This window comes from the organism of the source record quoted next, unplaced genomic scaffold (genome assembly GCF_019419815.1).
Source record: "Pyrus x bretschneideri cultivar Hongxiangsu unplaced genomic scaffold, Pyrus_bretschneideri_v1 Contig21, whole genome shotgun sequence".
Classification (NCBI taxonomy): Eukaryota; Viridiplantae; Streptophyta; class Magnoliopsida; order Rosales; family Rosaceae; genus Pyrus; species Pyrus x bretschneideri.
Genome location: NW_025999513.1, coordinates 5,377,665 through 5,518,383, shown reverse-complemented (window position 1 = coordinate 5,518,383; position 140,719 = coordinate 5,377,665). Strand labels below are relative to the sequence as shown.

Genomic DNA, 140,719 nt, shown 5'->3' with positions numbered 1-140,719 from the left:
GGTCTCTCAAATAAAAATTCAGAATCATGGGTCTTTTAACTCATAAAAATGTGTTGCTATGGTCCTTTTCATTAACTTCGTCAAAATTCTATTACAATGAGTCATGTTGGAAGGATCATTATTATAATTAGGTTAAAGTTGAGGATCATTGCTTCAATTGGTTAAACTTAAGAGATCATTTCTCTAATCGAGTTAAAGTTGAGGGACCATACAATTGTTCTCATTTGGTTTTCTATATTTGTTCCTTGATTTAGCCTCACGTGTGTAGCACATGACTCATTTGGACGAAAGTTCTAGCAAAGTTGAGGAAAAAGCTGCACGTTTTGATGAGTTAATAGACCAAAATTTTTAGTTGATGAATCATTACTCCAATTAGATTAAAGTTGAAGAATCATTGTTACGATTTTGTTAGCCTGATGGGCGTATATTTAAACAAAAATAATTAACATGCAATCAGCCATCCTAACTTCCTTTGACGTATCATCGAATCGAACGTGTTTGTTTTGCATTTTTTTTCCCGATGACAAATTAAATTGTTTTCCAATCTTATATTACATCCGATAAGGTAACAGCATTTAGATAATTGATTCAACATCTCAAGCGTGGACATATATATCTTGCAATTGCAGACATCTGTAATGTAGTATGGGTGTGATATCTTTTTCACCTATAATGGACTTGGTCGGAAAGATTAAGATAAGTTAAACCCATTATTGATAAGCATGAAAGTGAAAGCAATTAATTAAGAACGTAGAGCCTAAGTCACAAATGTGTTATATTTTTCTTCTACGTACTTTTTACCTAGCCGTGGTCAAAAATTGTTACAACAACAACAAAACATTTTCCTACTAAGTGGGGTCGGCTATATGAATTCTAGATCGTCATTGCGTTCAGTTATGTGTCACTACATCGACCCTTCATCACTTAACACTATGCTCGGGCCACACAGCACGCCGCTTACGGGTGACAACCTAGCTTTAGCGCAATTTCGTTTAGGATTCATTATCATAAGGATTCGAGATAAAATAGGAGTGCCGGTTGTCAACTATCTGACACCCTCCCCCTCCTCCTTTATCCGGGCTCGGGACCGGCAATGTAAGATAAACTTACACATGTGGAGTTTGGTAAAAAATTGCTAACAACTAAATTATTATCTTGATATAACAATGCTGCTAGGATTAAGGGTTTCAAAGGATTGAGTGAGGGGATTTGTGAAATAAGATTAATTTATAGCGGAAATGTCATTGTGGCAGTATATCTCAAGTCATTTACGCAATCTTATGCATTTCGAGCCAACTATGCAGTCTCATGTGGAAAATTTTAAATGTATGACTTTTTATGATTGACTTGAAATATAGTTACAAGGATATTCTCATTGCATAGAAATCATTCTTAAGTGTGAGAGTAGTACATATATGGTATAAATAATTCATACGTAAAAGTATTGAAAATGGGGTACAAATACAATAAATAATAAGTAGCTCAAGGTAAAAACAATAAGGATTACATACAAACGGAAATAGAGTTATGAAACAATGAATAGAGTAAGGTCGCTACCAAACTCCACCTTTGCAATTTGTTTTTACAAAATAGATTAGGAATGCTTAGCAGATCAACATAAATTAATGGAGGCAATGCATTCACTGAGAAGTTAGAATTGCAGCCGCTCCAGGAGGCGTACTGGTCCTCCTTTTTTACCTTTATTTTTTCTTGTTGGGGTGGGGATGATCTATATATATACTTCATTCAAAAGCTTCTGTACTGTTGGAAAGGATCTAAATTGTCTTGCCAAGATTTATTGGCATCATTGCTTTGCTATCTTTACTCATCTATACTAACTCACCATAAATATTGCAGAACTAGATCATCATGCTTGAACAGTGGGAGTCATGGTGCTCGTAAATATCCGTTTGTACAGCTAACTAGCTATCGGTCTAGTGATATTTGTATTTTAATTACGTAAAGATGTCTCATTTTCGAAACTTTTAGCAGTGTTGATTGAAGTCCCAAATTCAAAACTCATCTCCCTCTGTTGGTTAAGGTTATGTAATTATGTTAAAAAAGAAGATATATTCAACTAAAGCATTGAATGTCGTTCTTATATATTAATTTTACAGATATGGATTAGGAAGCATTTAGATGGTAATAGTATATATAATTACTAAGACCTTTAAGGAAAGCACTTAAGTAAAGCCCACCCTATCTTTCAGTGGGTTGGGATTGGGTTAGACACTGTTCCTTCCATTGGTCTAGAAAAAGGAAAATTTTTAAAATCCATGGGGTAGGTTGAGATAGAACTTTCAATACAACGTCCAATCATGTTCGTCTACACACTTTGATACCATAATCTCTTTGGAAATAATTTTGGATTAAATTATCAAGTTCTGGATTATAAAAAGGCATCCCAAATGAAGCAACAATATTTACTTGAGAAAAGATAAATGAAAAAGAGCATTTTATAATGAATTGAACAACGACATTAGAGATGAAAGTTGAATTAAACCTCACAAATGAAACAATAATATTTCGTATCGAACTCGTTAACTGTGCAAATCAAACCTAAATTTTTTTACTTTTTTAATAGAGTGATATTCTACATCTAAAGGGGGGAGGACAATATGCTCTAAAGGGAGGGGAGCTGAGTTAGGCCGCACAATCAATCAATTTCCAACTAAATATCGAACTCAACACAAATATAATACATCATTATTATCCATGTGAGTTCAACTTAATACCTCTTATTTACATGTGACAAGAAACAATACTAGACCACAGTACTGGGGGAAAGAAAATGTTTGTTACATGTAAGTTCATCTTCCTTGTATGCATATCATAGTCTAACATATATGCAAATATCTCATCATATATAAGGAAAATCTTTCCGACTTATGCAAAGGCATCCGGATATACAAAAAGATAAATTGAGGCAATGCGGATCCATAAAAATTGTCGAGGGCAAGTAAAATTTTTTGGATGGAATAACATGCAAATTTTTTCATTGATGCATTTCATCGAGCACTTGGTAGGCCTGAGGTCATTATCCAAGCATACTGCATGCCTACCGATAGATACCAACAACTTCAGACCAAGCATATTGACTTATGTCAATAACTTTTAAGTAACCATATCAACAAATGTTGGCATATGTCGAATGAGCCTATTGACATCTACACATAGCAACACATGCAAAGGTATGAGACTAGCAGCTGCCATGCCCATAGAGGCGATTGGATGGCAACTTTAAAGAGCATCTCGGATTTTCAAAGGCAACGCCCAACTCTTTCATCTAGAGGGGCGTTGGAGGTGTGCAAAAGATGCAGTGACACAGGGTACCAAATTTTTTATGGGCCCCAAAATTTTTTATCCTCCTATATATTACATATCATCATCCTATGATTTTCTCTATATTACATTGATTAAGTGGTGCTTATACTTAATATATTAATTTTCTACTTTTTTCTACCAATAAAAAAAAAACTTGTGTATCACTTTCTTTTACTTTTCTTTATTAATAAAAGCTAACTTGTTTATTACTTTCTTCTACAAACACAAACATATTTTCGTATCTCTTTTTCAGTCATGTTCCATTTTTTTTATGAAAACCATAATTTCATGGGAATCCGAGATTATTCAATTATTAAAAATGAGATTTCAATTAAGTTTGAATATTACTTGTTTTGTGTATGAAAATATTGTCCAAAATTATATTTTAAATAAGGATGATCTTTTTATTAAATTCGGGACGACCTTCCTTTCGTCAATTATTTCTGACCCTAGGGGTCAGTTGACCACCCTGTCCCAAGATTAATCCATCCCTGAATAAAGGTCTCGCGCATGCATGTAAGGATTTTTACATGCATATCATAGTGCAACACACATTTAACACTGACTCATAAAATCACAAAAGAAAACGGCCATGCAACGGAAAATAATTAGTAAAACATATAAGAAATAAGAAGGTGTGTGATGTGTACATAAACTCAAGGGTTTGTTGGTTTGCTTTGGCAATTTAGCATGTGGACAAAACCAGAGCATGCTTTCTTGTCAGCCTTCATGTATAAATCACACAACCCATGCAACCATCCGCAGAAGAGGAACTAATCACATGAGTCATGACCCATTTTTCTGGCTTTTGTGAGAGAGGGAGAGGGAGGGAGGGAGGGAGGGAGGGAGAGGGAGCGAGTAGTTCCTTCTTCCACTGATATGCGACTGCGACTGCAACTAGGGTATTATTATTATCATCCTTATCAGACCCTAATTATACAAGCACTCACGATTCAAACGTAAACACAAGCAGACAAAACAAACAAAAGAAAGTGGAAATTATTAAAGAAAAAAAAAATGGGAAACTAAAGAGGGGGTATGTGGCAGTTAACCAGCACAATGAGTCAAATCGATGGCTACGCTAATCGTCCTTGTTTTTGCTCCATAGCTGTTAGGGGTCCCACCAAACCCACCCGTACCATTCTCCTCTCCCTTTCTTCTTTTCTCTATTTATTTTTCCTCAAATTTTCCTATCAACCAGAGAGCAAAGGCTTCTCCTTCCTCCTCACACTGAAAATTTTAGAGAGAGAGGAACCTCCCGTAGAAAATTTTAGAGAGAAAAATTAAGGATTCAATGAGATAGATGGATATGGTGGGACTTAGCATAGTATTGGAAGAAGGTCAAAAGGGGAGTGGAGTTAACAAAAAAATCCCACAAGTAATTAACAAAGCCACCATGGTTGTCATCAACAAGCCTTTTTCTTCTTCTTCTTCTTCTTCAAGCCCTTCACAAATAACCCACAAAAGTTTTAACTTTTCTTCTCACTCGTCCTCACCCTCCTTCTTTGGACAACCAAGTTTTCTCGACCAATGCTTTCTCTGCAAGCAGAAGCTCTTACCTGGCAAGGACATCTACATGTACAAGTAAGTCTCTCTCTCTCTCTCTCTCTCTCTCTCTCTCTCTCTCTCTCTCTCTCTGCGCTCACAAAACCCACCAAAAATAAATAAAAATCGCATTTTTATCACTAACCACCTCCGATTTCGCTGTTTTGTGAAAAGCCCAGTTTGTTTCTTATTTGCGTAATTGCATGGTGATTTTGGAGGAAAAAAAAGTTACAATCTTTGATTTGGGTTTTTTCGCTTGGTCTTGAAAATGCAGGGGGGACAGGGGATTTTGCAGCGTGGACTGCAGGTACAGGCAGATTTTCATGGACGAGGAAGAGATTGTTCGCAAGGAGAAGCAGAAGTACTGTTCGCCATCTTCTTCGTCTGCTTCCTCTGATCAGCGCAAAGGGGCCAGAAACCGAGCGGGTGGATTTGCCTACTGAGAAAGGGGAGAGAGAGGAGAGAGAGTTCTACCAGTTTGGAACCGAGAAGAATTGGTTTCTAGAGTTATATTTCCAGTTTTACCCTTAGTTTACTTTCAAAAGACGTTGATGTCCTCCGTCGTTTTTTCTTGCTTCCTGCTACGAGGCCAAAAGAATCCAACCTGTTCAAGCATTTATGTGTAATAGCCCACAGTTTTGCTTGCTCCCCCATTGTCTAGAACGGAAACCTTGGAGGACAGTCGTGGGATTTTGTGACAGTTGAAAGGGCATTAATGGCATTTCGTTGTTATGCTTAACCGTGGCATTCATGAATTTACTCATTTAATTTGGTTTTATATGTCCTTTGAGTTTTTAATTTTCTGTGTTGCTTGGTGCAATGGCGGTGCGGTGTAAAAGGGTAATGGAGTTTGTTCTATCCTGCGCATGTAGATTATATGGAGGATTTGTAGAGGGAATATGTCTAAATTACCCCCTGAGGGGACAATAGTATATAAATGGTGGGCAACAACATAGTGCAGAATTAGTACTTGGAGAACAATGTCCTGGTCCCGACAGCAAAAGAAGATTAATGCCACCAAGAAACACGAGATTTCAATAGATTTTCCTGAAACCCCTTGCAGTTTTCCTATTTACTGATGACGTCCTTCCAATGCTGCATTTTATCTCTCGAGTCGCTCTTGATATGATTGCAGACATTGAACACTATTTAGTGAGCGTTTTCCTTCTTAATCACCCTTTTTAATTACCTGAGTTTCCATTTCTTTACATTTGACAGTCTGATTGACAGGACAGGAAAGTAGGTCCGATCAATTTGCCATGTTTGAGCATTCCTTTTTCTTGCTTCTTTTGCAAATGGTAGTAAAATCTCGTCAAACATTTGCTCAAGCTCTGTGTCCAAACATATGGTACATAACATGAGGGTGGATGGTTTTTGGGGGTCATCTTTATTTGGTAATTGGTTTTGGGATCTTTGGTTTTTTTGGCAGTACATGGTTTTGGGGTCTTTGATTATGGGTAGTGATATCCATGCACCTATTTTTACTTCTCATAACACTCTTAGTTTTTTTTGTCGGATCGAATTAATTGAGAAAAATGTTAACAAAGATGTATGGGTAAAAAAGAGTGTGAATAGCACTACCCCTTGATTATTAGTACTGAAAAAGGAAAGCATAGTTTGGGGAAGGGAAGCCAAGGGAGAATTGGTAAATTTTTCATTAAGTTGGAAAGATATTCTATGCACGATTATATGTAACTATCTTATGACAATGAGAAAGATGGTGATCTTATCGTTCGTTGGTGTTTAAATCAAAGAAAAATTTTGCATGCGCCACTTATATTTAACTTTCTTTTTTCTTTTTTTTTTGGGTAAACGGGGAAATGCATTACCCTGGGCTAAGAATCCAAACATACCAGGAGAGCCTACCATGAGGCAAGCAAAAATCAAAGCAAAAACAAATACGGACAACAGAGGGAGTTACAAGAACGACACCATAGCCACACTATGATGTCGCCCCCTCTACTGCCCCAAACCCATCACAGAGGATAGGGTGATCCATCACTTTGAAGCACAAAAACTAACGAATATGGGGGTCTATTGACTCAGGAATGGTCACACATCTCCGCACACAAAGTAAAAAGAGAGTTGATTCTCGAACATTCATGGGTATCAACATTGCATTAGGGTAAGAATTTTGTAAGCACCAAAACTTTCCTCTAACAATATGCGAAAGCAAATTCAATTGTTATCTTATTTTGTCGCATTAGGAAATATTTTGTACTCAACGACATTTCTCTGACAACGCAAAATGAAATCTAATTGTTGTCGTTTAATGGTGTTGCATTAGAGAAATATTTTGTACTCAACGACATTTCTCTGACAATGCAAAATGAAATCTAATTGTTGTCGTTTAATGGTGTTGCATTAGAGAAATATTTTGTACTCAACGACATTTCTCTGACAATGCAAAATGAAATCTAATTGTTGTCGTTTAATGGTGTTGCATTAGAGAAATATTTTGTGCGTGTCGATTTTATTTAACTGTTATCTTATTTTGTCGCGTTAGGGAAGATTTTATACTCGACGACTTTTCTCTAACAACGCAAAATGAAATCTAATCATTGTCGTGTATCGATGTCGCATTAGTGAAAGATTTTGGTTATATTTAACTGTTCTCCTCCACCACTATGCGTAAGCAAAGTTAATTGTTATCTTATTTTGTCGTATTAGGGAAGATTTTGTACTCAACGACAAAATGAAATCTTATTGTTGTCATTTGTCAATGTCGCATTAGAGAAAGATTTTGTGAGTGTCGGTTATATTTAAATGTTCTCCTTCGACAATATGCGTAAGCAAAGTAATCACTATCTTATTTTGTCGCATTAGGGAAAATTTTGTACTCGACGACTTTTCTCTAACAATGCAAACTGAAGTCTAATTGTTGTTGTTTATTGATGTCACATTAGAGAAAAATTTTGTGTTCATCGGTTGTATTTAACTGTTCTCTGCCGACAATATGCGTAAGGAAAGTTAAATGTTATCTTATTTTATCACATTAGGGAAGATTTTGTACTTGCCTACTTTCCTTTGACAACGCAAAATGAAATTTAATTGTTCTCTCTTCTTATCAATGTCGTATTGAGGACATATTTGTGCATGTCGGTTATATCTAACTTTTCTTTGACAGCGCAAAAAGTAAAATTTACTGTTACCTTATCAATGTTGCATTAGGGAAGATTTTGTACTCGCGACATTTTTCTGGCAATGCAAAATAATAAAATTGAATTGTAATTGTTGATATTATATAGCATTAGGGAAAGATTTTGTACGCATCGGTTATATGAAATTTTTCTCAAACAATACACAGAAGATAATTGTTACGGTTTAATAGTCTCCTTGGAGAAAGGTTATGCTTAAGCCAATTATATTTTTCCTCACAATGCATGTGGTACATACGTACTACTACTAATGCAATCGACGTATACAATAATTTGTCCTGCATTCTGCAAAGCACTAGGTGAGAGTCGGGTAATTTTATATGGTGTGTGTAGGTGAGAAGCGTGCATGCATGATTGGAAGTTGAAACATCACGTCTAGCAAATTTAAATTGTCATTAGGAACTAGTTCCATAAGGAAAAGACACAAAAAGGTAAAGGGTTTTCAGGTGTGAAACAATCATTTGGCAAAAATGATGGGTACATATGAATATATAGATAATATTTCTTTTAAACTTCTACCCTTTTTGTTCTTTTCTTTTTTTTTTTTTTTTTTTTTTGTGAATTACCATTGGTTTCAAAGCCTACAAAAATATCATTGAAAATGTAGCTTTTTTCCCCTCTCCATAATCCCTCCCTAGAGATTGGAGAACGACACCGTAACGTATAGTTTTGCTTCATGTAGAAACTACTATGCATTTTTATAAGATTAAAGAGATCGTTGATAATCATTTCGTTTTTACTTTTTAGTTTTGATTTTTTAATGATTTTGAACATTTGTTTGGTAAAGTTTTGAAAAATAAAAAGAGTATCTCCTCTTAATTCTGCACATTCTTTTTGCTTTGTCTCGTATGGTATGGACAGGAATCCATGATCGTTGGATTATTGACTAAAGATCCAACTGCCACGGATCCCCGTCCATGCTATTGGCCGGTCCATTCTAGAATGAAAAGGCCTGCATTTTATGCAAAGTATTCCGTTTCCATGGGCAAATGGGGAATCAGGATGCCCTAAATAAGTTCCAATTTCTCACTTCACCACGCAAAGAAAGATGAAAGAGCTTAAAGCCAAGTTAGAGCCACAATTAAATTGAAAAACTGAAACTCATACCTCACAGCCCGTAGAAGTAGTATTAGATATACAAGTTAAGTGCAAGAATTTTAAGCAAGCGGTTGACCAGCTAGCAGATTCAATTTAATACATACAAGTGCAACTTATGGCATCACAACTTCAGGCTCGTCGTCATTCTTTTCGTCACCATCTTTGTCATCATCACAAGCGTTCAACCAGACTTAAATAGCAAAACTGCTTTCTGATCCAAGTAGAAGTAGACAAAGTGGTTTGTTTCATGAGTCACATACGAACCTGCACGAAGGAAAAACGTGAAAATATATTCGTGAATACTTCTTGTTTGATGGAATGAATTATTTGTAGTTCCAGATGTTATACAACAATTTCAAGATTAGATTGATCAAGGAAAAGAAAAAATATTCCGAAAATCCAAAATATCCAAACACAACTTCAATATATTGCATTCTGAATGGACCGAGAAAATTTAGCACCCTTAGTAGGCCTGGTTTCATCTAAGCTAGATGCCATATCAAAGATATCAAAGATGTCAAACACAATCCTTTGCCTGCTATGTTGGTTATTTGCATACATCTGTCGAGAATATAATGAAAAGAGCTGATTGCAGACTCCCAGCTAGTTTAGACCCAACCAAATATGGCCTCGTTTGGTTAGTAGGATTGGATTGTAATGGTTAACTATCCAGGTTAAAGGCAAATTGAAGGTAGAAGTGAATGATTTTTCATTTAAAGGGGAACAGCAGAGGATTAGACATGAAGACAACTCATCCCTAATCCTACCATTTTGGAGTGGGTTTAGGTTTCCTTCGTGAGTTAATCCATCTTCCACCCTCTAGTCGGTCATAATTTTTTTCATTTTTCCCCTCAACATGCCTTGAGATTAGGGAGTTATCCATTCCAATCCAATCACACGTACCAAGCAAGCCCAATGAGTGCAAACGCTCTGAACTCTGGAGCAACAATGCCAGTGCTTGTGAGGTTCAAAATAAACCAAAAGGGTGCCAGTGGAAGACACATAGGAGACTCACAAGCCAATTATGAACTGTTCAACCTAGGTGGCCTCATGTTTTTACTAAAGAAAATGTTGCTCTGATTATCCAAGGCAATCCCACCAACTGTTTCCTTCAGTTAGAAATGGCGCAAACTAATACTCATACGAAACAGAAAATATAGGAACTTTGTTAAAGCCGGGGAGTGATATTCTATTTTACACCAACACCAAAACGATTGGATGTGAAAAATGCAACAGTGGAAAACATGTAACAATGAAAAAGAACCAAAATATCTGTTGCATATACAGAAGTGGCACAACAACATAACAGACTTATAAGGACATTCACTTTTAGAGCAAGTAAATCAACGCCTCAACGGGCTGCCTCTTGCGTGGTAGTACATCACTAACACAACCTTTTCAAATGGATAGGCTATCACTAAACTTTTTCAGCTCAATCTATGGTCAGTGGATTTCTTAAACATCTCACCTAAATTTTTTCTAGACTAACGACCTAAAATCTCTCTCCTCCAAATAACCAGCTAAGCATTTAGGCATGTTGTCACACGATATACAGAAGCGAAACCCCAACCATTTTCTGGTCTGCTGCCTTCTTCAAGGGTATTGATAAGACATTAGACAAGCCGACAACTTAATTTCGGTACAGTCAGCATGTAAGACAAGCTGACAACTTAATTTCACTAGTTGGCAAACATGATTTTATTGCAGAGTGATTATATACAAGATTGAATCCCCAACTTTCAATCACTTAAAAATCCTTTTCCACCATTCAACAGTAGCCGAATATCAAGCACTAAACAAAAGGTTGAGGAAAGATCACTAACACAGATCCCTCCAAAATCAGGATCTGTTGGAGAATAAACGTTCGGCATCAGCGTTTCTCCTATTGAGTTGAGCACTATTTCATGTCCACAAATAAAGTAACATGTATAGTCGGCTACGATAACACCAGACCTATATCTATATGATCAAAGTTTTTCAGCCATTCTACTTAGAATTTGTTAATCTGAGAGAGCTACAATGTTTTCTTCAAAAAGAACTATAAACTTCCAGTACTTATTTCAACATCCAGCTGATAATAGTTTATGACGTAGGAATCCATTAAAGCTTTAGATCTATTCCATTTCAAACAACACAACTCATCCTAATTAAACCACCAAAAAAAAAAACAATTAACAACAAAAATCACAAAACAATTAATTATATTTTCTTCAATGTCACCAAATGTTTTCAAAAAATAAATCTGAACAAAACCCAGAAAAGAAAAGGAGAGAAATTGAATGGATTACCAAAATTACGGCCAACAATGCAATGCCAAGTAGGTCCATGCTTCTTATCGAACTCCTTCTTTATATACTCGGCAACGTCCTTCTCCACGCTGTGCTTCTCAAATGCCTGAACAGAACAAAACCCAGAAATTCAATTTTCCATCCCCAAAAAACCCATTTCTGAATTCAATCCAAACACCAATATAGCAAGAAAAATCGCAAAACAAAGTTAGAGAGAGAGCTAACCCCGATGGCGATGTCGACGGCCTCCTTCTGCATATCCTGGAACATGTCAGCGCTCTTGATGATGACGCGCTTGCCGGTGGATGTGGTGACAGCCGAGGAGGGTTTCCGGTCGTCGGAATTGGGCTTCGCCGACAGAGCTCCGGCGACGCTTCTCTTTGCGTCTTCGCTCATACTTTTTGTGGTTTTCGTCTCTGCTTCACTTGCAAAAGCGGGTGTGTTTGGTTCCGATTTGGTAATTAATCAGAGCTTTGCCTGGAAAAGCAGGACGAAACTTGTTCTTTTCTGCTCAGGGAAGAAGAACAACGCCCTCCACATCCACCCCCTCTCTGCTCTCTCTCTCTCTCTCTCTCTCTCTCTCTCCCTCCCTCTCCGAGTCTCTGAGTGTGACCGGCTGTGATGAAGTGGAAAGTGTGTTATGGTTGTTTTGTTAACTTTTTCGGGGTTTTTTTTTAGTAGAAAAACTAACGAAACGAAAGGATTTCAAAACTGATAAAATAAAAGATAAAGTGAATAATATTAGGATTGACTTTTTAATGTAAAAATATAGTTTTTCGTTAAAATAAACAGTACTGTGAGTTTTCGTTAAAATTTCATTTTTTTAACCGCGGTTTGGTTTGGGTATTTTAACCGAATAATACTTAGCTATTTAAACATGAGTAGAAATTTTTACTTAAAATTATTCGTTATCAATTTATAGAAGTTCATATTTATAATTAGAACAGTTTATATTATAAATTACCTTATACAGATTTTCTGTGCAAAAAATCAATTAAAACCAAGATCGTTTAATTATCAAACTGTTTAAAATGAAATGAACGGTATGAGTAAAAGTATTACGAACTGTCTATACATTTGATACAATAAATTGACTAAACCATGTTAGTTTTAATTTATTTTTTACAAAAATGATATTTACAGTATGATTCATAATATAAGTATGATCACAAGCACAAAATTTTATGATCAAAATAATAGAAATTTCTACTATCTTTGAGTGGTAAGTATTATTCATTTTAATCGCGTCCGGAAACTTGCGGGAGTTAATGAAACGAATTTCACTTTCATATTTACCTGAAGACAAACGAATATTACGGTGATGTAAGTTTCTGAATGAGACGTGCTTTGTCGTTTGCACCCTTTTGGGGGGAGTTTTATTTTTTATTTTTTGTTGAATTGGGGGAAGATAATTTCATTCAAAAACGTCCGATCAAATTTTATATGTTCATTTATTGTGTAATGATGGCTGTGTTTCTACCCTTTTGTACTTTCCAGCTCCAACTCATCATTACCACTACAGAACAAAAATCACGAGGCCTTTATAAAAGGGAACACTTTTGTTCATCACTATTTAATATGATGTAGATTAATTATTTTATTTATCACTGTCAAATGAATTTGAATTTCAAACTTCGTGCAATTGATAAACACAAATCTTAAAATTTAAACTCATTTAATAATGATAAATAAAGTAATGAACATATATCATACTAAATGATTATGAGCAAAAATGAATTCTTTATAAAAAATATAAAATAGGACCAACCTGCCACGTCATTCGTACGAGACGCATTTCACTTTGTATTTTCATTTTACTTGAAGTAGGCCGGTTTTATCGAATGTGAAAACTGTCGTGTCGAAAATTTTCTCGTTAACCTCTTTGCGTTGTCATGAATATTTATTGTTATTTTGATCAATATTGAGTCCACATCATTAAAAAAAAAAAAAAAAAAAAAAAAAAAAAGCTTCTCACTTTTTCCATATAAGCATTTAACAAAGATCACGTATCAACTTGAATTAGAGACCTAGGGCTATCTTCAATCGAAAATGGGCCAAAGGTTCATGTGTAGCCTTATAGTTTTGCAAGAAATTATTTTTTTAATAAACAGTATCAGGTCATATTTTATATTATTTCCAACCTAAAAATCTAAAGAGTCATAGACCAAGACATAATCCGTTTGACAAAAAACTCATCTCCAACCAAATGAGGCTATTTTTTAGCTCTCTCAATAATTTATTATGTTAATTAAATTAAACTACTATATTAAAATAAGGTTTTCGAACATATTTTGAGTGTCACTTGTCGCTAATCGAGTAAGCCTCTGCATTTCTTATCTTTATATAATAAAAGGATGTGAAAATTGGTGAAGAATTGAAATAAAATGATGTAAGATAGTATGGAATGGTGAAAAGGAGGTGAGAGATGGTATATAAATGACTTAGGTATTTATAAGAAAAAATTAGAATTAAAAAAAAAAAACGTCTAAAAACAATTTCAAATCTAACAGTAACTTGACGTCAGCTAGCATGGGTTTTGGCTGGTGCAAACAGGCTGGCTGGCTGGCTCCTTTTGGCCAGCCCGCTGGCCTGGTGGATGAATTATGGCCCGATGGGGCCCACAAGCCCTTTGGCCAAGGACTTAGTTCGAGACAATTTTCGTATCAAAACAAGCTATATTTTGGCATATGACTCTTCCCGGGTCAGTTAGAGATGACCTAATAGTGCTTAGTGGCTTTACTTTGGTTAGCGCGTTATCCTGAGAAGTACCTCTTGGTTTGTGTGTAAGTGACACCTTTCTGAGAAGTACCTCTAGAGGAGAGTAACGATAATGTATGATTGTTAGTATGAAAAGATGAACCGGAAACTATATTAGAAGTATTTTGTAGAACTTTTATGTCTGTATGACAAGATTTGGTTGTCAAGTGGAATTGATAGTGTATGTGCTCCCATTGTAAATCATGGATGTTGATGTATGAGGTATGATGTGTGATAATGTGACAGCACCATATAATAGTGTGGTACATGAATGGTCCCGCCTGGTAAGCTACATTAGGGGGACCACACGCATTCTAGGGGTTATTCCACCTGATTAATTTGCATCGGTGGGTCCCGCCTGGTTAATCCGCATTGGAGGACCACATTATTAAAGGCATGTCAGTGGTCATGCCTGGTTAATCCGCAATGGGGACCATACGTATTCTAGGTGTGATCATGCTTGGTATATCCACGTTGGAGATCACTACCTAGTACTACAGGATACAGTCCTACTTGGTATATTTGCAATGAGGGGACATACATATTCTAGGAGTAATGATGCTTAGTATATCTCTGATGGGTGATCACGACCTACATTATTAAACTATGTCTATAGAGCTGCTTGGTATATCCACAATTGAGGACCGTAAGTATTCAAGGTGTCATCATGCTTGGTATATCCATGATGGGTGATCATTACCAAGTACTATAGGATACAGTCCTGCTTGGTATATCTGTGAATGAGGGACCATACGTATATTAAGAGTAATCATGCTTGGTATATCCACGAATGATGATCATTGCTTACACCATTAAATTATGCCTATGGTTGTGCTTGGTAAATTTGCAATGGGCGACAACTTCATAGTTAGATTCAGTTAAGCTGTCTGGAATTCCTTGTCCTATTTGGTTCCATTTAGTGGTTCGGAACCCTACCTTCGATTGGATTTCATTGAGCTGGTTTTGAATTATATTTCATTTTCGATTCTATTGAGTTAGGAGTTAGTTCAGAATTCTAGATTCTTGTGCATAGAAGTTGCTCAAGTTTATGTTTGTGGTTGTAACCTAGGATTACAATGCTGGATAATGGATTTCAATACTGAAATACAACAAACCTTTTAGAGGTTGGCCTTATTAAAAATTATTAAAGTGATATATGATCCTGTTGGTTGATCAACGTAGTTAAATGTTAATATTGTGTAGCTTGGATTCATGGAGTCGATTATTTGTTTTGATTGTGGAACTATGTTGGAAAATATGTGATGTATGTGAGTGACGGAATGACAATCCTAGCTGGCATATAGTTTCATTATGTATTTTAGAATCTAGTGATTCATGCTACTTGAGTTTTATTAAGTGATTTTGGAATTCTATGTTTCTCTGCTAGAAAGTACCTTGAGAAATGTCAGAGTTTAGCAAATGGTGAACCACGAATAGCTAGATCCCATCTTAAGGTACGTAAACAATCTAATATAGAGGTTTGATACAACCATAAAATACAGAAAAATGTTACTACATTATCGAACCGTTAGGTTGTTTTTTGTTATGACTCGTAAGGAAGGCATGATTGATGAACAAGTATTTTTTTACATCGTGTTTCGTTCTTGAACGTATTCCCGGGATAAGGGCGCGACACATTTCCTTAGTAAATCGTGGCAGAATTGAGCTTGCATTTTTTTCAGAGTAGTTAATGAGACTACGAAAGTATTATTATACTCGTAGACTTTAAGCGCATGTTGACAACAAATTAACAAAACTTAAATGTTTGACAGAATTTATATCGAAAGTTATATTGACATGTCCCATGTATGATATCATACATTGATTAGTTAACTTTGCAAGAAAATTGTAAACTTGAATATTAATGGAAGAACAATAATAGTGTGCCATGGGTCCATGGATAAAATACTAGGTACATTATGTAAAAATTATAGGTACGTTATGCATGCATGATTCTTTCTTGCAGATTATTTTTTATAGAGATATTTATTAATTTGCTTTCTGAACTTGTATAAAGGTGTCAATTTTCCTTTTGAACTTCAATTTTAGCCGATTATCCCCTTGAACATTCCCCCCCCCCTTAAATTTTCAATCAATTTCCATCCAATTTTCCGTTCTTTTTTCCCCCATACACTTGTCATGTGTTGTCCGCGTGATCAAAATGGATAAAAAATTGAACGAAATTTTTTTATAATCTACCATCAGGGAGAAATTGGCTATTTATAAAAAGTTCACGGGGTAACCAGCTAAAATTAATGTTCATGAGGGAATTGGCTAATTATAAAAGTTCAGGAGGTAATTGACTGAAATTAAAGTTCAATGGAATATTGACAGCTCTATACAAGTTTAAGAAGCAAATCGACAAATATACCTCTTTTTTGTAAATGAGCGGTTGAGATTTAATTAAATTTTAAACCTCAACTATTTGCATCAATATATATATACACACACACACACACACAAGCCCTTTAAAGAGAAGTCATCCCCATTTTTTGAAAAAAAAGAATGAAAATTAATTATGGAACTCATTTCATATTGAACTTCAACGATAAAAACCGTTTATTTTTTTAAGTATTGATTCATAGATTATTTATGTCAAATTTCATTTCAATATGAAATCATTTGCCAATTTAATTGCCACATCAAAATTTTAATGTTTCTTAGAACATAATGTTCACTAACTTTTTTGAATTTAATTAAATATCTCAAATATTTCTGATTTGATTAATATTTATCTCTACGTTGTTGAACTTTTAAATCAATTACCACATGCACAGTACGCAAATACAATTCGAGGCCCAAATACTTAGGGAATATGCTTGGTATGTGACGCATGTCCCAAGCTAGAGTGCAGTTAGCAAACAAGGATTGTCTGCCCTTCCACTTCCAGTACCTTCTTATTTTATGTGGTCACTGTTAAGTTACGTCAACATTTTATATTGTTTTTTTATAAAGATAATAAGATAAAAATAAATAATAATATAAAATATTGACGTAATTTAATTGTGACCATAAAACATCAGAAATGAAAGGGCAGACAATCCTTATCCGCGTAAAGCAAGTCACGAAAACTGCCAACTTTGATACGGGCACGAAGTTTATCTACGGGCAATGCATCAAAACGATGACATTGTAATTCGCGAAATCGTCCACGCATCTGATCCGTTTATCTTCCAGGAAATATTATTACATGCTCTTCTGAATGTTTCACCGAATCTACCGCCAATCAGCAGACGCCAACACATCGTAGGTGTTGGGCAAACACCTCACGCGCCAATTATTTCACACATATGATAATTATATCAACTGGGCTTCTGACGTGATCGTTAATATTGACAAGTTCAAGAAATATTATTTTTTAATGACGGCTTTCCCGCACCACGCGCAAGAAATATAGGTGTCATATACAGCTTTCTATTTCATTTAATAATGTTAAAGGGACTAAGGTTGTAAATTAAATTTTTGTAAAATAAGTGACATGAAAGTTAATGGTTAGATTATTACTTAAGTATTGATATTTTTTTTTAATTAATGACACATAATTTAATTTATAAATATAATTTCCCTAACATTACCGATTTCATCAATAATCGCAATAGCATTCATCATCGCCACATTTCTATATCAAATGACAAACTTTGACCCCCCAAAAAAATATCAAATGACAAACAAAAAGCATAACCATGACATTGGCAAAGCCAAAATTTTCACATAATGGAGTCATGATTTCGACTAAAAAAATTTCATTACATTATTTCATCAAGCACCAGATAGGAACATGTCAATTTTTGCTAATATATACCGAAGGCTTATACCAATATATGTCAAGAACACTATGACATGTAGAGGCTTGTCAAGAGTGGTACAAGAAATTGTAGAGTAATGGCATTTTATCGAGCATTTAGTGTGTACAATAAAATCATACACAAGAAACGAGAAAATGAAGACATAAATGAAAAAAAAAAAAAAAAAAAAAAAAGAAGCACAAGTAGGATGAACAGGTTGTGATATGTATAAAGTGAATAGTAAAGGCAAGTTTAATTGCTCTTGCCCTCCACAAAGGTGGAGATACTCTTAGAATGAATAGTAAATGTAATTTTACTGCACTTGTTCTTCATAAACGAGTGAGATGTTCTAGGCTTATTGAATTGCTGAAGAGGGTTTTTTGGGTTGGAAGGCACATTATGATCTTTGCTCTTACCTTCTATCAACTGATAAAGATGCTCTAAAGAAGCCTCTACGCGAACATTAGGTAGATTTTTGTTAGTTTAGCAAACATTTGACTTTAAAAACTATTTTAGCCGGTCGATTTAATTTATCATCTCCATATTAACTATTTTAACTATCTGGGAGACTATAACTTGAGATCTCTTTCCATAATAAGATGCATGTAGCATTAGACTATGAGTTTGTTATACTGTATCACTTCGATACAGTATTCCTATTACAACTATTAATTTGTGGTATCAATATTTTATATAAAATGAAAAATTGGAGTATTAATTTTTAGAATTTTGATCCAATTGCTATACAATTGTGTTAATTTTAATTCAGCGCCAAAATTTAATGAACAAAATCCAAAGATCAATGCTCAATCTGTATCTTTATAACAACGACTTAGAACATAACATCTTAACTAACATATATATAATATAGAACATAACATTTTAAGTAACACATATAAAATATAGAACATGACATTTTAACCAACATATATAAAATATGGCTCAGAGTATATATTGTAAGGTTTTCCGAGTGGTGTGAGTTGTAACAAAACCATATTATTGTATGTGTTATAAAGATTTAATGGACTTATATTATTTATGGACTTGTAATTTGTGTTTTAAAAACTTGAAATAAGTCCAAATTTGTAAGCAATTACTAGATATAATCCAATTTTATTTAATTATTGATTTAAGTCTAATGACTCATTGTCCACGTCATTTTATTTTCATTTTTTTTGTCAAAATTACCCCTCTATTAACATTATCCTTTAATTCTAGATTTACTTGTATTATGAAATTAATTATTTATCTTTAAATAATCCCCTACTTGTAGAATTAGTTTTAAAGTATATCTCTTCTTCCATAACTCCCCTATACAATTTGTGCTGTGTTCTCCAATCCCCTTCCTTCTTGTTTAGTCTTCTTCTTTCAAGTTTTAAAATTTCCAGAAAAATGTTCTCTTCCCAAGATAAATTAAACAGCCACAGCCCACAGGCATAAGGAAATTGAAACCAACATCCTGTTGCATGGTCACTCTTCTCGAACGCCAGTTCATTTTGATACAATCTCCATCACTTGTAGAATATTTTTGAGTCCCAGAGAAGAGAAGAACACAACCCTTCATGCACCACAAGTTCTTGCAGTAAAACCTGCTACTGCAAACCCTAGTTCCATTGTGATTACAATGTTTCTTGCTTTTTGATCTCTATGGCGAACTCAGCAAGTAAGTGTTGCATGTTTACGTGAGTTTATATTAGTGTAATCACTCTAATCTCTCATACTTACACGTAGTTCAAATATTAGGTTGATTATACTTAATGACACACCCCGACCGAGATCAGGGCATGCTGGCCGTCACGTGGAAGTGACATAGCCACGTGCACAGTGCGGAAGCTAATAAAATAGTAATGTAAAAAGTACGAATAATTAAAAACTAGCATACAATAGGTAATAAAAACAAGTGCTAGCGTAAGTGAGACACGAGTTCAGAGCAATAAGCCTACAGCAGTCCAAATGAAAAATGACGAGACAACAGTACACCCGAAGGTAGCCCTACATTGGTGATCGTCTGTCAGAAATGCCGGGAAAGCCCTCTGGGAAACCACTGAACCTGCTAGACAACTAGAACCTGGAGGGGCGCAAAACAAAGGCGTGAGTGGGCAAAAACAAAGCTTTTCTAAAACCATTTTAACAAATAAGTTCTAACCCCTCGCCGTAAAACCTGTATACTTTCCAGAAAATAAACATATGTACGTATATATATATGCCAATCATGCTCAAGAATATGCCATGTCGGAACCTCAGAATGAAATGCAAGTGCTCAGGTATAAATCACATCAATAACATATAATCTGGCAGCCGGAGTCACCTAACGTGACTTGTACGGCTGCATCTAGAGCTCAAATCTCAATATCAATAACTAAACCTGCCCACGAGTCGGAACCACCTAAAGTGGTCTGTACGACAGACCTGGGTGTAATACATATAAACGCTCTAGTGCTACGATCACGTGAAGGCTGTGCGAATGATCACGGGTCACCTACGAGTCGGAACCACCTAAAGTGGTCTGTACGACAGGACTGTGCACCTAACTTGGATCCAAGCTGAGCGTGTGGTGCGGGAGGTGAACAACACGTGAAGGACTGTGCCCTACTCTGGGCGGGAGCACTAACACGGGGGGTGCAGGTTATGAGCTCTCTAAGCATCTCGAATCACTACTGAATGTAAACACAAATAACACTTACCTGGCACTTACCTGTGCGTCCGCAGCACCCAATATGTATAGGTTTATAAATGCAACTAATAATGCGACTAATGATGCACAAACAATGATAATATAATGCATGACATAAGGTGAATGACAATTCAAGTCAATTTATGGGAAAATATAAGTATATAGGTATATACGGAAAACCAAAAGCCCACTCAGTGGTAAGTGGGAGGGTCGTAACCCCCCTGCCTTGAGTGACCACGCTCGTCCTCGGGATAGGTATCACCTATATGCGAAACAACTACAAAAATGTTAATTTTAAAGCACATAACCAACCTTTTGAAATAACTTCTCATACAATGCTCAAATGGGGCAAATGAATACACCAACGTGATCTACTCAACCTCAGGAACATCCCCATATTTTTAAAATAATTTTTCACCGCCGTACGCGCCGCCCAAGGCACGGCCACACGCGCAGGCACGTGCCTGGCACGCTGACGGCGTCAACTGACGCTGTAGGGAATATTCCGTCAGTTCAGGAATATTCCGTCAGACTTGACGGAATATTCCGTCATCTTCTCCGGCAAGCCTCCGGCGCCGTCGTCGATGCCGGAAAATCGGGAAAACTTTAAACTTCGATATCTTCCTCATTTTTCACCCAAATTTCACAAAATTGGTACCAAAATGAAGCTTAGAACTAGAGGAACACAGTCATACTACTTTCAAGGGTTAAAAACCACGAAATCTCACCTGAAAATTCAACCCAACTTCGGCCAACTTCAAAACTAGTGATCCCGACGTCCAAATCCTTCAAACGAACCACTCTGAGCCTCCTTGGGACCTCACCAAGCTACCTACAAGCTTGAAATTCCCTAAAACGTGAGAAATCACGTGTGCATGAACAGTACGAAAAATCAGACATTGTGGATTCGACATGAAAACGATGGTGTTCTTACCTGAAAATGGTATAGTTGGACTCCTACAAGCCTCACGAACTCAAATATGGTCTTGGTTTCCTCGATCTGTAAAGGTTTGATAGGTTTTGTGTGTGTGTCCGTACGTATATGGTGAATGGGAAGGGAAATGGGGCTCGGGACAATCACAGGGAAAGGGACAGGAAGGTGTGGGGTGTGGGAGTGTGAGTGTGTGGCCCAAAACATGCCAACACAACACAAAAATAACCAATAAACGTAACGAAATCGAACTAGGGGCAAAATAGTCTTTTCATGCGTACGTTTTTTATATTTCTGGGACGGGCTGTCACACTTAAGTTCCACATATAAAGGTTTACTTATATAACATCACTTATTAGAACAACGTTTTTATTTTTATTTTTTTATTACAAGCGGTATTCTATAATAATGTATTGTAGAAGAAGGAGAAGACGATGCTAACAACCAGCACAATCTATCACTTATTTTACAAAATTGGAGTCGTTAATAACTCTGGTTGGTTAAAAATTTTTGTAAACGATGAATTTTGTTAGATTAGCCACTAACGAGGTCCGAACTTACACCGTCATGCAAAGACTCAACTTCTTTTCACTATTGTGGTACAACGCCACTTGTTCTTATTAGTTAAATTGAGATACCTATTAATAATTTTACATAATTTCAAGAAAGAAAAATAAATAAATCATGAGCGTGGTGCTCCCCTCCCCAGAAATGCGAGTAAAGCAACGCATTCGCTCATCCGTGCACACAATCTTATATTTAACTTTTTATTTCTAATCCGCCAAGCTGAGTTTCCTTCCGAATCTTGCCAAACGTCACTGTGAAACAGTCGATACGCAAGCAAGCAATCACAATTAAAACGCCAACGATCCCATCAAACTTCCCAACCTCCTACAAGACTCCATTAATACAGAAAATATCAGCTCTTGAAATCCAGAACCACAGAGAGAGAGAGTGTGGTAGTACTTTGCAATCCAGAAAATGGGCAGCAGCGGAAAGGGCCGGACAGTTCTGGAGGTGGGAGCCGACGGCGTCGCTCTCATCACCATCATCAACCCACCTGTCAATTCCCTCTCGTTCGATGGTACTTTCCTTCCCTCCAATTTTACCCATCACAAGTTTTGATCTTTGGGATTTTGATTTGTTTATTTTTGTGGGTTTTCAGTTTTATGTTCTGCAAGTATTTGTATATGTTTCAATAGTTAACTGGGTAGCTGAAATTTTTATCCTTTGATCCATAATTTGATTCAAATAAGTATACTGTCATTAACCAAAACGTGTTTAAATTCTACTAATTCCCCTCTCTCCCTCTCTGTGTTTCAGTGTTGTACAGCTTGAAAGACAGTTATGAGGAGGCCTTGCGAAGAAATGATGTGAAGGCAATTGTTATAACAGGTATATGGGGCAATTTGGTTATCGTTTTTCAAGAGCTGGGGCTGTTTGCTAATGAAAATCATGTTGGTTGGAGCAGGTGCTAAAGGAAAATTTTCGGGTGGTTTCGATATTTCTGCTTTCGGTGGACTCCAAGGGGGGCAGAAGCGTATGTTTAATTTTTTCATGTTTGTATTTTAATGATCTAGTAAATAGTATTTCATCACTACGTGGTCTATTAAGTTCCCAACTCCCTGGTTATGTGTTGCAGAGGTGCAGAAGCCCGGTTTTATATCCGTGGAGGTAATCACTGACATTTTTGAAGGTAAATAACTGTTTTGTTTTGTGCTTTTACTTATTGTATATCCCTTTTACAAGAACGGCATTGCTTGAATTGAACTGTGATGGGTTGCTTGATTTTCCAGGTGCACGGAAACCGTCAGTTGCCGCCATTGATGGCCTTGCACTGGGGGGAGGTTTGGAGGTGGCAATGGTATGTGTTGCAGTTGTTTTGGAGTTTTGACTTAAGGCTTTCATACTGGATTTTGTTTGATGAAATTTTTATGTTCTTGTGTCAGGCATGTCATGCCCGAATATCGACTCCTACTGCACAATTAGGGTTGCCCGAGCTGCAGCTTGGACTCATTCCCGGTTTTGGAGGTATGACTCCAGTTTTTTTGAATTGATTGAGTATCTTAATTTAATACTGAAATACCTTCATGTTGAAAGCTTAGATGAGAGAGCTGGTTTGTTATCAATAAACTTTACTGAGACATTGTATCAAATACTGTATTCATCTGGTTGGCGGCTGAGGCTGTCCCCTGTTCTGTGAGCTCATCTTACTGGCCATGAAAAGTGAAAAGAAAAAGCATACAGTTGCAGTATCATATCAGAATGTATATGGCATATCGGCATTGTTGATATGATATTCTTGCATATTTTAGATTGCAGTCACATGAACCTGTATTTTCTCAGGAACACAACGGCTTCCACGTCTTGTTGGAATATCAAAGGCACTTGAGATGATGCTGGTGTGTTGTGCGTTTGGTCATTTCTAAACATCTTAATATCTTGTATAGTTTTGGCATGCTGACTTTATTAATACTGATTAAATTCCCTCCCCCATTTCCTTTTGTGTATGCCCGATTAGACATCAAAACCAGTTAAAGGGGAAGAGGCTCATGATTTAGGCCTTGTCGATGCTATTGTTTCACCTGATCAGTTGGTAAGCACTGCACGTAAGTGGGTGTTGGATATCTTGGAGCGTAGAAGACCTTGGGTTGCTAGTCTTCACAAAACCGACAAGTTAGAGCCCCTTGGAGAAGCTAGGGAAATACTTAAATTTGCAAGAGCTCAAGTCCGGAAGCAGGCTCCCAATCTCAAACACCCATTGGTTTGCATTGATGTTGTTGAGGAGGGTATAGCTTCTGGGGGTCGGTCTGGACTTTGGAAGGTCCTTATCTGTTTCCATATTCTCTTTTATTTTGCCGAACATATCTGTTTCCATATTCTCTTTTATTTTGCCGAACATATATACATGCAATGGTAAGACACAGTTTCTGGCTATTTCAGGAGGCTGAATCATTTCAAGGACTTCTGCAGTCAGACACTTGCAAGAGCTTGGTCCATGTCTTCTTTGCTCAACGTGGAACATCAAAGGTTTGACACACAACTTTTCCTGATTCATCTCTACTATATAACCAACCTGCATCCTGTGATGGAATTTAAACTGGATGATGAGCTTTTAACTTATTTCCCTACTGTTAATTTGAAAGCAATTCTATCAAATTCAACTATCTTTGTTTCCTATTGAAGCAGGATGATTGTGTGGATGTTTAAGTTTGGTCAATACTTAGTTGTTTAGCTGCTTTTTAGGAAGTTAGAGGAGTTTTTTGCCATGCTTGTTGAACTTATACCTTAGTAACTAAAATTTAACTAGTTTTGGTTGAAAATTCATAAGAACACGCATCTCTTAAAAATTGGAATTGCGCTTCCGAGTAACAATTTTAATTGATGAAACGTAGGATAGCATTATTGTAAAATTGGTTACTAACTGATATTTGACCTTATCATAAAACCACATTTTCTTTGATATAACTTTCTAATACGTGAATTGTTGTCTCATAACTGTATATAGGTACCTGGGGTTACTGATCGTGGTTTGATGCCTAGACGAGTGACTAAGGTTGCTGTCATTGGTGGAGGGTTAATGGGGTCTGGAATAACTACCGCATTGATTCTTAGTGGTTATCCAGTGATCCTGAAAGAAGTAAACGATAAGTTCTTGCAGGCTGGGATTGGTAGAGTCAGAGGTGAGGCTAGAAGTCCTTTTAGAATTTAAGGTTCTACTTTAGTATTGTATTTTAAATTGATATTTTCTTCTAAAAGCTTAATCTTTCATTTATTTTCACACGTGTAGTAACAAATAACAATGCTTCTAAAAGTTTTATTCTTGTAAGAATTTAAATAAAATACATATTATTTGTTCCTGTGTATAATATCAGCTCGTTGTCAAGTATTTGTGATGGCAATCTGCTATAAGTTGTCACTTTTCTGGTTCAGCCAATCTGCAGAGCCGTGTCAAGAAAGGGAAAATGACTCAAGAAAAGTTTGAGAAGACCGTCTCTCTTCTTAAGGGTGTCCTGGATTATGAAAACTTTAGAGATGTAGATATGGTCATAGAGGTAATTATTAAAGCATGTTCGATTTCGTTCACCCTTTTATATTATTTTGGCAGATAGGGGAAAAGGTCTGACATATTCATCTTCTATGCTTGAAATAGGCCGTTATTGAGAATGTTTCTCTAAAGCAGCAGATTTTTGCTGATCTTGAAAAATATTGCCCACAACACTGCATACTTGCAAGTAATACTTCCACAATCGACTTGAATCTCATTGGAGAGAAGACCAAGTCTCATGATCGGATTATTGGTGCCCATTTCTTTAGGTAATACTGTGAAGTGTTTGTTTGTCCTGGTTTTTTCTTTTTTCCTCAATTTGCTAACTTGAGAACTGATTGTGCTCTCTGCTCAGCCCGGCACATGTCATGCCACTTCTGGAAATTGTTCGTACTAATCAGACATCTCCCCAAGGTATTGTTGATTTGCTAGAAGTTGGGAAGAGAATAAAGAAAACACCAGTTGTTGTTGGGAATTGCACAGGATTTGCTGTGAACAGAATGTTCTTTCCTTATACGCAAGCTGCTCTCTTACTTGTTGAACGAGGTGCTGATGTTTATCAGATTGATAGGGTAATCACCAAATTCGGAATGCCTATGGGTCCATTCAGGTCGGTAATACTTTTGTGAAAACTTATGATTTGGTGGTTCCTGCATTTTCCCTCCCACAAAATTTCCTTTTTCTGTCATTAACCTGAGTTTGATATCCTATATATTCATTCAGATTGGCTGATCTGGTTGGGTTTGGCGTGGCAATTGCAACCGGCATGCAATTTGTTGTGAACTTTCCTGAGCGGACATATAAATCAATGCTTATCCCCTTGATGCAGGAGGACGGGAGGGCAGGTAATAATTTGTTGTTAGGCTTGTAGTTGGCTGGTGAAAATTTATTTACCAACTTCGTACTTATACAGTTATACTCACAGATCATAAGTATTTTTCATAAGAGAATAGATTCCTTACATTCTTATTGTCTTAGGTGAAACTACTCGAAAAGGGTTCTATACTTATGATGATAGGCGCAAAGCTAGCCCAGATCCTCAATTGAAAGGATATATTGAGAAGTCAAGAAGCATTTCGGGTGTTTCCATAGATCCCAAGGTCTCTCTTTCTCTCTCTCTCTCTCACTCACCGACACCCACACACACACCCCCACTATCTCCCTCATGCAATTGCTGACACCGTCTGAATTATAAATTATAATAGTAACAATTCTGACCCAAGTTTGTGACATCTCAACTCAGCTACTGAAGTTATCAGAACAGGACATAGTGGAGATGATATTTTTCCCTGTTGTAAATGAGGCATGCCGGGTGCTTGCTGAAGGCATTGCTGTAAAAGCTGCCGACCTTGACATTGCTGCAATCATGGGAATGGGTTTCCCACCATACAGGTTTGTATTTATAGTTGGGAATACCTTAAACGCCATAAGATGTGTAATAACTTGTTTGGGCGCTTCTGTTTAGGGGAGGTCTCTTGTTCTGGGCTGATTTACTTGGATCCAAGTACATATATTCAAGATTGGAGGAATGGTCAAATACTTATGGTGAATTTTTCAAGCCTTGCGCCTATTTGGCTGAAAGAGCTGCAAACGGGGCTCCTCTGGTAAGAAATCTGAACTGTTATGTTTATCCTGCAGTTTCATTGATTATACCGAATTGACTTAGCGTTGCATCTTAAAAATACTAAGCCCTTAATAGGCTATAAATTGGGCCAACGCTTTTGGTTGAACTGCTTGTGATTTACTGGTTCAGCAACGCTACGAATCTGAACTCTATTATAACTTACATGCCTATTACGTTCCATCAAAACCAAGAGGCTTATATTATTCCCGTACATTTCCTTCCCCCCCCCCCGGTAAGCCTCTAACATGCACAGAATTGCACAGCTGAACGTTACTGTGCAACATGAACCCAATAATGACTTTGGATTGTGGAATTTTCTGGATTAGATTACTGATTATGGCATATTATTGGTATATGTTGCTCGTTCTGCATGCCTAATAGCGCTTTCCACTGCTCCCTTGCAGAGTTCTCAGTCGAACCAAGCAAAATCTCGGTTATAAGAAACTTTCCCGGTTGCACGGGGATCGACGGTTGCAGTTTTCTTCAGTCCCAAGTATCCTTCTCCTTTCCATGTTTTAGATGGCTCAGGAACAAATGAATAATGTAGGAGATATATGGTATGGCAGGATGTGTAATAACACCTGATAGCTTGGATAATAATTTTTTGAAGAAGGGATGCTTCAGGTCTAGTTCACACATTGGCTTTTCTTTCCTGAGAGGGGAAATTTGTCACTGTGTAAACAAGTAATTGATATAAAAGAACTCTCTTTGTTTTCTCTCAGACTTATATGCCCATACAAAATTTATTTTCTCATTAATGTGCGATTCATTCTTAACATACATAACGTTGGATCAACCGTTCAAGCACTGCTTGGTAGGGTTTTGGCAACTACTCGAGAGCGAGACTGTATTTCTAAATCTTAATGAAGAAAGAAAAGGCTAGATAATGTTAGCAAAAATTGTTAGTTTTCCAAAGTACGTAATTTCATGCTTGAAATTCACGTGTCAACATTTGAATGAGAAAAATGAGTAGAAAAAGATAATGGAGAAAGTAACTAACATTCCTTTTTTTTCCAAATAAAAAAAAAAAAAAGGAAAAAAAAAAAGAACTTAACATTCATTTTGTATGTAGGATGCATATTTTTATTAATTAATGAAATCTTCTTTGTCAACTAAAAGAAGGTGAAAAGACAAATTAGTCTTCTATCACAAAAAAAAAAAAAATGATGGGTAATAATGTAATTTCACAGGTTCAAATTTTACTGTTTTTTTATTGAAGCCTCACCTACAAGTAATGTTAAAATACCTTCAATATTAAAAAAAAAAAAAAAAAAAAAAGTAAAAATAAAAACAAAAAGGAAAAACCTTCCACTCCTCCCACATTCTCTCTCTCCCTCTCTCCTTATTTTCTAAAAAAATGTGTTCATACACACAAAGTATGTAAGCAAATGCTAGTATAGTTATAGGACGTAAAATATGCATAAACTAGGGGCAATGTGACGATAAAAACCGACTATTTGTTGACGAATAATTGTTATGTATACTAATTACTATATTTACTTCGTTACATCTTCAATATAAGTTGATGAATAAATGTAGTATAAATACATTCAATTATTTAATTGATAAAGCCAAAGAGCAAAATATGTTAGGAACATCAACATGTGCCATCACAACAAGGGTGCGGGTCTACTGTCTCTATTTTAAGATCTCTTCTCTAATCACTTGACATGTATCCACGCACGTAACTAGATAATTAACACTATTAACTTTAATATATAAAACATAAAGAATAAAATAAAAGATCAAAATAACCACCTTCTTTATCCCCTCCCGTACCATGACTTCCTTCCTTAGCCACAATTCACCACATCAGCCGCAACAGCCACCCCCCACCTCGTCATCACATAGCCTCTTTTTTCTCCTACAACAGATTAGGTATCATGGACGTAGTGATTAATGGTCAAGGAATCGAATCGAATTGATCCAGACAGAAAAATCTAATCGAACTGAATCGGAGTCGACGATTCCAATCGATCCTACTAAATCATAGTCGACGATTGAATCCGTGGCCATTACATCCAAGCACCCCACCGACATTAGGTTGTATAAAAAAATAAGAACGTTCGGACCATATTCTATATTTGCTAGGAAAGTGACAGTACGTACCCTCAGCTACAATCTCTCACCTGCCAGATTTGGCCCATATTGCTTCATGCATGTTTGGAAATAAGTCGCGCATTGGATGCATGATGCTTCTCTATGTGTAGTACTTTTCTTTGTATGGCGTGACATAATTCACAAAAATTCGCTTATGCTCCAGTATGTTAGATGACACTGTCAAAGCACGTGATGATCGAATAAATTTGGGTTTGTGTGGTTGTACGTAGGTACCAAACGGGATAGGGTTTCTTCTGGAAACGACGCAGCTAGGGTTTCAAATGGCGGACTGTTGGAAGAAGGAAGGCAACATGAACCCCTTCTCTCATCCTCTGCTCTAATGTTCCTAAATCATCGGTTCGAAGTGGAGGAGCCAGACTTCTAGAGGAGGAGGTGCTGGCACTAAGAAGGGGAGGAGAAAACTGAGGAGAAATGCGGGGAGGAAAATTAGAATTCGTGAATGCTTCAATTGTATTCCTCTCACTAGGAGGATGTAATGTTTATGAAACATAATTGAATAGGGCATAGCTCAAATAATGAAAACGTAATTGAATAAGAAGAGAGTTTTTATGAAACCAACCCCATCCCAATTGGGCTTTGAAATAGACCAACATATATAATGTTGGACTTCTTACTCACAACCCAATACGAAAAAACATTGGGCCTAACGAATTTACCATGATCATCCATGAAGCCACATCCGGTCCGACCAATAAAAAGAAAAAAAAGAAGTTAATTACGTTAACATGTATACTTCGAAGAAAAAAAAAATATATGTGTACTTCGAGATCTTTGTTATACATGGAGAGAATCTACTTTAAGAGAGAGGAATCGGTCTAGGCCATACAATAGGCCAACCACTTATCAGGTATTAAACTCAACACTAATATAATATGTCACCGTTATCTATACAAGTCAAACTTGAGACTTTTTACTTACAAGTAAAGAAAAATATTATTACAGTAATACTAGTACACATCGTTTGGTAAGAGTGATAATAAGTAGTGAATTTGATCAAAGTGTCTAAAAAAAGTTGTTCACTTGCATTACAAGGAACGAAATGTCAAAAGTGTTTCACATAGAAGATGCAAGTCTTGCGTATAATAACATTGAAAGAAAATCATGTTATCGCCCCGTCAAGTCCAACAACGTTAAAAGTATTCTAAAAATATTCATCATTTGTTATCTACAAACTTTACGCTGGAAACCCTATTTGTTATTTAAAATTCAATTTTGCATCTAGTTAAATATTTTGGACTTTCAGTTTCATTAAAGTTTCTGCTATATTTACCATTTCTTTAAATTTTGGATGAGGATCTCTTTTTGTGGAAATTCCTAGAATCTGGATGGAATCCAAATCCTATAATTTTGAGTTGTTATATGGAAAGGGATCATCTCCGGATCCCTTCCTCCTAATCCACTAAGTTCGGAGATCCAGGCCACTAAAATTTGATCCAACGGTTAAAGTTATTATAAGTTTTAAAGTGAGCCCCTGTTTGTAGCAATTGGATCAAATTTCAATGACCTGAATTCTCAGATTTGATGGATTAAGAGGAAGAGATCTGGAAAGGATCATTTCCTTGTTATACAATCCTAGAATTTCAAAATAAGGGGGCGCTTACTTACCCTTCTTAGCCTTCACTGGATTGGATTGGATTGTAGTCTTGTGTTTGGTGGCTTGCGAGACTAACATTAATGGCACTAGGTGAGACTCGCTTTCACAAATGACTTCACTAGCCGGTCTTAGTGAGCGACCCCTACACCCACGGGTTTAGCTAAGACCTTCCATCATCCTCTCTCGCCTTCGTCCACTCTCGCTGTATCCTTTATCGCCTTCGTTTGCTTCACTGCCCTGGGTTCATCGACCTCAATTTTCTACGGCATGGGCTTCAATGAAAGCTGGAACTTGGAAGATAGAAAATTTTTTACGGCTGGGTTCATCCATCTCGGTCTCCAATTTTTGACAACATAGACCTCGACCTCGATTTCGACAGTTGGTTCATCCATCTCTGTCCTCAATTTTCGACGGCATCGACCTCGACCTTGATTTTCGATGGTTGGGTTCATCCATCTCGTCTTCCTCCACCCACCCCTTGTCGTCTGCAACTCCAATCCCTGCCCATGCCCATACCTAGCCCCACCCACCCGTGTTGTCTGCAACTTTAATCCCCACCCATGGAAGAAAAAGTGAAGTTGGATGGGAAAAGAGGCAAAGGGAAGAGAGATAGGGATTTGAAGGGAAAAACTAAGCAAAGGGAAGAGAGATAGGGATTTGAAGGGAAAAACTAAGGGAAGAGAGAGAATGAGTTGAACAGAAAAACTCACCATGGATGCCATTGAATTGGCGATGCTAAGCTTGAGAAGGAGGGGTTGGGGTTTTTTGGGGGAAGGCAAATCTCCCTTTTTTGTGATTTTAGTTCGAATAGTCTGTGCAACAGAGGGAGAAAAGGAGCGAAGAAACTTGGATATACAGAGGAGAGGGGAAACAGACGGCAGGGAAAAAAAAAAGAGGTTAGCTGGAAAGAATGATTCTAGAAAATAAGAAAAAGATAAATTAATAATAGAATATTCATAAATATATATTAAGTAAATAATAAAATATTATAGATATAGATTAAATAATATAATATGAGAATCTTACTTCTTAGTCCGATACTGCATCAAACGCTTCACTAAATCAATCTAGTTTAGTCTAGTCTAAGCTAGTCCAGCTTAACCCCAAAAGTTAGTTCAGTCCAAGATAATCTAGTGCAATAAAAACATCTTAAAAAAAGTAATGGCCCAAGATTGCCGAGTGTATGAAGTGAGTGACATGCATGCCTTCGAGAAAAAAGGCATTTCTGCACATGCTCAGCTCGTACCACTTTTAACTTAAACAAACATTATTTAATAAAATAAATTTATAAGCTTTTCTATATAATATATGGTCCTCTTAAAGTCATGTTATAACGACAAAGGTTTTGTCTTATTTGTTACAAAATATTATTGCCTTCCTATGACCACCTTAGACAAGTCTACTAGTCTAAAGGGAAAAGCAAAAAAGATAAAAAAGATAAAAACAAAATCTTTCTTCAGTTTAACGATAAATTTTTTAGTGTGTCAGTGGTACAGTGTGATACTAGTATCATAATACAACTAGTTGAATACTTGAAAAAAGAAAATTTCTAACCATAAAACTTGATGTGTCAGATCGTATTTCCAGCACACTGAAATATTTCTCCAACTCAACATCATGCGGGAATACACTCTTGAGTAGTTCAACTTTTGGGTGCATGGAACATGATGCACAACCAAGCCCGTTGTTTTCGTGAGTGAGTCGGCCAAACAACTTAGGTGGTCTGATTGGCCGGACATTGGATTTCTCTCTCTTTTGTCACACCCGGCCTCACGAGGACTCATACACGTATGCAAATGTGTTGGAGTAAATGTAGAATTATGGAGAATAATCTAAATGATGATTTTGAGGTGCAACTTGAATCGTTTCCTTAAAGTGTTATTTGCCTCCGCTCGAATGAGTTTGCTAAAGGGTTCTTGGCAAATCACTTCTAGAATACAACAAAGTATGGAATATTCGATTAGCAAAACTGAATTGTATTCCCTTAGAAATAACTAGAAAGAAATTGTACGAATGTGATGGAGAGAAAAGTGAGCAAGGTATGTAGAAACAAATTTTTGAAATTGTGTGGGAAACATTATGCCACAATAGGTATTTATAGGCATTAAAGCATCCATTCATCGAACCCTTTCATTTTAGTTGAAGATATACAACCCTTCTTAATAGTGTTCACCCAAAAGATATGTCTTCTATTTAATATTTTTAGAAAATAAATATTGACTAATTACATCTTTTAATTCTACTTATACAATTTGAATAAGCATCATGTCTTTTAACCAAAAGTTGCAATCATTCAGCAAAATATATAACCGTAAAAGGTTGAATAAAACACAACCCTTTGTAAGGTTGCTGCCCTTTCAGTGCAAACACACATGCAACACAACGCAACCAAGTCATATATATAATATAATAATAATAATTTATATATTTATTTTTGAAATCTCTAACAATCATTCCCAATTTCAATAATATAATAACATTTCTCTCCTTATAATTAACCACAAACATATTGATATAATCATGCATACAATAAAGGTGTCTTTCGAATTAAACCTTTAATTAGTGTAAGTAATTCAAAGTTATAACGAATGCGATGGTGACCAAGTTTAAACCACCTATTCTTATGTTAAAATTGGAATCACTACACACATGATTATGTCTTATTTCCTTAAAGAAATTTATGAACTAATTAAGCACTATTATGGCCTTGTGCTCCATCCTGGTTTCAGGAACATTTATAAGAGAAAACCCAACTCTTGGTAAAAGCGACACCCCTTCTTATGTTCATATAGGTGAAGTTCTTTCCCATGTCCCTGCTATTATAGATTTAACTACAAATAACCTCAGTAAGATATAAAACTTATCCTCCTAAACGTAGCAGTCTTGCACTGATCATCCTGGAATGAGCTATATATTAATTTTCAGTGCTTTCACAACCACTTAACAATAACTTTTTATTACCCATTAAACTTTTAAACTAGTGATGTTCTAGACAAAGTCAGCTTACCATTATTGGTGGCTAATTTTCAGTAAAGGGTTTTGGCCCCATTCCACTAGATTTACTAACTGCCAAAGCTCTTGAAAGTGTTTTTGCTAACAGATTCGCCAAGTTATTACTTGATTTAACATAAATAATATTAATAACTCCATCAGTTATTAATTGCTTGACATATTCATGTCTCAAGCTAATATGTCTAGACTTTCCATTGTATACCTTATTGTATGCTCTAGACAAAGTAGCCTCACTATCACAGTATAAAGAAATGGATGGCATTGGTTGTGGCCACAACTCTATTTCTAATAACAAATTTCTAATCCATTCCACTTTTTTACCTGCTACCGCAAATGCTATAAATTCAGATTCCATAGTTGAATGTGCTACACATGTTTGCTTCTTTGAAGCCCAAGAAATTGCTACTTCAACAATTGTAAAAATCCACCATGATGTAGACTTATTATCATTAGCACTTGTTATCCAACTTGCATATGAACATCCTTCAAGTACTGCTAGAAACTCATAATAAGTTAAACTCAGGTTTATAGTTCTTTTAAGATAACCAAAAATTATATTTATTGCTTTCCAATGAGCAGTACTTAGATGACTAGTGTATCTAAAATGTTTTCTTACTGCAAATGCGATATTTGGCCTGATACAATGCATAACATACATTAAACTTCTGATTACACTAGTATACTCAATCTGTGCAACGGACATACCAGAATTATTAAGCAAAGTTTCACTAGGGTCATAAGGGGTATTTGCTTCTTTTATTTGTAGATACTTAAACTTAAGAAGCAATTTTTGTATATAATGTGACTGACACAAAGCGTAACCCCTACTATGCTTCTTTACTTTAATTCCCAAGATAATATCTACTTCATTCAAGTCCTTCATCTTAAATTTTGAATTTAGATACTCTTTAGTTTCAGATACACCTTTCATGTTTGTACCAAAAATTAGCAAGTCATTTGTTAATAGTACAACCTCTCACAACAACAATGTACCAGATTAAATGTTTACTTAGCTATTAAGCTTAGCATGGTTAGTGATTAGTTGTACATTATGCTTAGCTGGCACATATGGTTAGGATCGGATATTTATGTATAAATACCTTGTGTAATGATCTGTTGATGTTAATGAAATCACAATCTTATTTTACTCTCTCTCTACAATTCTCTCTCTCTATCTTTCTCTATAACTGAAATCTCTTTCTAGATTCTCATTTTCTACATGGTATCATTACCAGTGTCTAACCGACTTCGACCCTTCGCTTCCCTCTCTTTCTTGAAACATTCTTATGTTTCTTAATTTTCATATCTCCCAAACAGGTTGCTGCATCTTGGATTTCTTTATTTTCGTCCTCAACTCACTAAATTAGGTTATGGCGACTGCTACGAACTTCTCCAATTCTCCTTCTTCACCTAATTCCCCAGTGAATCTCCCTCCCAGCAAGATCTCTAATCCTTCAATCATGTCGATTAGATCGATTTCTGTTGCAAATGTTACTGGAATGATTCAGATGAAACTCAATCATCAGAACTAAATCACTTGGCGCAGTCTCTTCATTCCTGTACTGAAGCATTTCAAGCTTCTTAGCCTCGTCAATGGTGAGGATCTCTGCCCTCCTGAATTTGTTCTCAATTCCTCTGGATCTTGTGTTCTTAATCTTCTTTATGAGACCTGGTGCGAGCGTGATCAAATTCTGATGATCTGGATCAACTCAACGCTCTTCGAAGATCTTCTTCCTTTGACTATTGGAATGGAAGACTCTCGTTCCATTTGGCAGTCTCTTGAGCGGCGGTTCTCTGATGCTTCACGTACACATGTTCATAACCTTCGATCGAAGATCCAAATGATTCAGAAATGTGACTCTTCCATGACTGATTACCTTAATTCGATCAAAGATATCTCTGATAAACTTCTTGCTGCTGGTGAACAAATTTCTGAATCTGATCTCGTTGCATACATTTTATCCGGTCTTCCTGATGACTATGAGTCATTTGTTGACTCTATTGAGACTCGCAATGAGTCTGTGATGGCTGATAAACTTCATGGCCTTCTACTGAGCAAAGAGATCTTGCTCCAAAAATGCAAAACCAGAGCTTCTTCCTCATCTACTGCACCATTTCATGCTTATGCGGCACAATCTAACACCTCTAATGCTTAGTCAAACAGAGGTAATTCTCGTGGTCGTTTCCAAAATCGACATTGGTACAATCAGATCGTAATTTTGGGGGAAACAAACCTAACAACTGGAATCCCAACTATAGTGGTATTCTTGTTGCTGGCCCTTCTCGTTAGACATTTGGTCAATCCAACTCCTCTAGGCGCTCTGTTCAATGTCAGCTATGTCTTTAATATGGTCACTGGGCTTCTACATGCAATCGTCTATCTTAATTTTCCTCGAACTCGAATGCACAATCTCCTATTGTAATGTCTGTTATGAATGCCTATGCCCCTCCTAGCTATTGGCTTACTGATAGTGGTGCATCTCATCATGTCACACCTGACCCTTCTACAGTCAATTCTGCAATTCCATACTCTAGCAATGATCCACTGCTTGTTGGTGATGGAAAAGGTCTGTGCATTTCTCATACTGAATCTGCTTTCATTCCCACATATAATGCTACCTTTAGATTGAATGATGTGCTTTTAGTTCCTCAGGCATCTCATAATTTGCTCTCTATTTACAAGTTTGTATATGAAAATTGGTGTTCTCTGACATTTGATCCTTTTGGATTCTATGTCAATGACCTAAGAACTGGGAAGATGCTTTTCCCAGGGCCCCAGTGAAGGAGGCTTGTACCCCTTCTACTAGAATGCTTCAAATGGTGTTTCTAGGATTGCAATCTCACCAACTGCTCTGATGATTGCTAAGGCTCATTTCCAGATTTGGCATCAACGTTTTGGATATACTTTTAGTGGCATTTTAAGTTTTGTGGTGAATAAAAATCATCTGCCTGTAATTGGTTATGTTATAAATTGTTTGTGTGCACAGCTTGTCAATTAGGCAAAGCTTCTTGACTACCATTTACAACTTTTCCTTGTACATCCACTAGGCCACTTTAATTACTTCACACTGATGTATGGGGTCCCTCTTCCACATCTTCATGTACTGGATACAAGTTTTACATAATAATAGTGGATGACTTTACTAAATATAGCTGGCTTTATCCTCTATACTTCAAGTCTGATCTTTTCTCAACTCTCAAGACTTTTATCTTAAAGGTTCAAACTTTACTTGAGCTCAAAGTTCAGTGTATAAGATCTAATTCAAGGGGTGAATTTCTGAATAAATCATTACAAAGCTTTCTTAATGATCAAGGTATCACCCATCAGTTGAGTTATCTTCACATTCCTGAGCAAAATGGGTGTGCAGAAAGGAAGCATCATCATGTTGTTGAAATGGGCCGAACCCTATTATCTCACAGTGGTTTACCTACAAAGTTTTGGGTTGAAGCTTTCCAAACTGCTATATATTTTATTAATCGATTACCTTTTCAGTCTTCTGTGATCAGTCATTGGGAACTTTTATTTCATGCCTCTCCCAAGTATCATACCTTAAAAACTTTTGGGTGTGCTTGTTATCCATAATTAAAACTGTATGCAAGTGACAAGTTGGATGCCAAGAGTAAACAGTGTGTATTTCTGGGTTATAACTTGAATCACAATGGTTATAAATGCTTTGATCCTGTCATTAATAGGCACTCTTTTATCTAATCCTAATTCTTATCGGTCCACAGTTGGTGCTTTACAGTATCTCACATGGACACTACCTGATTTAGCCTTTGCTGTTAATTAAGATTTAGCCTTTGCTGTCAATTAAGTCTGTCAACATATGCATTCTCCAAGAACTATTCATCTTCAGGCAGTCAAGCATATTTTGACATATTTCAAGGGCACTATTGATTCTGGTCTTTAGTTCACTAAAGGCACTAATGCAGATTCGGCAGGTTGTCTTGTGGACAGAACATCCACCAGTGGTTGTTGTGTTTTTCTAAGCCGTAATCTCATCTCTTGGAGTGCTAAGAAACAAGCAACAGTAGCTAGATCGGCAACCGAAGCAGAATATAGGTCTTTCGCTTAAACTGCTGTTGAAATAACCTGGGTGTGCAAAATTTTGCAAGATATCTCTTTTCCTTTGTTAAAGACTCCTGCCATATACTATGACAACAAAAGTGCAATTGCACTTGCATTTAATCATGTTTTCCATGCTAGGACAAAACATGTTGAAATTGATTATCACTACATCCGGGAGAATGGTTTACTTGGTCATATTGGTGTGTATCATATTGCTTCAGCTCTTTAAATTGCTGATATTTTTACCAAGTCTTTAGTTGCTGATTGATTTGCAGATCTTACTCACAAGCTCTCAGTTCGATCTCCTACCTTCAGGTTGAGGGGGTGTGTTAAGAGTACAACCTCTCACAACAACAATGTACCAAATTAGATGTTTACTTAGTTATTAAGCTTAGCATGGTTAGTGATTAGTTGTACATTATGCTTAGCTGGCACATATGGTTAGGATAAGATATTTATGTATAAATACCTTGTGTAATGATCTGTTGATGTTAATGAAATCACAATCTTATTTTACTCTCTCTCTACAATTTTCTCTTTATCTCTATAACTGAAATATCTCTCTAGATTCTCAGTTTCTACATCGTCGACATATAAACATATAACAACACCATAATCATTTGTGAATTTAGAGTATATGCATTTATCAGCACTGTTATGTCTAAATCCATATGATAAAATGACAATAAAATGACAATAAAATGACAAAGTCAAACTTTTCATGCCATTGTTTTGGTGCTTGCTTCAATCCATATAACGATTTTACTAATTTACAAACCTTCTTTTCATTCCAAGGGAGAACAAACCCTTCTAGTTGTTCTATGTAGACTTTTGCATCCTAATCACCATTTAAAAATGTTGTTTTCACATCCATTTGATGCACATGCAAATTATATAAAGATGCCAATGCAAACAATATTCTAATTGGTGTGAGCCTAGCTACTAGTGCATATATATCGAAATAGTCTATTCCATTTTTCTGCTTAAAACCTTTGGCAACCAGTCTAGCTTTAAATGTCTGAATAGACCCGTTTGTATTGTATTTTCTTCTAAATACCCACTTACAACCTATTGTTTTTGATCCTTGAGGCAAATCTACTAAAACCCATGTCTGATTAGATATTAATGATTCAAATTCATTATCTATAAAGTCATTGCTTTGCTTGGACTTTTAGGATCATTCTCAACATTCAACAATATGGGTATTTTTTTAAGAACTTTTTTTCTATTTCCTTTGACTAAAAATACAATAGATTGAGACAAAATAAAATCAGAGCTTAGAGTCTTTTCTTTTCTTACTCTTTGGTTTTTCTTTGGTTCATTAACAGTTTCAGACTGTTTTCTTTTCTCATCTTGAGAATGACTACTAGTCGGATTAGAGAAAAGTGTATGATCATTCTCTTTTCCAGACATTGAGTAGTCATTATAGAATTTATTTTCTATAAATTTGACATCTTTAGACTCAACTATTGTATTTGAGCCTAAATTAAGCAACCTATATGCCTTTAAATTTTCTGCATATCCTACAAGTATGCTTTTAATTCCTCTTGGACCCTAACTTGGATCTCTTAGGGTCCAGTGCCGTGTAAAAGGCTACACAACCCCATACTCTCAAATATGACAAATTTGGTTTTCTTCCCTTCCAAATTTCATATAGTGACACATGTGTCTTCGTAGATATAATTCTATTGTGCATATGGCATGCAGTAAACAATGCTTCACCCTATAAATATTTTGGAGTATTAACATTAATCATCATAAAATTAATCATTTCAGTGAGTGTCCTATTTTTTCTTTCTGCCAAACCATTTTGTTGTGATGTATAGGGTGCAGTTCTTTGATGTATAACATCATACTCTTCACAAAAAATATCAAATTCATGTGAAAAATATTCACCACCTCTTTCACTATGAAGGCATTTAATTTTCCTTCCTTTTTGGTTTTGAACTTCAGCTTTATAGCGCTTAAAACACTCAAAGGCTTCATCTTTATTAGACAATAAATAAACACAAGTGAACTTAGAACAATCATCTATAAATGTGATAAAATATCTTTTTCCTCCTCTTGTTAAAACACCATTAAATTCACATATGTCAGAATGTATTAAGTCTAATAAATTTGTATTTCTTTCATCAATTGGAAAATGTTTCTTAGTCATTTTCGCTTGAATACATGTTTCACATTTATCATTGTAATCATCATTGCAAGTAATTAAACTAAGTGTATGCATGCATTTTAAAGATCTAAAATTTACATGTGCTAAACGTAAATGCCATAAATGAAAGGAAAATTCAACAGTATAAGCAGAAGAATTCATTTTATTATTAATACTTAGTTTGAACATTCCATTACAAGAATACCCATTCCCAACAAACATTTCATTTTTTGATATTATTAACTTGTTCGACTCCAGAATAGTCTTTATACCGTTCTTACATAATAAATTTGCAGACACAAGATTTTTTCTAATTTATGGAACATGTAGTACTTTGAGCAACGTCAATTTCTTCTCAAAAGTAAATTGAAGTTCAACGGTTCCTTTTCCTAGAATTTTGACGGAATTATGATTCCCCATTAAAACCTCTTGATTGGTCGTTGATGCTTCATATGTCTTGAATTGTGCCTTATTATTGCACACACATATAATATCCCCTGAGTCGAGCCACCAATCAGAAGATTTTATTGCCGCTGCCATATTCAGTTCGGTAATCATGCCAATATGCATAATTAATACCATTGCAACTATGTTATCAATTCCAAAATTTTCCACTATGTTTGCGTTATTGGTCTTATTGGCATATTCCCCACTTGCTTTTCTGTGTTTACAATCACAAATGTAATAGTCTTTCTTTCCACAATGGTAGCAGACACTATTGGCATTTTTTTTATTGTTGTTGGAATTGATCTTCTTAAACTTCCCTTTGTCCATTTTGACTTTGAAGTTCTTTTTGTATTTGTTTCCTTCAACAATGTGAATTTTGGAGGAATCTTGATTTGCAAAATTCTTATTACGATTTCGAGTTTCCTCTTCAATTTGAATACCTTTTTGCAAATCCTCCAAACTAATATCTTCCACCATGTATAAAAGTTTCTTTCTATAGTTATTCCATGTTTGAGGTAATTTTGCCATAATAGCCCCAACTATCATAGGATCCAAAATAACTATTTTAAGTTCACAAAGCTTTGAAACCAAGACTAATAATTCATAAACTTGGTCTAGGATGAGTTTGTTATCAAACTCATAATATTTGAACATTAAAAACTTATCAGTACCTTTTTTCGTCGTTGTGTACTTGTGCTCAAGTGCTTTCCAAATTTCCTTCGGAGATTGAATGTGTGCATACATGTCATATAAGTGATCAGATAATGTGCCTAAGATGTATCCTCAACATACCAATTTATCTTCTTCATGCTTCTTTCGATCGGCAACTATTTTGTCCGAGTCTTTGTCACTTGATTCACGAATAGGCTCCAATTTCGGGTCCAACACATATATGACATTTAGAACAGTAAGCATGAAACGCATCTTGTCCTTCCATCAGGTGAAATTTGATGGAGCTTGTAGACATCTTGATTGATAATCTTCAAAGCCATGTTATCAGACTTGTTCTCCATGATGAAAATAACACTTTAAGATTGTTGGAGTAAATGTAGAATTATGGTGAATAATCCGAAGGATGACTTTGAGGTACGACTTGAATCGTTTCCTTAAAGCGTTATATGCCCCCACTCGAATGAGTTTGCTAAAAGGTTCTTGGCAAATCACTTGCAGGATACAACAAAGTATGAAATATTCGATTAGCAAAACTAAATTGTATTCCCTTAGAAATAACTAGAAAGAAATTGTGATGGAGAGAAAAGAGAGCAAGGAATGTAGAAACAAATTTATGAAATTGTGTGTGAAATATTATGCCACAATATGTATTTATAGGCATTAAAGTACCCGTTCATCGAGTCTTTTTATTTTAGTTGAATATATACAACCATTCTTAATAGTGCTGATCCAAAAGACATGTCTTCTATTTAATATTTTTAGAAAATAAATATTGACTAATTACATCTTTTAATTCTACTATTACAATTTGAGTAAGTATTATGTCTTTTAACCAAAAGTTGCAATCATTCAACAAAATATACAACCGCAAAAGGTTGAATAAAACACAACCCTTTGTAAGGTTGCTGTCCTTTTTGCGCACACATATGCTGCACAACACAGCCAAGTCATATATACATATATATATATATATATAATTTATATATTTATTATTGAAATCTCTAACAAAATGTCCTAGTTGTCATATTCTATCAAAACTCGCGGGATATTTAAAAAATACGTGAATAGAGTCTGGTGTTTCTCACGGTGCGAAAATGTTATGATTAGACAACCCTACCATATATTGACGGAATATTAAAAAAATACAAGATGAAGCCGGTTCGGCAGTGTACAATGTGTACCCTCTCAAGCTTCTCTATAAATCATGTGATCATTGTCATGTGGGTTTGAGTGTACGTGGCTCAATGTATTCATATTTCATAACAAGGGCAAATGCATCATCTGTTTTTATGTGTCGGCAGTCACCGTGGCCTATGGGTACGTGGGAAATAAACTATGAAAAAGTCCAACTAAATTGCACTTGCACCAGACAATCACAGCGAAGAACCCTATGCCAGGTTTCCATCGATCCTACTGTTGCTACCAAAATGTTTTGTTAATTACTTTGCTAATTATAATAGGGTTCACATGATTCATTGCTTCGCAAGGAGGTACACTAACCGCCAACGTTCGTTAATCTAGTGTCATTCAAGCTTCACTTAGCTTAACAAACCTTAAGCTCAAAATTTATAAACGATAATTATCCAACGCGAATGCCACCGATTCTAATTAACCTTGTGGAACGACGAATTCATAAAACAGAAAAGGTTGGGGCAGTAATGCAATGGCTAATTCAAACTACCATTTTTTTGAAAACTAAAACAGGTTCTCAATTTTTTTTTTTTAAAAAGAAAAATGAAAACAAAAACAAACCAAGTTTTGAAAGCTCACGAAAGTAGCTAGATATCGTTAATGAAAAACAGTTATCAAATAGATTTTTGCTTAAAACAATTGAAAATAAAGAAAAGTGCTATTCGCACATTCATTTTTACCTTCTACACGCTCTTGTTAAAGTTTGGCCATTAATCTTCTTCAGTTCATTCGATTGGATGACTAGAAATTGAGAGAGATGTGTGAAAAATTAAAATAGATGCATAGATAGCACTACCCAAAATAAAAACGCAAAACTAAAAACGAAGTGGTTACCGAACGACTCCTAATTTTTTTATTAGACTAAAAACTTCAAATGTAACAGATCTTTCAACCATACGTAAAAATATAAATCTGCAGACGCTTAAACTGTAAACGTACGGTGATTTGTACTAAGAAACCCTATTATCAGTGACCACACGTAGTAAAAGCTCGGAAAGCTCAATGTCTGTTGACCGAACGCAGAAGGAACCCTAACTAATTAGATAGATATAAGACCGGTCGTGCATGGATTCACGTGTGCAGGCGATGTCCAGCTACAGATAAGAGATTAACACCGATCGAGCGAGGTGGGATCCATAGTCCCATAACGTGAATAGTGGAGCGCGACTTACTGTCTCGAGCCCGACTAACAAAATTGATCAGTTGTCCATGCTTATGTATGATTTGTCAACTTCACAATAGGGGGACCTCTAATTTAATGAATCTCCCTTGGTTGATATGTTTCCCACTTCCACCAGACGACGAAGTAATGTCTTGTATGATAGTTTAATTAATATTGAACGTATTACACGTCCTACTTTGATCGACGTTTGTGTCTTAACATGACATTTTTAGAGTCGGTTCGTTTGCAACATGAAAATTTTAAACCACACGTAACAATATGTTATTAGTTTAAAGTAATTAATTTCTTTTTGTTAAAAGTTCTACGAACAAGTCCAAATTAGAAAATTCACAAAATTAAAAACGATTATATTGAATTAATTTACTTCTAATTGCAGACAGAACAGTGTTGTTAGATTTTCGTTCTCCCACAAACCAAAAGATGCAGCTGTGATTGGAGATTCTCCAATCACATCTGTTTATCGTATATTAATTCTTTTTGTTTAACCGTACGATATACGATAAACAAATGTGATTAGAGAATCTCTGAAAACCTCATAAAAAGGATCAGGATCCTCTCTCCTGTAAATCGAAGTTAATGCTGGACTGAGTCTACTTGCAAATAATTGGATTTTATTAATAAAATAATTATGAATATTGACATCATACACAGTTTAGGTTACAAGTATTAAGTAAAGGAAATGTTAGGAAATCTAATTTTGAAAACGAAATTTGCAAATTCATGTGTCATTAATAAGAATAAGTAAATTTCTCAATGTTTAAATAATAAATCAATCATTAATTTTCATGTCGTTTAGTTTTTAAAATTTTATTTCTAAATTTACTATCTCTATTGGAGGTAGATTGTCTGCCTTCCTGTTTGGGTGCCCTTCCCATCTTTTTCTGTTTGTGCGGTCACGGTTAAACCACATCAACATTTTATATTCCTATTACTTTTTATCTTATTATCTTTATAAAAAAAATTAATATAAAATATTAATATGATTTAACTGTGATCGTACAAAATAAAAAAAAATGAGAATGATATGCAAACAAGAGGGCAGACAAACTGTCTCCCTCTACATTACTTATTCAGTAATAGCGCGGCGTGAGGGATAGGGAGTGGGACTGAGTGGGGAGTAGACATGCAGGACACGTAGCATATAAAGCCTAGTAGCATTGTAGCATTGCTACAGAAAGTGAGAGCAGTTGACGGAATCTATTGCAGAAGCTTTTCTTCTTCCAATTAATTGTTAAATTTACTATATTATATAAAAGGTAAATTAACCAAATTCATTAATACAAATAGTTCATCTTTAGTACAGTGTCTTTTTTTGTCAAAAAAGATTACTTTCATTAATTAAACACTAATACAAGAAATAGAAAGTTTAAAGACAATTCAAATACAAGCATAGCCTAAATGTAAATATAATAGAAAAAGATAATGCTATAGAGATCAAATTAATTCTGAAACCAAATTTAGAAATCAAATAATGTGTCACTAATAAGCAATAAATATTTTAATAAATACTTAACTAATAATTCAATCATCAACAACCACATCATTTGGTTTACAAAATTTGGTATCCTTAGCATTACTCTAACAGAAAAACTCAAAATGAGTAAGCTCACAACAACAAAAACCCTAGATTTGGAAGAATGTAGACTCCACCACACCAGTTGGCCATCGCCAATCCACCACCTCCACCAAGAGGAAGAACTCATGAACAAACTGGATGAACAAAAAAATGGAGGTGAGCGAGCCACCCGTGCAAAAACCACTCTCATGATCCTACCAAATAGTGCTAAAAGTACTTTAACAACCACCCAACATCAAAATGCACCGTCGAGGCGGGATACGCAATGGGCGGATTAGCAGAGGTCGTTGGAGGACGGATGACGGGGAGAAACATTGGAGGAGAAAAGCGATATAGAAGCCCATATCTTAGGCAATCTCAAGGAGGTTGAGACAAGGCTCTCTAGAAAACTAGAAATTAAAGACCAAAAGAAAAGGATATGCAAAAGCCAAATAATGCAAAAAAAAGGGGGAGGAGATGAGGAAAAAGGGGAAGCAAAGAAACAAAGAGAAAGGGTTCGGAAGGAAAAGGGCAAATCAATCATAGGAGAAGATGGGTGGGGAGAGGGAGGATGCAAGGAGGGAGGAGGGCTAGGAGTCTAGGAGACTTGAGGGGATGGAAGGCAAGCTAGCCGCATACCCCAGGGCCCAAGCCAAAACCAGGGGTCGACGCCCAAGGGGCTTTCAAAAAAAGGGTTTTTGGGAGAGGGAGAACGTACATGGCTCTAGAGAGGAAACACTAGTTCATTGTCTAATGAAGAAATTAAGAGATTTATTTTTGATAGTCCAGTTTATTAAATAATCCAAAATTTACACTATGCGTTAACATCCAATTCTTGGACTACTCAATGGTCTCGAAATATTGAAAAAAAATTGAAAATACACACTATATTTTATTACAATGGGAATATTGAAGTGGTTAACCTAATTTTTAGTAGTTTAATTTTTGCATAATAGAGCTTTGAAAGAGATCTAAATATAAATCAGTTCTAATTATCAAACAACACTATGCACGATAAAAAAAAAAAAACGTAAAATGGGAAGGTTTATAAAAAACCTTATGACTCTGGCATTTCAATTTTACTTTTTCAGTTATCTTATCATCATGCAATATTATTACGATCAAAACCGTTTGCTTTTTAAACCATTAGGATTAAAGATAAAAATGAATCCGTGCAAAGTGCTGCAAACGTAGAGAGGTGGTTGAGCCTACGGAATGATCCTTTCCCTTCTTCTTTTTTTTTTTTTTTTTTTTCCTCCTATTTAAACGACGGCTAAACATCTTATATTAATTTTTTATAAAAATAAAAAATAAAATAAAAATGTAAGAGGAGAAGATGAAAGAAAATGAAGAAAAAGAAGGGAAAATTCTAATCCTGAGCGTACAGAGTCTCTTATAGATTCTTCGGCTTGGGCCGTCCGCAAAAATATTCAAGTGCTGGTGTCTTTTTACAGACTTTTTTAAGTCAGTATTCCACGTGCTCCTGGGGGTCTCTCTCTCTCTCTCTCTCTAGTGCATGATTATTGATATATTATTTTCTCCCAGTCAATTACACCTCCTGACCATCTCTGCTTACCCTTTTCTCTGTTTTGTTTGCTTCCACCCCCCATCTCTCCATCCAGCACAGAAGACCAGAAAAACAAAAACAGTACCCCTACCCATTGTGTAGAAAGATCAAACCTACCTCCCCATAACGAAAAGATTTGATCTTGGCAAACAGATTTTGAAAGATATGAATGCTGTAGCTGATCAAGATCAAGACATGGGAGATGGAATGCAGTGCAGTGACCATCCGTACAGAAGCAACCCAGGTGGGATCTGCGCTTTCTGCCTCCAGGAGAAGCTCGGCAAGCTTGTTTCTTCCGCCTCCCTTCTCCCCATCCACGCTTCTGCAACCTCTTCTTCTTCCTCCCCTCCTTTTAGATCTGACATCATCAATGCCGCCAATGGAGCTGCTGCTGGTCCGTCCACCCTCTCCGTCCACCCAACTTCTTCGTCATCGGCAAAACCCAGAAGCATTAGTAGTAATTCCCGCCACGACGATGAGTTTTACAACACGAGGAGGGCCAGGATTTCTTTTCTTTTGGCTAAGAAAAAGAAGAAAGTGAGTAATGGTGCTGCTACTACTGGTAACGGTGGTGCTACTGTTGCATCTTCCGATCGGGAAGCTGTTAACATGGTGTTTAACCGAAGCAAGTCTACCACCACCCCGCGGCGGGGCCACCATTTCCTGGATGGTTCAGAGGATTTTAGTCCAAGGAAGAGAGGCGGGTTCTGGTCGTTTCTGTATCACTCATCCACCAAGAAGTCGTCGCACGCTCTGAACAAGAAGGCAATGGAGAAGTCCAGCTTCAGAGACAACTCCAACTCCAAGATCTCTTCCTCCTCTTCCTTCACGTCGGTGCAAAAGGACTCCAAATGCTTGGGTTCTTCTTCTCTGAGGAATAAAAGCGAACACCTGGCGGTCGACGCGGACGACGACAGCAACAGCAGCCAAGCCACCGCCGCCTCCGCCTCTTCCTTCGAGCGGAAGGTCTCGAGATCCAGATCCGTCGGCTGCGGAAGCCGAAGCTTCTCCGGCGACTTCTTCGAGCGGATCTCAACTGGGTTCGGCGACTGCACTCTCAGAAGAGTCGAGTCGCAGAGAGAAGGAAAGCCCAAAGCCGTGCACCGCGGCGGCGAACACAACCACCACAACAACCACTGCATGAAAGAGCGAGTAAAATGCGGCGGGATTTTCAGTGGGTTCATGATGACGTCGTCGTCTTCGTCGTCCTCGTCGTCGTCTTACTGGGTTTCGTCCTCCACCGAAGGGCCGCTCGTCCACGTCCGAAGCCGGAGCTGGGGGTGGGCGTTTGCGAGTCCGATGAGAGCATTCAGCAAACCTTCTTCGAAAGATGGGAAGAGGGAGATAATTAGACAAGCTTCAGATAAGAACACAGCTCCAAGCTTGAATGCGATTCCTTCCTTGCTATCAGTCAGAAGTTGATTATCATCATCAACATAATACACATCAAACTCTGTTAATTAATTACATAATTTACTACTTATTTATTATTAATTACTCTATTAGCAGCTCCCTGTGTTTATTTTGGCTTAATTTGTTGGCTGGTTGGTTGATTGCCATTCCATTAGTAATGCAACACATTGTCTTGATCTTACATCGTTTAATTTTTCTTTGTAGACATTATTTTGTTACATAAGCAATATTGTGCAATATTATGCGAGGCGGTCAGGACTCAGTTAAGAGTATTCACTCATGAATGCAGAAGTTTTCCTTCGAATTGTATTTCAATATTCAATATTGTGCAAGGAGCTTGGAGCTCCATCACTAAAATATATCACTTACATTTGGAGATTTTACGTTACTATAGTGTTAAGAGTTCGTAACTCAGTTAGTTAAAACTATTTACTACTGCTTTCGAAGGTCTCTGTGGCCTGTTTTACACCAATCTTTTGGCAAGGGACTTGTAACACGTGTTTGATTGTACGTCTGAGGCCATGTGGTCGAATCTTTCCTTCTTAATAATCCAAGAGGAAAGTAATTTTCAGACTCTCATTTTTTTTGTTCTGACACTTCTTTCTTCTTCTCAGCTTTTAATGAATAAGTCAAAGAAGAATTACAGGGTGAAAAAATTACAATTCAATTATATTTATTCTTTCTATAATAAGGAAGATGAATGTTGAAGGAATTGATTCCATGAGGAAAATATGGGTGAGTGTTGCACCATAGTGAAGTGATGGAGGGCAGAGAGCAAATGCAGATGCTTTTTTTTTTTTGTTTAAACAAACGATATTATATATACCAATAGAGATGAGAGAGTGAACTAGTAATAATATAGTTAAATTTATCTTTAACGAGAATAGAATTTAATATATCTCACTTACAATTAAAAAAAAAGATCACTAAACTGTAATGTTAAATGATAAAGCAAATGAAGATGTTGACCGTCTTTTTTATGTAATTTGGACTGTTAAGTTATGGCAAATGAAAGAGTTAAAAAAAGTGTTGCATGTGTTGTGAGTTTCAGATGTCACATGCACACACATGTTTGATTGGGGTTTGGAGGAGCTGTAAGGTCTAAATAGATGGATACGTACAAATATCGGAGTGGCCCATTTTAGAGAATCCCCAGCACTATTTGGATTTTGGACTTACACTCCAATTATTTAATTTCCTTTATTTATGATGATCCTTTGACAATTACTATAATATACTTTTAATGGTCCCCACTTCCAGCTTTTTTTTATTTTTCAGAGTTTTCAAAGATAGACATTGGAAGTCACTGATTACTACAGTTTAGTAGTATTCATTTTCACTACTAAATGAGAGTTTTAGGTTCGATTTTCACCAAAGACGAATTTGAACCATATTATTGCTAGCCAATTGTGAGGTTACCCCCACCGTTTTTTTAAGTGTAGATAATATTATTTGTTAAAAAAAAAAATATAGATTGGAAATAATATGGGAGAATGATAGAAGTTTAGAAAGTGCAAGTTTTTTCAATTGGCTAATTTTAGATTGTAAATAATAATGCGTTTTGTGGATGTAAATTTTTGTTGTCTTCTCATTTGACGAAAATGCACCTGTAAAATAATAATACCTAAGATCGAGGCCAAGAGCCTCATGCGCCCATGATGAATCGGGGGGCTTTGGCAGAAGAATCTCCAATGCCAAATTAGAATTTGAGAGAGAAAGTGTTTAGGGAATTTTAGGGAGATAATGAACTCGCATTTTAGTAAGAGAATGAGGCTATTTATAGGAGTGAACCCGGGCCCTAGTTGGAGAATAGGGTCCTGCCATATATGCTGGGAATATGAGTATAATTGCAAGATTAATCTCCACCAAGAGTTAGTTGAGGCTGTGCCACAAAAGCACTTTATTCCCTTATCATTTCTATTAGTACAACCACTCTCAAATAGTGATAATGTTTACTACTCTATTGATTATTATTAGATAAGTTTAAATTTTGAGATATATGTATTTGTGTTTATTCACTACATACATCTCAAAATTTAAATTTTTATTAACTGTTATAACAGAGTAGTAAGCATTAACACTTAAGTGTTGTTAGCAAAAATATTTTCGAAAGTAAGACATGTACTTCATCCAATTCAACTAAACCCATCTCGAGGAATTGTATGGCATCACCTCTTATCTAATATTTAATTAATGTATTGAAAGATTGAACATGGTTATTTTGACAAGGAACATACTGAAAAATAAGATGCGGATACCAAAAAGAAAAGATCTTTCCGTTCCCTTTCTGGGGAAAAGAATAAATCTGAAAATTGGATGAGAGATGGACAAAGAGACTTGGATGAGTTTTTCAATATGATCAGAAGGACTTGGATGACTTTTTCATGATGAATTGGTACGACATATGTTATTATATAATTGAAAATAATTTTATTTTAAATGTCGATCAAATTAAAAAATAATATGTGGCATCTTATTCTGTGTTCTAATCATGTTAAAAAAAAACTTCAAACAATTCTGAAATTGCAAAAAGACATGAGGAAGCTGTTTTATGCAGGGTATTGCATTTGATTGACTTGTACATAAGCTAGAAAAGTAGGGAGGATGATTCTCTCTCTTTCTAATCTCTCTCCTATTTTTTTCTCTCCTACTTGAATGTTTATAATTAAGTCACATCAACATCTTAAATTGATTTTTTTTTTATAAAGACAACAAGAGGATGGGAGGGAAAGAAATGAAAATACGAGGGGAGAGAATCATCTTTCTAAAAGTAGAAGAAGATTAGTATACTGTATATATGTGGATCCGACCCATCATGTGTTTGTACTTTTAAGTTTTTAACCCATATGCGTACTTTTAAGTTTTTAACCCATATGCCCATGGGCTTATGTTTCCATTTACGCAGTACCCGCAACCCATATAACTGTATGTAATGGACAGTCCAAAAATAAGGTGACACCTCTTCAACTCGACTGGAGAATGATTTTTAGAGAACGCAATTGTGATGATATTTCGAACTAATCAGATATTAAAAAGTTGCAATATTCTATAATATGTGAATAGTTTAAAATATCAATCCACCTTAATAGCATTCTATTTTAAACTAACTTTGATTCATAAGGACTTTTGAATAATACACCAAAATCTCATATTTTACTGAAGGATAACTTCTAGACATTAGTTTTCTCCTTTAGCACATACTTATTTATCTTCGTCTTTTAATTATCTAATAAATTAACTAGTGCAAAAATGAATTCCCATAACTAAGCTCCATGTTTAATTGCAAATATTATGGGTTCACTGGATTAAACAGAATTCAAGGTTACTCCACCTTTTACTTTACATGACCTGAATTCGGGATCAAAGCTTCCATGTCCCCAAGCTTGCTTGTGGATTCCCTCCTTAATTAAAACAAATTAAATTAGTGCTTAATTAATCAATGAATTTGATTTGATTTGATTTGTTTTGACCTGGATTCGTTTATTTTTCCGTTTAGGTTTGTTTCATTATACATTTTTTTGTTCATCTTTCCAACTATCATTCACATCTTCTTCATCCGTCTTTTCTTTTATTTTCCCTTCATCTCTAATACTAAAAATAAAAAATAAAAAAAAATGCAGAATGACTATCATACAAACCATAAAACTATGACGAGTTTAATAATTATGATCTAGTATTATATAAGAATCCAACTCATGATGCTCATATATTTCACGTACCAATTGAACTCACTTCTACGAACTCAAATTTTCGGGTTTTAAGTTTTCGGCTTATGGGAATCAAACTTGAACTATACACAAATTCACCCAATCTATAAGGACCAACATTACAATTTTGCCATGAATCACTCCCTTCTATCTCTTGCACTCACCTTCTAAGCTACATAAGGGTTCCACATGTTTTTTGTTTGTTATTTAATACTAGTAGAGACATTAATTCTTTTGGGTTGAAAAAACGAGGCTAAAAGCTAATACCCCAAACAAAATTATCTAATAATAAATCTAAACCAAGAGATTCTAAGTCGATCATCATGAACAAAACTAACTGAACAAGAAGGAAGATTATCAAAGTAAAAGTTCTCTAAATCTAAATTAAGGCTATAGGTCGCTAAACTATCTGCCACCAAAAAAATAATTCCATTGCCATGATCTTAAAGGCAACTCTCGACATGGCAAAACAAGGGGACCCAAAGGATGACTGTTGCCAGCAGCTTGCAACACCAAATAAACTATGAGTGCATAGTCTTTTTCTACTAGTAATTTATCAATATGTAATCTCCATGCCAATTTTAAGGTCAAATAAAGTCCCCATAGCTAAACATTGAGAATTTCACATCTACCCAAATTGGCGCAAAACTCGGAAATTCATTTATCATAAGAATCTCTTAAAACATCACCTGCTCGACTATAATTCTTATTTCCCTTCTTGCAACCATCAACATTAAGCTTAAACCAATACCAAAGAAGAGCTTCTCAATGGAGCAAATATTCAATCCTATGGGGTTTATCAATCTTTGTGAGTATTAGCCTTCAACTATTCACGAAGATAAGTACAAATAGCAATTGTATGCTCATAAATCATTGCAAAATCATGCTCAAAAACATTTATTTTGCCAATACCAAACAAACCAACAAGCAACGGAAAAAACTAACCTCCACTCTTAACCTTAATATGAGTCATTTAGTGGTGAAATTAAAATAAAAGTAGTCATGATCAATATGATATGACTGTTAATTATACATTCTCAACCTCTACGAAACTTCTCTTGCCTTAGGATAATCTTTAAAAATATGAACCACTAATTCAAAGCCACAAAAACATTTTTGATGCTGAGGATTATCAGTCATACCCTTTTTAGCCTTTTATCATGGTTAGGAGTAGAACATGTGATACGCCAAGTAGAGACAAAACATTCCCATACCTTCCTTTTGCTTACAGTAATTGATTTAAAGTAGGATCGTGCCAATATCAATCCATTTTAATCAATTTATTCACAACGACTTTCTTTATAATTAATAATAAAATGATAATAACACCACCCCACTGTCACTCTCAGCTTAGCACTAAACAATGACATAATATGGATTATTTAAACATCTATATATATAAAGCTAACACTGCTGTGAACAGTGTTTTGGGGTCACAAGCTTGACCAAAAAAAATTGCACAAAAAATGCCCCCCCTCCAAACAAAAAAATTCAAAAGCGATTCAAAATAATGCACCAAATAATGTTGGAGTATTTTTGTCGTATAAATAGTATTTTTTTAATAATTAATTCTTTTTGTATAGTTTTTTTTTAATTAGTACCTCACAATAGGCTAGCAATAATGTGATTCAATCAGTTGTTTATTAAATATTATGTTCTTTATTTTTAAACACGTTCAAAACATCTTAAGAGGCGTGTAGTGCCGGTTAAAAAAAAAAAAAAGAAGGTATTTCGCACGTGCATAATAATGTGATTCAATTAGTTGTCATATGATTTTTTTTTTTTAGAACAAACGATATTATTTACATTAAGGGGGAGGGGGTGGGTTTAACCTCATAATGAGCTAGCAATATTGTGATTCAATCAGTTGTTTATTCATAATTATTTTCTTTTTAAACACGTTCAAAACATCTTAAGAGGCACATAGTGCCGATTATAAAAAAAAGGTCTTTTACACATGCATCCTAATGCGATTCAATTAGTTGTCAAATGATTTTTGTTCTTCAAACAAACAATATTATCTTAAGAGGCGTGTAGTGCCTCACAATAGGCTAGCAATAATGTGATTCAATCAGTTGTTTATTAAATATTATGTTCTTTATTTTTAAACGCGTTCAAAACATCTTAAGAGGCGTGTAGTGCTGGTTAAAAAAAAAAAAAAAAGAAGGTATTTCGCACGTGCATAATAATGTGATTCAATTAGTTGTCATATGATTTTTTTTTTTTTAGAACAAACGATATTATTTACATTAAGGGGGAGGGGGTGGGTTTAACCTCACAATGAGCTAGCAATATTGTGATTCAATCAGTTGTTTATTCATAATTATTTTCTTTTTAAACACGTTCAAAACATCTTAAGAGGCACATAGTGCCGATTATAAAAAAAAGGTCTTTTACACATGCATCCTAATGTGATTCAATTAGTTGTCAAATGATTTTTGTTCTTCAAACAAACAATATTATCTACACTAAGGGGGAGACGTGGACTTAGTCTCACAATGAGCTAGAAATAATATGATTCAATCAGTTGTTTATTAAATATTATTTTCTGTATTTTTAAACACATTCAAAACATCTTAAGAGGCACGTAGTGCTGGTTATAAAAAGGTCTTTTGCAAGCACATAATAATATGATTCGATTAGTTGTCAAATGATTTTTTTTTCTTTCGAATAAATGATATTATTTACACTAAGGAGGAGGGGTGGGCTTAGTCTCACATTGAGTTAGCAACAATGTGATTCAATCAGTTGTTTATTAAATATTATTTTCTCTATTTTTAAACACGTTCAAAACATCTTAAAGCCATTTCGCGCACACATAATAGTTTGATTTAATTAGTTGTCAAATGATATATATATATATATATATATATATATATATTTTGGAACAAACGATGTTTTCTACAGTAAGGGAGAGCGGGTTGGCTTAGCCTCACAATGGGTTCGCAATAATGTAATACAATCGGTTGTTTATTAAATATTATTTTCTCTATTCTTAATGTAAATTCAATAGAATGCAGATGGAAATTGAAAGACTGAGTTTATTATGTGGATTCAACTGCTTTGACTGGTTTATGAGGGGTTTCTTCTAGCATGGTCAAATATTATTCATTTACTTCAAATATTTAACTTTCTTTTTATCACAAAAAAATTTATTGAAGCAATTCACACATATAAATACATTTAAAACTTATATGTTGGGCGTAGCATGTCGTGGTTCAAAAAATGTCATCTGCACCCGCGTGAGCGCGTGCATGAATGCTAGTAATCCTCCAATGCCAAGCCTCTTTGTTCTAAAGTCACTAGTCGCTTAGTTTTGTGTTTCAACATCATCTCACTGATCTTAATCGGGTCAATCTCATCCTCACGATTGGCGGGCTTATAATATCCAGTTATGGGATTCAAGGCCCACACAAATTAAGGAGCTTCAACATGGTAGGCTTTGAGATTTTGGGGACCCGAAGTGAGTTATTAAAAAGGGGTCCTTAAGTCCTAAGGTGCTGACTCTGAGATTTTGGGGACCCGAAGTGTTTTATTAAAAGGGTCTTTGAGTCCTAAGGTGCTGACTCTGAGATTTTGGGGACCCGAAGTGAGTTATTAAAAGAGTCCTTGAGTCCTAAGGCGCACACTCATATCGTACAAATTGCATCCTAGAGGAATCGTACAAATAGCAAAGCCATTACTAACACACCAACGACAAGCTATTGTTACATAGCCAGCTTCTTTTTTATTTATCTTCCTCCAACATATAAATTCTTTTTTCTTGGGCCCCTCTTGATCAGGGCTCTAAGCAGCCGCTTATTTTGGCTACCCTTAGGGCCGGCCCTGAACTCCGAGTTCAGACTCCTCATTCTTCATCGTTTTCGCAACCCATTCTTCCACCATAGCGCTTATGGACCCTCTTCTACCAAATCCAACTGACACCAACACATGAGATTGATGCCGCCTGCTCCAGCCTCCACCACCAACACTGATAATAGGATCGCGAGGAGTAGGGACATAGTTTTGGAGAGGAATGAAGCAGCCATTCGATCAGAATTTGGAAAGAGAGAAAAGCCAATTAGAGAACAAAAGAAGGGAGAATGGAATAACTCGTTTGGATGTACTTTTAAAATGACTGAAAGCACTTTTGGTGAAAATGTTTTTGAAACCAATCTTTAGTAAAAATGCAAGTAAATTCTGGAAAAGCACTTAAAGTGATTCCTATAAAGATAAGAAGCACATAACCGGTGCTTCTTGCTGAAACACTTTAAGTGCTTTTGAAACCAAAAAACATTTTCTCTAAAAATGTTTTCAATTATTTTAAAACCACATCCAAATGAGCACGAAGTCTTTCTCTTCTACTTCCTTTCCCTTGTTCGCTTCATCGGCTCTCTTTGTGGTGGCAGAGGGGTTTCTGTACGTTATATAGGGAGGGTAAATAAAGTGACTCATTGGGCCGGGAGCATTCAGCCATTGACAATGAGTTCTCAAACTCAACCGATCTTTATGTTTCAGATGAGAGATAACCCCAATATGATAATTGGAGCACATAATGGGATTGTTGTTCCACAATGTGATAAATTTGAGGACCAGAGCTCATGAATTTTTTAAAGGGAAATTTTGGTTCCGTCCTTAATCAATCTAGTTGTTAGAATGAAATTCCTTTATTATTTGTTTAAATAGTTTGATCAAGGCTCCTAGCATCATTTAAGGGATTTAACTCATGCATTTATGCATTCAATATCCCATAAATTATGAAATTTAAACAAATCGAAATAATATTGTTACAAATATAACATTTACTTAAAAATCAAGAATAGAGTAATAATAAGGTGGTGGTTGACGGAGTTTGCTTCAGGAATGGCGGATCGCCGCCATGAGACTTATTGCACCCAACATGCGGTTTTCACAATTTCCAGACCAATTTTCGTTGGGTTTTGAGTGGAAATGGAAGAGAGTATGATGCTAGGTCGATTCCAATGGGTGAGTAGCTTTAATTCGCTGGAAAAATCATCGTGAAAGGCGTTGGGAATCATGAGTTCCACCAGGTCTGATCGCGAGTTGAAGGGGGTTTGGTTTGGCTTGTTCCTCCTTCTCTCTCCTTTCCCTCCTTTCCCTCCTTCTGATTGGTCCATCCTCTTCCTTTCCCTTCCCATTCTCCTTTCCTGATTGGGCAATCCTTTCCCCCATCTTTCTTTTCTTCCTCCTCTCATATGTCTCGCTCTCTCCTTCATCTTCTCCACTCTTCATCACAACTGTCCACGTGGCTCAATCAAATTGCTCCACAAAATCTGGAGCCTTCTAAAGTGAAGGTTAAATTTACTAAAATGCCCCCGACTTAAAACGTTAATAATTCCTTCGTTAAAGCTCCAAATTACGTTCTGTTTATACTCACGCGTTCTTAGTGATGACCACTACGAGGATACGCTAAAAGAATGTTTCCTAGATCTCCCAATACGGTAGTCAATGAAAGTCCACACCCTCGCCTTTAGGGGCATTTTCGTCAATTCACTCATTTAAAATTAATAAAAACGTAAAATTAGGGACGGGTTGTCCCAATAAACACATATAATTAGCATGGGTACGTTCATAAAAAAAAAATATATATTGGTACAAATTAAATAAAAAATATGGGTACATATTAAAATTCAAAACTATGGGTACAAACTAAATTGAAAATATGGGTACATATTAAAATTCAAAATTATGTGTACAAATTAAAACTAAAAATATTGGTATAAATTAAAAAGAGGATACAAATTATAAATAGAAATATATGAAAAAAAAATACTAAAAATATTATATTTGAAAATGATTAATAATTTTTTCATTTTTAAATTAACATATAATGACTTTAAATAATTTAATATTCAAATAATGATGTGAAGTCAAGGGACCTTGATCACAAATGAAAAAAGAATAAGGTTTCAATTAATGAGAATGAGAACCTAATTTATCCTTAGGACACTTTGGATGCAGTCCCTAACTACCAATGTTCTTTGACTTAAACCTTCGTGGTTTTTAGTTTTTAATCAAAATCCCTAACTGTAACATCCCACATCGCCCAAGGGAGTGGATCCTGTAAGCCTTATATGTATATTACAATCTCTACCTAGCATGAGGCCGTTTTGGGAGCTCACTGGCTTTGGGTTCCATCGAAACTCCGAAGTTAAGCGAGTAGCACGAGAGAGCAATCCCAGGATGGGTGACCCACTGGGAAGTTCTCGTGTGAGTTCTCAGAAACAAAACCGTGAGGGCGTGGTTGGGGCCTAAAGCGGACAATATTGTGCTATGGTGGTGGAGCGGACCCGGATGTGGTGGACCCCGGGCCGGGATGTGACACTAACATTAATGTAATAATGTATTTCTATATAGGTTATTATATTTTTAAATTAAAAATGAAATTTGTAGTTATTTATATTAATGAGATTTTAAATAAAACCCATAATTTATGAGATTAAAAATATTAATGATGAATTATACTATCTAATATATTTTGTGTGTGTGTGTGTGTGTGTGTGTGCACATGGGTACGTTCATCAAAACTAACCAAAAAATTGTTGTACTAAAATATGGGTACAATTTTCAAAAACACAAAAAAAAAAAAAAGATATTAGGCTTATTAACATTATTAAATTTCTTTTATTAAACTTAACATGAATACATTCTCAAATAAACGAAATAGAATGTACCCATATAAGTATAAAAAAATGGATTAGAGAAAAGATTGAATGAATTTTACATTAAAAAAATGGGTACATTTTATATTTAAAAAAATGGTACATTTTTCATCTAACAAATTGGTATACGTAAGAATTGGTATATATAAGATTAAAAAATTGAAAATTTTTCATAAAAACTTAATGGGTACAAACTTATTCTAATTTTAATTTTTATATTTTGGAAATGTTTGAATTGAAAATTAATTAAGAGTTTAATAGGGGTGTGAGTTTTAAAACTCTAAATCAATTACTAATTTTTATTATAAAAATTATGTAACTTACATGTAATTCATTAATATATTAATGTTAGAGACTTTGATCAAAATCTAAAAACTGATAAGGTCTTAGTCAATGAACATTAGAAACTAAAGACCGGACACTAATTTTTCCTTCTAACTTTTATTATATATATGGTTAATAGAAATAAGAGTTGTGAGACTTGAACATAAAACCTCGGATGCAAGGATTGATTGTCTTAATTAACCACATGCTATGGTTCAACTATTTTTCTTGTTCTTGATACATATGAATTTTCTTTGGAAAGAAATTGATTGTGTTCATGGACGGAGGCAACATATGCCCACTGATGGCAGCTATCCCCACTTAACTCTTTTTGTCATGAAAAATGCTCCAACTAAAATTATAAATTACCTATATACTGAGAGATGAAGTCTCGATCCAAACACTCAACTCAAAATATCCTCTCACAATATCCTCTCACGTTCTATACTCTTCCTATTCTCTCACCCTTCCAAGCCATGTAATTTTTTCATTAGCTAAAGGTTTAGTTTTACCGTTCTAAACACTAGTTACTCAAAATTATGTTGTTGGAAAGATAAGTTAATAGCATTATATCAAAATTTTAATTTAATTTCATCAGTTGCGCCACAAAAGAATATTTATGGCTCCGTCCATGATTGTGTTATCCCAAAACAGCCGTCACTCTTTCTTGGAAAACAGGATTGGGATGATTCCAAGTTGGTTGAAGATACAGTTATTGTCTTAAGACCAAATGGACTCGACACTGCAGGTGCCCTACCTCTCCACGTTCCATCTTCCTATTACTTTTCCCACTGGACCTTCCATCTGCCTATCATGCACCAGCTGCTTATATGTGCCATGAAAATATCTCACTAAACTCTGCCATCATTTATCATCCATGGCTAGGATCCAGGAATACGTTCATGTTTTCCCTGACCTTGTCGAACCTGCCACTGCGTGTTATACGATGGCAGCGATTGCAGGCCTTGTTTTCATGTATCTTGTCCGCAAGAGAGAGCCAAGAATTTATTTGGTAGACTTCAGCTGTTACCAGCCACCAAAATCTTATAGGCTGCCGACGTCCATGTTCCTAGAGAACGTCCTTCTGGACGGCACAGACCCTGAGAGCGCAGCATTCCAAATCAAGATCCTCGAGAAATCTGGGTTCGGCGAGGAGACTAGCATTCCTCCGTCTCTCACTTGCTTGCCTATCAAGAAATCACTCCAATTTGCGATGGAAGAGGTCAAAGCAGTGATGTTTGGTGCAGTTTCAGACTTGTTCAACAAGCACAACATAAAGCCTAGAGAAATTGATGTTCTGATTTCTAACAGCAGCTTGTTTTGTCCCACACCGTCTCTCAGCACTTTGATCATCAACAAGTTCGGAATGAGAAGCAATATCAGAAGCTTTCACTTATCCGGGATGGGATGCAGCGCCGGACTTATTGCAGTTGGACTAGCTAAGGACTTGCTGAGGGTTCACGAGAACTCATTGGCTTTGATTGTCAGCACTGAGGGATTGCATTTGAATTGGTACACCGGAAAAGTACCGTCCATGTTGCTCACTAATTGTTTGTTTCGGATGGGAGGAGCGGCCGTGTTGATGTCCAGTCGGAATCAAGACAAGGGCAGGGCAAAGTATGAGTTGCAGCACCTTGTGAGAACAAACAATGCACAAGATGATCGGTCTCATGCCTGTGTGTTTCAGGATATAGATCCCGAGAACAAACAGGGGATTTCGATATCGAAGGACATACTCCATGTTGCTGGAGACGCATTGAAGGCAAACATTGGTGCTCTGGGACCATTGGTTTTGCCACTTTCGGAGCAGTTTCGATATGGGGTTTCAATACTCAGCCGAAAGGTATGGAGTGGGAGGAGGAAGATTAACGTACCGGATTTTAAGAAAGCTTTCGAGCATTTCTGCATACATGCTGGGGGGAAAGCAGTTATACAAGGAATAGAGAAAAACCTGGAGCTGAGAACAGAAGACGTGGAGGCCTCAAAGATGGCCCTGTACAGATATGGAAACACATCGTCTTCTTCGATATGGTACGAGCTGAGTTACATAGAAGCGAAAGGAAAGATGAAGATGGGCGATCGGGTGTGGCAAATTGGGTTCGGGAGCGGCTTCAAGTGTAACAGCGCAGTGTGGAAGTGTATTTCCGATGTGGGAGCTGAGAGTGCAAATGTGTGGAGAGAACTAATCCATTCATATCCCATGGAGGTTCCAAACTGAGAGAGTACATGCAACTTTAGTGTTTAAAGCTCAAAAGACCAAACACAACATGTATAATGTAATGTAATGTAAGGAGCCTGTAGCTCAATCAGCTGAAGGCATTCACCCTTGGCACCCGAGGTGCGTAATTCAAATTCCCCCTTCCCCATGTTTCCTAACATGTTCCTGTATCTGAAATGTTCAACGAGCTAAAGATGCGCGAGACACGGGTTCAATGGCATCCAGATGAATCACTGCAAACGTATATGCCCAGCAAACCCTAACTTGAAACCAAACCCTCCTAAAGATGCTGGCGATCGCCAAATTCTACAAGGGTTCAAAAACAAACTCAAATTGCTTATAAATTTAAGAACGCAAAATCCTCTGGAATGACTCGAGCCCAAAAGTCGAAGAATAAGAATGCAGATGAAAAGTGTAACTGTATCAAAAATCAAAGAAACAAAACAGAAACGACAACGATCCACCAATTGATGTTTTCTCTTCCATCTGACAAAAATGGTTCCCCATAATTTTCTGACTTTCCACATATTGCCTATTCTTTAGCTGTCTTACTTGTTTTCTTGCTTTTTCTTCTGTCTTACCAATTTTTGGTGTCAACTCAAATTGGGCATGGTGGGACATCAAGGGTTGTTCCAGCTTGAATCTGACCCCAGCCAATAAGACGCCAATGCTTCTCAACACGTCGACTGAGCGCAATTTTCTCTCCTTTGCTGGTGCAAACTGGAGACGTGAGTTGCAACTTTGCTAAATCGTTCCTTACAGCAAGAACCCTAGCCCCTGTAGACATGGATCCTATATTCAACATGAGGATCTCACCCTTGACCAGCTTTGAGACCTTTCCCTGCTTCTCAGACCCCTTTGTCCTGACCCCAAGAAGCCTTCTCAACAAGAAGAAGTTGACCTGTAAAATATAACACAATCTTCATCTACACCAAGGTTTTCAAGATTTGTCTAGTTCGCGATGAGAAAGAAGAAACAAAATAACTCAGAAAAATAAACATACTAAAAAGATGTATAAAGAATAGAGAAGAGAGTACAGTTAGAAGCCACGTCACATCCTCAAATGTAAAACAAAATGCACTGTCAACAACAAAAACACACAATTCCTCCACGATTGTTTGTAAAAGGAGCACTTGTGCGCGTGCACACACACACACAAAAAAGTTAGGCATTTTCTTAGAAACAGCATCCCATCAAGCTTTAACAGCTCAACCAATTAACATAATATAAAGTACTACAGCAGTATTGCTTACCTCAAGCTCAACAAATACTTCAGGGAGTGACCCAACTTCACCAAGAACTTGACCCACTAACCTATCAGCACGTGTCAAAGTGGGATCCATGGTTGTTCCAACACCAATAAGACCTCCTGGCACCGCAAATTGCAACTCATTTTGCTCAGCATACAATGAAACAATTCTGGAATATATTGGCGTGCACTTGATATTTCCACTCTCGTCTTTAACAACAATCCCAGGACGAACCTCAATAAATTGGTTGACTTTCAGAACACCCTGCCACGACCACATTGTAAAATATGTTATTCATTAAGCATTTATGGAACTAACTACTTAAGAAACCTTCCCAAATTCCACAAATTATTAGATCCAAATCAAGAGCATGTGTTCACATTTTCACGACCCAAAACTTCTAACGTAGAATGACAAAGCAGGACTAAAATTAGAAAAAAGAAAGAGGAAACCTCAAATACCATGAGCTGAAACCAAATGGGAATAATCAAACATTGTCTACACTTTCGACAAAATAAGACATTAGAAGACATACCCTGAGGATACTTCCACCAGCCACTCCACCTCTAATCTCATCAACCTCGTACCCAGGTTTATTGACGTCAAAAGAACGGATAACAATCATATTGGGAGGTGAGATAAAGTTCCTTTCTGGAATGGGGATCTTTTTTACAATGTATTCACACACAACGTCAATATTATACTTCAACTGAGCAGAAATTGGCACCACTGGTGCATTATCAGCTACAGTTCCCTGGTACACAAAATGCTTAACAATTAATGAACTGAAACCTATAAAACAGAAGGGAAAAAAAGCTCCAAAGGAACTTACCTGAATAAACTTCCTGATTGCCTCATGTTGGTTAATGGCCACATTCTCCTGAATGAGATCAACTTTATTCTGAAGAATAATAATATGTTGAAGACGCATAATTTCAACAGCAGCCAGATGCTCAGAAGTTTGTGGTTGGGGACAGCTTTCATTAGCAGCAATGAGAAGTAATGCTCCATCCATAATTGCGGCACCATTAAGCATAGTAGCCATAAGAATATCGTGACCCTATAAAAAGAGAATAACTTTTGAAGAAACATAACAAAATCAAATCAAGATAAACCATGAAATAATTTGGACAAGACATAGAATGTGAAATATGACAATCATTAATAAAGAAAATCTCTTGCAATAATAATGTTGCAAGAACCCATAGGAAAAATCTAACTTCAATGCTACTAAATAAAATGTCATCCATGGGTATAACAAACAAAAAATACGCTGAGAAAATATTTATATATGATCACGACAAAGTATCAGACTATCAGAACCTTTTATCAAGCAAGGACGACCAGGTACACACCACCATTTATTCCCAACAATTTAGTGTAGTCATAAATATTATGGCATATAGAAAATGGTACAAACAATAGAACACAAAGCCTTACCGGGCAATCTACAAAAGATACATGTCTCAACAATTTCATCCTGCAGTTCTCAAATCCAGGAACATCACAGAGAGGAGCATCTTCCTTTCCACTTCCATATGCCCTAATAAAGAAATGAATATGCATTAACAAAAAGGGTTGAATGTGATAAAAGACAATTATATTAACTGGATGCCTACTTGTAAGCCATGGGTCGAGGGCAGCGCTCGTCTTCACATATGTATATCTTTGCATTGGCATATCCAAGCTTGATAGTAATGTTGCGCTCCAGCTCATTTTTAAAACGAACAGTCTGCATATCATTAATGTTTGATTTTTGATGTCTTAAAAATATAAACTTGCATTGGAATATCCAAGCTTAAATGTTCACAACACATAATTTGAGAAATATAGCTCAAACCAACAAACCAGTTATTGTACATGGTGCATGCCATGTTGGACCAATGTAATACACTATAGGCCCTTACCCAATAGCTTAAGGTTTTGGTATATAAAGTAACTTAGCAACAGTGAAATGAAAGATGAATTGGAGCTCGGTCTATATCCACCGTTTACATAACCAAAGATGCTATTAAATTTATTTTGATAGCAACGAAACTATTAAACCTATAAGGTAAGATTACATTTAACCCTCTTTTCTCATAATTTACAGACTATCATCCTGGAGAATATAGTCCATACTATAAGACAGCTTCCATTTTCAATGCTCAGCTTAAGAGTAAACATACGTTCACCAAGAATAAAAGGTATATGATTCGTAGCCATCTGATACGATTAGCCACTTTTGTTAGTCAGCTGTAGAAATATGATAATACTCAACAACCTAAATTCTCTTGTTCTGCAAATATAACTCAATAGTATGCTAGAAAAATATTTCCTAATGTATTTTTCCTTGGCAGTGAGTGTGCATCCGTAGCTCAAAGAGAACAAGCAGCCATAACTGGATACAACTTTTTTACACCCTCGTGAGTGGAAACACAGGCTTGCTTGTCTTTACAATGTCCACACAGAAATAAACAGAAAAGATGCAAGCAGTATCAAATGCAAAACAGAAACACCTAAGCACCTGAACACCAGAAATTGCTTTTACAACTGTTGACTTTCCATGAGCCACATGACCAATAGTACCTGAAAGGCAACTCGCATAAATCCAAGCAAGCACAAAATTAGGACCCGTACCAACAAACCAATGATGGTCGAATCAATATAAGAATGGCCATAAAAATCCAAGAGCAGTCTGAACATCAGAATGATGATTACCGATATTGATAGTGGCCTGACGGGATATAACTTCAGGCGAGAGTGGATGCAACTTTGTTACATCCAGTTTACTCAGGTCTTGCTCCATCAAACCTTTCCTCGACATTTTGACAGTTACTTGAAAGTAAACAGCTAATAACTGGGTGGTATCAAAAGTGACAAAATCAAAACTGTGAAAGACTGCATCAATTACCCAAATTGTTGATTAACATTAAGACTCGGTTGAAAACGGACACTAGTACGCAAGCAATAGTATTTGCTGCAAAACCATAGAGGTATTTAGTGCAACACCACTTCAAATTTACCATGAACAAGATTATGAATAAAATCCTATTAACAACGAAGACGAAAAGATAAATGAAAAATTAGACTAGAAACATTCATTTCAGAAGAAAATTCCATGTCCGCATCCTAAATTTCGACAAAAAGCATTTTCTATCAAATGACCAGTAAAACAACAAAAAAGAAGAATAAAACCCTAATTTCCACCGAAATTCATTGACGGCGGCCAACAGTAAAACCCAAGATGCCAAAACCCTAAAATCTCCAAAAAGTAAAAATGCTCCTCTTTTACACCAGACAAATAACAAATTGATAACAAAATACAGCAACTCAAACAATAACACACTCATATCAAACAGCTTGAAAATCTCACAAGAAAATATAAAATATAAAAAAATTAAAAATTAAAAAATACAAATGAAATACCAGTGGCTGTAGAGAGAGAGAGAGAGAGAGAGAGAGAGAGAGATATTGGTACGGACCTGGACGATGCGATTAGGGCAAGACGACGAGAGTGAGCGAGGTTTTCTGTTGAGCAGTAGCGAGAAAGAGGGAGCAGGTTTAAGGGGAAATCGCTGCTACCTTCTAGGGATAGTGTTTCGCTGGATCTTTATGTTCGCAAATGCAAATGAGGGTGTTTTCGTAATTTGATGGTTAAACGAGCCACTGCTTTGGTGGTTCCTTTCTGTATGGCTCAGGCCCAATATTTCATATACTTCTCCAAGTCTGTCCAAAAGCCCGACCGGAATTTTTTTTTTTTTTTTTGGTAAATAGATAATTATAAAGGCGATTAAACCAATCAAAAATTCACTAAAGCTACTTAAAAAAAATGAGTGTATTCTTTTTTACTTGAAAGTGAGAGGTTTTAGATTCGAATCTCGTGGATGGGGAATTCGATATCAAATTCGGCTATTTATTGTGTGGCTTAGGCGAACTCCCCTTCCCTTAGTGTAAAAATATCAATATACTAAAAAAAAAAAAAAAAAGAGGTTGGTTGGTATCTTCTTAGATTTTTTTTTTCTTTTTGAAACTAAAAAGTATTCAATAATTTAGCTACGTTCACCTTTTGTTTAAAGGAAAAAGAAAAAGAAAACTCAATTTCTCACTCTAATAACTTTTATATAAAAAAAAATTGTTGTGTTTGACCATATTATATTATTTGTTGTTTAAACTCAACAATTTAATAGTAGCTTATTTTCGTTCGGGTATTCTTTTTGTACAAGTTGAAGAAAAAGGGGTTTGAGCACTAGACTCGGGGAAAGAATAATTACTTTTAACCACTTGAGCAATTTTGTTTCGTTTGAGATGCAAAAGATAGAAAACCAACAATTTTAAAGTGCAATGACAAGCTAATTTAATACTTAAAAAAATCATGAATTAGATTGGTTAGGGGAAAGTAGTTGATCCCGTTGTCATTATTATTTCTTCCATCTCCTTTTCAAGACTTTCTCGGTTCATGGTTTCTCAACATTAAGAAAATAGACATTTCATTAATCAAGTCGTTTTCAGATAACAATCTATATTTCACTAGACATATATTAACAAATTTTAATAGCATGTTAGTGCGACGTAGAACGGGCACAAAGATAAGAGCACTTAATTAAAAGAACATAAAAAGAAATTGTTCAACATTAAACCATCTTTTTTCTATATAAGAAACAAGAAAGTCTAAATTAAAACGATAAGAGATTCAAGCATGTTATATCTTTCAACAAATTGAGTAAAAAAGAAATACACTAAATTAACAAGACAAATATAAAATTAGCAAAAGACCAAAACTCTATAATATATAAAAACTGATCCTTAAAGAGTAATTAACCAATAAACACCAGGTACATATACATATAATTGATCAGAAACTGAATTTTATTCTAACTTTATTTTCCACATCTATATCTTCTTTATTTTGTTTTTCTTTTTTTTCCTCAAACATACGTAAAAAAATCTCATGCAAAAACATTACATAGCGGAGCCCGCATCATTGCCCTTGGAGTCACCAAAAATACGCTGCCGAAAGTCGTTAACCATGAGCGGCAGCCCCTTGCGGAGGGACACGGTGGGCTCCCACCCCAGAAGCTCTTTCGCCTTCGAAATATCCGGCTTCCTCTTGTGTGGGTCGTCCTCTGTGTTGGGCCTGAACTCTATCTTTGCATTTGGATCTATTGTGTCTTGCACAACCTGCACATACAAGCGAGAGAGTAGGGGAGCGGGAATTCAAACTCGGGGCCTCGAGTTGGGAATTGTTTGTTTGTGCAGTGGGGTTGATTGATTTTACCTGAGCAAGTTCTAGCATGGTGAATTCGCCAGGGTTGCCAAGGTTGAAAGGTCCCACATGATTTCCTTCCATCAGCCGCATTAGACCCTCGACCTAATTCCACAGAAGCAGTGCACAACAAATTGTTTAGTAAATTTCAGTTTACTTGTTTGAATCAATCAAGAGGTATTATATATGCTTTATATTGCTACCATAAGCATTTTAAATTCTTAGTCGACACTACATTGTTTTCTTGCCATGTCCAAGAATGTTGCATTCAAACATTAGCCGTGCATAAATTACTATCCGAATATGGTGGTGGCCTCTATCATGAGAAAAGTAGAGTGTCTGACCATGTCACTTGACAGTTAACTTTCACAAAACTATGAGACCTCATGTGTTTTGATCTCATTTGACCTCACGCTACTCCCATTTAGTTTAAGAGTTGTCCTAATCAGAGAACTCTACCAAAGTTTTTCTCCTGTATCAGATCATAACTAAGAGAGGACACAGATATTCAAACAACTTTCACCTTAAAACACCATTGACCTTAATGCTAATTTAGACAAAGACATGACTGGTGCAGTTAATAATTAGAAATTCATACTTAATTAGGAATAGAGGAGAAGAAATATAATACCAAGTCAGAAACGTATTGGAAACTTCTGGTTTGCTTGCCATCTCCATAAACTGTCAGTGGCTCCTTCCTTAATGCCTGTATATTCCATACACAACAAATTTGCAGGAAATATTATGATGTAGCAAGCCAGAGGAACCAAAAGAAAAAACTACAAAATTTCTCACCTGAGCTACGAAATTGCTGACAACCCGGCCATCGTCAATGCACATACGCGGTCCATAAGTATTGAAAATCCGAGCAATCCTCACCTGCAACACATTCTATACATTAGAACCCTAACTGCAACTGTTATAATATTCGTCTCAAATTTTGAGTTTGATCCGGAATCATTTGAAACCGAGGCACGCATAATGTAAATGACAAGGAAAAGATTATTAGTATCGGAGAAAATTAAGGTGACCTCAATGCCAAGGCCTCTATGGTAGTCCATGGTCAGAGTCTCTGCTGTGCGTTTTCCCTCATCGTAGCAGCTCCTTACACCTGCCAAAGCCAACAAAACACTTGTATGAAATTATGTACTCATCACATTGTTGATTACATTTTACGGTGAAGTTTTTGTAAGAAACGCGATCGAGAAAATAGTATACATGTTTATTATTCATCTCGCTGTTGAAGCAAATGATCAGAAATGTGATTAGTAAATGTGGTGAAGTTTGATATTCTCGCGCATAGTTTTGTCATGTTGGGGTCGAGGGGAGACATAAGAGAGTGGGGGAATGACTCACCGATGGGGTTGACATTGCCCCAGTAGGACTCGACCTGAGGGTGCTGCAAAGGGTCACCGTAAACCTCGCTGGTGCTTGTAAGCAAGAAGCGTGCGCCAACCCTTTTTGCCAGTCCAAGCATGTTCAGTGTTCCCACCACATTTGTCTTGTGAAGCCCCAACTCGCACAACAAATTAAGGACCCCAAGCAATACCACATGCACACCATATATTTTTTTTTCTTCAAAATATCTATGTGATTTTCGTTATATCTATAGTATCTACTATAGAAGTACATTTTTTACTACAAAAAACAGAAAGAAGAAAATACCTATTTTATATGTGAAAATATTAAACATGCACTCGATTTTTATGTCTAAATAATCAAATAAATTTTAGGTGGTTTTTTTATTTGTGGTGTAGTTCTTTTTTGTTACAAGGAATTAGATAAAAATACACTTTAGTGATAAAAAAATTCCAACATTTAAAAGGAAAAAATAAAGGAAGAGTGAATGTAGAAAGATTAATTTAGATTGTAAAGAAGACTTATATTTTTTCATATTAAATTTGAATATTCTTTTTCCTAACTCCATTTATACAAACAATACAATTGTATATTTTAAGCTTGTCTACAAATAAAAAAATTTACGTGTAAACGATATCATAATATTATAGGGTTTGTTTAGAATTGTTTACAACTATTTTTTTTTAATTCCAAAAACACTTAAAGTGCTTCTTGTATAAAGTAATAAAGTATTTTTTCAAGCTTAATATTTTATAATTTCAAAAACATTTTTCCTAAGAGCGCTTTAAAACATTCCAAACAAGCTCATAGTCATCTCAAATAAAGCATATAATCACCAACATGCATATAAACACAAAAAAATTAAAAAAAATAAAAATAGAAACCAGAGAAAGGATATAATTGTCTTGACCGGATTGAACTTGTAATGCACAGGGGATGCCGGGCAAGCGAGGTGGTAGATCTGGTCAACCTCCAGCAGAATCGGCTCAACGACGTCGTGTCGAATCAGCTCGAACTTCGGGTTCCCGAAGTGGTGCACCAAATTCTCCTTCCTCCCAGTGAAAAAATTATCAAGCACGATCACGCTGTCCCCTCTCGCGATCAGACGGTCCACGAGGTGGCTCCCCACGAACCCGGCCCCACCCGTCACAACAATCCTCATGTTCTTCTTCTTCACCCCCAGCGGCACCTTCCCGCCCACATTCCGCGTCTCCAACAGCACTCTCCGGGTCGGGTTGGCCGGCAGATCACTACCCTGCCCAGCAAAACTCGACCCGGATTCAAAACCTGAGTTCTGTGCGGACTGTAATTGTGGGTTCGGTACCGGGAAGGTGGTGAAGAAGAAAACGGCGATGGCGACGCCGATGAGGACGAAGATAAAGCGCTGCTCGCGGAGCACGTAGCGAATCGGGTTGGCGGAGGAAGTGTGATTGGTTTGCGGTTCGAGAACGGGTTGTGATAGGTCGTCATTTTGTTGATTGTGGTGGGTTCTCTGAACTAACGACGGATTATCGGAGCTTCTGGCCATAGTTTTCACTTGGGGTTCTGTCTAATTTTCCCTCAGATTTTTGATCGGGAAGTTCTTGGAGTGATGAAAAATTGAAAAGGGTGGGCAGAAGAGGAGGAGCATGGGGGGGGAGGGAGAGCCGGAGAGAAAGAGAGTGTGTGTGGGTGTGGGATTTTGTGGGTGGGGAGAGGAGTTTTTTGGGTCTAAGTGGTCGGGACGTGGGGACATTCATGCATGAAAATTGGCCGTATAATCGTTCTAAGGCGCGTGATTGGAGCGTGCATCTATATAGGTTTTGGCTTTTTAGGTAATAAGGTGGTCTGGATTTACTACTTTGCCACTAAACTAGATTGTAGTTTTTTAACTTTTGGTAAGGTGACAAGTAATGCTTTTTTTTTAATTAGGTAAGTAATAAGTAATGAATAATGATAGGTAAGCATATAAAAATTACTTCTACTCATGAATATTTTCTCTAGAAAGTAATTTTACTGTAAATATTTAGCAACTTTTATGTAAAATTTAAGTGCATCTTCAAAATTCGTTTATATAATTCATAAACTCTTATATGTTCCTTTGTCAAAATTATAAAAACAATTTTAATTATCGAAAGACATTTTTAGCCGTTTCAAAAACAGTACAAAACACACCACGTTTTCTTAAGAGAACGTTGGGATTATTTCACATCTAGACTCACTTTGGAGTTCATTTGTTCACACCAAAAAGAAGTTGCCAACGTAAATACGCTACAAATTATGTAATAATAAATTGGGTGTTTCTAATGTTATTCTTCTTAATTTTCTAACATCCGCAATTTTTAAATAAGTGGTGAAGAACTTTAATTTTTAAGTTTTTAATTTTTTAACACACATATTTCATTATTTGTATCATAACACGTAATGTATCATTTCGTGTTCCGGGCATACTGAAAAATCTCTCCAAAAATTCAAGCAATGATACAAACATGTCATCTAAATGCATTCACAAAGCACCACGTGGTAGAAGATGGAAGTGCCAGGTGTGCCCTTCGGGACATGATCTAAGGCTAGTTTGTAGTCTACACCAAATAAAGTGCTCTAAACCTAACATTTTTATTCCCTCAAGGATAGGAAAGAATGTAGCGTTGCCACATGCACAAGCTCACTAATTATGAAAAAAATCATGTTAAATTGGAGGAAGAAATTTGCATAAGTTGAGGTTAGGCTTCGCGAAGAAGCAAATGATATATATCTCAGTTAGTTAAGAGCAAGTACGGAATTAGGATTTCCTTTTAAAGGTGGGCTAATATTTCTTCTTTCCTGCAAAGGTGTTTAAGTATGTTTCTTACTTTTCTTTTTAAGAAGAAAGCTTCAATGCATTAGCCATGGAGGAGGTTGACTGGCTTCCATTTTCGGAGAATTTTGGGTAGTGGGGTGGCTAATTTCTTCTTAGTAGGCTGGGCTAATTCATGCAAAATGGTTAGGAGGTCTAGAAATTAGTATTATCTTCCTAATTTTCCAAACTTTTGGTCTAATTGTAGTTCCGTCATTGGTTAAGAGCATTAACTTTCATGCCAGAAGTCCCAAGTTCAATCATCCTTCCCTTACCGTTGCTTTAAGAATAAAAGGAGAGATCACTCAACTCAGCCACAAGATGTATAAAATACAGAGTGCATTGGTTTTGGAAACCAAATAAACAACATTGCATCGCAAGCAAAGGTCAATCCTGTTGGCTGTCGCTCAACATGTGAATCGTCTCCAAATTAAGGTTTTAATCTTGGCTCCGACGCAAATCTCGAGTAGCTTCGAGTTTTGCGGATGGACCACGTAGCCCTTTGTTTAGCCGTGTTTCTCTTCTCGATGTTAAAATAGGTTTGTGCTCCGAACTCCCCTTCTCCATGAGGCTGTTGAATCTTTTGAGGTTAAAAGAAGAACAGAATTCAAAAGTCCACAATAAATTGCATGATTTTCTAGTGCTCAAAAGAAAATCTCTGAAACTAATTCAGGGTGCATGTTAGAAATATATTCACCTACGAGTAATATAACGCATCAAAATTTGCACAGTTTATCTCATAGCGACGAGCAGCACAACCACCGTAACAAGCCATCGCTAAACAATTAAATGGTCGATCACTTGTGAGATAAAATTAAGCACGTCACTGAACAGAGAGCAACCACAACGGAGGATCACCTCTAGAACCGTCGAATATCCTTAGGGGGCCTAAAGTTGAGAGGGTGAGTTTCCGGAGTGGCATTTTCATCTTGCCTCCACATCTTGATAGTCTTATCGGCTTCACAACTGACCAGCCTCGTACCGGTGACATCGTATGAAAGGGCATATATACCAGCTTCACTATCCAGCGAGCCTGGAATAAAAGCATATCTAGGGGGTTAGCATCCCTTCTTGCTACAATCAACCGCAAAAGTGGGATAGAAGATATAAAATGATAACAGCGCATGAACAAAATAAACATACCGGGTTGTACAATTGTTTGGGATTGCTGAAAATTGTGGCCGCTCCTCCAATCCCAAAACCACATGCTCCCATTATCGCCTTCAATAAAAAACGGGGGAAAATTAGAATTACCAAGTTCTATGAGACGAAAATGGGAATAAAAGAAGTTTCTGGTCATTTATTTGACAAAAGAAAGACTATCCCAGATTGTCAAGGCCTTGTTAGGCACATAAATATATTCTCCGAACTGTGGGAAAAGAGAAAAGGAGAGCACACAAAAATCATCCCCTTAGTGTCCTTTAACATGTAAAGAATCCATACCTCCTGTGGCCAAAACCCCATCTTCGTTGACAGCCATTGCATTGATTATGGTTTTCTGCTGAGACCTGCACAAATACAACCGATAATTTTTGGAACGTTATAATTAAAAATATCACTAGATATATTCATATTGATATAGTACACATTAATAAAATAAAATAAATACTCAATTCACGATACATTCAGTGTGTCAGGAAAAGGTACCAAACTCTAAATATATGCAAGACAGATCACATCCATGCAATTTCAAAGTGCTGCACTATAAATACTTTAATGGTAGTAGCATGAGTATAAAGCTTGGCATGCATTGCTATAAGTATATGTAATTAAAGCCATGAGTTGGAATTATTTAACACAACTTCTCAACTGATGAGGAAACAAGTATACACATATCCAAGTAGTGACACAAACCACGCAGCATATGCTTTATGTGGTTCAAAATTGTGCAATTAACGAACCATGTGTAAGTTTACAGTTTCAATGGATCCATCGCAGGCAATGTAATGTTAATCCATCGCAGGCAATGTAATGTTAAACATTTCCTATTACCCTCCAGATCAGAAGTTTTGCATTGCATCTTGACTGATGTGATGGTGCCTGTGCGTTGAGCAGCCTAATTGACTTGCCACGAAGGGAACGTGTGCGCCCCACAAAAAAGAACATAAAAAGGGGAGCGCAATACCTTACGACACACAAACAGACACATTTGCCAACTAATTATCCATGACAAGTACATTACCTAACTGGCCTTGAGCAGACAAACACGCAAATCATCAATCCTAATATTGATTACTTGTCATTCTTTGAACAAAGAATACATCACAAACATACAATAGGAAAGGAGAGCAAATGGCAAATCTATCGTTCCAGGAATATATGCAGAGATTCAGTCTATTCAAACACTCACAGCATGTTGTGTAAAAATTCGCCTCTTGGGAGGTTGAACTTCTTAATGTTATCAGCTGATGCAGATGCAAAACAATGCCTGAAAAACCAAACTCAATTAGAAAGAGCAAAGCATATAATTTAAGGGCGCGTAATAACAAACACAACCGGAATAATTCACTACACATGAAATACAAAGTACATGTATTGGCACATACTCTCTAGGATGCTGGGCCATTGCACGCACAGACTTTTTATGGTGTGTCAGAGTTGACATTGTTTTTCCTGCAACAAATGCAAACTGATAATTAAAAAAGAGGGAAGTACCAAAACTGAAATGAGTTTGAGCTACTTATAGAACATAAATTACCATATCTAAGGTCCCAAAATTTGATTGTTGTGTCGTGAGATCCAGTAACAACTTGTGGATCCTGCACACAGTAGACAAGGTAACATAAGGAACATGGCCTATTTTAACAATAAAATGAGAAGTGGCTGGAAGAAAAAAAAAAAAAAAACTCAAAGTTATTGTGTTTAGCGCAAAAGTAGACATCGATAATACATAAGCTATTATGAATTGTTTGAATCTAAATTGTTGTCAGCTTGCATACTCCACAATATAGTCAGAACACCATAAAGAGAACAGAAAAGAGTTTTTCATACTGTTGGTCGAGTAAAAACAGAGCAAACTGTGTTGTCATGCCCCGACAATGCATGAACTTGCATCTTGCTTCGGATATCCCAAACCTGAAAGTTTTATTGCACCAAAACAAAGTTATTATTACCACAATACCAAAAAAAAAAAAAAAAATCCAAACATATTATTACCACAATACCACTCTGATACAAATTACAACAATCCCTTTGCCCAGTCCACAAGAGTGCTTCCTCCATTATATTATACAGGATTTGAATTTTACTAGGAAGATAATTACATACCCGGCATACAGAATCACGTCCCCCGGTAAGTAAAACATCAAGAGTCGGATGAAGAGCCAAGCAGTAAACGCCACTTAAATGACCATGATATGAACGGATAACCTATACAACAATTTATATGATGTAACAACCAGCATTAATAACAGAACAAAGTTACAATAAAGATCTGAAAATTATTAAGTAAAAGTATTAACCTTATTCTGTTCAAGATCCCAGCATTTAACTAGTTTGTCATCTCCAGCAGAGAACATATAGGTATGCCTGCTGCTAACTGCAAGGCCTGCAAAAACCCAAGCACTTGTTGTTAACAACACCATTAACCACAGCATGGTTAACCAAAATCAAACATAACGCACAGCAATAATTCAAGAGAAATCAACCTCGTATTTGCTCAATGTGTCCTGTCACTGTCAGTTGTAGAGTTCCAGTTGCAACATCCCAAATCTGATCAACCAAAATCAGAACACAATCCAAAAGAACATAAACTAAACACTCAAACAATAAGAAAAAGAGAACACTAAATAAAAATTAAAAAAAAAAACAAATCGCAAGTGATGTAACTTCTAGAGAGAAGAAAACATAGACGGAAAGTGGGGAAGGAAAACCACTCAGATAGACCAACTCAGACAAATGAAGCATAAAGTTACATACCTTGATAGTGCGGTCTGCTGAACCAGTGCAGAACCATCTATTACTTGGGTCAAAGGCAATAGATCGTACCCATCCCAAGTGGCCGCTAATAACCTGCATAATCAAATGAAACAACATGGCTTATAAGAAACATTATGCATAACCATTTCCTTTCTTCGGATAAGAGACATTATCATAACAGTAAATGTAATCAACTCAAGTTCAATCATACAAGAGGTGCAGGGCAATCTTATCCACTCATTAGCCAAGAAAGAGCTAAACAGAGGACAACAAAAATTGAAAGAAGCACCCATATAACATAAACTCCCATGTCAGTTCCCATTCATTTCCATCTAATAAGAATCTCCATGTCACCCAGACAATATAATCCCAACCACTTTCCACACTGCACCTAACTGTCTATCATAAACAACGCATTATGCTTACTCTGTAAATCTTCCAAGGGGCATGCCAATCGGGACGTGGCCATCTGCTGGAAATTCTTTCCATCATGGCCGATGTTGAAAACCTATAGAAGAGAAAAGTAACAGTTAAAGCAAAAAATGGGATAAGTTTTCCCTAGTAGAATTATCAAGATTAGAAAAAAAAATGCAACAAGATGGGATAGAGCATCATGCAGGTTGCAATTTTTATAACATTCAGTCCCCCTGTATATCCCATAAAAAGCCTAATAAAAACTTCAATCTAATAACATCATGAAAGCACAAAATATGATACATTTAACACAACTTCAACCCCACGTAATGCATGCAGATGAGGCAAAATGGTAAGGACAATCTTAAATTTCAAGAGTGGAATAAAAAAACAGCAAAGAAAGAGAATTCAACAATATCAAAAGGAATTTATGACCAATGTAATACTTTACTCTTAAAAAATATCTAACTCTTTGAATATTTTAATAGGTCCTTTATGTTTCAAAAAGCATTCCTAACAAGTTATATGTTTTCCTTACCAACCCTAAGCCAAAAATTCATAGTGCACTAATTAGATGAAATACTAAAAGCTCTCTAATATGGAATAAATTTGGAATAAAAACAAAACTGGAGCAGGCTGTACACATTGAATTTAAAGCAAATCAGAGGAGGACAAAACTCAAACCTGTGAGAAGACCCTGGAGCAGAAACAGCTACAGTGCCTCTGTCCGAATTACCAATAGTATTCCTGAAAATAAAGAAAATGATTAAAGAATTCAGTCAACAATTAAGGGCACCATGAGTACAAGAAATCAAAATAACCAATTTGCATTCCAGCAACATTAGAACAAAAACTCTGTCAATTTTGACAACTCACTCATACAATTCTGTTCAATGATCCAAATATTTAGCCCAATCACTTTGGAAAACAGAAGCTAATAATTGCAAACCATAGTCCAAGAATGAGGAAATATATATATGAAGAGGGATAAGTTGAAACATTGCAACACAGAGATATAAATATGCACGAAAACAAGCATTAATACATCTGCAAGCAAGAAACTACTCACGGTGCCCTTGGTGCAGATGGACCGACAACCAAAGCGTTTTGAGCTCCTCCAGTCTGCATTTCCTTAGAATCTTCATGACACACATGGTATTAAACCAACAAAATAGTTTAGCAGGTTACAATTGCAATATAGAATACCCAAAAGGGACTTAACTTCCCTAAAACAAGAAGCTAAATCTTCCCTACTTCTAACTGATTATTAGAAATTTCAATTAGAACAAATAATACCTGTGAGGGCAAGGGCATTGGAAGGCCCTTCAGAACCACTTCCCAGCGCACCAGACTCAGCCCGGCGAGGCGGTTTTTGGCTAGCCGTGGGCTGAATTCCTACATACTCCATGCTTATCTAATAATTCAAATCAAAATTTTCATTCAAATGCAACACTCTTCAAATCAATAACTTCACAAAGCTTAAATTCACAAAAAAATACTAACAATTTCAACTCAATAATTTCACTAACCTTGTGGCTTGTGCGAATTGTTTTACTGCCAAAAAAAAAAAAGAGTAAGCAAGAATTAACGCACAAATTTTCAAACAAAAAAACCTACATTCAGCTCAATAATTTCACAAACCCTAAAAATTAGAGAAAGTAAAGGCAACGGCGGTACCTCTCGGGGTCGGGAGAGGGGAGCTCGCCTTGGGCCGGGGAGAAGAGATCGAGAGATCGTTTGAGGGATTTGAGACTGAGCTTCTTCAGCGACTGCGGCTCCACTGGTTCCATCTCCAATGTGGGCCCCGGCATGATGTTCTTCTTCTATATACTGAGAAGGATTTGGCGCCGATGACTTCTCGTTCCCAAAAGCCCTATATAAGTTGGAGGATGAGGGAAGCGAATAGAGACGACAGAGGAGAAAAGGCTAGTTCGATATACGGTGAGGTTTTTATACTTTGTTGGCCCGCGAAAGGCAGCCAGGCTATCTCCAAGTAGGGGAGGTATTTGTACGACCGTACCAAAACCTACACCAAATTTTTGGTAGAGGTATTCACCGAATTACCCCCCTGAACTTGTAAGTGGTTGTCAATTTCCCCCCTAAACTTTAATTTTAACCAATTACCCCCCTGAACTTGTGTAATTCACCAATTTACCCCCTACCGTTATATCTTAAAATTTTCCATCCAATTTTCCATCCAATTTGGTCACATGCTTGGCACATGCTAATGGTGTGAGGGTAAAAAGGTAATCATATACCACAACAAACCTAATCGATATGGGGAAGCAGGGGAACACAAGCCGCATCTAAGGTTACAATTTGAGAAAAGAGAATCAAGAAGCAGGGGAAAGATGAGTATGGTGGTCAGAGATGGTGGACATCCTCCAAGATACGGTAAGTCTTCAATTTTTCCTTCTCAATTTCTTCCATATCCAAATCTTCCACTTTCATCCCATTAGGCAATTTCCAATCAAACCAGTAGAGAAGATTTGCAAGTCCAAACTGTAGTGTCGTTGTCGCCATGTATATCCCTGGACACATTCTTCGACCAGCTCCAAATGGCAAATATTCATAATGTTGTCCTTTAAAATCAACCGAGCTTCCATCAAACCTTTCTGGGAAAAACTCTTCTGGGTCGTTCCAAATCTTAGGGTCTCGTGCGATTGCCCCTTCATTCACAAGGATGAGTGTTTTGGGGTCCACATCATAGCCTTGGATTTTGAAGTGAGACATGGCTTCTCTCGGAAGAATCATCGGAGCTGGAGGATGCAGTCTTAGTGTTTCTTTGATTGTCATCCTTAGGTATTCAAGCTGCTCCGTATCACTTTCACTGACTAATCCTTTGTTTAATGCATTTGTTGTAGGTAATCATGACCTATTCACACTTGAAATACACCATGGTGGTCACTTTAAAGATGGGCAGTATGTGGGTGGTATTGTACAGTGGGTTGACAATTATACTAAAGATTATATGTCCATGCTTGATCTGTATGAGGTTGCTATAGTGCTTGGGTATAATAAAGAGACTGTGGGTTTTTACTATTGGCACCAAATAAAGGGTTTTTTGCAAATTGAATGCGATGCAGATGTGTTTCAGTGGGTTTCACTCATATCTCCTCAACATGTGTTGCATTTGTTATACTTGGTTGACTTAAGGAAAATCACAAACAATCTTGCGAGTGATCCGTGTGCGGCTACATTTGTTGATATGGATGTTCAGTTTGAGGGGTTTAATGCGGATGATGAATATGAAGAAAATAAGAGTGTGGAGGTTGTTGGAGACACTGTAGAAGGAATAGATGAAGAGGTTACAGATTCAGAAAAAGAGGAAGATGACGATGAGGTTACTCTTAAGTTCAAGGATTCTGACTATGAACAATCCGAGGAAGATGCTGATAAAGGTGCAAAAAATGTACAAGCAAATGACATCTTGTTTGATCAGATTGTAGCGAGTGATTCTATTGAAGAAACACACAGAGAACTTGGTGAGATCTCCACTGAAGAATACAATTCAGAAGATTTAGATAGTGTTAGGTCTGAGTCTGAAGAGCATGAAGCCAATATGAGGGTTAGAAGAAGACTCAAAACACCTAAGCTACCTCAATATAGGAGAGAGTCAGATAAAATCAATCCCACTCTTCATCTAGGGTTGGAATTTCCAAACATGAAACAATGCAGGGAGGCAGTAAGGGCATATGGCGTGTCTGTTTGTCGACCGCTAGATTGGGCAGTGAATGATTCCAACAGATTACGGATCAAGTGTCTAGGAAAAGCTGCAGTACCTTGTCAATGGAAATTGTATGCCTCTTTTGTGGGGAAGGGACCAACAGTTAGAATTAAAACCTATAATCCTGAACACATTTGTGTAAGAGAGGAGCATTCTAAATTTGCCACCTCCTCTTGGTTAGCTGATCGGTTCGATGAGGAGCTTAGATCGAAACCCGATATGAGTGTGACTGGTTTCATGGAACTTGTGAGAAAGCATTATGGTATTGACATAACAAAAAACCAATTTTACAAAGCAAAGAGAATTGCCAAAAAAGTGACAGAAGGTAGTATAGATGAGCAATATGCCAAGCTTTGGGATTACTTGGAAGAGTTGAAAGTGAGAAATCCTGGGAGTACTATCAAAGTAAAAACAGATTTCCAAGGTGAAAACCCTATTTTTAAAAGGTTGTACATATGCTTTGCTGCATTGAAGAAAGGCTTTCAACAAGGGTGTAGGTCTATAGTGGGTTTTGATGGGTGTCATATTAAGGGACCCCATCCTGGTCAAATCTTAAGTGCTGTTGGTGTTGATGCCAATAACGGCATGTTTCCAATAGCATTTGCTGTTGTGGAGGTGGAAAATAGGGAGACTTGGACTTGGTTTTTGGAGATCTTTTTCGAAGATGTGGGAATTGAGAATGGAAATGCTTGGACATTCATCACTGACAAACAAAAAGGACTAGGCGATGCTATTCGGAGTCTGATGCCAACTGCAGAACACAGACATTGTGTTAGACATTTGCATAATAATTTTAGAAGTGCAGGTCACACTGGACTTGCCTTAAAACAGAGATTGTGGGCAGCAGCAAGAGCAACTACTGCACCTGCTTTTGAAGCTGAAATTGAGGTGATGAATAATCAATCTGATAAGGCAGTGGAATGGCTAGCTGATAAGCCACCTTGCCATTGGAGCAGATCTTATTTCAGAACATCGGTAAAGTGTGATTTGTTATTGAATAACATGTGTGAGTCATTTAATTCTGCAATTTTAGATGCAAGAGATAAACCGATTATTACGATGTTACAAAGGATTCAAAAATATTTGATGTTGAGAATGGCTAGGCTAAGAGAGGCTAAGTGGACGCAACAAGTTGGACCTAGAATTTTAAAGATTGTTGAAAAAAATCAAATGGATAGTTTCAGTTGTTTTGCCAATTATTCAGGGAATGGTCAATATCAAGTGCATACTTTGGTTGGTAGTATGTTTGCAGTAGATTTGGAAAGGCACACTTGCTCTTGTAAGAAGTGGCAGCTATGTGGCATTCCTTGTCCTCATGCTATATCCGCAATTGCTAGGAAGGAGGCTAGTCCACAATTGTTTGTTCACTCACTTTACAAAAGGCCAGCTTATGATAGGTGTTATGAAGGGTATATTGCTCCTATGCCTGAAAAAGAACAGTGGAAGAAAACCTACCTTAGGCCTATTAAACCTCCTTTTTACCACAAACAACCTGGAAGACCTAAAGGCAAAAGAACAAAAGCACCAGATGAGATAAAGAAGGGGGCAACAAAGCTAAGGAAGTATGATGTTGTAATGCATTGCCAAACCTGTGGAGAGGAAGGACACAACAAAACAAGTTGTCCACAAGGGCTACTACAATCACAACAAGGTTTTGGACTCACAAAAGAGGTAATTTGATCAACAATGATTGTTTTTATTTTGAGTCTTGTTATATCACTTATCTAGTCGCTAAGTGAACATAAATAATGTAGAGTCATGGGCGAACAGTCGGTACAAGCATATCTAAAGGGTCTAGCTCAAATGCAAAAGGACCTAAAACGCCAAAAGGAAATAACACAATAAGTGGTCTTAACTCAAAAGCAAAAGGATTGGCCACAGTTGCAAAGGTAATTGTAAATTGGACTTGTATCAAATACTTATATTGTGTTTGACTCTACTATATATGCAATTGTATGAAATTACTAATTGGGTATAAATGGTTTTGAAGTAGGAAATTGGTGCACATCACCACTCATGGGCTGCTCCATCTCAAACTAGGCCACAAGGAACTTCTAAACTACATGTAATAACAAGAATCTGTCTTTTTTAATTTAAAAAAAAATTGTTATAGATTAATTTTTGTTGTTTTGGGTTTGCTAACATTTTTGTTGCTTCCGTGTTGAATTGAAATAGGTGAACCGAGGGGGTCGTGTGAATCAAGTCGCAAGGAAGGCTAATGAAATGGCATCACAACCCCAACATGTTGCCAAAAAAGCAAGACCATGGAGAGTGTAACTATGATGTGTTGGAGGGCCTTTCGTACTGTTAATGAAAATCTTTGGTGTTGAGGTTAAGTTGTTCTTTTAAAGGGATTATGCTGCAGAACTATAAAATTGATAGGTTTTATTGGTTTTGGCACTAGGTGCAAGTCTGTTGCATATTTTTTGTGGATGTTGTTAACTTTATTGTAGTAAGAATCGTTAATTTCATTTTGGTAAACTGGGCGCTGAGCCAATATTTTGCAGTTGCTAATTAGACTTTTATGGTTAATTTAGATAAAATTGTTCGAAGTGAACTAGCGGAAGAGAAGAAGAAAAATATAATGTCCACATTATGAATAAAATTACTTTTTTACCCTAAAAAAATTGGCACGTGCTGTGCATGTGACTGAGTTGGATGGAAAATTGGATGGAAAATTCTCAAATCTAACATCAGGGGGTAAATTGGCCAATTTTACAAGTTCAGGGGGGTAATTGGCTAAAATTAAAGTACAGGGGGAAATTGGCAGTTCCTTACAAGTTCAGGGGGGAAAACGACAAATACCCCTTTTTGGTATGACAAAATTTATTATCATTATCATGCTAAATTTTTGATATATTGAATTTCGACATGCCAAATTGTTCGGTTGGCATAGTATGATAATGGTAATTATCACTTTATTTTAAGCCATTCTTTTTGGCCAATTTTTTTTTGATAGAAAATCAAGAAGGAGAGAAAGAGAGATTGTGGGAAGAAATTCATTTTGATAGAAAATCAAAATTAATTTTGATAATAAATTACATACTGTTTTCTTTATCGTACTTTTTAATCCACTGCACCAAACGTTTAATTAAACTAATGTAGTTTAAATTAGTCTAATTTAGAGCTTGTTTGGATGTGCATTTAAAATGATTGAAAACACTTTAGGTGGAAATATTTTTAAAACTAATATTTAGTAAAAATTTAAAGTGTTTCATGAAAAAACATTTTTTGTAAAAACGTTTTCAGTCATTTTAAAAACACATTCAAATGAATTATTAATTCTTAGGCTAATCCAATCCAAAATAATATCACCGCTAGAGTTTCCTGCTTCCCCAATGTTGTGGGTCCGGCGGGGGCTAGTGAGTAGTCGGGTCAAGCGGCTCCGACCCACGCCCATCAATTTCACATTTCTCGTGTACACCAAGTAACAACGGCAGCGAATCAACGATGTCCGTCCCTCTGATTCCTATCACCGTTCTCTCACTCCCATCCACACTCTCATAAGACTACGCAATCGGAAACAGTCTACTGTTGCTGCGGCTCACGTGGACCGCCTATACCCCAGCAAGCCAGCGCGGTCGTACGGGCCGCGGATGAAAATGACGATTCAGCCCTCGCATCACTCCGACAACGATCGGACCAGCGGCGAGCTGCGCGCGCTGGATTGCAACCTCACCGCCCTCTGCGACCACATACAGATGGAGGGCTTCAATTCCGGCGCCTTCTCCGATATGGTCGTCCACGCCATGGGCTCAACCTACCAACTCCACCGCCTCATTCTCTCCCGCAGCCCATACTTCAGGTCCGTTATCCCAATTCGTCGAACTCCTTTTGTCAATTTACCAATGTGCCACTTCAATTCGGCCCCCTCACCGGCTTCATCCGCGTTGTTTGATGGTGTTTAATTGATAATTGTGGGGTTTTTTTGGTTAATTTGAATAGTTACGTGAATGTATGTATATATGGATAGTACCTAGCTTAGCATTTGCAGCATTGAGCTTGAGCTTGGCAATGTGGGATTTGATGAAGTCAGTTTTGTTTTCGATATTCACGCATAATTATGTATTGATTAGGTGCTTAGTAACCACCTTGTGCAATCTTCATTCGCTGGACTGTATGTGTCTGGCAGGAACATGCTTCATGGACCTTGGAAAGAAGCCAGTGCCCATGTTTTAACCTTACAAATTGATGATAAGAATGTTAACGGAGAAGCGATCACAATGGCTTTGGCATATCTATATGGGCACCACCCCAAGCTGAGTGATAACAATGCATTTCATGTTTTGGCTGCCGCTTCATTTCTTGACCTTCAGGTATCATATTAACATATTGATGTCTTCTTTTACTTTACGGAACTGGTTTCTTTTCCAATCTAGAAGTTCTATCCTTTCATGTGCATTTAGATTACGTGTTGCTGCTCTTTTGATGCAGGATTTATGTGCAATATGCACAGACTTCATCATATCTGAATTATGGACTTCAAACTTCTTAGCCTATCAGGTTCAAAATGCTTGTGCAGCTTCTGTATGTATGTATGACCCACATGCTACCAATTTCTTTTGTAATTGAGAATGTCTTACTGTGCTTTTAGGTGTTCGCTGAGAGCCAAGATTATGGCATACATGGAGAACGAGTAAGAAATGCTTGCTGGGGCTATCTTTGTCAAAGTGGTTCCATGGAGTTGAAAGAGGTAAAAGATGGTGAGCTTATTTTGTAGTAACCACTTATGGGGTTCGCTAGATTTACGCACATTTTCTTCCTCCTTCCCTTTTCCTTTGATATCATATATCTTAATAACATAAGAAAATATGAGAGAGAAGGACAAAACAGTGGCTGTCAAAGGAACATATTTGTTTTTCTATGTAATATTAGCATGCTTAAACTTGCCCACAGTCTAGAAAAATATGGCTTAAGCTCTGTCCTTCTATTTAATTATGATAGCATAGCTCAGTTTTTTTTTTCTCTCTTAGATCTATCTATTGTCAATGACTCAGTATGTTTAATTTTATAAGGATTAAGTATATTTTTAAGGTTTTTCAACTTTGTTAATGCAAACCTCCTCTCTACATTTTCTAGTTCCTGACATGGTCATGGACAGGTGCTTCCAAAACTTTCAGCTCAAACCCTGCTTGCATTGCTGACCTCTGATGAGCTCTGGGTACCCAGTGAAGAGAAACGGTAAGGAGCATTGACAGCTTCTATCTCGGTTTTATTAATCACAGCTTGAGTTCCTTTTGATGTTGTTCTTTCTTTTTCCCTTGTGGAAAGGTTTGAGCTGGCGTTCTATACATTCCTTGCAAAAGGTGCTCAAAGCAAACAGAAAGACTATGATCATGGAAGTTCCAGTTCTGAGGCCGGAACGGATACTCCATCTGATTCTTCTAATGCAAAGGGAAAGAATCTTATTGATAGCTTCACTAATAAAAGGTTGGAGTCTGAAGTCGGGCGCTTAACTCTAAAAGACGATGTAGAGGGACATAATACTGCCCGTAATCTTCTGATAGAGCTTGCAGACTGTGTGGTTGACTTCCAAACCGAAGTTTCAAATTCCAAACAGCAAGTCCAACAAGTTGCATACCCTCAGTCCAATTTGGAGCCAGGGTGCGACTGCAATTCACTGTTGGAAATAGATGTGATGAGAACCTCATGTTATGCTAAAATGCCAGTTGCTGTTGGAGCAAGCAGACTGGGGGCAAATGGAGTGGCTATGGAAGGGCCATCTGATGAAGGATCATGCTATCACTTAAATAACAATAGTTGGTTTGCCAGGGACCAGTCAAGGCAATGCTCTTCAATGAACTCTTCCACTAGTGAGCTCATGCCAAATGATTGGGGAAGATGTGGCATGCCTCCTCTTTCATGGGGTGGCAGGGTTGTAGGGAGAAGACAGCTTAAAGGTTATGCTAAGGGGAACTTTGGGGTTGGTGGGGAGAAATATGATGCATTTGTTAATATATTTGAAGGCGGATCTCTTTTATACTGCAACATGTCTTTTGAGGCACTTTTGAATGTACGAAAGCAACTTGAGGAACTGGCGTTCCCCTGCAAAGCTGTAAATGATGGTCTTTGGCTCCAGGTCTCTTTCTCTTTACTGTTTTCTTTTTAATTTCATAATTATAGTTACTTTACTTAACCCTTTGGTTGTAGCACACAAACAAGGTGCTATCAAGTTTTTATAGCAATTTTGATTGCTATGCATTTTCTGTCTTCCCTGCTATCCATATTAACTGGTATAGTTAACCATTTGAATTTTATTTGATAAACCACAGTGCTGATAAATTGATTCAGTCTAAGAAACTATGTTTATAGGCCCTGGCAGACTGACTGCAAGGGCTCTCAGCCACCTCCCACCATGTGAATGTTGGGCATCTCTTTCTCCTATATACACATTGTAGCCCTGCTGTTATGCTTTTGAAGAGATGAATTTATGTATTTGTTTGTATGTTTAAATAACAATTACATCACAAAGAAAACTTATCTGTTTATTTATTTACTAACTCAAGTCTTTGGGTATGAAAATCATATAGATGCTTTTAAGCCAAAGAGTCGAAGAAGTTGGTGTGGATACGTGCAAAAGTTGCTGTCTTCCAAGTATAGCCTGCAGTTGCAGACAGCAATTTTCATTCTCACAAGGAGTTACAACTGGATACTGCATGCAAGAGCATAATCAGAATAATTCTCCTGATGTATATGTTGCTGAGTCTGCTCCAGGTGAAGGAAATGGCCTCTTTAGGCCTGTACGCGTGCATGTCAGGGGTCCTATTGATGGACTTGCTGGTATCGGACGCGGAACTACATTTGTCCCAGCAACTGCCTGGGCCCCAACTCGGTTTGTCTTTTCCCGTGTGCCATTTGGCATGGGCAACAGAAATTGCCAGCAGTCTCTTGCCAATGATGATTCAGAGGCCAGAACTGACCAGAATGGGGACCTGTCTGGAGATGGATTGACAGCTTTAGTTGGGCTAAGCCAAGGAGGGAACAATGTGGCTAATGCTCATGGGGAGCAAACAGAGAGAGGCTATGAGATGGATATGCAAAGCAGAATGGCCGAGACGTCCATGTCAGTGCCAAGTACTAGTGGTGTACCTGTTCAGATGGTAGAGTCGTCGGACCATGCACTTGGGATTGAGTGGGATAATGCAAACAGTTCTTCCATCTCATTGGATATGAAAACACCTTTAAGTCACTTCCCTCCATTCCGCTTTGGGTATGTCAGTATGTGACCACCTGTGCTTCAGATTATGAACTCTCTTTTGGAAACTAAGAATCCAAAATTCTTACTGGGATGCTGTCCATCGATCTACTAGCTCAGAAGTCTACTTTACAATATTACAAATTGATTACCGAATTTCTATAACTACCTTTGCACATCTATTTATGCAATTCCTTTCTGCTTGGGACTGGATTTGTCGTGAGAGAGATTGGTTGTGATAGAATCTGCTCAAGTTCAAATGTCATTAACAATATAATAACATGGGTCTAATGATTGGGCATCATGCTCAATTATCTATCTTACTAATTACGAGTAACCTCTTTTTTTCTTGTCTCTATTTTACTATTTCATTTATGCTTTCAATCCTGGTTCTACAGGGTGCAATTTGAGGATGTGCACAGGCTCAGTGATGGCCAAGTGAAGCACTCTCCAGAAGTCTTTTATGCGGGTTCTTTGTGGAAGGTGTTTGAGTATAAACTTATTGTTCTTTTCAATATAAGATTTACATGTGGTGATGCTTTTCCGATTTCCGTTTTCCATGCTCTCAGACAGATTGGATTTTCTGTTCCAATTTATAGGTTAGCGTTCAGGCTTTTAATGATGAAGATCCTCAAGGACATCGCACACTTGGTATTGTTCCAGGCTAAATGATATATACCTTGGAAACATGTTGTTATACTTTCCTGATTTTTATTTCAAATTTGTTGCTTAAGCTGAATGCATATCATATATTTGTTATTCAGGATTATTTATTCACCGACGTAAGGCAGAGATTACTGATTCGTTTAGAAAGGTTAGCCAGCCTTCCCTTGATTGTTTTAGAGCATGATTGGATTATTTTAGTTATGGAGAAGAATGCTTCTTCTTATCTTCACATTTCAAGGATCACCCTTTTTCACTATGTTTTGCCGACTGGTATGTTTTTCTCACATTTGTGACTCATAATAGAAGTTGTGAATTGATACTTTATGGTGCATGACCAAAACAGGTGCAGATGTATGTTGATTCTCGCGAAAAGGTTACAGCCCGCTATCAGGTAACATTCCAAAGTGAACAAATGTCAGGTTAGCCCATTTTCATGTTATGCCAGAATCTGGTATACCGATTCCGTTACTTCATACATTTATGATGTAGTTAATCTGCCCATCGAAGAGGGAAGTTATGGTGTTTGGGAGTTTTAAGCAAACAGGCACACTTTTACCAAAAGCTCCCAAGGGCTGGGGATGGCGAACGGCTCTGCCATTTAATGAGCTTGCTGATCTTCTCCAAAACGGGGCTTTAAGAGTGGCTGCTGTTGTGCAGCTTGTATGAATTAAACAAAGGTAATTTCAGTGGTAAATTTATCCAGAACGTAATAATAACCATCCTCCTTGCTGATACATATATTTTCTTATTTTGCAGATAAAAGCCACAACCGAATAATTTGGCTTTCGACGTACGAAGGGCGATAATTGGACCTTATGATTTTTGTAGCGGTAACCAGGTGTGTGTAGTTCTCCTTGTTTGTATTTATGGATTGTCTTGCAAAGAAACATTGTATTAAGGGAAAGAAAAAGGGAAATGTTTTTTACACACCATTTTTCTCCATTTGCGTCCTCTGTTTGCTTTTGTCCGTTGATTTTCCTTTATTCGATCTAATGGTCAGAAACAAGCCTTAGGTGTGCTTTGGAGAAAAAGTTGTGTTAAAATCATATGTCCCAGAAAAATTGTCTTTATATTATTTTTCGAATGTTTGAGTAAGCAATGTGTGGTGTTGCCCTAAGTGGACTGTTCATTTTTTTTTTTTTTTTTTTTTTGTCAAATATCCCTTCCTCAACTTTTAATGAGAGGGAAATGTATTAACAATAAAGAAACAAAACACAAGGGCCCAAAAACACACTATGAGCAAAAGAAAAAACAGGACCCTTGAAACACGCAAAACAAAACCCAAAGAAAGCTTTTGGGCCTAATACAAACACACCACACAAAAGAAGAAACCCGCCGATACTCCCCAACGAGTCGAAGCCATCTCCGCCACAAGGACCTGCCATCACACCATCCCAAGTCCCAGAGTTGAGGAAGAAGAAAACCGCTCCATCCTCCACGAACCACCAAAACGATCGCAGCCATAGAACAAAGGAAGACCGCCGGAAGAGAGATCCCACAAACGACAGCGCCAACAAGGGCGGACAATGGGAGGAACATACAAGGGCCAAGGGTGGTGGTGCGAACACCCGAGCCAAAGCTCTACACACCCTCCCATGGAACAACGATGAATTGTGGTGAAAACTGGCGGAATCGAAATTAGGATTCGTGGAAAGAAAATGGAGCCAAGTGAAGATGATAGTATTTGGGAAGGGACCGAATGAGATGGATGAAACAGGTGAACGAGAGTTGAGGCTCGGGATGATGAAAACAGAGGCAAAACAGTTACCAGGAAGATGAGATCGTGGGAAGATATGGGAGGAAATGGGGCTGGGTTTATTACAAAAAACAGACGAAGAAAGAAAAAGAAGAAGACAAAGGGAAGTCAAGGGAATGCCATCGGCCTTGCCATGGCAAGAGCCGGTGGCCACGCAGAAAAACGGAAACGAAGTCACTAACACCGTGGGTAAAGGCTCTTACTAGAGCAAACGGGGCTGAATTACGGATGAGCATTTGATTTCCGAGCTTCGCGCTTCTTGAGCAGCGAAGATTCCCAATCTTTACGTTCTTTGATGCAAAAGGATACAAGTGAGTTAAGTAGCATTCTTTTCTTTAGTTGAGCTATATCTTTAATGGAAACTCTCAAAAGATATATGTCTAATTTATAAATGATGGCTATGTTGGCACTGAAAAATAAGCTCATCTTTAAAGGAGTTGGCAAAAGTTTTAGTTAAAAGATGTCCTTTGCTAACTCATTTGACATTTTTATGCTATTTTAAAAGGGAATTGTTATTAGCACTTCAAAAATCTCATTCTACATTTCAAACTTTCTATATTTGGAAAGAAAAATACACCACTTGTGAGGAGTGTAGAATGAAAATTTTGAAGTACCAATAACACTTTTCTTTTAAAATATTAATATCCTAACTTTATCTTGTTAGGTCTAGATGTCACATCCCGGCCCGAGGCAGATCACTTCCCAGGTCCGCTCCACCACCGTAGCACGATATTGTCCGCTTTGGGCTTACCATTCCCTCACGGTTTTGTTTTTGGGAACTCACGAGCAACTTCCCAGTGGGTCACCCATCATGGGATTGCTCAAGCCGCCTTCTCGCTTAACTTCGGAGTTCCTACGGAACCCGAAGCCAGTGAGTTCCCAAAAGGCCTCGTGCTAGGTAGGGATGGGAATATACATTTAAGGATCACTCCCCTGGGCGATGTGGGATGTCACAATTAAATTGTCACATCCCGCCCTGGGGTGGATCACTTCCCGGGCCCGCTCCACCACCGTAGCACGATATTGTCCGTTTTGGGCTTACCATTCCCTCACGGTTTTGTTTTTGGGAACTCACGAGCACTCCCAGGATGGGTCCACGTGACGGCCAGCACGCCCTGATCTCGGTCGGGGTGTGCCACTAGATTTATTTTGAAACTCTTTATCAAACAATATTTATTAATAAAATATAGGGAAAACTTGATATAAGTCTAATTTTTTTAGCCAATAGTAGGAATACTCCAATTTATTAAAATAGGTCCAATTCCTTAAATTTAATTATTTTATTATCAATAATTATCTATTCAATGATAAGATTTATTATAAAAATCAAATTTCTTCATTATTATCTCTTTGATTATTTCTTTTTTTTTTTTATTATTTCTTGTTCTACCTCCTGCTTTAAACCCCATTTATATATTTTATTTTTAATTTTTATAATCAACCTATATCACAGGTTAATTATTTTTATGTATCTATATGACAGATTCTTTTTTATAATTAATGTGTCACAAATTACTGTGTCTTGCTTATAGGTATATTATGTTTTTTCCTACCTTTTAGTTAGGTTTCATATCTCACTTGTTGGTATAATATATATTCATAAATTTGTTACTTGAGTTAATATTTTTATTCATCTATATGATAGATTCTTTTTTATAATCAACGTGTCACAAATTAATGTGTCTTGCTTATAGGTATATTATGTTTTTTACTACCTTTTAGTTATGTTTCATATCTCGCTTATAGGTATAATATATATTCATATATTTGTTACTTGAGTTAAGGTAGAATGTTTTGTAGATAATTTATGTTAGTATATTAGTTTTTGTTATTGTAAGATATTAATTAGATTTTTTGGAGTTGAAAAATGCATAATATTAGAAGATTTTTAATTGATTTTTAATATTTTAAAAAATTATAAAATGAGTATAAAAGAAATAAAAACATGTAATTAGATAACTGAACTCACTCCTAAAAACCATGTATGTTTTTGGACCTAGATCTAAAAGCCCCTAAAATATATTGCAGGTGCAGTTTGCTAACCAAAAAAGTAGCAACTGACCTTTTATTTTAGTTAGTTGCTAATGCTTCAATATGCTAATTGGGTTGTTACTTTAGTTAGAAATGCGTTTTTCTTACGTAGCATGGCAAATTTAACTTGCTACCTCCCTTAGGGGGATTTTTCTGCTAATTTTGGGCAGGGACAAGTTATGCAGCCATAAATTTGGAGTTTGTATTTTGGCTTTAATCAGTTGGTAATTAGTATGCACCTTATTTTACCAAAAAAAAACTTTTCCATAGTTAATTCATACACATTTCTTCAAGCATGCATGTTATATACTTGAGATCAATCAAGTCATAATTAGTATGAAACTAATTATTCTCTTAATTAATTAATTCTTTAGCTGTTAAGATTAGGATTACTGGTATTTTTTTAAACACTAAGAAAGTAAAAACTAGAGTAGTTAAGCATCTCTAAAAGAGATATCAAATGTTAAACATAAAATTAAATTTGACAGTCTATGTGGTACATTGACATCTTTTAAAGTTTTGCACTCTATCAGATATGTCAAATTAAACTATTATAATAAATGTTTTAAAACAAAAAACAAAACAAAAAATAAAATTCTAAACATTTAATAATCAATTAAAAAAAGATTTGAAACTGCTGTCAATTAAGACGGTGAGGATTGCCAAATTATGTCATGCCATGTCAGATTTGGCATTTTGGTTGAAAAACATTGTTGCTGTCCTTTTCGACTGTTAGTACTGATTTGAACATTTTGACATTTCTCTTAGAGATGCTCTAAAACTTTATGTATAGGGATGAATTGTCTTCTTTTTTTACCGTAGAATAAAGTAGAGTAGATTAACAATGAATATCGATGTCACTTAGTACTACGGTCCAGTAGTATTTTTCTTCACTTGTGAGTGAGATGTCTTAGATTTAGTTCTCGCCAATGACGAATTTGAACCATATTATTACTAGCTTATTGTAGTGTTAAGCATACCCCTCCTTTTTAGTTTAAATAAACTCCTTTTAATATAAATAATATCTTTTGTTAAAAAAAAAAACGTAAAATATCGATTGCGCTCAAATGAGAGAAAAAATAAAAGGAAACTAATGAAAAGAATTTATGATAAGAACAAAATAAAGGGTAAAATAAATGGTACCAGGATTGACTTTTTAGTATAAAAATGTAATTTTTCATTAAAGTAAACAGTACGCTTTTCGTTAAAACTCTAAAAAAAAAAAAAAAAACCTTATTTATTATTATTTTCTTCTTTTTTCTTCTCTTCCAACGAACCGCGAAAGCCGAAGCGTTTGTTAAACCCGCATCAATGCAGATCCCAACTCAATTTGCATCAAAATTAAAATTAGTCTCCAACTAAATTCCAAATATTCAAATAAAAAAATTGGTCTCCCCACTTCCGTTCAAGTGAACACTCTGTCTTGTCTCCACTGATTCTCTGGTGCGTTTCTAGGGTTTTGTTCCCTTCAAATCTCCAATAAAGACATTGTCTTCCCCCTTTTCCCCTGTTCCTTCTCTTCGCGGCTTACCCAAAACCCTAATTTTGGATTCGATTGCGTCACAGTTAGGGTTTAAGATTCGCCAGCTGATTGTTTCCCTAACATGGTTTTCGTCAGATGAGGTGTGAATTTATGGGATGTGAATTTCTAGCGTTTTTGAGCTCCGCGTCTGTCAATGGGAGCGCTAACTAGCAATCGTAAGCGAGGGGACGAGTGTTTGAGCTTCAATTGTGCGCAACCATCTCTGAATTTGCCGAATTTTCAAAGCTCGAAGCGTCACAGATTGTCTCATATGAATCAGAGCCCGAACCGACTCATTATCTCGTCTAAAAGCCCCGGTTCAAGGCTCTCTCGGTACCCTGATATAAAGCCGCCGTTGCCTAGAGTTCACGCCCCTTGCAGAACACAAAAATTCGGGTCCTTTCGCGATTCGAGTTCGAAATCCAGAGGGGTTCCTGAGGGGCGGTCGTGTGACATAATGGGCAATATACTGAGTTACCATTTGGACAAGGCAAAGAGCGATGCCTTCGGTGCATTTCGGTATTCAAGCAAGGACAAGGAGGTCATTGAATTGGATAAGAAGGTTGAAGATGACCGGGTTTCTGAGGATTCGAGCATAGAAGAAGTTGTGGCTATAAAGGAAGATGACCAAGAAGGGCCTTCTGTGGTCGATTATGGGCAGGATTTGGAGACGAAGATGGTTGATTGTGGAACTCAGGTTACCCATCCATCGGCTTCTTCAGTGGTTCCAGACTTGCCCACAACTACGAACGCCCCTTTCAAAGTGGACAGTGCAGGGAAGATGTTGGACTCACTGTCGCTGAATCATGATGCAGGTGTGCCAAGTAAGGCAGCATACAAGCTGTTGATTGAGAGTGTAGAGAGGCGAACTCCGAAATTGAAACATTTGGATTCCCAGATTGACTTCCATTGGAAGAAACGGTCTATGCTTGAATCGCTGCGTCCACAAAAGAAACCCGAGGAGGTGAGTTTTTTTATCGTTTTGCATTAACTTTCTACCTGTTGTAAGCTATAAAATATCGTTTTCATTTCTTTGGTTATCTGGGTAGTTTGAAGTTGTTACAGATTCTGAAGTTAAAAAGCTTGTATCAACATGTAAGTAATGATTGGGAACGAATTATGTGCTCGAGAGTCTTCATATGCTATTCCCATTTCGTTTTAGGTTGTGCCCGTTGAACCATTTGTCCCTCTTAGAAAGGAGGAAGTGGCCCAGATTGAGCAAGCATTTTCGTCCTCCAACCGGTAGGGATTTATGCATATACATTGGTTCATTTTGAAATTGGTGTATGGTAAACTATAACAGTGTTGGCGTTCCTTCAACAGGAGGAGGGTCTTGGTAACTCATGAGAACTCGAACATAGAGATAACAGGTGAACTTCTGCAGTGCCTTAGACCACGCGCATGGTTGAATGATGAGGTATTATTAGGTTACGTGTTTACATTTTTTTATAGCAATGACAAAAATTAGTTTCATCATTAGATATTGTTTTTAATGGTTGATGGGGGGCTTACACGGGTTTGCCAAACTGGTAATTTATTTTCTTGATAACGTGCACTTTCTTCCTTTTCAGGTCATAAACGTCTACTTTGAATTGCTGAAAGAGAGGGAGAAGAGAGAACCGCAAAAGTTCTTAAAATGTCATTTCTTCAACACATTTTTCTACAAAAAGGTTTGTAATTTGCATGTACTCTTTCTTCTTCTATCTTTTACTCATGGTTCTTGGCACATATTCGTATATGCATATTCTGTTTAGTTCTCTTTTTTTTTTTTAGTCAGAAGAGTTTGGGAAATATATGTTGATATCATTTGTTTGTTGTCTAGATAAGTGCGTACTGTTATGAGTTATATAAATTCTTGTCACTCCTTGATTTATGAAACTTCCATGAGACAATTTATGTTTGGTGAAGTAGAAATGTTAATAATTTATAAAGCTCTAATTCCAGTTTATTTCAATTGGTCTCATGGTGGTGCAGTTTCATCATCTTTAGGAAAAGTCTCGTCTGAGTTGTGGCTGAGCTAAAATATTTGATTTGAAGTTCAGGATAAATCAGCCTGATATAAGCCTGACCCGATATGCCCCGGTCGTTTCTCTCATTGTTTACCTATATTACATTTTAATCAACTTTAGGCCTGAAGATTGGGCTGGTTGAGAGCAGTCATGTGCTCATTAGGCTAACCGCAGGCAAGGCCTGTCAGCTCAGCCCATTCACGCTCCTAGACTCCTAGTAATAATTTGCATAGATTGGGTACCATATTGCTGTCCAATTTAAGATATTGATTTGTTTTATATGCTCTTATTTATTGAAATTCATTGTGCAGTTGATAAGTGGGAAAGGTGGCTATGATTATAAATCTGTCAGAAGGTGGACTACCCAAAGAAAGCTGGGATACAGCCTCATTGATTGCGACAAAGTAACTTCATTCAAACCTTTTGCCCTGGACCATATGCTCAATTCTACTGAAATTACATTTATTTCATAAGTGGTTTTCTTCTCAGATATTTGTTCCCATCCACAAAGAAATACATTGGTGCTTGGCAGTTATTAACAAGGTAGATCAGAAGTTACAGTATCTTGATTCACTCAAAGGAAGGGATACCCAAGTGATGAGAATATTGGTACGTTTTGTTGTCATCTTTTGTTTGGCTGTTGATAAAAATATTGATGCATGGTGCTTGCCCTCATCAACATCTGTTTGATTTTATTTTTTTTGTGGTAAGCGGGTGTGGGACATTTACATTTTTTTTATAAAACTAAAAGTTTTGCTATTAGTCGATATGTTGTAATTTTCTGCTACTCTTTACTGAACCATCTATATGAATTGTCTGGGTTTTAAAAGTGTATAAAATCATCTTGTCAGCCTTGCCAGAACTTGGAAAGAATTTCCCTCCTTGCATTCTTGATGTGGTATGCAATATGCACATAAAATTATTGAATCCAAGGCCATTCTCTACTTATAAACATTTTTGTCGTCATGCTGTCTGAGCAACCATTTCATCAATCATCTACCATAAATTAACTCTTCATTGTAAAAAATGTTAATTGGTGGCAAGTGATATTTAAAATAATTGTCTAGAAGTTTGAAGGCCAAAAAGTAGTGCAGACAGTACACTTCTCATTTCTTACATAGTCGAACTTAATGATTTCCCAACCAACCCTTTGAACACTATGGCTACCAGGCCGTCTTGCTTGTCAGAACTTTGATTTTAACCTCATAGTTAGAAGCTCCAATGGATTGACTATATTCCCTTTGTTCATTTAGCTGATCAATCTGATACTATTGTTTATTTGCCTCATTTTGACGGACAAAAGAAAGCCGGAAGGTACTAGGGTCACCTGTTAGTTTATTCATCTTTTTCTTTTTCCTTTTCTCGATTCTTATGGCAGGCCCTCAAAATGGTAGGAAAAGTAGCAAGTTCATTCAATCAATTGAGCTGCAGCTAACGTTCACTTTGTATGTTGGCAGGCTAAGTACTACGTTGATGAAGTGAAGGACAAGAGTGGAAAGGATATCGATTTGAGTTCTTGGGAATTAGAATATGTTGACAACCTTCCTGAGCAGGAGAATGGGTAGGCTAACGTGTGCATGTCTTGACACTTGCTGCAAATAATTTTTATTTTCTTTTGCGAACTCTTTATAATCAATTTTTCTGATCAATTATAATAGGTATGACTGCGGCGTTTTCATGGTTAAATATGCTGACTTTTATAGCAGGAATGTTGGGCTCTGTTTCAAACAGGTAAAGCGCATAGAGATGCTTCTGTTGCTAATTCATATTTATTTGACTGCACATGCATTCAAACCATTAGAATGGGAAATCATAGCCAATAATTCTAGGGGGGAAATCTCGGTACTGGCTCCTCCTGTTTTATTGCTCTTTCCTCTCCTAGTAGTATGCCATAGAATGATGAGCTGTTGCATAGATTTCCATGAAAAACTTGCACTACCAACCATTCCTCGTTGTGCTGAACAACTTTTAATTAGTATGATTCAACCCTGTTTTTATTGTCAATGCAGAAACACATGCCATATTTTCGATCGAGAACAGCGAAGGAGATCCTAAATTTGAGAGCAGACTGATTGTGTCTACGAAGGTAGCTTTTGACATGCTGTAGTACCAATTAAGAGAGCGATTAGCAACTAATAGATGTCATCAGGAAGTAGGTGTGCCAATCAATGTGTACATTTTATTCATATAACGTTAATGCCAGTCACGTGCCAGCTTCGTATTTTTTGAATGATTTGAGAGTTGTCTGGGCGAGGTGAGTCCTGTAAGTCGAGGCTTATCAGAGCACGATGCAGAGAGTTTCAGAAGCTTTCGGTATAACCTGAACACAAGTCCTAGACTGCAAGTTTCCTTTTGGTCCTTGTATCTTAGCCATTTGCCTTTTGTCTGTGATTTAAGTTAGTTTAACAATTGTAAGACAAGTTTTCTAAGGAATATCAAAGTTTCATCTGTTTGGGCCAATATTTTGGCAGTAGACTATATCTACTATTTGCTGGCTTTAATACTTACATGTATTTAGTACAATTAGTATCTCGACAAGGCAAGGCACCTTCGGGTGGGACTCCGGGTCCATCAGCAGTGATCGAAATCTCCTCAGGTGGTTAAAACTGTAGGACCAGCAAAAGTAAACGCTCTTAATCATTTAAGCTCTGAGTCGTTTGCAAAACTCTTTTGACATGTCCACATTTTGGCTACTCTGATTTAGCGTGTGAGATCTATATCGGAATTGCATGCTTACAATGAAAAACAAAAACGAAATAAGATGATAGTGAGGATGGAGTAATGAACATTCTATTTTCATTTTTTCTTTACTAGAAAATATTACACTGTGCAATCAAATCTCCAGACAACCTTACACAACGGCCACAACCCACCATTACACAGCGGCCGAAATCCACAACCCATTGAAACTTGGCAAGAACATCGACCGACTTACCAAAGAATTACAAATGAGAACACAAATTACTGGCAGATAGACACGAACTCTCCCCATTCCCGTGATTCGAGCCACAAGTCTGGATGTGAACACTCAGGAGTCTGCAACGCCTCAGATCTTCTCCCACAGGCTCCTTCTTTGTAACTGTACCAGGACAGTAACATGACGGTTAACAAGGACGGAGTTTACTATGAATCCTTTCCACCAGGGGCGCGGTTAAAAAATGAAAATGAACATATATGAGAGTTCGGATTACAATACAAGATATAGTGCCACCATTAGCGCAGCGAACAGAGTGCCTGCCTTAACGAGGTACTCTCTTCCGACTTAGTATTTCCTGTTCTTTTAGTCTATGCTGGAATCTTGCAAGGCGGGCTTGAAGGCTAACCAGACCGGCTGCCTTGCGGGAAAGAACAAAGCTCAACTGGGTCACATAGTTGTCTATGAGGCTGCCCGGTTGGTCCACTTCTGCCAACAGTTTCATTTCCTGGCAACCAAACACGGATGAGCACCATGTGAAAAGATGAAAGAAATAGTCATTCAAAATTCATACACATACAAAATCAAACAATACTTATAACGGAGAGTTTTGGATATTATGTACGACCGACAGTAGCAAATTAAAACTTCTTTAAAAGGGAAAGACCAAAATTTTCACTTACTTCGCGAACAATTTCCATTGTATCCTCAATTTCTTTTCTATGGGCAGCAATTAGGGCCTCTTCTTCCTAGAACAGTCCAAAGAGATCAAAATATTAGGTAAAGGTGCAGGAGACTTGAAAAAGAACCACCTAATTAAATGACAAGCCACGAGTACCAACCATGAGAATAGCATTGATATTCCCATCAGGAAGTTCAGGTTCAGATTGTCTGGACCCAGCATTGCTTGCGTTATAGGTTCCTGTACTTTGCTGCTTAGAGCTTGTAGTGGAAAGATCCGAACCACCTTTTTTCACCCAGTTACCCAACCTCTCTGATTTTTCATCCTTGGTTACTTTCCTACGAGGTGGTGACGCCTTTTGTACTTTCTCTTCTGTATCAACCAAGTTTTGGGAATAATAGGGCATCTTCTGACTGTAATTATCACCGTAAGAATTATTCATTTCAAATCTCTCCCTGTCCATTGAACCAGAAGCCATCCGACTTTCTTCCCGGACATTGATGGGATTACTTGATGATGACTTTGCAGGCTCCTTGTCAAACTCTGGAGTAGGAGGGATATATGAGACACTTTCTTTCTCCATGGCTCTTCTACCTATATCAGCTACTTTAACTTCTTGATGTTGCTCACGGACATTCTCTACCTCAGCAGAAACCAGTGTAGAAGATGCCGATGAGACATCCTTATTAGCTGGTGGTAATGAATTTACAGCTTGATCCTTTCTAGCATTGCCACCTTTTGAAAGACTTTTCACCCTGTTCGTTTAAAATTAATCTGTTAGTTTTTTTTGAAAATCAAATTAATCTTTTAGTTTGGAACATAAATGTAATCATTAAGCACTAGCAAAGTAATTAGGGTTAATTAAGTTGAAAATAGAATTAGGCATACCGATCTGCATATCTCAAAGTATTAAGTGTATGCTCGCATGACCCTGCATTTGGAGAAATGCAAGATATCATAACAGTCCTCGAATTTCCAACAAAGGAGTCACGGAGCACTTCCGTGAGTTTGCTTCCACGGAAAGGTATATGGATCTGGTCATTGTCCAGGGCACGAATGCACTCCTTTAGTGCCAAAAGGCTCTTGTTAATTTCTGCTCCTTCAATTCTGCAATAACCCATTTTAATTCAAGAAAATGCGCAGTTGTCAGTAAATCATCATGCCAGTATAAGACTTGCATTACAATGAATGCGAAAAATAATGGTTAATTTCTATAGCCTAAGAAGCATTATCCTCATGGAAGAGGTACAGCCCAAAACAAGATAAAGCGGAAGATTACCTTGTTTGTCGGTCATTATCAGTGGTGTCCGCACCTCTTTCACTACCAGCAAGATCAATAAAAGAGATCTTTCCCACAACCTTCCCACTTCTAGATTCATTTACATCAATGTTTCGCCTGGAATCTTTTACCTCACTGTGCTTTTTAACTACAAGTTGTAAAATAGCATGAGACCTAGAAGACTCCTCATTAGCACCAGTCGACCCAGTACTTCTAGCAGCATTCCCCCTCTCAATAAATTCTTTAACAATTTGTACATCTGAAACTTCAAATTCTTGAAGTCCAACAATGCAAACCTGTTGTCGTCCATCTTCTCTCATGCATAGTTTCCTATTACAAAGAAATGAAGTCATTCATGTCATAACGTAGTTATATAATTACACCACCAAGAACCAAAATTCACATCTACAATAAACATGTATTATATTATGTATATCTAAAAGGCATGCAAAGAAATGTGTTGCAAATAATAGAAGAAGATGCTCAATGCATGTCAAACCCAGAATTGCACATAATCATCCATAGAATCTGACTTGCACCCAGTCTTACACTCATCTAGACAATTATAGTGCACTAACAAAGCCTATTCCCCAAGGTATCTACAAGCCTATACCTCCTCTAAAGAGGAGATCTCGAGTTCAAATGTAGTAGCAATTTAAACTTAAAAATTAAAAAGAAACAAATGAAACAGTGATCTTAAATATGTTCATAACATTAAAATAAAAGAACCAATGAAGCAAAGAGATATACTTCCTATCACTGAGAAGATCAAAGAGCTTTCCGCCATAAATCTCAAAATAGCTAAGCCACAATTTGAATCTCTGGTTACGGTAAACTGGCTGATGTAACAATCTGACAAGGTCTTCTGCAGCTCTGATAGGTAACGGTTGCATTGTGAATGTCTTACCACTACCTATAATTCAAATCTCATTAGTACTTTAATAATGCAGACATTTAGCTTTGTTGAAAAGGATCACATAGCAACAAGTAAAACCACTAATATAATGTCTCAGATCTAAACTCCAGTTTCCTTGCTCCTTTTTCTTTTATTGTTCCTTTACAAAACAAAATGAGTAGAGCTAATAAGCATGAACGCCTGAATTTTGTCCAAAGGTAACTTTGTGAAAGTATATAAAGCTAAAGGAAGGAGGACCAACTTAGCACTCGAACTCAGTCTAGGAAGGAATTTAATATGCTTTTAGAATTATAATTATTTAAGTACATATCACAAGGCCAGTATAATTAATAACTCTACCAATGAAAAGAGACAGCATTTTGATGACTGTCTAATACACATATGGACAAAGAATAAAGTATAAACTAGTATAAACTGATAATCACGTATTGTACTAAAGGGAAGACCATATGAACCACCTACCTGTTTGACCATATGCAAAACACGTAGCCTTTGTTCGCTCAAAAATTATGGGAATAATTGGTTCTACAGTAGCCCGATATACCTATTCCGGAAAGAATATAAAATCATCAAACTTTTTCTATCCAACTGAGAAACACTCATAGAGGAAACAAGCACACAAGGACCATGCCCAAACATTAAAGGAATATTAGGTCAACGTATGCAGTCTACATAAAAAATTTCAGTCTACCGAAAAACAGTTACCTCATCATTTGAAACTTGCTCGTTCAGTACAGCATCAAAACAAAATTCATGCTTCTCCACGTATGCAGTCAAGTCCACCTATCATATGAGAACAAAAGGTAAAACCCAAAGAAAATATGTGAGGAAAGAGACTTCAATCCCAAAACAAAATTCAGCTAAAAGTTAAGTAGCATCTGGTGCCTCGTGAATGATGAGAACAAACCTTTAGTTTGGGTTCATGGACTGTCAAATAAGCATTGTCATACACGGTTACAATATCCTCCTCCTTCCGTGAAAGCTCCTTCTTGTTCAAAGGTCTTTTGCGTACCTAATATAACCATTAGAACACAAATCTTTCAAAATTTCCATGAAAAGTAATACACATGTCATCCATCATATGCCTCCAAATCACACAACATGAGAAGATGCCAAAAACGATATATGAAACAAAGCATTCACACAGTATAAGGAACCAAGTCATCAAAAATTTGATATAACCACACATCCAACAACGCACAAGCACAACATTCAGGTGCCAATTGAACCACATACCACAACTTTAATCTTAGCCACATTATTTTCCTTTGTGCTCTCCTTTTCACTCTGGGCAAATGGAATTGATGGATCTGGATCAGGTAGCACTCTTTGCTGCCTATTACTTGTCAAATTCAACTCATCCTCAAATGCTTTACCACCAGGCATAAATGGTGACGGCTCAAAGGGTTCAGAGATGACATGCTGCACATGTTAACAATACCGCACTTTATTAACAAAGAAAGGAACGGAAATGGTGATGGTGCAAAGGGTTCAGAGATGGCATGCTACACATGTAAACGATACCGCACTTTATTAACAAAGAAAGAAACAGAACAAGAAACAACAGAAATTATAGTCCTTTTCTTCCTATGGCCCTATAGCTGTAATCTTTGAGCTGCAAAGGGTTCAGAGATGGCATGCTACACATGTAAACGATACCACACTTTATTAACAAAGAAAGAAACAGAACAAGAAACAACAGAAATTATAGTCCTTTTCTTCCTATGGCCCTATAGCTGTAATCTTTGAGCACAACATTTCCAACATAAGTTAGACACTTTATTAACAAAGAAAGAAACAGAACAAGAAACAACAGAAATTATAGTCGTTTTCTTCCTATGGCCCTATAGCTGTAATCTTTGAGCACAACATTTCCAACACAAGTTAGATTTAACTCCTCACGCTTCCTAGTTTCCAACAAAGGTACAAACTGCTTTTCTGCAGCTATAAAATATCTCAAATCTAAAACACAAACTAAAAACAGATAGGTAAAGGAAACAAAAATGGGACCATGCGAACCATAGAATCAAATATTGGCCATCTGCAGCATAGACGTTAGACTCAAATGACATATTTGGGTCAAATATAAAACTTTTCTCCAATGCCTCAGAAAACCCAAATATAGGGTTTTTGCCAAATCCAAACACAAATTTGGGTTTCAATTCATATAACACAAATTCATACGGTGGGGTAGAAATATAACATAAAATGAAAAAATTTAGACTCAAACCCCGAATCTGAGTTTTAGCATTTGGGTATCCCATCAACTTTTACAAGTAATGAATTTCGAGGGATTCCATCAACCCACCCAGAATTGTCAATAAAAGCTTTTAGCTCATAAAAATTGGGCCATAAGTTCAGACCAAAATAATGGTGTTACAACTTGATATTCCAAAGCGTGCAACCAGTCAGAATTCCAGCAGATATCACTAAATGATAACATGGCGCATCATAAGGAAACTTCAAACAACATCACTCAGTGTCACAGATTAGTTATCTATATCATCCTTGGACAATATCCGGGGTGGCGAGGGGGGGGGTGGGGTTGTGGTTGGGAGGCATGACAGCTAATAATGTACTGTTTTTTTTTTTTTTTTTCTTTTGTTAAGAATTTTACAGAACCAATTTATGTAGAACTTTCATGCTAAGTTAAAGGCACAATATTCACAAATTATTTAATAAACTATACCTCGGACAGAAGCTCTGTATCATCCATAGCATGAAGATCCAACAACCCAGCTCCGAAATCACCCCTGAACTCTGGAGAATATAAACCATCTAATGCAGCCCCTCCCGAAGAATGGACAGTAGGCGTGTACGGCTCAGAACCAGACTCCCCATTGAAATTAAGATTTCGCATTAATTTGAAAAGCCTCTGTTTCTCTTCGGCAGATTGAGCTCCATAACCCTAAGGCAATATCAAACATTTATACGTCAGTCATCATGAAATTCTACAGGTAAAGATAGCCCAATCTTTTTGGCAATGGCTACAAATACAAGTTAACAATACCTGCATGAGGAGATTGGGGAGAAGACGATTGTCAATGCCCGTGGCAGCTGGTGAGGCCAGATGCTGCAAACCGGCGGACTGGAGCCACCGGGCCATGACCGCGTCACCAGCATCGCCTGCCGGGCCTGCATTGTGCAGAGGCCCCGCGGCGGCGCCAGTGACATGGTCGTACAGAGCGGTTGCCGCCGCGGCATTGCTCTGCTGCATCTGGCCACCCATGTGGCGCTGCGACCGTCTTTGAGGAGCCAATTTTCAAGATCTATATACCAACAACTGCTCCACAAAGAACACACCACACAAACGCGTTTATATAAACACGTAAAACGGAAAAAGCACAAGAATTTCAACCGATTTAAAGCACGGTGATCTGCATGGAACTATAAATATACTCACGGGGTGGAGAAAACTCGAATTCGAAGCGGGACATGAAAGTAAAACCAAAGGAAATGCGATTTCGAACGCTCAGAATCTGCAATTCGATCCAATCCGACCGCAGAAATTCCACACAGAGCAATGCAGAAAATCAATCAATTTCTCACATTCGCAATCCGACACCGAACCGGATGAAATCAACGCAACCAGGATCTGCGGCTTCTCAATTGATCATAAGAATTGAAATTGCGATCAGATCCGCGAGCGAAATGGGAGAAAGCAAAACCCTAATTTTAACTGCAAAGAGGGAGGGAGGGTTTGTTAGAATTTGGCTTCGGAGCAATGGGTTTGATGATGGTGAGGAGCTCCACGGAAGAGAGAGAAAGTGAGACGAGAGAGAAAGTTTTGTACGCCTTGCTTGGATTATAAAATAATTTTTCTAACGACAACAGGAGAGAGAAAGTCGGACTGAGTGAGAGAGAGAGAGAGAGAGAGAGAGGAGAACGATGTCGTTAATTCTCATTTTTGGTGGATTATAATTTTCAAAAAGAAGAGGGTTAGAGCAATCCACTGGGAAGTTGCTCGTGAGTTCCCAAAAACAAAACCGTAAGGGAATGGTAAGCCTAAAGCGGACAATATCGTGCTACGGTGGTGGAGCGGGGCCGAGAAATGATCCGCCTTGGGCTGGGATGTGACAAATTAGGTCTCCAAAAATGAGTTTGCAAATCAATTTGATATATCCAATTATGTTGCCACCTAGATTAATAATCATACAAAACGATTTAAAAATAAAAACTAAAAACTAAAAGAAAAAAAAATCATGACCCATCCAACCTACGGTTTAATCATATTCATCTTTACTAGTAATTGAGAGGTCTTAGATTCGATTCTCATTAAAGAAAAATTCAAACGAAATCATTATGGCAAGTCCAGTGTGAAACTTAACTCACTCCCCTACTCATGTATATAACATCGTATGTATTTAAAAAAAAAAAATTGTGTTCCTCTTCGCTATACCATCTCTTTTTTTAAGCTAGTTTATACATATATTTTCTCACTATCTTTAGCATAAAAAAATAAATTGTTATCAAAAATTGTTTTTCTTTTTGGTAAAATAAAAATTTGTTTATATCCAAAATTCCAAATCATGTGCGTACTTTCTTCTGTGCAGAGTTGAAGTGGAAAAGAAAGACTCTGCGGAAAAAGGGATAGAAAGATTTTGCGGCCAACAATATCACGAGCTTTGTATGAATTTAAAAAATAATAATTTAAAACATTATGTGTGTGGTCCCCTGTCTTTTTCTTATTTGGCGAAGTGAATGTAATTCAATTTCTTTTTTGTACTAAATCTAACTCAATATGTAATTATATATTGCTAGCCAGAATTTTTTATTTAAAATTTAAGGATGTACTATCCACACATTTCTTTTTATTTTATACATACATTCTTAATTTGCGGCCATCGTATCGACTGAATTAAAGAAAATCAAATAACAAAAATTAATAAAGAATGTGTGAAAAATAAAAAGAGGTGTGTGAATAGAACATTCTATTTTTTATTGTCCACAATTACACCCGAAGGGTAGCTTTAGCCATTTGGTGGTGACACGTAACTTGCATGATTAATTATGGGTTTCTACAATCATTCGTACACGTAGTGACAAAGAGGATGATGACAGCAAATATTATACATAAAAACGAACGCTGTACTTTTCTTGGTGGACCTTTTTGAGATAAAAATTAAATATAATTACGAAAAGACCTTGCTTTTCTATGCGTGTTCAATCTGAATATGAATTCAACATAAAATTAGTGAGTCACTTTTCCACGCGAATCTAAGCATGCACCATCTTTTCTTTCCTCTTTCTTGTATTTAGTAGGGATCGTTTTCTCACTCTAGTAGGAGGAGAGCTTTTGTGATTGAAGACAGATTGTCTGCCTTCTTGTTTGGAGATAGGAAGGGAAGGACATTCAAATAGGAGGGCAGACAATCTGCCTCCTTTGTGATTATGGTTGTAGATGCTTTCTGACTTTGTTAATGATGGTTTTTTGTAGCGGTTGTGGTTTGTGCACTTGGCAGAAAATTATGAAGAAGAAGTTCGATATTTTGAGGTGACTCGTATATGGCTTCTTTGACAACGATGCATCATACGGTGTTATGATCTTTTCCTTGTGGTGCATTTACGTTAATTCTCCAACTTGTAAAGTTTAGTTCTTGTGAGTGTTTTTTTTTTTTTTTTTTAAATCCTCTGGGGCTATAAGAAATTATATTGTATTTCTAATTATTTTGTAATTGTGGAGTTGCGATATCAATTTTAGAAGTAGGGTGTGGATTCCAATTTTGGGAGAGAAAAGAAACTGGAAGCAAATTTTTCAGTAGTCAAAGAATCAGTATCAGTCCTATTCTGATTTCTTAAACATTTTAGTTACCAATTCTCAATGAGAATAAGGACATATAAGGTGATGCGGAACACAATAAGATTAATATATAATCAAAAAATAGATAATGTTAGGTAGAATAAATTTGTAAACTAAATAATATGTCATCTACAGAAATAAAGCATGTTTATCAACGTTTAAGTAATAATCAAATCATCAACTTCTATGTCATTCAATCATCTGCTTTACATAATTTAGTTACCGAATTTAGTTTTTACTCGTATAAATATCATGAAACATACTTTTGGCTCTTTATATATAATTAGGAAAACTAATGAAAATAACTTGAAAACTTGAAGTTTTAACGATAAGGACAAAATAAAGAGTAAAGAGAATAGTACCAAGATTGATTTTTTAGTGTAAAAATATGGTTTTTCGTTAAAATGAACAGTAGCAGGAGCTTTTCGTTAAAATTTCCTATTTAATTATCATAGAAATGATTTAATATCTAATAATCTAATCCATTAATTAATTAATTTAAGTTTTGTGGTAAATTGGATCCACAGTCATATGCTGGTGGATCTCCAACTTGAAGAACCCCGAACTTTCAAATCGGTTCCCTAAACCCATCACCCTTGTGGTACACTTCTCTTTTGGCAAAAAAGCTTGCTTTAATTTAAAGCATGTGATTAGGTTGAGATCCAGTGGAGTTTTTAATTTGAATTAAAGTTTAATCAAATATTAATTAATTTCCACACCCAATTAGCTCTCCCACCATCTTTCCTTTTGGTGGTCAAATTTCATAATATTGGCTCCGGTGGACCCCTTTCTAATACGACAATAGGGAGGAAGGTGGTGTTATATATAAATAAATAGTTCAACTAAATTATAGGTAAATTAAGTGTTGTGAATAAAAAGCAAGCTATCATAACTTCATAAGCAAACACACTTCTTTTTTTTGGGCAAACAAATTAGGTGTGCATTCATGAATTATGATTAAACATAAAGTCAGATGATAGGAGACGGGATGACAAGAATCAAACTTATATTGTAAATGCGGAAATACAAGTACTTTATTGGGCAAACGAATTAGGTGTGCATTCATGAATTATGATTAAACTTAAAGTTAGATAATAGGGGAGGGGATGACAAGAATCAAACTCTTATTGTAAATGCGGAAATACAAGTACTTTATTAAATTCTTGTTGTAAATGTAGGGTTGTAAATGCTCCATCATTGCAATTAATAATAAACTTTCAATTTATGAATTCTCAAGATTATAAAACAAAGTTAGAATTTTAATAAAAAAATAAAATCATGTATTTCACCATTACCAACACTATTGCCGTCGCTGCCACCACCATCAAAACATTCTCCATTCCCTCACCATCATCAACCATTGCCACCATTTTTGACACCGACATCACTCTTGCCATCATGTGCACCACCACTTGTACATTTGCCAGCACCACCGTCACCATATTATCCACCTTCATTACCCCAACCACCACGTCCATCACCACATTCATTGTATCACCTACGCAATCACCATCATCACCACCACCACCGCCTGTCATCATGGCCACCACCACCACCATTACCAGATTCTCCACTCCATTACCCTCACAATGGCCACCACCACCACTTTTACCATCTCTGCCACCATTGGAGCCACCTGCCACCATTACCAACAACACTACTCCCTCCACCCTTGCCCTCTATTGTCACCACTACTACCACTACTCTAACTATCATTGCTACTAACACCACTTTCGTCATAACCACCATCCATACCACTACAATTACTACCAAACATAAATTCATATATATATTTTTTACATTTGGCATCAGACTTGTTTGTAGTGTTTACATTCTCAAAAATCATTTTTGGATTAAACTACCAAACACATCCTCAAATTATAAAAAATTTAAATCCTATTTGTCATTTTCATTTTACAAAACAATTTTTAAAAAATGTTCTGTAAAACGTAGACGGGCTCTTAGTTTGCCAAAATGAAAACCAAGTGGACAGAGGGTTTCACTTTTTCTCTTTCCCCATAGGTCAGAAGATCATTTCCCAAACATTAAAAAGACAACCATTTTTCATTGAGAAATGCTAAGGAGACTCTCAAAAGTGAAATTCTCTATGAACTCTCTGCTAACTCATATTTTTTTGCACAATATTAAATTATTTTGGCACGAGAATTAACATTAAGACTGTAAAATGACAAGAAGTCCATGAAAAATCGCACTTTAAGAGAGTATGCTTAGCATTTATCTGTTTCACTTCCAAGTTCATTTTTACACAAACAAAATCCACGGTGTCCAAGAGTTTGAACTTCCTCCTTCATGGGTTTGATATGTTGCAGGTTTCATTGAGTGTCTAAAATGCGGTTGAAAGATCATAAATACTTAATTATGTTCCAAAATTTAAAAAATCAACTTCTGCCAACACTTTTGATTCGAAGTTTTGAGGTGCTACGTACACATAAAGCTGAGCACAAAAACATTTTCAGATAGTCGAACTTAAGATCTCAACTACAGTGGTAAGTGTTCTTAATCACTTGAGCCATAAACCTCTCCTTTGAATTTTTGGATCGGTTTAGTTGGTGTGAATGTGAATGGAGTTGGGCAAAGATAACCAACGTCTACACTTGGGGCAACACAGCCACTCAGTTGGACATCAAACCATCTCAAAAGCCAGACAGTCGTAGATCCGAGCCTAATGGGGCGCAACGAACGACATCCAAGCAGTTGCCAAAAATGTAGGCATGTATTACAGTATCAGCACTTGACTGCGGTGCATACGGCCAGGCTTACGCACCACCAAGCTACTATCCACTGCATCCCTTACCACCACATGCACACACTCCCAATAAATTAACCTCAAACACCACCTTCTAAATTCACATCAATTACTTAATCTTCTTTTTCGTCGTCGTCGTCTTCTTCTTCTTCTTGTTATCGGTGATTAATTAGCAAAACTAAAATTATGGCGGAAGGTGGTAACAAGAAGCCGTTGATGCTAGTCGCAGTGGACGACAGTGATCATAGCTTTTACGCGTTGGAGTGGACTTTGGATCATTTATTTGCTCAGGGCACCAACCATCCTTTCAAGCTCGTCATTATTCATGCTAGGGCTTCTCCCTCATCCGCACTCGGCGTCGCCGGATTCGGTAATCAATCAGACTAATCTAAATTAATTAATCACTTTATTCTGATTCATTAGTTTGTGAGGATTTTTTTTTTTTTTTTTTTTTTTAAATTTTCTGATTGAAATGCAGGTTCTGGGGAGTTTATAACTTCCTTGGAGTCGGATATGAAGAAAATATCTAGTAAGACCGTGCAGAAGGCCAAGGACTTTTGTACCAGTAAAAAGGTAATGGAAGCGTTGTAAATAGTAAATACCGTTCATAAGTATCACTTGATAAAGAGCTATAAATGATACATCGACTGTCATATGATACGATCAACTAATAATATGATTTATCGAGTCGATGAGGTTAATTAGTAAGTTTGCAGGTGGAAAATGTGGAAGTGGAGGTAATGGAAGGCGATCCAAGAAATGTTATGTGCGACGCTGTGGATAAACATCATGCCTCCCTTTTGGTTCTTGGCAGTCACGGTTATGGACTCGTAAAGAGGTCCGTTTCTCCATTTCTCAGTTCTCATGCTTTGTATAAGTGGAAATGTTATGATCAATCGTATAAATCGAGTTCACGAAATTAGAATGATCGTAACTAACTCACGTGCGTATATGCAATTAATCTTAACATTTGTCTTGTATAAAAAATGTGTTAGATAATTAATCCGTGACACAGTTCAAATACATATTTGCAGGGCGGTTCTGGGAAGTGTAAGCGACTATTGTGCCCACCACGCAAGGTGCTCCGTGATGATTGTGAAGAAACCTGTCACGCGTTAAGCCATTTCCTTCAACGTTACATATAAATAAGTAAAGCTATTCGGGCCTAAGAATAGTGATAGGCCATATTATTTGGACTTTAATTTTCAGGGTAATCGAATGATGAATTGCAGTTTGTTTTGTAACCATCTATTGTTGGATTATATTGCACAATATTGCGCGATATCTCGCATTGCGGATGAATTTTTGCAACATAACGTGAAAATTACTTTTCTTGCCCAACCCGACGAAAATCTTTATGTCCTCTCCCTCTCCCGATACCAGACGCCAAGCCTCACTCTTCTCACATACACAGCGGCAGCGTCTCCTCTCCTTCCTTCATGCCTCTTTCCTTTTGCACCTCCGTGCTGGGTAGGGGCGGCACTTTAGACCGAACCTGTTACCCGATCCAACCCACTAATTAGAATTAATATTTGATGGAATGCTTAACAAGTCAGATTGTTAAGGATGAACTTGTCAATTACCATTAATTAATTAACGGGTCATTTTGAATTTACCCCACAAACACGTGTCAGTTTGAGTTTATTTAGATTTGTGTTGATATTTGTTATTCCTCCAGGCCTCCATGCCAGGTCCTCATGGATTTTTCAATCATTTTTTCTTTCCTCCTCCTGTTGTGTATGTACATGTGTGATGTGCTGCTGGGTTGTTTGCTTTGTTGAAAAATATGTCAGATTTTGCTAACAAATGGGCCAAAGAAAGTTGGGCAAGGAGAGATGAGCAAAACAAGTACGGAAATGGAATTGGATTCTACATGAAATTCTTGAACTTGAATTACATAAATTTTGGTTTCCTTATTATGCATGAATGTGAAATTTTTGTTAATTAAATGTGTTTTTAGTGGAAGAATAGATATTTTTATTCACTATTATTCTCACAGCTATAAAGCATTGTGCGAGAATTTTAGCTAAGTACACACAATAAAGATGAATACCACTAAACAAACAACACATCAATCATCATCCATGAGAGTCGACATAAAATCTCTGATTTCCTAATAAAGATGAACACGACTCAACCGTAGTGCTAGAGTTTCTCACTCCAAAAGTCAGATGGCATATTTGTAAACAAGGAAAAACAAGGCTCTGTACAGACTGAATGCCTGGTATAGTTATGAAACATCCTTCTACTTGACAAATATATTTAGATTTCTTTGTGAAATTGGAAGAGGAAAAACGACTTGCATCAGGTTCTATTACCAATTCCAACTATTTTCACAACTGTTTGCAGACAAACGAAAGTAATTGATTTCAAACACAATATTATTATTTCTCAACCAAAATTTAGAACCAAACAAATTAGAAATCAATGTCGAAATACCATTAAAACCAAGATAGAAGGCATATAAAACCAAGTCAACAAACGCGTGGAGCTTACTATGCCAATTGCTTAGCACTTGATCTCCTTCAAACCATGAGCAAAGTAGATAAATGTTGGGTCGGTCGCACCCTCATTGTAGTAGGCAAAGACCAAACCGCCATCATCATGCATGCTTTCCCCAACAAAGCTGCAAAAGAGCATCTGGTTCAATACTGCTATCTTTCAAGTAACAGATTATAGTTCAACTGATGCAATACTTTTGCAACATTAGATTATAAATACAGGACGGAATCAACAAAACTTACAATTGGAGGTCGCTGAGCTTCCCAAGCAGAAACTTGGTTGCTGCCTCAATGTTCTTCTTAAATACCTCTTGGCTCCCCCCCCCCTCTTCTCTCCAACTTGGGTGTCAACAGTTTGATGTACCTCTTCACCCATGTGACAAACTGCTTCTTGTCATATGGAGGTTGCTCCTGCAAGCGTCAGACAATAACAATCAACTTCTACTCGTAAAGAACCTTGGAGAGCAACAGTACAGTGAGCACCACATACCTGAAGTCTAAATGTGTCGACAATGTCAACAACCTTGACGGCTTGATCATCAACACCTTCATCCTCACCGCCACCTTCAGCAGAGGGATTTGCACCAATGTCTACATCAACAGCTCCTTGAACAACCCACTGCAAAAAAAAAATCATTCAAACAAATTACAGCTAATCAACTATGCAATTCATAACAATCAACATATTAACCTTTTACAAGAATAACCCCATAACTGCAATGATCAATAACCACCACCTTGACTACACCCCGCAGGGAAAAAAGATTAATACTGACCAGGCAACGGACTACCCAACTATATATTATACTTTCATATTACATTGCGAACACAGCTAAATCTCTCTAACAAATGGTTAAACTTATAATAAAACTATAAAGATAGCTCAACAAGTGGGGGACCAAAAAAACCAAAGAATCGACCAACTCACCTATCCGTCAACTTCCCAAAGCACTCCATTGTGAATTTCCTTGTATGGAAACGAGTCCGAGAGAAGCTCATCACCTATAATAAACGCATGAATCTGGTCACCAACTTGATAAAAGAAATTCAACTAAATATATATGTTGAAGAAAACAAGAACATCGTATAACAAAAAGAAAAAAAAAAAAAAAAAGCAGATCCAGCAGAACATCATAAACAAATCTATAAACTTTACTAAGTACAACTGTTCAAGTAGTTTACACAATTAAGTTAAAAAATTGCATAGATATTTTCAATCCGAATATTTACAAATTACACGGACTACGCCAACAACATATCAAAATTATAAATTTGTAAGTCTAACATAAAATTCAAAAGCTTCAAACAATATAATTAATATGCAAAAGTACCCAGTACCAAATTACATAAAATAAATACAGAAAGAGTTAGAAAACTATAAATCGCCGAGCAATATAAATTCGATATTTTCTTGATCATTATGATCCAGTAGCTTCATAAATTATAAACATGCAACAGCACCCAGAAACAAATTACATAAAATAGATACACAAAATACCACCAAACACATCAAAACAATTAGAGCAGCGAGATTAAACAGAGATTCAATTTCGTATTTTTTTTGCATAAGATCAGTCCCGACGAATCGAAACCCTAATTTTGGAACCGAAAAAAGAAAAAGAAACCCTAATTTAAGCATACGCGGAAGATTGGGGAGAAATTTTTTACCAGTAAGGAGATTTTGGCAGACCACCATGATTGAGCTCTCGGATCGCCCCAACAAGTTTACGGCGGAGTTTGAGAGGAGGGCAGAAACCGACGCGGCAACGATAGCAAGAGAGTTTCTAAAACCCACTGGTAACTATTATATATACGAGGCGAGGGTTTGGGAAGAGCACAGCAAGAGGCTACGCAACTACGAGAATGCACTTGATTTTCTGTAAAATTACTTGTAAGCCCTTTTTGATGTTCGCTTCCGAATCCGAGTAGGACGAGGTTTCTGGATCGTCGGAGCGGACTAACTCTTAATTTTGGCCTAAATAGGCCTGTTGAAATTTGTATTGGGCCCAATTAATTCAAGTTTAATTCGGATAGGCTTTTTAGCCAAAATGGTCTATAAAATTTACATAACTCATCACTTTGGTTCTTGAGATTTGAAATCAATAAAAGTGATCCCTAAGTTTATCCACCATCAATCATTTTAATCATTCCTTGAAAAATCTCCATTAAATAAAGAGAAAATGACAAAAGACCCTCAATTTTTGTCAAATCATTGTGGCCTATTGTTTATTAAATTAAGGGTATTTTTGGCATTTGGTCCCTATTTAACATAATTTTTCAAGAAATGACCAAAATGATCTTCTATTGATTTCAAATCTCAGGGACTAAAGTGATGAGTTATGAAATCTCAATGACTAGGTTAAAAAGTCATTTGGATATAATGGTGTTCTCCACATACTTATTTTTACTTTTCACACCTCTCATTTTCGACTGTTGGATTAAATAAATTAAAGAAGATCAATGAACAAAAATTAACAGAAGTGTGTGGGAGGTAAAAATGAGTGTCTGGATAGCACTACATTAGGATATTGTCTACTAATTTGAACATTTATCAATAAACATGGTTTGTCAACCATTTTCTTAAAATATCATCTATGTCCTTATATTTCTTATTTGTATCCTTAATTGCACTAAATTGATCATAACCTTTCAAAATATTTCAAACACCTATCCAACCTTAAATGATGATTCCAATCGGTCCTAACATTTACATAATAAGGGGGCGTTACGCCCTTGTTGGAGTTGATTCAGCCTCAAATACTCGACCGCTCCAATATTAGGATTTACTTAACATCCCACGCAAATTGTATGTGTGCAATTTTGAGTTTGGTCGTGTCAAAATGGTTACATATTCTTCCTTTGCCGTTTGAGGTTATTCGAGCTCATTCAATTGCGCCTTTGATGAAACTAGTATCAACAACGAAAACTTAGCGCAATGATAATTTTAATGTTTTTACCACCAAAATTATTTTCCTTTGCCAGCTGCCCAAGACAAATAAGAAAATTGCATTATATGACTTTAATTGTCACACAAATTTCAAAAGGATGGAAACAAAGCCAATAGAGTGTTTCAGTATTGATTGACAGACGTCAGATGTTAAGCAAATAATATCCTTCAACATTTAATATCATCACTCTAATAACAATTGTGTGTAACGCATTACGTCATTGTAACGCTCATATGTAATTTTTTAAATAAAAAATCAATGTATTTTGTCGAGTGTATCAAAGATTAAATCTCAACCGTCAAATTATCATTAGCCCACTCACCATCCATGCAACTCAAAAAAGTTCAAACATGTCTAAAACCACACCAAGCCTACACATCCAAACATCAACCAACCAATATCGGAAACCCCTCCACGTGTCAACTGGGCGTTTCACCGCATTAATCACACCCATAGACTCGACCACAGGAAATCAAGTCCTCTTTTAACCTCCATTGATACACTTGCCACTCTTACCGTACGTAGACGCTGGAGAAAACCCAAATCGGTTTAATTTTTGCTCCCTTCAGAGTTTTTCCCACCTCTGCTTTTTCTGCTCCTCTTTACATACTCTCTCTCTCTCTCTCTCTCTCTCTCTCACAGAGCGCAAATGGATTCTCCAACATCGTCCGTTTTGTCGTCGCCCTCAGCCGTGAAATGCTCCATCTGCATGGAGGGGGTCTCCGACGACTGTGGCCGCACTGTCGTCAAGCTTCAGTGCTCTGACTTGTTTCACCTCGGTTAGCTGATTTTCACACCCTTTTTTTCTTCGCATGCATGCGCGTTTTTAATCGAACTGAGTTTGAAGAATCAATGAACAAAAAGAAACCGCGATGTGTAGAAAGAGTAAAAAAGCGTACAAAAATCACTTTCCTTAATTTGATATCCTGTAATTCATAAAAAAGGCTCTCTGTGTTGTTTGAATAAGGATCAGGAGAACACTGGAGGATTTCGAAAAATCGGGTTGCCTGAAATTTGTCTTGTGACTCTGTGTGCCTAGGCTGTTCGACGAACTAGCTGTTTTAACAGCATTGATGTAAATCATAGAACTTAAAGTAGTTTAAATTGAGTTAATTAGAAATTATAAGATTTAACATTTTTCTTGGTGGAGCTATAGATTGCATTGGTTCTGCATTCAACGTAAAGGGTATCATGGAATGCCCCATCTGCGGCGAGATTGAGGATGGCGTATGGAGGTACTTTATATCTGGTAGCCCTGACCGTGAGCTCAACGTATCTGAGGACGAGATGGATTATGAGAACAGTCCTATGGAGTTCTTTGACATGGTAAAAGCAATGACAACATTTTTCAATTTCTCTTTTTTTTGTCAAATCAAACAAGCTTCGCGGAAGGTTGTTTGATTTTTATGTTGTTAGACTGTAAAATTCATCCATTTTTAGTTCGTAAGTACGTTTGTGACTGTTTCAGGGGTTACAGGGAACTATGTTACGCCGTTTTTATCATGGTGAATGGTAAGCATTGTTTCTACCGTGCAAGTTCCTTACATTCCTTCCGCTGCATTTTTGTGTTAGATATTGCTCTTGTACGACCTTAAGTGTCACCGGAATATACAAAATCGTTATGTTTTACTGACATGTGAAAATTGTGTATATTCGTGTTGTTTAGGCTGTTTATTTAATAGGCTAGATTGATATGTTAAATTAACTCGTGTCTCGTTACTTGTATTCTTTCCTTTCGATAGCTTTTATATGAAACAGCAATGATCAAATTGATGAATCGATTCTTCTCTAGAGATTAGAGATCATTTCCGTTTGCTCTTTGAGCGGTTACCGGAAAAAAAGTTAACTTATGCAGAAAACGTCAATTGTCCTAGGATTTGAACGATCATGAAACTCACTTATATTTCCAGGCAGTTTATTGAACTTCACATCATGATTAGTGCCTCTTTTTGTCTTATATCTGTATGTTCAAAACTTGCAGGGAAATGGGATGGTTACCGCCTACCCATCGCAGTAAGTTCATCTTCTTTCTTTTTTTTTTCACCTTAAATTCAAATTACCAGTTGATGTAAAACTAGTTTCATGACAGGCTCAGAACCACATTTCGGAGGGAATTTGCTTGCCCCCTATTCGGTCTTTCCTGGCTATCCGTATACCAACAATCAATGGAATGGCCCTCCCGTACCCAGCGAGGTATTGCCTTCGAATCCTTCCCGGATTGACTGGAGACCCGAACCTTTACTTTGTGATAGCTATACCAATTTGTTTCCAACGGGCAGCTATACTGGTGGTGCTAATTGGTCTTCAGTTCCTTCCGCAACCTTGAGTTCCGGCGTTGATTTTACTGGCATGCCAAATGCACCGTTTGTTCCACAAATTGCTGACTGCGGGTAAGCTTTTGATAAACTTAAAGCCCCCCAAATCATTTTGAAAGATGGATTTGTTCGTTGTTTTTCATTTTTCTTAAATAGCGTACTGAATCTTTAATCGCATGCTCCTTTTCTGTGTAGCATGCGTGTTCAAACCAGTTATGAATCTCCATTTGCTCTTGCTTATCAAGGAAGCAATGATCCACTTCCTCCCAACTTCCAAATGATGCAGCAGTCGCCAACCAATTTCCCTTCACAAGCAGCGCAAGCTTCCATGGGAAGATCAAATGACGCGCCTTCACTTGGAAGTTGGGCAGGGCAGCCTGGCTTGATGGAAGTTGGAGTGTCCGTGCAACCAAGCTTGATGGACTGGCTTCAGGCAGGGCAGCCAGCACCTTCACTTGAACAGGCTGCAGACTCCAATTCATTTCTCGTCAACATGAACTCTGACCTGTCGGAATCAGCAACCAACGGCCATCGCCTTGTCCAGGAAGGAAACGAGGTCCAACCTTTCCATCTTTTTCCAGAAGAAGCGGGTCCTCTGACTTATTTTTTCCCTGAAGTGAATCAGTAAGCCGATATCGTAGCAGAAAATGCCTGAATTGCTACCCCGTCAAAAATTTATTACCGCAGCTGCATTGCCTCTTTCAATGAGAAGCATAAACTTCAATGATGAACTGCAAAACTATAGATATAGTTTATGAAGTTGTTATTTCGTGCTTGTTTTATGCAAGCAACCACAGTGAAACAGTATATGTTGAAATATCTCTCAAAATCTCTAACTTCAACTCCAAGTCGTCCTTTTGTTTTTTTGGATACGAGCGATATCGGCGGACGGCTAAACACAACATAGAACTTCGGATCCTTCCACCATGTGCCCCGGATTCGCCATGTTTATCCTATAACTAGCCTTCTAATTTTTCCTAATCACGAGCCCAAACGAGTACTAATTGTTGGACGTTGGACCATGATCCAACGGTTAATAGGTCTACACAATTAATTTAAGGAATGCTTGGAATATAAATAAGATTAGGATTTGGATAATAGCTATAGCTTGTACCCCAAGTAAAGTTAATGTATTTCGGATTTCCTTGGGGAATCATGGCTTCTAATTCTATCCTCTTTGGATGAGATTTGGTTTATCAATTATCCTTGGACTACAAGGAATCCTAATGACATTATGGGAAGATTCATTAGGGTTAAGTCCATATAAATACAAGGCTAAGGTCCTGCTCACAATACATAGAAAACTCATATGAACGCCCCATTAGTTATGAGTATAAAGGAGTGCTAAGTGTGTAGAAGACTTTGGTCAACTAACACATTATTATGCAGGATTCCAATACAATTTCCACTGAAGGAGAAGTCCATGGTTGAGCCTATTCTGCACGGTTCTATCAAGGGCGGTTCATCTTTCCTACATGCCATGTTGACTTCCAATATTTTATCAATTGAGCATAATTTATAGATTATTTCAGGTTAGTGTTTTTAGTTGTTTATGAAATATATAAAGTTTAACACTAATCGCCATTTAAGAGGGTAAAAACATCATTTTCTTGAGGCTATTTTGCGGCCCTACTAGTATTTTGTTAATGAAAACATGTTAGTTGACACGCTTTGGATTATGAAGAATTGGCTTGTCGATTTTGCATTATCCTCTAGCTAGTCATTTTAACTAGAGAAATGAACCAGACAAAATATCATATCAGTCAATCATTGTTATCATCGCTATTACAGAACCTTACATGAGATTTTCACCTCAAATGGCTCCTTCAAAGCTATAAATAAATATAAGGACTGCATCAGTATTCTTTTTTTAATTTTGATATGTTTGTAGGATGGATAACTATCGGTCAAAACTACTGGCCTTGGTTCTCTTTCTTGGGCAACTCAATAACTTTGCCTCAAATAATTGCCAAGCTATTGGAGATGATGAGATTTGACTATAGTTAAAAAAAATTAGTTTTTAGATTCAAATCTCGTGAATGGTAAATTTGATATCAAATTAAATTTTTCATTGTGTGACTTGCCGAACTCTTCCTACCCTACTCATAGCGTAAAAATATCGTTGGACTAAAAAAAAGAAAGTAATTAGCTAAAATGAAACTTGATGGTGAAAATTTACAATGTCTTGCAAGTTAGGGGTAAATAAGATAAAAAAAAAAAACGTTCGGTTTCAGTTTTATTTTCCCGAGAAAATTGAAGACCCAGTTAAGCGGGAAACCCAAAATTTGAAAATCAGGTCCAACCAGGGAGAAAGGGGTTTCATTCAGCCAACAATTTTCACGGAGACCTCCAGATCAAAGCAGGCATGGAGGAAACCATAACCCGAATAGTCACGGAGCTCGAAGAACTCCGCCACTCCGACAATCCCTCCGACCCCCAAATCCAACCCATATCGAATTCCACCCTCGCCGACCTCCAAACCCTCTTAGACATTGCCCTCTCCGACGATGACCCAGAACTCATGGACCGCCTCCACGACAAGCTCTCTTCCAAGTCCATCTCTCTGTCCAATCTCGTCCGTCAGATCGCCTCCGCCATGGATTTGGGCCGTGCCCATCTCGCCCTATCGGCTTCCAATGTCTACCTCTCTCTCCTCCTCTCTCCCAATTCCCCCGTCTGCACTCTCTTCACTCCCATGGCCTTTCTCTCTCTCCTCCAGTCAATTCGCCGGTCGCTCAAGCATCGTCCTGTCGGCCAATCGAGCCATGGGTCCTACGTTGCCGGTAATAAGAAGAGAAAGGGCCGGGCCATAAATCAGGGTTCGAAGAATTGTGCCAAGAATGCTATTGATGAGGATTGTGAAGGCGAAGAGAGGGAATTCGATATTCGGGTCTTGTTTACTGTTCTTGAAAGGTTAGAACTTGTAATCGGTTTGATTCATTTGGACCGGTTTCCAGATAGTTTGAAGTCTTTGGTTCAAACTGTGGCTGAAATTCCGGTAATGGGGCTCGAAGTCTGCGGTAATTCAGGTAGCTATAACAAACTAACCGATTTGTGCTCACGGATTTTGCTTAAAGTGTTCATACCTGAGCATGGAGACCAAGCTAACATTGCAGCCGAGGTGTTGAAGTCATTGTCTCCAATGATTCTTCAGTATAAGTTGCAGGTTCGGTTTTTCGCGTTGGGGTTTGTGACGAATCAGATGATGAGTGTGGCTAAAACACTTGAAGGTGTCAAGAAAGCAGTAGTGAATTTTCCAAGGTATTTGGTACAGAAGTCGCCGGAGAAGTCAGAGCCTCGGTCTTTGGCTGTGGAGTCTATAATGGAGGTTGTAAGAGTTATGGAGTTTGAGGACCAAATTGGATTTGTGGATTATGTAGTGAAGATGACTCAAGGTAAGGCGAGCTTGAGGCTCTTGGCGGTTGACCTTATTCTGGCACTAGTGACATCATTGAGAGATACATTGGGATTGAATTCGGAAAGTGAAGTGATTGATTCATTGGGGTTCAAATGCTTGGAGGCTTTGATTCAACGCTGTTCGGATTCAACCGCTGGAATTCGAGGTCGTGCTTTATCAAACTTGTCACATCTGGTGGGCTTGTTGTCAAGTGATGAGAGGGGCCGTGATGTGCTGAAACAAGTTATGGGGCTTGGCAATGCAAGTGACCAGAGGCCTGACGGTTGGGTAAATGAAATTTTGATGAAGAGGTGCATGGATGAGAAGGCAGGTGTGAGGAAGGCTGCACTTCTTTTGATTACCAAGTTGATAGCCATTCTAGGCAGTGGCTTTGATGGAGCCTTGCTCAAGACAATGGGAATGGCTTGTTCTGATCCACTTGTTAGCATACGCAAGACGGCAATTTCAGCTCTTTCAGTGGTAAGTTTCCCACTGTTCTTCATCAACCAAATGTTTTGGTTATGGTTTCTAATTGGTTTATATATTTTGTGTAGTTAGTTAATGTTCCAAATTATGAGCATATAACTGGCTTGGAATGCTTTGTTTAGCTTCCCAAGTCCCATAAACCATTAAAAAAATGTATACTTTTGGGAACTTATCTTGAGTTTATCAAAAGGATTGCCATGTTAACTTCTTCCCAGCCCCAGGACCACAATTTCTAACTCACAATGGTTCTCTTAGTATATAAACTTTCAGAAATCCGAACTTTTATTTGACAGAAAAATCTCAATTAAATTTCTGTCAACCACTTTGTAGAAGCACATCTGTATTTGCTGACAATTTTTTACAAGTCGTTATAATATTCTTTTAGTGTACACTTTTGGCTGATGGGTTGGTTTCAATGAGATACATATCTTCTGAACTAAAGATCAAATCAGATAGAGAATGAGAAATATGCTTCATTAAGTTTCTCTTCGTGGAAATTATTTGGCTTGAAAAACCATATGGATGCCTGCCTTAGAGTTAGTGCATATGTTCGTGATCACTTTATGTGTTCTTTTTTACTTGTACATGTAATGGACTTATTTTTGTGCAACTCCTGATATTATTTGTTGGACCTCTGCATTGACCTCTTAGGCCTTCAGAACATTCCTGGATGAAAGGGTGGCAACTGAGTGGCTACATTCTGTTCCACGTTTAATAGCTGATAATGAGTCTAGCATTCAAGAAGAATGTGAGAACTTGTTTCTAGAGCTGGTATTAGAACGGGTATCGACTGTGGATTCAGTTATTTCACTTCATGATGAATCTGTAGCAAAAGGCACAGAAATGGATGTTGATTCGGTGTTTCCTGAAGGTGTTTTGTGTATATTGAAAGAGATTTGCAATGGAGAGGTGACACCTTGGGTGAAGAAAATTTGCACAAACCTGGGAAAGAAGAAACTGATGAAGCCCAAATTTGCTGTTTCACTTCAAAATATCATACGAACATCTGAGTCTCTCTGGCTGAGTCAATCCTTGCCAATAGAGAAATGGACAGCCCCACCTGGTTCTTGGTTTCTTTTATCAGAGGTGTCAGCATACCTTGCAAAAGCAGTGGACTGGGAGTTTCTTCATCATCATTGGCAGCTCTTTGACAACTATGGAGTGGGAGGAGAGGTTCAAAGGCCTATGGCTCAAGGATATGCACATGAAGAGGAAGAGGGTATTGATTCCAATTCCGTTGCTTGGGCGGGGGATCGTGTTTTTCTCCTGCAGACAATTTCTAATGTTTCTGTTGAGCTGCCCTCTGAACTTGCAGCAGACTTAGCTCACAACATGCTTAAAAGAATTCATGAGTTCAACATGCATTCAACAGAGGTAATATCTGCTGGTGTGAGCATATTGTTAAAATGTGCTCCTTTATTTAGTTGCTTTATGTAATGACAGGTTAATGCTCATGTAAAAGCACTTAGAACATTGTGCAAGCGGAAGGCTTCAAACCCAGAGGAGGCTGATGCTCTTGTTGAGAAATGGGTGGACAGGCTCATCAGAGAGGCTTCTACGATTTTAGAAAAGTATATTTCGGGTGATTCAGATGCAGTCAGAAAAGCTGACTTCTTTACGCCACCTAGAAGTGAGACTAGAAAGGGCAAGAGAGTATTGGCCATGTCCGGGTCATTGTCAAAAGCAGTCACAGCAGTTTACACCATTGGGTCTGTAGTTATCATTTACCCATCTGCTGATATGACCACCGTCATTCCACTACTGTACACTATCATCACTTCCGGAAATCCTGATCCAAAAGTTAATAAATTAACCGGGCCTGAAGTCTCCCTGAAGCAGACAGCCCCTTCGTTATACATTCAAGCATGGCTGACTTTGGGGAAGATCTGCCTTGCAGACGGAAAAATTGCAAAGAGTTATATTCCGCTGTTTGTGCAGGTTTGTTCATTGACTTTGCATTTTTTTCTGTTGTACAGTCTTTAAATGCTTTTTGGAAAGAGCTCATGGACACGTGGCCATGACAAAATGCTTCAGATTTCTGGGGTACCTAAAACCTAGAAACTGTTTTGCTAACAATTGTGCTCACCTGCTGCATACCAGTTTTACACACTTACCAATTATTCTCACATACGTATACTCATATATATGTATATTAGTCATATCTGCGTGTGTCAGCAGTTTCAAAAGTGTTCATTCTTAAATTCTTTGCTTCTTGTGTCTATATAAATAATTGAGTTCCAAACCTCACAACATTCTATAGGAACTTCAAAAGAGTGATTGTGCTGCACTCCGTAACAATCTGATAGTGGTGATGGCAGATTTTTGTGTTCGCTACACTGCTTTAGTTGATAGGTAAGACCTGTGAAACTGTACCTTAAAAAACTTGAGTAATATCTTTGACATTTACCTTTGAAACTTTATTGTTTGCTTTATAAGTTTCTGAATAGTTTTTCTTGAATCAACAGTTATATACCAAAGATCACAAAGTGTCTCCGTGATCCATGCGAACTTGTAAGAAGGCATACATTTATACTTCTCTCGAGATTATTGCAGGTATATGTTGGTTCTGCGTCTTACCTTTCCATTTTGATTGAAATCTAAGCATATAACTAGTTCCGTGTTTTATTCTGTGCTGGCATATTCAGAGGGATTACGTGAAGTGGAGAGGTGTTATGTTCCTCAGATTTCTCTTGTCAATTGTTGATGAGTCAGAAAAGATAAGGCAGCTTTCCAGTTTTCTGTTTAACAATATTCTGAAAGGTTAAAAGGCTTCCTCTCGCTAATCAAATTTCCAGTTGTGAAATTGCGGATGTGTTTGTCAATGAGATTTGACCATTCTGTATGATTTTTTGTCTTTCAGTGAAGGCACCTCTTCTAGGATATAACAGTTTCGTAGAAGCAATTTTTGTTCTGAATGATTGCCATGCCCACAATGGACACAGTAATGCTCAGGTATCACGAGCAGAGAGCCGACTTTTTTCCATCAGGTAAGGTGTGTCTGTCATCAATTGAAAGTAAGCAACTATGAAAATGAGATTATCTTAAATATAGTCCATGTTATTGTCCCCAGGGGGAACGATGAAAATTCGAGGTCTAAAAGAATGCAGATCTATGTTACTTTGCTAAAACAAATGGCTCCAGAGCACTTATTGGCTACCTTTGCAAAGTTATGCGCAGAGATTCTCGCTGCAGCATCTGACGGTATGCTCAATGTAGATGATGTTACCGGACAATCTGTTCTGAAGGTATTTGCTGCCTCACATGTTCAAAAACTTCTTTCATATTTCTCCGTTTGTCTGGAATATGTATAACTGTAATATGTTATACTGACACATTTGTGTATGTAATGGAACTTGTACATTCTGTGTCCTTCCAGTTTAACCTTTTGAGTCTTTTTATTGAGTTTCTTAGTAACATATTTCTAGATTTCTGATTGATCTCCTTTTTTATACGTGCTTTCTTAATTTTGAGAGCAGGATGCTTTCCAAATTCTTGCCTGCAAAGAGATCCGAATCCCATCCAACCGCGGATCATCAACTGACACTGGAGAAATGGACGAAGATGGTGGTGATAACAGCGGGGCATCTGCTAAGGGAAGGATAACTCAAGCAGTCAAAAAGGGGCTCATCCAAAACACAGTACCCATCTTTATAGAGCTGAAACGGCTACTGGAAAGCAAAAACAGCCCCCTCATCGGCTCTCTCATGGAATGCCTCCGAATCATTCTCAAGGATTACAAAAATGAGATCGAAGACATATTAGTTGCTGACAAGCAGCTCCAGAAGGAGCTTGTATATGATATGCAGAAGTACGAAGCATCAAAGGCCAAAACAACAGCTGCAGAGGCTGTTGCCATCAGCAAAAAAGCAATCAGCTTCAACTCCCCCGGCTTGTCTAAGATTGCTAGCGTGAGACATGCACAAAACCAGTTCAGTAGCAAAATGCAAGGCGACACACAACTGGCTTCTGCAATGGCAGATGCTGCTGCTGAAGCCACCGCACGGTCAGTGCTGAAGGAAGTGAACAGGGGGCTGCAGTCGCCCCCTCTTAGCGCGCTGAGCGTGCCTAAACTCAAGACATGCGAAGGAGGACGTAGCGCTCGCAGTGACCGGCCCTTAGATGTGTTAGAATCTGTGAGGAGAAGGCAGAATTTTGACTTTGATGAAGTGAACTAAATTAGGACACCAGCCCGTGAAATAAAAGGCTGCTAAAGTTAATGTTTTACGTTTTTTTATTTTTTTTTGGGTCTTTGTACTTCAATGTAAATATAAACAATGTTGATTCAATTAAAAAGTTGGATTATGAATAAATCCTAATCAACGTAAAATCAGTTTTTTTATCCCACTTGCGAATTGCTTCCGGTTGATTGCTTCCGTTAGTTTGAATTCTCTTTCTCGTTTTTCATCTTCTCCACGTGCAAGTTCTATTGCCATTCTCCTCTCATTCTAAACAACGGGTCAACCACTACCACTCCGTCTATTCCATTCTTAGATCAGCCACTACCGTTGCACCAACAACACTCTATTTCTCCCTCAATCTCCAACCTATTCCTCCATCTCTAAAACCAAACAAATCCTGGTTTGGGAGGAAATTCACCTCAACTCCAATTTTTCACCTTCAATTATATAAAGGATTCAAGATAAGTTTTTTAAAAGTGTGAAATTGAGAAATTTCAAATTAGACTGTTTGATTGTCGAATTAGGAGTCTGAATTTTTCTAATTAAGGATCAGAATTCTTTCGAGAGCGAAATAATTTTTTATATTACCGGATTTTAGGATCTGAAAATTTTAATTCGATAACTATATACAATTTGTTTGAACCGAAAATTTCGACCCACTTCGATTTTTGGAAGACCCTAGACCTAGTCAAAAAAAGAAAAAAGGGGAAGACCCTAAAAAAAAAAGGAAAAAGAAAAGAGGAAGACCTTATTCAAGTCCTTCTGCACTATGTACCTACGTGGCGTGGTCCGATTGGACGGATGAGCATTCATGGTGGCGTCAAATGAGACTCGCCGTTGAGTCCCTTGAAGCACCACTCCTCTGCTGTTGTGTTGGTTCCGCTTGTTCGTGTCCCAATCTCGAAACCTTGTCTCTCACACGAATTCAAGCACTCACCTTTCGAGGTTTCGATCCATTTATCAGGTAATTTTTTCATTTATTAAAACCCTAATTTTGTTTTAATCTCTGTATATGTATGTCTGCATCAGAATCTAATCTGCATTATTCCCTTTATTTAGGACGAATTGAATTCACGGACTGGATAATCTGAACCGAAAGCCCCATTTGTGGATTCGAATTGAGATTGGAATTTGCCCAATTCGAGCGCTGGTTTGTCCATGCTGGCATTTATTGTTCTTGTTATCGAGTTTTGGGAATTGGGTTTGTTGAATTGTTGAATTAGCAGTAGGTTTTTGACAATGGAAGGTAATAAGGATGAGGCTTTGAGGTGTGTTCGGATCGCCGAAGAAGCAATTGCTTCCGGCAACAAAGGGCGTGCCTTTAAATTTATTAAGATTGCACAACGGCTTAATCAGAATTTGCAAGTTGATGAACTTTTGGCTGCGTGTGAGGCAATTAATTCGGGGTCTTCCGCGTCTTCTGTTGATGAGAAGGGTGCTGGTGAGATTAGGAATGAGCCGGGTGTGGAGAAATTGGGCCGCGGTTTGAATGGGGAAGTTAGTTATACCGAAGAGCATGTTCAGTTGGTTAGGAAGATTAAGAGAAACAAAGACTATTACGAAATTCTTGGCGTGGAGAAGACTTGCTCGGTCGAGGACATTAGGAAGGCTTATAGGAAGTTGTCATTGAAAATTCATCCTGATAAGAACAAGGCTCCCGGTTCAGAAGAAGCGTTTAAGATAGTAAGCAAGGCTTTCAAGTGTTTGAGTGATGGGGATTCAAGGAGGCAGTATGATCAGACTGGATTGGTTGATGAATTTGAGTACAACCAGCAGCACAATAATACGAGGAGAAGGAGGAGGAGAGGTGGGAATGACTTTTTTGACGATGATTTTGACCCCGATGACATATTCAGGGCGTTCTTTGGTCGATCAGACATGTTTCGGTCAAGTCATGTTTATAGGACTAGTAGAACAGCTGGTCATCAGAGGGAGGAGTCTCAGGGAGGGGGACCTAATATCATGCTTCTTCTTCAAATATTACCTTTCTTGGTAATTTTGTTGTTGGCATATCTGCCCTTTTCAGAGCCCGTCTACTCTTTGCAGAAGATTTATAACTACCAGATTCCCAAGACGACAGAGAAATATGGAGTGGAATTTTTTGTTAAATCGCAAGCATTTGATGAGTGTTATCCCATTGGAAGTGCTGGTCGAGTTAACATTGAGAGCAGTGTTATCAAGGATTACAAAAATGTGCTTGCACACTACTGTCGGGTTGAGCTTCAAAGACGCCACTGGAGTAGGAATCTGCCTACTCCTCACTGCGACAAACTAAATAAGATTGGAGTAGCATGAAGGTAAGTTGTGATATTTTCTCAAAAAAAAGAGATCTGTAACTTTTACTTGTTCGTTGTGTCAAATGGTGCCAATGTTTTCTGTTCATTGTTTCCTTGATTAGAACGTGTCTTCCACTTTCCTAACCTTAGGTTTTCCTAACCTATTGTATGAATTGCATGATCCTGTAAGGGAGTTTAACGTTGCTCTTTCCTCTTGGTGCTATGTGTGTTTTCAGCACAAATTCATATTCAGCACAAGTTACTGACCCCTACTTATTTCTCAGCAACTGTAAAGTTGTCAAATTTAAGTCCTTTGAAGCATAAGTTGTGGACAATACCTAAGTTGCAGGGCCAAACACGAAAAGCAGTTTTCCGTGTTTGGGTACTCTTTGAGTGCTTTCATTTTAGTGTAGAACTGTATATGCTTCCCAGCCTTGTTTCTATCCCTGGCCAAAAAAGTTAATTTGAATCCAAGTGTCCTGTTTCTTTGTTGGTTGGTAATTTGGTATCATATTTCAAGTTAACCATTTTAACGACATTCTGTATTTGACTTTTTATCAAGCAGAGGCTATATGGCTGAAGTGGATGTTGAGTGCCACTATGTTGAGCCTGGACTTCAAAGTTCAGTGTGTTGATATTGTAAATGCTCCGGTCGACTTCTTTGAAAGTGACCAAGGATTGCTGATCCTCTCCAATATGACTTGCTGGCCATACAGCTGTTCAGGAATGTCGTCCAGGAAAGCGGTAGCGAGGGTTTTCAGCACCCTAATGGCATATCATTTGGCGAGAAATAATAGTGTATACAACTCTTGAAATTACCTGGAAGGTCAATACTAGTTACGAAAGTTTATGAAAAGTTGAGCAAGAGGTTTGTGATTGTGATTATTTTCGCTTTATAACACTACATTTTCCATGTGTTCTTTCTATCAGACTATGCGGTTGCTGTTTACAGTTTTGTTTTATTTGGTTCAGATACTAAGCATGTCTATATGCAAGTAGCGAGCCGTGCAGCTTAAGCATCAGCCCTTATCGTTCGTTATTTGTTGTTTCGAAGAATTTATCTCGTTTCTTAGCTGACTGTTAAGCATATCTTGTCCTTGACCAATGCATATAGTATGGAGGAAACTATATTGCTTTGATTTAGCTCTATTGTCTTATACCAGTGTCTTGATTTTCAATAGAGTTGTTAGAGAACAGTTTAATCCTCAGTGTCGCAGACTCCCAGCTCCATGTACCTCATAGACGAGTCCTCGTCCTCCGAGGATACATGTGATGTATATCGCAAGAGTCTGCTTGCCTCGGAGTCGTTCAGGGTATCAAAACAGAAGGGCACTGGTGTCCTATGGATGAGTTAAAGAACATCTCTAATGGGAATATAGGATATCTTTACAGTTTTAGTTCTGAATGAAAATGCATGGTTGCTCCTGTTCATTCCAACTTCATGAGATGTTCAATTTCACAAATTGAGTACCTTCCTAACTGACTTCTTTTACTGTGCTCGGGTCATCCGTCTAAGCAGGGGCGGACGCACGTTAGGGCAAGAATGGGCAGCTTCCGGTTCGGAGGCCGAAGTTCGACCACTCATTCGATTAAGGGTCTTTGGGTCTGAATTCCGTTCACATGCCTTTGTAATGTTTATATGATACATTTATAATCTTTCACATATAACATTTTGTGAGATGTTCATTGTTAACTTGATATCAATCCCTTGGTACTTGAAAATTTGTCACTCAAATATGTCAACGACACAACCCAAAGGGGGAAGCGAGCCATGAGGAGTGAGGGGTGGCATTGCCCTCGGGCGGCTGTTCTTTGTGTTTTTTTTAGTTAAAAAAAAGTTTTATGATTAAGTCACATGTTGCCATTTGATTAGATAAGTGAATTCACTTGTGTGTCACATCAGTACTTTAACAAAAAGGCCAAATTGATGAATTTCCAATTTCAGAGACTATTTTAATTGGAATGGTCAATTTAAGAGACTAATTGTATTCCGTTCACATGCCTTTGTAATGTTTATATGATACATTTCTAATCTTTCACATATAACATTTTGTGAGCTGTTCATTATTAACTTGATATCAATCCCTTGGCACTTGAAAATTTGTCACCCAAATATGTCATCGACACAACCCAAAAGGGGAAGCGAGCCATGAGGAGTGAGAGGTGGCATTGCTCTCGGGTGGCTGTTCTTTGTGTTTTTTTTTTTGAAGTTAAAAAAAAAAAGTTTTATGATTAAGCCATCTGTCGCCGTTTGATTAGATAAGTGGATTCACTTGTGTGTCACATCAGCACTCTAACAAAAACAATTGACATAAAATTAAGGGAAGGACCAGAATAATTTGCAGAGCCATTTTTCAAGGCCAAATTGATGAATTTCCTATTTCATAGACTATTTAATTGGAATGGTCAATTTTAGAGACCAACTGTAGTAAAACTCACTTAACTATAGTTGGGTTTTTATCACAAATGGTCATTGAAATTGAAAATCAATAAATGTAGCCTTTGAAAATAGGTGTTGCAAATTAATGTGGTCATTCCTTCAAAATTCTGTTAAAAATTCCGTTAAGTGCTGATGTGGCACATAAATGAGTCTTATAAGTCATTTTTTCTAACAAATGGTCTTTGAAATTGACCCGTGACATCAAAATAGTCCTTAAAATTGAACTGCGATATCAAAATGGTCCATGAAATTGAAAATTGATCAATATAGTCCCTCAAGTAAGTGTCCCAAATCAATGTAGTCATACCGTCACAATTTTGTCAAAAATTCTGTTGTGTGCTTGACACGCCCCAACCTTGATATTTTCACATACCAGGGTAGGTATGTGTTGGCTGACACCCGAGGGTGACAAATCCATTTTGAACATGCTTACCAATAAAAGATATGTAATTAGCAAGATTAAGAAGAATATGAAAGTAGGATTGTGTTCAGAGCATTTTGAACATGCTTACCATTTTGAATAATATGTAATTACCATTTTGAACATGCTTACCATTTTGAATAACAGCAAGATTAAGAATAATATGTAATTACCATTTTGAACATGCTTACCAAAGTAGGATCGTGTTCAGAGCATACAACTAACTAAGAATAATATGAAAGAATTACAAAGAAAAGATACGAACAAGGGAATGAGACCTGTACTGAGAAGACTCGAGGATACCTATGTTGAAATGTCTTGATGTTGGGATCATGTGCCTTGATCCTAACTCCTGAGGGGGCACAAAACCAGAAAAGGTAAGTGAACCAAAGTTTATAATAATAATACTAGTAATAGGAAAACCATTTTCTTTGTGAACATACTAACCCCCTATTTTGAAAACATATATAATACTACATATAGGTTTTATAAAAGCCCTAGCATGCCACGCAAAACCTTCGTAAAACATGTACGTGTAAAACCATGCTCAATAATGCTGAAAACATCGCCCGAAGGCAAATCCATAAATCTCATAAGTGAAGTACTCAACTAGGGGTATCATAGTCGCTCGAAGGCGGTACTTGTCCATCACCCAAAGGTGAAGCTGTATACCCTGTCCATCACCCGTAGATGAAGCTGAATCAAATAACATAACATCCACACCGACACTAGCAGTGGCTAGTGAAGCTGTTTGACACCGCTTTTGGCGGTGAAGCTAGGGGTATATAATATATCATATCTCACTCCTCCATCATTTGTGTCCTATGGCCATAGACATAATACTCGTGGTGTGCGGATGTGCCGTATGATAACCCACTAGGTAAGCACCAAAAATATATCTCAAAATCTCACGTCTAATCTGGAGCTCGAAAGCTCAAAGTCTAATCTTATAAATCATAGAAACTTTCTAGCTCAATTCATCAATATAAATCTAATGAATCCATATCCGTAAATCCATCATATAAATCATAATCGAAATCCATAGAAATCCATATATGCAAATCCAATAATTCATATCCGCTTGTAAAAACATAATTTTCAATAAATCATAATATTTCGTAAAGCGACTTAATTAAATCATAAATTCTATATAAACCATAATTATAGAAATCCATAAAACATAATATAAAACATATTAAACGCATGAAATATGAAATGCATGCTAGGCTAAAATTTTATAAAAATATATAAGTTATGAAGGGGTCCACTCACTGATTTTATTGCCTGGGAATCGCTCAAACTAGCGAGGATGACGTCACTTCCCTCCAACGCGCCTAAACACAATTAGGGACCTTTTAGTACAACTATACTAAAATGTTATAATTTGGGAAAACGGATGGCGGATTCGGATTCGGCACGTCGAAAAACCTCGGGTTTTTCGTCCACACACCGCCGCACGTGGTGGTTGGCCGTCCCAACTCGCTGAAAAATTCAACAACTCCAAAAATTCTCAAATTTTACAAGAATGAAGATCTCGATGAGAGGAACAACTTTCATACCTGAGGCCAAGACCAATTTGGTCGGAAAAATCCCCAATTTCACTAAAACCCTTCAGAGCCCTAGATTTGGATGTGCTTTGATTTGACTTCTTCGGTGCTCCGCCGCCTCTATGGTTGGTTGGGGTTTGTTCATGGGTTCAAGAAGAGTCTAATGGTGGTAAAGATCGACAGAAGTCGTTTCACAAATGGTGATTCAAGGCCAACCCACCCAAATCCGTCGGTGGGTTTTCTCATCACATCGGGGCTAAATTTCGTCAGGTTTGGTTAGAATTAGGTGATGGCGTGTTGTGATGAGGTTTGGTGGTGATGGAAGGTTAAAGAAAGCTGGAAAATTGGACGGAAAATCGTCTGGAAACTTCAAGGAGATCAGGTCATCACGCGGGTCAAGAAGAACCCGATCGATTCCCTCTATCTCATTTTCCTTCATTTCCCTCCTTGCTCTCTCTCTTCCCATTGATCACTCACTCATCTCTCTTCTCCCGATTGGGCAGCGCCCATCCTCCTTCCTCTCCTTTATCTTCATCTCCACCGCCCATCTTTTCTTCCCTTTAATCTGGGCCACATACGTGGCTTTCCAGATTTTGCTCCAAAAATCTAGAGCATTCCAGAAAATAATAAATTTACAATTTTGCCCTCGACTTTATTCGTTAATAACTCTTTTGTTATAACTCCAAATTTAAAAAATTACACAAGTCTAATTAAATTTAAAAAATTACAAATACGTTTAATACTTTAATAGTTAATAAAAAGTTATGAACCCAAAAACCCAGTCCTGCAATCACCTCCGATCTCAGACCATATTTCTCTACCTCCTTTGTTGTCTATTTTCTAAAAAAAAATCTCAATACACTAATCTTTACACGCTTCGACATCCTTCACTGAATTGAACCTGGATTGCGATCACGTTTGGTGAGGGTCAATTTCATTGTGCAACCTAGATCAACACACTTACACTCTATTCGTTGTAGGTCCTACGATAAGAAAAAAATTATATTGTGCAAAAAGACATTTAGACAACTATTTTAATTAAATATTAAATCTACATCAGCACATAACAAATTTTTTTACAGAATTGTGGCGAAATGATCATATTGATTTGCGCACCTATTTTCAAGGACTACATTCATCGATTTTCAATTTTAGTGACTATGGTGTGAGTCAATTTCAGCAACCATCTTAATGATATGAGTCAATTTCAGGAATCATTTGTGATTTAAAAAAAAAATCCATAAATCTTGTGGGATCCATTTATGTGCCACATCAGCACTTAACGAAATTTTTAACAGCATTGTGACGGAATGACCATATTAATTTGCGACACCTATTTTCAAGGATTACATTTATTGATTTTCAATTTCAAAAACCATCTAGATGGTGACGATAATTTTCAGGAACCATTTGTAATAAAAACCCATTATAATTTAGTACAAAGAAGGAAGGATCTTTTGCTTCTTTCCCCACCAATTTTGAATTTCGTATCACGTTCCACTTCACTTTCTTCAGGGTCTCAGATTCGCAAAGGTCCCCATTTCTTCACTACTTAATTTATTGATATATTAAAGGCTAATGAACTTAAAAAGAAAATCATCAATCTTGAGCCCAATGCATTCAAAACTAAAAGAGATGAGATCAAACGGAGCGTCCACGAGCACGCGTGAAAGAAAGAACAATTGAGGTAATTTCTTTCCACCATTTTTCACCTTTGAACACAATTTTTAAGCCGGGCGATTGAACAAATCCAATAAAAATCAAGAACCAAAATTAAAAGGGAGTTCAAAACGTAAAAATGAATGTACAGAAATCACTTCCTTCAACACATAAGTACAAGTCGCAAAGAGAAGCTTAAAACAAAGGACGAAAAGTAAAGTCTACGGAGCTAAAGACGGTACCGCAGGCAACACCGCATCTCGCACCGCCACTGTCCCTCAACTATTTTCAATGACCAAAATATCCTCATATTATCACCCTTAAAATTCCATTTGTCACCTGGTTATTTCCTCTAATTACAATTCAACCCCACTCAATGTTTATTCATACATGATAAGAAGTTTAAGTACGTATCCCAATACTAGTACTCCTGTATCCCTTCTAAGCTGCATAATTCTCTGTAAATAAATACACACTTACAAGCATTAGAACTCGGCAGGATCCACGCCGTAACTACTCCTCCCCTTCGTTGTCACCGCCGCCGCCGAAGATCGAAACCTTGTTGTGAAGAAGGAATAAAACGAGGCAGAGAACCAAGGCAACCCCAACCGGCGACGGCGAGCCACCAATGCTGTGTGTGGTGTAGGGATCCCCGGTCGAGAACGAGGAGACGAAGGAGCCGCTATTGGAAGACAGGAACTGAATGATGATCACGAGGAGAATAATGGGGAGAAGGAGAAAACCCAACTGGCTCAAAAGCGCCCTGAAGGCTTCGATTATGGCCTCCACTTGTTCACCTACATAGGACGGCACCACGATCAACGCCGCCACCACCACCACCACCGCCGCTAGTAGAATCCCGTGGGGGGAAGTTCCGGCGTGCCTCTGCTGATGTATCATTTTTGTGTGTTGTGTTTTTTTTTTTTGTAAGACTTGTGTGTTTCGGTTGGGCGGGTTGGAGGGATTAAAATAGGGCGCGTTTGGCTGAGGTTGTGACTTGTGAAGTCGTTCTCTAAGGAGTGATTGGGGACTGAGAAAGTTGACGTGGATGGAATGTGTTATTATATGTTTTTGTAACAGTTTTACTCGAGGCTCTTGTTTGTGGTGGTCTATTCTGTAGATGTATAGGGGTTTAAAATTATATGTATCTTGTGCAAATTATCTCCAGATCAAGAAATTCGTCATTGAAGAAATTGTACCCATATGGCACCTCGTGTTTGGTTATTTGTAGTAATTAACACACTCTATCGCTTCTGTCAAAAAATAAAAAAGAAAAGAAAATGAATGAATTATTATTTTGGCTACTGTAGTTTTAGTTTTCAAGATTTGGAAATTACAAAATGATAATTGTAGCAATTCAAGGACAATAACTCGTATTTTAAAAAAAAAAAAAATTTCACAAATGGGCACATAAAAGGTGTATCTACATGTAAAAGTTTATCTTATCCTCACGCATGCTCTAATTTTATCGGAAATTAATTTATTGTTCTTAAATTAAAATATCAGTGAGCAACATGCATCATGAAAATGATATGGATGAAAGTGAAACACCGCCCAAAATAAAGCGACCAAAACCATAATTTAGCAAAATAGAAATATCAAATAAAAGAGGCATATGGTGCGCAAGAAGAAAATTACATTCCTTCCCAATTTTCCAACAAATGTTAAGGGACATATTTGTTTCTTGTCAATTGGTAATTAAGATACATGGTTTTAGACTACTTTTTTGTGTGGTAAGAAATTCTCAGAAAATGTAATATTTGATTTTATTTGCCTAACCGAGTAACCGAGTGACGAATCCATGTACAACATTGTGAAATTACACAGAAGAAGGTTCGCACTGTTTAGGACCAGACTAGGAAGGTACCTGCAGAATGCAGGTCGCGGCCATTACCACAAATGTAGGAGTCACGTTCAAACGAAAGAGCTGGGAATTGGGAAGTGAATGTGGGAATCAAAAGCATCAAACATTGGGATTTCAAGGGATTGCTAAGTGGAGCTTCACATCTTGGACTCATTTGAGATTGTTTCTTCTGGAGACCTTTAAAGCAATAAGGTCGAGTTTGTTCAAATTCGACATATTCCTGTCACAAAAATTGAAAAGATTGTGGTTTGTGCAATGGAGACAAAATTTATCAATCCATTCTCATAGGAGTAGAAGTAGAACATTCGGGGTTCTATTAGACATGTGTTGGTTTAATTTTTCATGAAAAACTTCGAGTTTTCATGGGTGTAATGTTTTAAGAAAACATCAGGTTTTCAAAAACTTCGGGTTCGAAAAATATATGAACTTTAGGTTCATGGGTTCCTGCAAGCAAATGCAATATATACATAAAAGTATGCAATAGATAAATGCATGTAGGTCTTCAGGGCCTACGACAATAATTTTATGAATTGATGATTTTCCTTTATTGAGTTTCGGGCCAATAAAGAGTGATGGACAAAAAGTAATAAAACCCAATAATCCTCAACTTGTGAGGTCTTGTTCGACGATCTGCTTAAGATGTTGAACTATTTGTGGAACCCACGTAAAGGTGTAAGTGGGGAACACAATGAGCTACTCCTGGACCTTCTTCAAGTATTGCGACATCCTTGGATGTTTCGTCGTATGCTCTCTTAAGGCTTAGTTGGTGGTCAGCTGAGAATCTAAATGGATTGCAAGCTTCTTCGCCGCTAAGTCTATCGCTAGCCGGGGGGTTGTTGGTTAAAACCTCATGTTCTGCTTTGTCATTGAATGCTTTGAAGCCTAGAGTGTCCTGGGCTTAGTCGGCGCGGCTGGGAGTTGCAGAGCATGAATGTGCACGATGGGGAGCCATAGAGCATGATTTGGTGCGACAAGGAGCCGCAATGCATGATTGGCATGACTGGGAGCTGTGGTGCAAGATCGACCATAGTGCTAGAGTTTTGCCCAACACATGATGACATCCTATTGGCCAAGGTGTGTCATCCATTGGATGAATGAGGAAGAAAATTCCCAAGATATTAATTAGGAGGTAATATCTTGGGATAATGGTGGAAGTATCCTTGATTGGTTATAAGGAGGATTCCTTACTTCATGTAGTTGATCTTCAATTAGGAATGTAAAAAAGATAGGATTTGATGATTAATCCTATCTTTAATGTCTTTGACTTTTCCATGCCACGAGCAGGGGAGCTTTGAACAGCAGTAGTCCCCCGCTTGAACTTCCAATGATGCTGAGCTGCATGTGGGAGTATTTGTGTGTCTGCCCATTTATTGAGGACAATTTTATCTTCTTTGGGATAAAGTTCACATGTCGTCTTTTGGATTTTTGAGATTTTTTTGGCTCTACAATAGCCACGGGCTGGTGTTCACAGGCTGAGCAAAGAAGATGCAGCGAGCTGCTTCAGGCGGGCCCAATAGTTTTTCTTTTTTTATTTTTTATTATTTATAATTATAGCTATTGCGGGCGGAGGTACCAGACCTAGTTTTGGGCTTAGGGTGACCAGAATAACATCCTAGTACGTGCTAAGTGAGTTCACTGAAAAAGAAGACTGGTGCCGCCACTACATGTGCCTGTGTGTTTTTTTTTTTTTTTTTTTTTTTGTATGACTTTTGTGTTTTGGTTTGGTGGGCTGGAGGATTAAACTACGGTGGATGACGAGTTTGGCTGAGGGTGTGAAGTGTTTTTCTAAGAAGTGATTGGAGAATGAGAAAGTTGATGTCGATGGCATGTGTTATTATATGTTTGCTATTTGGGTGACTCTTGGATCTACGTTTGAGTTTTTTAATGGATTGATGATGATGATGATGATGATGGAACTTTCTTTTTGTCTTTTTTTTTTGTCGATTTTGTCTTTTGGTTATAAAAAGAAAAGGACCAAATTATAATATTAGTCTTTTGGTTAGACAAAGAAAAAGACCGAATTATTACTTTGGTCAATGTAGTTTCAGTTTCCACGGTTTTAAAATTACAAAATGATAATTATTGTAATTCAGGACAATAACTTGCATTTTTTTTTTTTCACAAAATTATCATAGGTGGGCACATATTTGTTGTACACATGTAAAAGTTTATCTTATCCGCATGCTCTAGTTTTATCGGATATTAATTTTTTGTCCTTAAATTGTACTATAGTAAACAGAATGTATCACGAAAATTATATTAATAAAAGTGAAACTTCGTCCAAACTAAAGAGATTAAAACCATAATCTAGTAAAAAGAGAAAATATCAAATAAAAGAGCATATGGTACGCAAGAAGAAAATTATATTCGATTCCAAATTTTCAATAAATGTTAAGGGACATATTTGTTTCTGGTAAATTATTAATTAAGCGACATGGTTTCTCAGAAAAAGTAATGCATGTACTTGTTACTTCCAGACTAAGAAGGTACCTGCAGAACGCAGGCTGCAGCGATTACCACAAATGTCGGCGTCAAGTTCAAACGAAATAGATGGGAATTGGGATGTGAACGTGGGAATCAGAAGCATCAAACTTTGGGCCTTGCAAGGTTGTACCGTCGGTCGTAATCGGTATTTTTTTAATACGAGCAAAACTTATGGTTGGGGAAGCGAACATGAGAATTGACATCAAATTTAGAGACCAACTGTAGTAAACTCACTTAATTGGAATTTTCAATTTCCAATTGATGAATTTTCAATTTCAGAGATTATTTTAATTGGAATGGTCAATTTTAGAGATCAACTGTAGTAAACTCACTTAATTATAATTGAGTTTTTATCACAAATGGTCATTGAAATTAACTCTCACTATCAAGATGGTCTCTTAAATTGAAAATCAATCAATGTAGTTCCTGAAAATTGGTGTTGCAAATCAATATGGCTATTTCTTCACAGTTCTGTTAAAAATTCTGTTAAGTGCTGATGTGACACATAAATGGGTCCCATAAATCATTTTTTCCTCACAAATGGTCCTTGAAATTGACCCATGACATCAAAATAGTCATTGAAATTGACCCGCGACATCAAAATAGTCCCTGAAATTGAAAATTGATCAATGTGGTCTTTCTAGTAAGTGTTCCAAATCAATGTAGTCATTCCGTCACAATTCTGTCAAAAATTCTATTATGTGCTGATGTGACACATAAATGGATCACACAAGTCTAATTAAATTTAAAAAAAATTACGAATAGGTTTAATAATTTAATAGTTAATAAAAAGTTATGAACCCAAAAACTCAATCCTGCAATCACCTCTGATCCCAGTCCACATTTCTCTACCTCCTTCGATATCTATTCTCTAAAAAAAAATCTCAATACACTCATCTTTACACTCTTCGACACCCTTCACCGAATTGAACCTAGATCAAGATCACCTTTGGTGAGGGTCAATTTCATTGTGCAACCTAGATCGACACACTTTGACACTCTATTTGTTGTAGGTCCTACTGTAAGAAAAAAAATTATATTGTGCAAAAAGATATTTAGACAATTCTTTTAATTAATTATTAAACCTACATCAGCACATAACAAGTTTTTTTATAAAATTGTGGTGGAATGATCACATTGATTTGCGACATCTATTTTCAAGGAATATATTCATCAATTTTCAATTTTAGTAGGCATGTTGGTGATGTGGTTCAATTTCAAGGACCATGATGATAGTGTGAGTTAATTTTAAGGACCATTTGTGATTTTAAAAAAAAAAAACTCGTAAATCTTGTAGGACCCATTTATGTGCCACATCAGCACTTAACGGAATTTTTAACAGCATTATGACGGAAGGATCACATTGATTTGCGACATCTATTTTCAAGGACTACATTGATTGATTTTCAATTTCAAGGACTATATTAATGGTGATGGTAATTTCCAGAGAACATTTGTGATAAAACCCCATTATAATTTAGTTCAAAGAAGGAAGGATCTTTTGCTTCTTTCTCCACCAATTTTGAATTTCGTATCACGTTCCATTTCACTTTCTTCACGATCTCAGATTCGCAAAGATCCCCATTTCTTCACTACTTAATTTATTAAGGGTAAATATTAGTTTATTAGTTTATTACTCTCAAGTTTCGTGGTTTTCAACATTTAGTACATGAAGTTTTTTTTGTCCCAGAGTCATATCTAAAATGTTAATTTTGGGACAATTTTATATATCCGTTAGTCAAACTGTTAACACTTTGGGACAGTCTCATATATCCGTTAGTCAAACTGTTAACTCTACCGTTAACTAATGATGTGGTGCTTATGTAGACAATAACTAGACGTAATGTAGAAATTAAAAATTCAATAAAAAAATAATTATTTAAAGAAAAGTTAAAAAAAAAAAAAAAAAAAAAAAAAAAAGAAGCAAAACCTAGATCGTCTTCCCCAAATCCCCCCCCCCCCCCCGTGCCCATCGCCCGCAACCACTTCCCTCCCCATTGCGCCTCCATCCCACCTTCTCCCATCCCCCATCATCCCTTCCAAAAATTCCGCCGTCGCCACCCGAGCCCACCCCATTTTCCCATCCCAAAAATCCCGCCGTCGCCCTCCTCCTCCAACTCCATCACTCCCTGTGGTCCACTCCTCTCCAGATACCATCGTGTTTAACAGCTCCATTGGTTTGCTCTGCTTCTTCTCCATTGATTTGCCCCTCTCTCTCTGTGATTTCTCGCTCGATCTGGCTCCAGTTCAAGATCTAAGGTTTCTGTGCTCCGTCGCAATTCACAAAGCTGCTTCTTCGTGTACTCGGCAAGGCCCAAGTGTGTCCCTCCATTGATTATTGGTTATGGGCCTCCATGGATTGGAGGAGCTTGGTCCAAAAATAGAGTGAATTAGCAATAAATCATTCCCAAAAAAAAAAAAAAGCTCAGAAACATAAATTGATAATCTAAACGTGGGTTTTGCTCCAATTCCTGGACTCGTCCTCGAAACTCAGCAGAAGGCCTGAGTCGCCGCTGCGGAGCGGGAAGTACTCTGCGTGCTGCTTGGGAATCACGAGGCGATTCAACTTGCCAACGTCGCTCGGGTCAAGGGCTTCTCGAACACAGGCTCTTTTTCATCGTCGGAGTCGTTAGAGTTAACGCGGTGATGCAGCGGCGAGGACTGGAGTTGGTCCGATTTGTTGGGGTCGATGATGTCGTGGTGGTCGAGGTTGAAATTGAGGGTGGCGGTGGGGGTATGGAAATGGGTGTGGTGGGGTTTTGGGAGTTGAGCTGCCAGGGTTGGAAACTGTGGTGGGTGTGGCTGGGATGGTGGGT

At 37.1% G+C, this 140,719-nt stretch overlaps 15 protein-coding genes and 1 pseudogene across 19 annotated transcripts; 9 read left to right on the top strand and 7 right to left on the bottom strand.

Annotated features, from left to right (window-relative positions):
* Positions 1–4,495: 4,495 nt before the first annotated feature.
* Positions 4,496–5,608, top strand: LOC125477406 (FCS-Like Zinc finger 15-like). The gene is made up of 2 exons (XM_048584460.1): positions 4,496–4,908; positions 5,144–5,608. Exons 1-2 carry the CDS (start codon positions 4,628–4,630, stop codon positions 5,310–5,312), a joined length of 450 nt encoding a protein of 149 aa, XP_048440417.1. The 5' UTR covers positions 4,496–4,627; the 3' UTR covers positions 5,313–5,608.
* A 3,477-nt stretch (positions 5,609–9,085) lies between these two features.
* LOC125477405 (dynein light chain 2, cytoplasmic-like) lies at positions 9,086–11,919 on the bottom strand. The gene is made up of 3 exons (XM_048584459.1): positions 11,639–11,919; positions 11,414–11,519; positions 9,086–9,389 (listed from the first exon to the last, which is right to left on the bottom strand). Exons 1-3 carry the CDS (start codon positions 11,807–11,809, stop codon positions 9,307–9,309), a joined length of 360 nt encoding a protein of 119 aa, XP_048440416.1. The 5' UTR covers positions 11,810–11,919; the 3' UTR covers positions 9,086–9,306.
* A 10,536-nt stretch (positions 11,920–22,455) lies between these two features.
* Positions 22,456–27,953, top strand: LOC125477410 (glyoxysomal fatty acid beta-oxidation multifunctional protein MFP-a-like). The gene is made up of 18 exons (XM_048584477.1): positions 22,456–22,644; positions 22,884–22,955; positions 23,032–23,100; positions 23,203–23,256; positions 23,357–23,424; positions 23,510–23,591; positions 23,907–23,962; positions 24,082–24,384; positions 24,504–24,590; positions 25,069–25,243; positions 25,494–25,615; positions 25,714–25,877; positions 25,964–26,218; positions 26,332–26,453; positions 26,587–26,708; positions 26,852–27,000; positions 27,074–27,212; positions 27,637–27,953. Exons 1-18 carry the CDS (start codon positions 22,542–22,544, stop codon positions 27,670–27,672), a joined length of 2,178 nt encoding a protein of 725 aa, XP_048440434.1. The 5' UTR covers positions 22,456–22,541; the 3' UTR covers positions 27,673–27,953.
* An 18,720-nt stretch (positions 27,954–46,673) lies between these two features.
* On the top strand, positions 46,674–48,392 carry LOC103943673 (probable GPI-anchored adhesin-like protein PGA55). Its single transcript, XM_048584270.1, has one exon. The coding sequence runs from the start codon at positions 46,964–46,966 to the stop codon at positions 48,218–48,220; it is 1,257 nt and encodes a 418-aa protein (XP_048440227.1). The 5' UTR covers positions 46,674–46,963; the 3' UTR covers positions 48,221–48,392.
* An 11,060-nt stretch (positions 48,393–59,452) lies between these two features.
* Positions 59,453–61,287, top strand: LOC125477414 (3-ketoacyl-CoA synthase 7-like). Its single transcript, XM_048584490.1, has one exon. The coding sequence runs from the start codon at positions 59,782–59,784 to the stop codon at positions 61,120–61,122; it is 1,341 nt and encodes a 446-aa protein (XP_048440447.1). The 5' UTR covers positions 59,453–59,781; the 3' UTR covers positions 61,123–61,287.
* A 150-nt stretch (positions 61,288–61,437) lies between these two features.
* LOC125477413 (eukaryotic translation initiation factor 2 subunit gamma-like) lies at positions 61,438–65,991 on the bottom strand. Of its 2 annotated transcripts, none has more exons than XM_048584488.1 (9): positions 65,837–65,991; positions 65,073–65,252; positions 64,879–64,940; positions 63,992–64,104; positions 63,813–63,915; positions 63,205–63,432; positions 62,908–63,126; positions 62,376–62,636; positions 61,438–62,023 (listed from the first exon to the last, which is right to left on the bottom strand). In XM_048584488.1, exons 2-9 carry the CDS (start codon positions 65,176–65,178, stop codon positions 61,721–61,723), a joined length of 1,395 nt encoding a protein of 464 aa, XP_048440445.1. In that variant the 5' UTR covers positions 65,179–65,252; positions 65,837–65,991; the 3' UTR covers positions 61,438–61,720. The 2 variants fall into 2 exon arrangements, with proteins under 2 accessions (XP_048440445.1, XP_048440446.1); XM_048584489.1 differs by having other exon boundaries at positions 65,073–65,211; positions 65,837–65,990.
* A 1,151-nt stretch (positions 65,992–67,142) lies between these two features.
* LOC125477450 (UDP-glucuronic acid decarboxylase 2-like) lies at positions 67,143–70,683 on the bottom strand. Its single transcript, XM_048584579.1, has 7 exons — positions 69,875–70,683; positions 68,974–69,121; positions 68,649–68,728; positions 68,413–68,496; positions 68,249–68,323; positions 67,630–67,722; positions 67,143–67,532 (listed from the first exon to the last, which is right to left on the bottom strand). Exons 1-7 carry the CDS (start codon positions 70,502–70,504, stop codon positions 67,314–67,316), a joined length of 1,329 nt encoding a protein of 442 aa, XP_048440536.1. The 5' UTR covers positions 70,505–70,683; the 3' UTR covers positions 67,143–67,313.
* Positions 70,684–72,072: 1,389 nt separating this feature from the next.
* LOC125477270 (protein pleiotropic regulatory locus 1-like) lies at positions 72,073–78,098 on the bottom strand. 3 transcript variants are annotated; one of them, XR_007258432.1, is made up of 18 exons: positions 77,801–78,098; positions 77,653–77,677; positions 77,420–77,537; positions 77,193–77,262; positions 76,808–76,870; positions 76,136–76,217; positions 75,710–75,802; positions 75,439–75,502; positions 75,253–75,338; positions 75,059–75,160; positions 74,783–74,866; positions 74,490–74,550; positions 74,338–74,404; positions 74,142–74,219; positions 73,235–73,299; positions 72,935–73,012; positions 72,489–72,824; positions 72,073–72,371 (listed from the first exon to the last, which is right to left on the bottom strand). XR_007258432.1 is itself a non-coding variant. In XM_048584216.1 (17 exons), exons 1-17 carry the CDS (start codon positions 77,932–77,934, stop codon positions 72,652–72,654), a joined length of 1,443 nt encoding a protein of 480 aa, XP_048440173.1. In that variant the 5' UTR covers positions 77,935–78,098; the 3' UTR covers positions 72,398–72,651. The 3 variants fall into 3 exon arrangements, 1 of the variants encoding a protein (XP_048440173.1); XR_007258433.1 differs by having other exon boundaries at positions 72,073–72,362; XM_048584216.1 differs by lacking the exon at positions 72,073–72,371 and having other exon boundaries at positions 72,398–72,824.
* Positions 78,099–83,393: 5,295 nt separating this feature from the next.
* On the top strand, positions 83,394–88,828 carry LOC125477404. Its single transcript, XM_048584458.1, has 13 exons — positions 83,394–83,655; positions 83,983–84,166; positions 84,285–84,353; positions 84,445–84,543; positions 84,952–85,031; positions 85,122–85,929; positions 86,381–87,060; positions 87,444–87,528; positions 87,645–87,696; positions 87,810–87,859; positions 88,055–88,102; positions 88,201–88,388; positions 88,468–88,828. Exons 1-12 carry the CDS (start codon positions 83,447–83,449, stop codon positions 88,375–88,377), a joined length of 2,541 nt encoding a protein of 846 aa, XP_048440415.1. The 5' UTR covers positions 83,394–83,446; the 3' UTR covers positions 88,378–88,388; positions 88,468–88,828.
* A 4,004-nt stretch (positions 88,829–92,832) lies between these two features.
* Positions 92,833–97,509, top strand: LOC103943659 (ubiquitin-like-specific protease ESD4). Its single transcript, XM_009353992.3, has 9 exons — positions 92,833–93,984; positions 94,183–94,262; positions 94,344–94,437; positions 94,592–94,690; positions 95,341–95,433; positions 95,519–95,638; positions 96,487–96,590; positions 96,688–96,760; positions 97,039–97,509. Exons 1-9 carry the CDS (start codon positions 93,175–93,177, stop codon positions 97,099–97,101), a joined length of 1,536 nt encoding a protein of 511 aa, XP_009352267.2. The 5' UTR covers positions 92,833–93,174; the 3' UTR covers positions 97,102–97,509.
* A 294-nt stretch (positions 97,510–97,803) lies between these two features.
* Positions 97,804–104,600, bottom strand: LOC125477459 (kinesin-like protein KIN-13A). Its single transcript, XM_048584607.1, has 14 exons — positions 104,224–104,600; positions 103,831–104,103; positions 103,510–103,728; positions 102,057–102,242; positions 101,728–101,832; positions 101,526–101,603; positions 101,283–101,364; positions 100,655–100,817; positions 99,905–100,234; positions 99,514–99,732; positions 98,786–99,380; positions 98,627–98,692; positions 98,226–98,451; positions 97,804–98,108 (listed from the first exon to the last, which is right to left on the bottom strand). The coding sequence occupies exons 2-13, from the start codon at positions 104,047–104,049 to the stop codon at positions 98,269–98,271; spliced, it is 2,445 nt and encodes an 814-aa protein (XP_048440564.1). The 5' UTR covers positions 104,050–104,103; positions 104,224–104,600; the 3' UTR covers positions 97,804–98,108; positions 98,226–98,268.
* A 4,618-nt stretch (positions 104,601–109,218) lies between these two features.
* On the top strand, positions 109,219–110,685 carry LOC125477315 (universal stress protein PHOS32-like). The gene is made up of 4 exons (XM_048584283.1): positions 109,219–109,757; positions 109,866–109,960; positions 110,104–110,225; positions 110,422–110,685. Exons 1-4 carry the CDS (start codon positions 109,574–109,576, stop codon positions 110,504–110,506), a joined length of 486 nt encoding a protein of 161 aa, XP_048440240.1. The 5' UTR covers positions 109,219–109,573; the 3' UTR covers positions 110,507–110,685.
* A 982-nt stretch (positions 110,686–111,667) lies between these two features.
* Positions 111,668–113,723, bottom strand: LOC125477314 (annotated as a pseudogene).
* Positions 113,724–119,427: 5,704 nt separating this feature from the next.
* Positions 119,428–125,373, top strand: LOC125477325 (condensin-2 complex subunit D3). Its single transcript, XM_048584292.1, has 9 exons — positions 119,428–121,028; positions 121,686–122,408; positions 122,478–122,972; positions 123,295–123,386; positions 123,500–123,587; positions 123,680–123,794; positions 123,895–124,021; positions 124,105–124,279; positions 124,511–125,373. Exons 1-9 carry the CDS (start codon positions 119,517–119,519, stop codon positions 125,207–125,209), a joined length of 4,026 nt encoding a protein of 1,341 aa, XP_048440249.1. The 5' UTR covers positions 119,428–119,516; the 3' UTR covers positions 125,210–125,373.
* Positions 125,374–125,958: 585 nt separating this feature from the next.
* LOC125477439 (chaperone protein dnaJ 49-like) lies at positions 125,959–128,560 on the top strand. 2 transcript variants are annotated; one of them, XR_007258507.1, is made up of 4 exons: positions 125,959–126,176; positions 126,272–127,509; positions 128,054–128,356; positions 128,461–128,560. XR_007258507.1 is itself a non-coding variant. In XM_048584546.1 (3 exons), exon 2 carries the CDS (start codon positions 126,452–126,454, stop codon positions 127,505–127,507), a length of 1,056 nt encoding a protein of 351 aa, XP_048440503.1. In that variant the 5' UTR covers positions 125,959–126,176; positions 126,272–126,451; the 3' UTR covers positions 127,508–127,509; positions 128,054–128,448. The 2 variants fall into 2 exon arrangements, 1 of the variants encoding a protein (XP_048440503.1); XM_048584546.1 differs by lacking the exon at positions 128,461–128,560 and having other exon boundaries at positions 128,054–128,448.
* A 5,508-nt stretch (positions 128,561–134,068) lies between these two features.
* Positions 134,069–134,455, bottom strand: LOC125477298. Its single transcript, XM_048584260.1, has one exon. The coding sequence runs from the start codon at positions 134,453–134,455 to the stop codon at positions 134,069–134,071; it is 387 nt and encodes a 128-aa protein (XP_048440217.1).
* Positions 134,456–140,719: the final 6,264 nt, after the last annotated feature.

What these genes read in the sequence shown, in the direction of transcription:
- LOC125477406 (XM_048584460.1), top strand. Translation starts at nt 4,628, where the DNA reads ATGGATATGGTGGGACTTAGCATAGTATTGGAAGAAGGTCAAAAGGGG. An exon ending in AAGGACATCTACATGTACAA is followed by an intron (nt 4,909 to 5,143) that starts GTAAGTCTCTCT and finishes TTGAAAATGCAG; the next exon opens with GGGGGACAGGGGATTTTGCA.
- LOC125477405 (XM_048584459.1), bottom strand. Translation starts at nt 11,809, where the DNA reads ATGAGCGAAGACGCAAAGAGAAGCGTCGCCGGAGCTCTGTCGGCGAAG. An exon ending in CCGTCGACATCGCCATCGGG is followed by an intron (nt 11,520 to 11,638) that starts GTTAGCTCTCTC and finishes TGTTCTGTTCAG; the next exon opens with GCATTTGAGAAGCACAGCGT. An exon ending in CATTGTTGGCCGTAATTTTG is followed by an intron (nt 9,390 to 11,413) that starts GTAATCCATTCA and finishes TCCTTCGTGCAG; the next exon opens with GTTCGTATGTGACTCATGAA.
- LOC125477413 (XM_048584488.1), bottom strand. Translation starts at nt 65,178, where the DNA reads ATGTCGAGGAAAGGTTTGATGGAGCAAGACCTGAGTAAACTGGATGTA. An exon ending in CCTCGACCCATGGCTTACAA is followed by an intron (nt 63,916 to 63,991) that starts GTAGGCATCCAG and finishes TTTCTTTATTAG; the next exon opens with GGCATATGGAAGTGGAAAGG. An exon ending in CTGGTGGAAGTATCCTCAGG is followed by an intron (nt 62,637 to 62,907) that starts GTATGTCTTCTA and finishes TGGTCGTGGCAG; the next exon opens with GGTGTTCTGAAAGTCAACCA.
- LOC125477459 (XM_048584607.1), bottom strand. Translation starts at nt 104,049, where the DNA reads ATGGGTGGCCAGATGCAGCAGAGCAATGCCGCGGCGGCAACCGCTCTG. An exon ending in TGGCTAAGATTAAAGTTGTG is followed by an intron (nt 101,833 to 102,056) that starts GTATGTGGTTCA and finishes TGGTTATATTAG; the next exon opens with GTACGCAAAAGACCTTTGAA. An exon ending in ACTTTGAGATATGCAGATCG is followed by an intron (nt 99,381 to 99,513) that starts GTATGCCTAATT and finishes TTAAACGAACAG; the next exon opens with GGTGAAAAGTCTTTCAAAAG.
- LOC125477450 (XM_048584579.1), bottom strand. Translation starts at nt 70,504, where the DNA reads ATGGCCAGAAGCTCCGATAATCCGTCGTTAGTTCAGAGAACCCACCAC. An exon ending in TCAATCCGGTCAAGACAATT is followed by an intron (nt 69,122 to 69,874) that starts ATATCCTTTCTC and finishes TTGGGGCTTCAC; the next exon opens with AAGACAAATGTGGTGGGAAC. An exon ending in ATAGAGGCCTTGGCATTGAG is followed by an intron (nt 68,497 to 68,648) that starts GTCACCTTAATT and finishes AATGTGTTGCAG; the next exon opens with GTGAGGATTGCTCGGATTTT.
- LOC125477315 (XM_048584283.1), top strand. Translation starts at nt 109,574, where the DNA reads ATGGCGGAAGGTGGTAACAAGAAGCCGTTGATGCTAGTCGCAGTGGAC. An exon ending in ACTTTTGTACCAGTAAAAAG is followed by an intron (nt 109,961 to 110,103) that starts GTAATGGAAGCG and finishes GTAAGTTTGCAG; the next exon opens with GTGGAAAATGTGGAAGTGGA. An exon ending in GGTTATGGACTCGTAAAGAG is followed by an intron (nt 110,226 to 110,421) that starts GTCCGTTTCTCC and finishes ACATATTTGCAG; the next exon opens with GGCGGTTCTGGGAAGTGTAA.
- LOC125477414 (XM_048584490.1), top strand. Translation starts at nt 59,782, where the DNA reads ATGGCTAGGATCCAGGAATACGTTCATGTTTTCCCTGACCTTGTCGAA.
- LOC125477410 (XM_048584477.1), top strand. Translation starts at nt 22,542, where the DNA reads ATGGGCAGCAGCGGAAAGGGCCGGACAGTTCTGGAGGTGGGAGCCGAC. An exon ending in CAATTCCCTCTCGTTCGATG is followed by an intron (nt 22,645 to 22,883) that starts GTACTTTCCTTC and finishes TCTGTGTTTCAG; the next exon opens with TGTTGTACAGCTTGAAAGAC. An exon ending in TGGGATTGGTAGAGTCAGAG is followed by an intron (nt 25,244 to 25,493) that starts GTGAGGCTAGAA and finishes TTTCTGGTTCAG; the next exon opens with CCAATCTGCAGAGCCGTGTC.
- LOC103943659 (XM_009353992.3), top strand. Translation starts at nt 93,175, where the DNA reads ATGGGAGCGCTAACTAGCAATCGTAAGCGAGGGGACGAGTGTTTGAGC. An exon ending in GCATTTTCGTCCTCCAACCG is followed by an intron (nt 94,263 to 94,343) that starts GTAGGGATTTAT and finishes TTCCTTCAACAG; the next exon opens with GAGGAGGGTCTTGGTAACTC. An exon ending in GCCTCATTGATTGCGACAAA is followed by an intron (nt 95,434 to 95,518) that starts GTAACTTCATTC and finishes TTTTCTTCTCAG; the next exon opens with ATATTTGTTCCCATCCACAA.
- LOC125477298 (XM_048584260.1), bottom strand. Translation starts at nt 134,455, where the DNA reads ATGATACATCAGCAGAGGCACGCCGGAACTTCCCCCCACGGGATTCTA.
- LOC125477325 (XM_048584292.1), top strand. Translation starts at nt 119,517, where the DNA reads ATGGAGGAAACCATAACCCGAATAGTCACGGAGCTCGAAGAACTCCGC. An exon ending in TTCTCTCGAGATTATTGCAG is followed by an intron (nt 123,588 to 123,679) that starts GTATATGTTGGT and finishes TGGCATATTCAG; the next exon opens with AGGGATTACGTGAAGTGGAG. An exon ending in GTTTAACAATATTCTGAAAG is followed by an intron (nt 123,795 to 123,894) that starts GTTAAAAGGCTT and finishes TTTGTCTTTCAG; the next exon opens with TGAAGGCACCTCTTCTAGGA.
- LOC125477404 (XM_048584458.1), top strand. Translation starts at nt 83,447, where the DNA reads ATGAAAATGACGATTCAGCCCTCGCATCACTCCGACAACGATCGGACC. An exon ending in CAAACTTCTTAGCCTATCAG is followed by an intron (nt 84,354 to 84,444) that starts GTTCAAAATGCT and finishes CTGTGCTTTTAG; the next exon opens with GTGTTCGCTGAGAGCCAAGA. An exon ending in ATGATGGTCTTTGGCTCCAG is followed by an intron (nt 85,930 to 86,380) that starts GTCTCTTTCTCT and finishes AAAATCATATAG; the next exon opens with ATGCTTTTAAGCCAAAGAGT.
- LOC125477439 (XM_048584546.1), top strand. Translation starts at nt 126,452, where the DNA reads ATGGAAGGTAATAAGGATGAGGCTTTGAGGTGTGTTCGGATCGCCGAA.
- LOC125477270 (XM_048584216.1), bottom strand. Translation starts at nt 77,934, where the DNA reads ATGCCGGGGCCCACATTGGAGATGGAACCAGTGGAGCCGCAGTCGCTG. An exon ending in CCATCTGCACCAAGGGCACC is followed by an intron (nt 76,871 to 77,192) that starts GTGAGTAGTTTC and finishes CTTTATTTTCAG; the next exon opens with GAATACTATTGGTAATTCGG. An exon ending in CAGCAGACCGCACTATCAAG is followed by an intron (nt 75,503 to 75,709) that starts GTATGTAACTTT and finishes TTGGTTGATCAG; the next exon opens with ATTTGGGATGTTGCAACTGG.
- LOC103943673 (XM_048584270.1), top strand. Translation starts at nt 46,964, where the DNA reads ATGAATGCTGTAGCTGATCAAGATCAAGACATGGGAGATGGAATGCAG.